The 144,179-nt window shown below is 45.4% G+C and overlaps 2 protein-coding genes, 2 long non-coding RNA genes and 1 pseudogene across 6 annotated transcripts; 3 read left to right on the plus strand and 2 right to left on the minus strand.

The window, feature by feature from the left end:
* The first annotated feature begins 26,828 nt into the window (after positions 1-26,828).
* On the plus strand, positions 26,829-34,628 carry LOC123439385 (annotated as a pseudogene).
* A 6,923-nt stretch (positions 34,629-41,551) lies between these two features.
* Positions 41,552-43,732, minus strand: LOC123439386 (protein DETOXIFICATION 32-like). Of its 2 annotated transcripts, none has more exons than XM_045116105.1 (7): positions 43,483-43,732; positions 42,820-43,364; positions 42,636-42,722; positions 42,246-42,541; positions 42,019-42,137; positions 41,835-41,921; positions 41,552-41,734 (listed from the first exon to the last, which is right to left on the minus strand). In XM_045116105.1, the coding sequence occupies exons 1-7, from the start codon at positions 43,678-43,680 to the stop codon at positions 41,600-41,602; spliced, it is 1,467 nt and encodes a 488-aa protein (XP_044972040.1). In that variant the 5' UTR covers positions 43,681-43,732; the 3' UTR covers positions 41,552-41,599. The 2 variants fall into 2 exon arrangements, with proteins under 2 accessions (XP_044972040.1, XP_044972041.1); XM_045116106.1 differs by having other exon boundaries at positions 43,479-43,571.
* Positions 43,733-66,191: 22,459 nt separating this feature from the next.
* LOC123439388 lies at positions 66,192-66,902 on the plus strand. Its single transcript, XR_006630078.1, has 2 exons — positions 66,192-66,317; positions 66,827-66,902. It is a non-coding gene; the product is annotated as an uncharacterized LOC123439388 (long non-coding RNA).
* A 178-nt stretch (positions 66,903-67,080) lies between these two features.
* LOC123439389 lies at positions 67,081-68,024 on the plus strand. Its single transcript, XR_006630079.1, has 2 exons — positions 67,081-67,174; positions 67,762-68,024. It is a non-coding gene; the product is annotated as an uncharacterized LOC123439389 (long non-coding RNA).
* Positions 68,025-74,001: 5,977 nt separating this feature from the next.
* On the minus strand, positions 74,002-81,862 carry LOC123442725. Of its 2 annotated transcripts, none has more exons than XM_045118851.1 (7): positions 81,812-81,862; positions 78,588-78,933; positions 78,403-78,492; positions 78,144-78,317; positions 77,167-77,283; positions 75,227-77,081; positions 74,002-74,308 (listed from the first exon to the last, which is right to left on the minus strand). In XM_045118851.1, the coding sequence occupies exons 2-6, from the start codon at positions 78,905-78,907 to the stop codon at positions 75,263-75,265; spliced, it is 2,520 nt and encodes an 839-aa protein (XP_044974786.1). In that variant the 5' UTR covers positions 78,908-78,933; positions 81,812-81,862; the 3' UTR covers positions 74,002-74,308; positions 75,227-75,262. The 2 variants fall into 2 exon arrangements, with proteins under 2 accessions (XP_044974786.1, XP_044974787.1); XM_045118852.1 differs by lacking the exon at positions 81,812-81,862 and adding an exon at positions 80,273-81,555.
* Positions 81,863-144,179: the final 62,317 nt, after the last annotated feature.

The following is a 144,179-nucleotide window of genomic DNA, read 5'->3' on the forward strand; positions in this document are numbered from 1 at the left end:
TTTCGTTGCTACCGTCTATGTCTCGTTGCCTACCACCTGTTAAATATCAGCCTCTCAACAATGCCATGATTACCCTCACCCTGTTCGACCTAGCAAACCACTGTTTGGCTATGTTACTTCTTGCTTAACCCTGTTGTTAGCGTTGCTAGTTGCAGGTGCAGATGCTTCCATGTGATAACATGGGTTCCTTGTCATATCACCCTATTAAATGCTATTTAATTTAATGCACCTATATACTTGGTAAAAGGTGGAAGGCTCGGCCTTTCTAGCCTGGTGTTTTGTTCCACCTTTGCCCCCTTTAGTTACCGGCTACCGGTGTTATGTTCCATATCTGAGCGCTCCTAACACGATCGGGGTTGTTATGGGGACCCCCTTGATAATTCGTTTAAGATTAAGGCTGGTCTGGCAAGGCCCAACTTTGGTACTACATTTGCCTAATCCCTAATAAACTGCATAGGGAGTAATTAACCCGAGGAAATTTAATCAACCCCCGGGCCAGTGCTCCTCATGAGTGTTGGTCCAAACTAGAGCCATTTGCGGGGCCAACCCGGGGCAACTCGGGAGATTTCTATCAGGCCACCGTACGCTGTGCTTATCCGTCGTGTCCTGAGAACGAGGTACGCGACTCCTATCGGGTTCGTCGACACGTCGGGCGGCCTTGCTGGATTAGTTTTACCTTTGACGGAATATCTTGTGCATCGGGATTCCGGTGAAGCTTTGGGTAATCTCAGAGTTGAGGTTTTCCACTAGGGAATCCGACAAGATCGCGAGCTTCGTGATTGAGGATTTCTATGCGGCTTGTGGTAATTTGTGATGGACTAGTTGGAGCACCCCTGCAGGGTTAAATCTTTCGGAAAGCTGTGCCCGCGGTTATGTGGCAACGTGGATACTTTGTTTAACACTGGTTATAGATAACTTGAAGTTAACTTAATTAAGATATGCCAACTGTGTGCGTAACCGTGAGTGTCTCTTTCGTGAGTTCCTTCTCCGATCGAGGACACGGTGGGGTTATGTCTGACGTAGGTAGGTGTTCAGGATCATTCTTTTGATCACCAGTAGTTCACGTCCGCTATGCGTTGATCTTCCCCCTCTTATTTCTGGTACTCGTAAGTTAGCCACCAAGTATATGCTTAGCCGCTGCTGCAACCTCACCACTTAACCATGCCTCACCTAACAAGCTTTGCTAGTCTTGATACCTTTGGAAATGAGATTGCTGAGTCCCCTGTGGCTCACAGATTACTACAACACCAGTTGCAGGTACAGGTAAAGGTTACGTGACGCGAGCGCGTTGATTGTTCATTTGGAGTTGCTTCTTCTTCTTCTTCTTCATCGATCTAGGATGGGTTCCAGGCCGGCAGCCTGGGATAGCAAGGATGGACGTCGTTCTTCTTTTGTCGTTTGTTTTCGTCCGTAGACGGACCCTGCTCTTACTCTTGATGATTATGTAATGTACTGATGTGACTCTGATGTAGCTTGTGGCGAGTGTAAGCCAACTCTTTATATAGCTCATCTTTTCAGTACATGTACTTGTAACGATATCCATTCTTGCGACACGACGAGATGCGCTTCTATCCCTGACGAGACCCTCGTGCCAAATTGAGGATAGGGTCGCATCTTGGGCGTGACAGTTTAGCATATAATTTGATTAAGTTGAACTCTAATTATCTTGAACATAGTCTAAGTCCACTTTGAATATATTTGTGTTGTAGATCATGGCTCACGCGACAGTCATCCTGAATTTTAATACGTTCCTAGAGAAAGCTAAGTTGAAAGATGATGGAAGCAACTTTGTAGACTGGGCTCGTAATCTTAAGCTAATCTTACAAGCTGGGAAGAAGGATTATGTCCTTAATGCTGCGCTAGGAGATGAACCACCCGCTATGGCTGATCAGGATGTTAAGAACGCTTGGTTAGCACGTAAGGAGGACTACTCAATAGTTCAATGTGCAGTCTTGTATGGCTTAGAACCGGGACTTCAACGTCGCTTTGAGCGTCATGGAGCATTTGAGATGTTCCAGGAGTTGGAGTTTATCTTTCAGAAGAACGCCCGGATTGAGAGGTATGAGACCTTCGATAAATTCTATGCTTGCAAGATGGAGGAAAACTCGTCTGTCAGTGAACATGTGCTCAAAATGTCTGGGTACTCAAACCGTCTAGCTGAACTCGGGATTGAACTCCCGCAAGAAGCTATCACTGACAGAATCCTTCAATCACTGCCGCCAAGCTACAAAGGCTTTGTGTTGAACTACAACATGCAAGGGATGAACAAGTCTCCCGGCGAGTTGTTTGCGATGTTGAAAGTCGCAGAGTCTGAACTCCGTAAAGAGCATCAAGTGTTGATGGTGAATAAGACCACTAGTTTCAAGAGAAACGGCAAAGGCAAGAAGGGCAATTCGAAGAAGAGCGGCAATCCTGTTGCCAATCCGCCGAAGAAACCCAAAGCTGGACCTAAGCCTGAAACGGAGTGTTTCTATTGCAAGGGTATGGGTCACTGGAAGCGCAATTGCCCCAAGTATCTGGCAGATAAGAAGGCGGGCAAAGAAAAATCAGGTATATTTGATATACATGTTATTGATGTGTACTTAACCGGCTCTCGTAGTAGTGCCTGGGTATTCGATACCGGTTCTGTTGCTCATATTTGCAACTCGAAGCAGGAACTGCGGAATAGACGAAGGCTCGCGAAAGACGAAGTGACGATGCGCGTAGGAAATGGTTCCAAGGTTGATGCAATCGCCGTCGGCACAGTGTCACTTCAGCTACCATCGGTATTAGTGATGAACTTAAATCATTGTTATTTAGTGCCTGCGTTGAGCATGAACATTATATCTGGATCTTGTTTATTGTGAGACGGTTACTCTTTTAAGTCTGAGAATAATGGTTGTTCTATTTCTATGAGTAACATCTTTTATGGTCATGCACCGAATGTGAGAGGATTGTTCATATTGAATCTTGATAGCGATACGCATATACATAACATTGAGACCAAAAGAGTTAGAGTAAACAATGATAGCGCCATATTTTTGTGGCACTGCCGCTTGGGTCATATTGGTGTAAAGCGCATGAAGAAACTCCATGCTGATGGACTTTTGGAGTCACTTGACTTTGATTCACTTGACACGTGCGAACCATGCCTCATGGGCAAGATGACTAAGACTCCGTTCTCCGGAACAATGGAGCGTGCAAGTGACTTATTGGAAATCATACATACCGATGTGTGTGGTCCAATGAGCATGGAGGCATGCGGCGGATATCGTTATTTTCTCACCTTCACTGACGATTTAAGTAGATATGGTTATGTCTACTTGATGAAGCACAAGTCTGAAACATTTGAAAAGTTCAAGCAATTTCAGAGTGAAGTGGAAAATCATCGTAACAAGAAGATCAAGTTCCTACGGTCTGATCGTGGGGGTGAATATCTGAGTTTCAAGTTTGGTGCTCACATAAGACAATGTGGAATTGTTTCACAGTTAACACCGCCTGGAACACCACAGCATAATGGTGTGTCCGAACGTCGTAATCGTACTTTGTTAGAGATGGTGCGATCTATGATGTCTCTTACTGATTTGCCGTTATCATTTTGGGGTTATGCATTAGAAACAGCAACATTCACTTTAAATAGGGCACCATCAAAATCCGTTGAGACGACACCATACGAACTGTGATATGGCAAGAGGCCAAAGTTGTCGTTTCTTAAAGTTTGGGGATGTGATGCTTATGTCAAAAAGCTTCAGCCTGAAAAGCTGGAACCCAAAGCGGAAAAGTGCGTCTTCATAGGTTACCCAAAAGAGACAGTTGGGTACACCTTCTATCTCAAATCCGAGGGCAAAGTGTTTGTTGCTAAGAACGGAGCTTTTCTCGAGAAGGAGTTTCTCTCGAGAGAATTGAGTGGGAGGAAGATAGAACTTGACGAGGATGTCGAACCTCTCATCCCTCTGGATGGTGGCGCAGGGCAAGGGGAAACCTCTGTCGTTGCGACGCCGGTTGAGGAGGAAGTTAATGATGATGATCATGAAACTCGAGTTCAAGTTTCTGTTGAACCACGCAGGTCAACGAGATCACGTGCTGCTCCAGAGTGGTACGGTAATCCCGTCTTATCAATTATGTTGTTAGACAACAATGAACCTGCAAGTTATGAAGAAGCAATGGTGGGCCCAGATTCCAACAAATGGCTAGAAGCCATGAAATCCGAGATAGGATCCATGTATGAGAACAAAGTGTGGACTTTGGAGATACTACCTGAGGGCCGCAAGGCTATTCAGAACAAATGGATCTTTAAGAAAAGACGGACGCTGACGGTAATGTGACCGTTTATAAAGCTCGACTTGTGGTAAAGGGTTTTTCACAAGTTCCAGGAATTGACTACGATGAGACTTTCTCACCTGTGGCGATGCTTAAGTTCGTCAGAATCATGTTAGCAATAGCTGCATTTTTCGATTATGAAATCTGGCAGATGGATGTCAAAACGGCGTTCCTTAACGGTTTCCTTAAGGAAGAGTTGTATATGATGCAACCCGAAGGTTTTGTCGATCCTAAGAATGCTAACAAGGTGTGCAAGCTCCAGCGATCCATTTATGGACTGGTGCAAGCATCTCGGAGTTGGAACAAACGCTTTGATGAGGTGATCAAGGCATTTGGGTTTATACAAGTGGTTGGTGAATCTTGTATTTACAAGAAAGTGAGTGGGAGCTCTGTGGCGTTTCTAATATTATATGTGGATGACATATTACTGATTGGAAACAACGTAGAGTTTTTGGAGAGCATAAAAGGTTACTTAAATAAAAGTTTCTCTATGAAGGACCTAGGAGAAGCTGCTTACATTCTAGGCATTAAGATCTATAGGGATAGATCAAAACGCGTGATAGGACTTTCACAAAGCACATACCTTGATAAAGTTTTGAAGAGGTTCAAAATGGAACAGTCCAAGAAAGGGTTCTTGCCAGTTTTACAAGGTACGAGATTGAGTAAGACTCAGTGCCCAGCAACTGATGAAGATAGAGAGCATATGCGCTCCGTCCCCTATGCTTCAGCCATAGGTTCTATCATGTATGCGATGCTGTGCACTAGACCGGATGTTAGCCTGACCATAAGTATGGTAGGTAGGTTCCAGAGTAATCCAGGAGTGGATCACTGGACAACGGTCAAGAATATCCTGAAGTACCTGAAAAGGACTAAGGAGATGTTTCTCGTATATGGAGGTGACGAAGAGCTCGCCGTAAAAGGTTACGTCGATGCAAGCTTTGACACAGATCCGGACGACTCTAAGTCGCAAACCGGATACGTATTTATTCTTAATGGGGGTGCAGTAAGCTGGTGCAGTTCCAAGCAAAGCGTCGTAGCAGATTCTACATGTGAAGCGGAGTACATGGCTGCCTCGGAGGCGGCTAAAGAGGGTGTCTGTATGAAGCAGTTCATGACGGATCTTGGAGTGGTGCCAAGTGCACTGGATCCAATAACCTTGTTCTGTGACAACACGGGTGCCATTGCCTTAGCAAAGGAACCACGGTTTCACAAGAAGACCAGACACATCAAACGACGCTTCAACCTCATCCGCGACTACGTCGAGGAAGAGGACGTGAATATATGCAAAGTGCATACGGATCTGAATGTAGCAGACCCGCTGACTAAACCTCTTCCACGGCCAAAACATGATCGACACCAGAACTGTATGGGTGTTAGATTTATTACAATGTAATTCACATGGTGATGTGAGGGCTGGATTATTGACTCTAGTGCAAGTGGGAGACTGTTGGAATTATGCCCTAGAGGCAATAATAAATATAGTTATTATTATAATTCCTGTATCAAGATAATAGTTTATTATCCATGCTATAATTGTATTGAATGAAGACTCATTTACATGTCTGGATACATAGACAAAACACCGTCCCTAGCATGCCTCTAGTTGGCTAGCCAGTTGATCGATGATAGTCAGTGTCTTCTGATTATGAACAAGGTGTTGTTGCTTGATAACTGGATCACGTCATTGGGAGAATCACGTGATGGACTAGACCCAAACTAATAGACGTAGCATGTTGATCGTGTCATTTTGTTGCTACTGTTTTCTGCGTGTCAAGTATTTATTCCTATGACCATGAGATCATATAACTCACTGACACCGGAGGAATGCTTTGTGTGTATCAAACGTCGCAACGTAACTGGGTGACTGTAAAGATGCTCTACAGGTATCTCCGAAGGTGTTGGTTGAGTTAGTATGGATCAAGACTGGGATTTGTCACTCCGTGTGACGGAGAGGTATCTCAGGGCCCACTCGGTAATACAACATCACACACAAGACTTGCAAGCAATGTAACTTAGTGTAAGTTGCGGGATCCTGTATTACGGAACGAGTAAAGAGACTTGCCGGTAAACGAGATTGAAATAGGTATGCGGATACTGACGATCGAATCTCGGGCAAGTAACATACCGAAGGAAAAAGGGAATGACATACGGGATTATACGAATCCTTGGCACTGAGGTTCAAACGATAAGATCTTCGTAGAATATGTAGGATCCAATATGGGCATCCAGGTCCCGCTATTGGATATTGACCGAGGAGTCTCTCGGGTCATGTCTACATAGTTCTCGAACCCGCAGGGTCTGCACACTTAAGGTTCGACGTTGTTTTATGCGTATTTGAGTTATATGGTTGGTTACCGAATGTTGTTCGGAGTCCCGGATGAAATCACGGACGTCACGAGGGTTTCCGGAATGGTCCGGAAACGAAGATTGATATATAGGATGACCTCATTTGATTACCGGAAGGTTTTCGGAGTTACCGGGAATGTACCGGGAATGACGAATGGGTTCCGGGAGTTCACCGGGGGGGGGGGGGGCAACCCACCCCGGGGAAGCCCATAGGCCTTAGGGGAGACACACCAGCCCTTAGTGGGCTGGTGGGACAGCCCACAAGTGCCCTATGCGCCAAGGAGAAGAAAATCAAGAGAGAAAGAAAAAAAAAGGTAGGAGGTGGGAAGGGAGGAGGACTCCCTCCCACCAAACCTAGTCCAACTCGGTTTGGGGGGGGGGGGAGAGTCCTCCCCCTTGGCTCGGCCGACCCCCTTGAGGGTCCTTGGACCCCAAGGCAAGGCCCCCTCCCTCCCACCTATATATACGGAGGTTTTAGGGCTGATTTGAGACGACTTTTCCACGGCAGCCCGACCACATACCTCCACGGTTTTTCCTCTAGATCGCGTTTCTGCGGAGCTCGGGCGGAGCCCTGCTGAGACAAGGTCATCACCAACCTCCGGAGCGCCGTCACGCTGCCGGAGAACTCTTCTACCTCTCCGTCTCTCTTGCTGGATCAAGAAGGCTGAGATCATCGTCGAGCTGTACGTGTGCTGAACGCGGAGGTGCCGTCCGTTCGGTACTAGATCGTGGGACTGATCGCGGGATTGTTCGCGGGGCGGATCGAGGGACGTGAGGACGTTCCACTACATCAACCGCGTTCTCTAACGCTTCTGCTGTACGGTCTACAAGGGTACGTAGATCACTCATCCCCTCTCGTAGATGGACATCACCATGATAGGTCTTCGTGCGCGTAGGAAAATTTTTGTTTCCCATGCGACGTTCCCCAACACATAGTTGTCACATTACACATGTACAACTTTCACAAAAAACTATACATAACTGTCGGAGGGGGGATCGATCACGGAGGACCTCCTCATCAACCTTGGTGCCCTCGTGATGATGTGTGAGTAGTTCACCACAGACCTATAAGTTCGTAGTTATATTAGGATGTAGATGGATCTCTCTCTCTCTCTCTCTATATATATATATATATATATATATATATATATATATATATAGTTCTTCAATACAATGATCATCACATCTTCGCTTTTATCTATCCGGTGTAATACTTTCGTATGGTATGGTGTGTTTGTTCGGATCCGATGAATTATGGGTTTATGTTTAGATTACTCATGAAAAGTATCTGAATCTTCTCTGGGTTTTATGATTCTTATTTGCATGATCATCATAGCTTCGTAAATCTATTCGATCTATTAAATTGCTTTAACCAAGTAGTTTGATCTTTCTTCAGTGGTAGATGTGCGTTGTAGTGGGTTTAACCTGGCGAATTTCTATATCCAAGTGACACGAGGGTACAAGAAGCGTCTTTGTGTTGTTGCCATTAAGGATAAAATGATAGGGTTTATTCATATTGGTTGAGTTTACTTTGTCTACATCATGTCATTGTTCTCCAAGCATCATTCTGTTTTACTTAATACTGTATATGCATGTTGGATAACGGTCGATGGATGCAACAATAGTAATAGGTGCAGGTAGGAGTCAACCTATTTGTTTATGGACGTGATGCTTATGTACACCAGACCATTGCTTTGAAAATTGCATAACTATCTTGAAAAGGACCGAGATGGACCTAGAGGGGGGTGAATAGGTACAGTTCCAAATTTTAATAATTACTTAGCAATTTTAGGCAAAAGTGCGGAATATGAGTGTAGGCCTAATAATTGCTATGACAAGGAGTAAACTATTTAGAGTGAAGTAAGGCAAGCGGTAAACAATAATCAAATACAAGTACGTAATAAGGATTAACACAAGTAGAGAGTTAGGGTTAGGAATAACCGAAACTCCAAGAGAGACGAGGATGTATCCCGATGTTCACTTCCTTGGAGGGAAGCTACGTCACCGTTAGAGGGGCGGATGTTACCACGAAGGCACACCAACGCCACGAAGGCTCACCCTATTCTCCCTTTGAGATAACTCCACGAAGGCGTTTCTCAACCACTAGTGGTAAGCCTTGAGGTGGCTTCCAAACCTTCACAAACTTTCCGAGGGAAATCACAATGGTTTGATTCCTCTCCGAAGACTCCTACCGCCTAGGAGTCTCCAACCTCCAAGAGTAACAAGATCACGGGGATTGCTCAAAACTTGCTCAAATCACAAATCACTTTGGTGGGAAGGAGGAGAAGGAGACGATCTATCTTTTGATTGGAACAACACTCAAAGGGACTCACAAATGCTCTTGGAATCTAAGATTTGGTGTAGACAAGAGTGAGTGAGAAGAAAGGTGTTCTTGGATGTGTTCTAGCTGTGTTGGACACCCTCTCACGAAGTGGGAGGGGGTATATATAGTGGGGAGTGTAAAACAGCCGTTGGGACACTTTAAGTCACACAGGGTTCGGACGTCCGGCAGTTTACGAAAGTCCGGACGTCCACAAGGGGTCGGACGTCCGACAGGGGTCGGTCGTCCGAGAGCTGTAGATATGTCTCGAAACACTATGAGTTGAACAGGGACCGGACGTCCGGAGAAGGCCGGAAATCCGAGTTATTCGACTCAACTTCTTCTGGTGCAAGGTTCCGGATTTCCGAAGGGGGACGAACGTCCGGCCCTCGGACGTCCGGAGGGAGCCGGAAGTCCGAGTTATATGGCTCACGTTCTTCTGGTGCAGGGCTCCGGATTTCCGAAGCTGGTCGGTCGACCGGCCCTCGGATGTCCGGACGGAGCCGGAAATCCGAGTTATAGGGCTCAAGTTCTTCTGGTGCAGAGCTCCGGATTTCCGAAGCCTGTCGGTCGTCCGACCCTTGACCGGCCCTCGGACGTCCGGAGGGAGCCGGAAGTCCGAGGCATTAGACCTGTTTTGAGATAGGAGCAGAGTAGAGAATATGTGGTATTGAGCAGAATAGTGAAGATGTGGTATGAGCAAGTTCATCGCAAAACTTGTGATCCCCTCTTAATAGTGCGGGATCCCTATACTCAAGAATAGTAAACTCAAAAGGATAGTCTACATCATCTTTTCTCAATCCCGAGCCTTCTTGACATATAAGTCCCGATCTTCTCAGACCACCTTTGGCACATAATTCTCAATCTACTAAAGTACTTGCCATCCTGAGATACACTCAACAAATAGGATTAGTTTCCTATGTATGTGTTGTCATTAACAGCAAAAGTCGATTAGGGGCATAGCATGCACTTTCATATCTGATGTTCTATCAATTGCCCAATAGTAATTTGTTTACCCATCATATGTTGCTTTCATGAGAGATGCCACTAGAGAACACTATGATCCGTGTGTCTATTCACTTATATATTCAAAAAACTTATAATTTCCTCGTTCTTATTATTTATCTTTTATTTTATTTTGCAAGTCTCAACTATCTGCAATTATATACACACCTCATTCGCTTGCAAATAACGAGATCCAGGGGATTAACAACCCTCTTGCCTGCGTTGGGTGCAAGTTGTTTGCTCTTTTGTGTGCATACGCTGAAGACGGTTGAGGATTGATATTCCTATTGTTTTGATAAACCTTGGTTTCTTAATCGAGGGAAATACTTACCTGCATTGTGCTGCGGTAATCCGTTCCTCTTCACGAAAAACACAACACAGATCACAAGCATCAGGTACCATCACCATGTGTCGAAATACTCATGAGTGAGAGCCCAACATATATACTCCACCACCTAAGAGATGAGAGTTCTTGAAGGATCCCGACTATCATCGTAGGGGGTTATTGTTGTACTTATCCTCCTCTACGACATTCTTTAACATGAAGGTAAGTACAACAACAACCATCACTAGTCAAAATACCCATGAGGGAGATCCCACCATATACACCACCACCAAAGTGATGAGAGTTGTTCAAGGTATCCTGAACACATATTGTGCTTGCTTGTTCGATACATGCCGGTGCTACAATTAATGCCCTTTGATGAATTTCAGGACATTCGACGTCAACTACAAGGCTTCTCATCATCGTCAAGCCTCTCATGCCACACCTTCATCCTCCACTCCTCTGCGTGTGGAGTCACGTGGGCCTCCTCTATGGGTGGTGGAGAGGGAAGGATTCACAACGCGGTGTTCGGCTAGTGGAAGTGCATGGACAAGCTGAAAAAGACGCGCGTTTCTCGCACATGACGACCCATACAGCTAGGGGAGGTCTACCAACTTTCCAAATAATGAGGCCTTTTGGCTCAAAAAGCTCCCATTTCACCATTTAGGACTATAAAAGATGGCGTTTAAGCTCATAATGATGCCATCTCATAAAAATTAGGGCACTAAATCTAGCTATGTTTAGGTACTATGTGGTAGCTATGTGTAGGTACCACCACCACCTCCGGCAGCGCGTCCTTCTCGTCGAACACGATGTCATCTAGATCTCTTTGCGTAATCCAAGTTCCGCCATCATCCGCTCCACATCATTGACCATAGTGGAGCCCGAAGCTCCCTCGGAATCCATCTAGATCACCAACCTGAGTTGAAGGAGATCGGGTTTTTTGGTGGAACTCAAAGCCGCTGCGCCACAAGAACCTCACCAATCCCGTGATCGTTACAAATTAAGCTACGAGGGGATGTCGATGGCAGGGGAGGTAATAGTCTTGACCGCAAGGAATTACTGTGGAAGAAGGAAACACCTAACGAGAGGGGAAAACACAAAACCTGATGGTATAAGGGCCTCAACCATCTCGTGTGCATGCACATACACTTAACTTTTCACGATTTTCTAAAAGAAAACTTAACTTATCACGATCCCCTAAAACGTAATTTGTCTTGAAAACCCGTGGCCCAACCGGCCCAACTCCTAAGTCATTTAGCTTCCTCTTGCCTCGTGCTTGCCTCCTTGCTTGTCACAACCACTGTCATGACACTACCATTCTCCTTTAAAAAAGCCCATTATAAATCTTGAACTTGTAGAGCTTCAGTAAATCGAACTCCCAACCCCGAATCCCTGTCATTGGCAACCCAAACTAATCAATCCTGGTCTAAGTTGAACCGTGGAGCTGTTGTTCATGTAAAAATTAATATATCCCAAAATAGGGTAACTTCTACCTATAATGTCGTGCGGGCCGCCAAGTAACTAAATTATTTTTGTAATCATGCACACTTGCACAGCGAACTTACGCTGGTTTTTGTAATTCTTTTTTTCGTACTCGTGCCTAGTAACTTCTTTTTATTTTTTTTCTGTATTTTCTATTATCATTTTATATCCCTTTTGTTACTTTTTAAATTACAATTTCCTTAGGATTTTTTTGTTTACATATTAATTCTCTTTCCTTTTTTTTTCATTTTCTCTATTTTATTACCAAATTTCTTTTTAAACATTATGTATCTACCTTGATGTATATTTTTAAATGTACATTGAGCATTTTACAATACATCGTCAATTCTATTAAATATATGTGAAATTTTTTCAACTTCACAATGTTTTTAAAATTCGTGAACATCTCTCAAACTTGTGAATGTTTTAATAAAATCATGTAAACTAATTCAAGTTCACAATTATTTTTATAACTTCGAGAATGTTTCACGATTTTCATGAACATTTTTTCTAATTCATGAACAATTTATAAATTTGTGAACACTTTTTGAGTTTGAGGTATTTTTTTGAGTTTGTGATCTTTTTTTAAATTCTTGAACAGTTTTCATATTAAAAATAATTTTGGAATTCACGGAAGTTTTTTCACATTGAAGAAACCTTTTCAAATTTATGAACATATTTTGAGTTCGTGAACATTTTTCCAAACTCCTGAAGATTTTTCAAATTTGAGAATATTTTCATTTCCGATTTTTTTTCAGATTTGCGAACATTTTCTGGGTTCACAAACTTTTTTCAAACTTGTGAAGTTTTTTCGTATTTAAGCTTGGTTTTTAGTTTTCAAACATATTTTTTGATTTGCAAACGTTTTTCAATACCATGCATATATTTTCAAATTCTTAAAAAAGTGACTACTTTGCAGGCTGGCTGGTCCGTTAAAGGAGCAACCTAAGAGATTTATTTCCAGGATCGTCGCTTTTCCGGTGCATCAAAGAGCTTCAGGATTTGATTTAAACCGGGATAGATATGTTTATGCTGCCAATGACTGGGATCCGGAGTTGGGAGTTTGATATATAGCTAAGCTCAGTAAGTTTAAAGTTTTAAATGGACTTTTTCCTTCTCCTTCCCAACCAACCCCTGACACTTGTAATTTGTTCTGTACACTACTCCCTCTATAGTAAGAACAACTTCAACATGCGCGCTAGATTTGTCATGGGCCAACTTGTAACGTATTTTTTGTGTGTGCGCATCCGACACTAGTGGGGACGGGGCCTTTAGCCCCGGCCCGTAAGGGGTTTTAGTCCCGGTTCACCAACCGAGACTAAAAGGGCGGGACTAAAGGTCTAACCTTTAGTCCTGGCCCTGTTCCAAGCCGGGACTAAAGGTGCTCCACGTGGCCGCCTCGTAGCGCCCCAGGGGCAGACCCTTTAGTCCCGGTTCGTTACACGGACCGGGACTAAAGATTTTCAGATTTTGTTTATTTTTGGGTTTTTTTTGAATCAAATTATTTTTGGCTTTTAGGATTTTAGGGTTTAGGTGTTCGGGAGATTAACGTGATGCCTCGTTTGGTGTTCGGGAATTAGTTTTCATATAATTTAAATAGAAATAATTATGCATATATATATATATAAGATTAACTTATCTTACAAGCGAGCATATATATACAATTATATGAAGATCTGAATTATCGAGACTAGAACCCGTCTATTCGATTACATGGACGAACATGAGTAATGGCCCCTAGCTACACTAAATCGTCCTTTGTCATCTAAAGCTTCCGTCCTCAGAAAGGTCGCAAGCTCCTCTGCAACAGCAATCGCGCGTTGCTCTGGTAGGACCTTCGTCCTCATGGCCGTGTACTATATAAGAAGAGGAGATGAATATGAATATCAATCATGATAACAAAGAATGACGGGTAAAAATAGAGGTGTGAATGTTCATTGTTTACGTCGAATCTGTGATCCTTGTGCTCAGAGATAAACGTGCCAATGGTCTCGCAAACATAGTATCCGCATAGATGCGTTCCCCGTGGCTGCTGGTCGCACTTTACGAGAATAGAATATATATAATCAAAATAATAATCTAGCATCATAAATGTATTGAAAATAGAAGTATATCATACTACTACTTACCTGAGCCGCTCTAAAGGTCAGCTTCTCAAGCTCGATACCGGGAGTCACGCACTTGAACCGCTTCCAAACCCTGCCCTACAAGGATAATGATTTGCTAAGTTTTTCATTAATTGATATATCAGAAAATCATCGAAAGAGACCGATAGAGCGCAAGAATGATTGGAATTACCCTTGAAGCATGTCCTGCAGGCTTTGGAACTGTTTCAAAGGTCTCGATAATGGGTCGAAGGCATCAACTCTTCCCTTATCAATTTGAGCATAGTATTCAAAGTAGGAGTACTTTTCCAATTTGAGCATTCAATAAGCAAAACCAAATCGTAAAATAAAGAAGTATTCAAATTAGCATGCATTCAATTATAAGCAAATACATCATCTCTTTTGTCCGTACATCGTCGAATATTATCACTAATACTCCTCGAATACTATCATACATATAGCATCACTGATACATCTAGAACCGTAGCGCCCGACGGGTATCGGCGCGGGCGGTGGACACCCAAAGAGAAGGAACCATCACAGGATCATAGCTCCAGTGAGATCCCCGAAGAACTTGCCACGTATGCTCGAACCTGCCCTCCAACGCAACCATGTAGCAACGGACGTGCTCATCCTCCTCGCTGACACGGTGACGTACCACCTCCGCGGTGTCCGGAAGCCTCGGCACCCTCACTGGCCCACGCGACCGCCACTAAACAGGGATCGGGTCTACGAGGGGTTGGCTCCTCACCAACCTACGCCCCCGGAAGGTAGCACCTCCTAATACCAGCCGGGCGGAGCCCAGTCCCGGACAGGGCCCCTCTGATCAAGCAGGTGTCCTCCGCCGAGTCGACGACGAGGATGCGGGGTAGGCATCGTAAAATGAACTAAAAAAATAAACTAGTTCTATTAATTTTCTTGCTAAAAATAAACTATTAACACTTAACCATGTACCATAGCAAAATTAAACTATTAACACTTAAGCATATACAATAGCAAAATTAAGCAATAATCTAAGAAACACTATTAACACTTAAGCATATACACTATACAATAGCAAAATTAAATGATAAAAAAAAACATTTCTTCTTCTTGTAACCCTAAACTAATTTTTCCTCTTCTTCTATTTCTCCTCTTCTTCTACTTCTTCTTCTACTTCTACTTCTCCTCTTCTTCTACTACTTCTCCTCTTCTCTTCTTCTACTTCTCCTCGCCTCCTCTTCTAATTTTTCTCTTCTTCTACTTCTCCTCTTCTTCTATTTTTCCTCTTCTTCTCCTCTCCTCCTCTTCTTATTCTCCTTTTTCTTCTTTTCTTCTCCTCCTCTTCTTATTTTCCTTTTTCCTAATTCTAAATATTACTAACCCTAATAATCTAGCACAAACCTAATAACAATAGGAATTAAATGACAAAAAAAATCCTTTTCTTCTTTTCTTCCCTTTTTCTTCCTTTCTTCTCCTTTTTCTTCCTTTCTTCTCCTTTTTCTTCCTTTCTTCTCCTTTTTCTTCTTTTCTTCTACTGGCCGGAGTGTTGGGGAGGAGGGGGCGGGGGGCTTACCGGCCGGAGGTGTCGACGGCGCGCGGCGAGGAGGACGGCGGCACGCGGCGAGGAGGGCGGGGGCGGCGAGGAGGACGACGACAACGACGAGGAGGACGGCAGGCGGCGGCGAGCAGGACGGCGGGCAGCCTGACGGCGTGGTCGAGTTCGTCACTGTGCCGCGCCGGGCAGGAGAACGAGGAAGGAGAGAAGGAAATGCGATTTGGGTTGGAAATTTTCTAACTCCCGCTTATATAGGTGGATCTTTAGTTGTGACAGCCCGATGCCGACGTTCCAGAAGATTCCCCTCTCTTTCCGTTTTCGTCGTGTGTCTATTTATATTGGTCGCATCATCATCGCATCATGCGCATCATCAGCATTGCATCGGCATCTCCGTTGCCGCCAGTTTTCAAAACTTGCATCCGTTGTTAGTTGCCGGTTCACGTCGTTGTTCGTTCCGAGCCTGACCGCACTCGCACGCGCCCGCGGCACCGTCGAAACCCTGTTTTTAAAGTGCGTTTAAAACTTTCTCTGATCGAGGTGAAACTTGGCACGCGGTCGCGATTATATATAGCTATGCCGCCTGTCGAATTTTGACGCGATCGGAGACCGTCCGGTACCCGAACGGTCGACCGTGGCAGCATCGTATTCGGGCTACCGTCGGACGTTTGTCGGTGTTTTAAAATTCGTGCCGCGTCACCCGTTCTCCCTCTCGTCTCCGGATATCCCCTCTACAGGGCCACGTACCCGTTCCCGCATCCGGAATCGTCCGAATCCGACCCCGCGGTTGGATCCGGAGCGCGATTCCGGTTAACCGAGCCCCCCCCCCCCGTTTGTCTATATATAGCCCCATGCCATTAATTAGAGAGCCACTCCTCTCTCCTCCTCGAAATCCGCACCACCTAACCCTAATTCCCCACACTCACTCTCTCCCCCACCAGCCCCAGCCGCCGTGGGCCCGCCAGGCCCATCTGGAGCCCGCCTGAGCCCGCATCGCGTCGCCGCGCAAGCCCGAGCCGCCGCCGCCCCCGTTCGAGCTCCCTGCCCGAGCTCTCCTCCCGGTGTCGCCCCTCGCTGGTCGCCGGCCGCCGGGGCTCATCCCGCCGGCAAGCCGGATCTCAACCCCGCCGCCGCCACCGGAGTCCTCTCCGCGCCTCCCCGTCGGAGCCCCTCGGCCGCCGCGGTGCTGCCTCGCCCCGGCCGGAGTTTCCCCGCCGGCCGTCTCCGTGCAGCCGCGCCTTGCTGCCTCGCCCCGCCGGCGAACGGATCCGGCTAGATCCGCCGCTCGCGGCCCTCGTCGCCTCTGCCTCGACTGCCTCCATGCTCGCCGCCGCCCTCGCTGCTTGTGCCGGCGCCTGCTCCCTTAACCGCCCGTCGCCCGCGTGGGCCGCCCCCAGCGCACCTGGGCCGAGCGCCTAGGCCCAGCGCTAGCGCCGCCTCCAGGGTCGCACAGGCCCGAGCTGCCCGGCCTCCCGCTTCGCCCCATGAGCCGCCTCGCCCCGGCCCCGCTCCGCCTTGCGCGGCCTGCCTCTCCACCCGACCGGGCCGGCCCAAGGTGAGCCTCCCTTCCCCCTGTCCTCTAATCTTTCGCCTAGGCGACGCGTTAGCTAAGTTGCGCCCACCTGTTCGGTCCAATAGAATTTTTAGGATTTAATCCGAATTGATTTCTTTTTCAGGAAATAGACGTATTTTAGAACGTCCATAGTTTCTATTTCGTAATTCGGAACGACGCGTATTATATATGGTTTTGTGGTAGTTTCGCGCGTAGAATACGAATTTGAGACTTGCATATTTATTTGACGTCGTTAACGCGTCGTATGCCTAGAATAGTGTGCTGCCTATAATGTTTTTGTCCGTAGTTTATTTTTCGCGCGTGTCCGGTTTCCCCGAATGCCGTTTTAGAAATGTCTATGTTTTAGGGACCATTTTATCATGTATTTTAGACCAGTCATTTGTATTTTTGCGTGTATGGATTGCCGGTAGTTTATTTTCCCGTATATAGGTTATTTTCCCGTAATTATGTGCGGCATAATTTTGTGTTGCAAACCCCACATATTTTATATGTTTCCGGGGTAGAAAAATCCCATGGATTTTTATGTGCAATTAGTTTTAGCTTTTGATGAAGTTAGTTCGCGAGATATTTTGCTATGTTGTCCTTTTGTTTAATTCGTAGGATTTATTCCGTGCGTCGGTTGACGGAGTTGTCAACTGGAGAGTTGATCTTGGATGTTTTGTTTAGCCCCTGGTATTTTTGGTTGCAATAGAAATGCATGCTTAGGTATGTTTTGATTGTCCTCAAGTTGCTAGAAATAGTGCTGATTTGGAGGAGCTGAAATAATTCCAAGTCTGGAATCTGTTATATTTTGTTGTTGTCTTGTCTTGCTTGCATCTTGTGCTCTGTAGCTCTTTTGGGGTTGGTCCAATGGAGTTAGTTGTACCCCTTGTGTTTCTCTAGCATGCTGTGAAGTTTTATGCCATTTGGAGACCTGTAGCTTAGGATTTTGCTGCTGTCAATATGCCTTCAGGCTAAAAACTGCACTTTCATGAGGTGTTATTTTCACTAAGTCTGAAATAGTGCGTGAGATGCCATTTTGTGTCTTCTTTTCCTAGTGCTCCTTGCTGCAATGCTAGATGTTGTTAGTTGTTTGTAGTAGTGCTTCTTGCCCTCTTCCGTGCCATGCCTTGCTTGAGCATATCGGAGTTGGGTAGCCGAAGTTTTGAGGCGTAGAAATTGCTATGTGGCTGATTTTGGCAGATTGTAGTCATTTCTTGTTTTGCTCGTAGATGTTGAACCGTAGCTCCGATTTGATCGTGTCCTACATGAAACTTGCTTAGAATCTCGTGTAGATTCATTTTATCTTGCGTGATGTATGTTTTGAAGTGCTCGTGACCGCCGTTGCACACATATTGCATTCATGCCATCGTATCTTGCAGTGCTTGTATCTTTTGAACCGTAGCTCCGTTGGAGATGTTCTTTATGTGTAGATTGCTTGCCTTGACGCATAGAATCACGTGAACCTATTTGTTTTAATGTTTAACAACTAATTAAATGCATTAGTTCAGATCTGGACAGAATTGGAATTTAACATGTGAGGTCGCTTCGGAGATGCTATATGTCATTTCCGACCTCATTTAAAATGTCTAGATAGGTAGTTTAATTTCCTCTTCACCTCTTACATGTTTAACCACATTTAATATTGCCGTGTATTTAATCGGGATAGAACTAAATAAATGAATGTGGAGTTTAACCCGTTGCATATTGAACTTCACTTAACGTGTAGATTTGATTGTGTGAAATTGTCATGCCGTGACTTGCATGAATTTAGCTGCTCATGCATCATTTGTGTTGTGCATCGTGTGGTGAATTCCATGTGTTGATGCTTGTTTCCGGTTTCTTCGTCTCGATAGAGTTCCGCAAGCGTGTCGGATGTGAGGACCCGTTCGACTACGTCGGTTCGTCTGCTTCACGGAGGCATTCTTCTTCCAAGCGAGATCTCAGGCAAGATGATCATTTCCCCAGATACCATTACTATCATTGCCATGCTAGTTATTTCGATGCTGTCGTTTATGTCTCGTTGCCTACCACATGTTAAATATCAGTCTCTCGACAATGCCATGATAACCTTCAACCTGTTCAACCTAGCAAACCATTGATTGGGTATGTTACCGCTTGCTTAACCCTGTTGATAGCGTTGCTAGTTGCAGGTGCAGATGCTTCCATGTGAAAACATGGGTTCCTTGTTATATCACCATATTAAATGCTATTTAATTTAATGCACCTATATACTTGGTAAAAGGTGGAAGGCTCGGCCTTTCTAGCCTGGTGTTTTGTTCCACCTTTGCCCCCTTAGTTTTCGGCTACCGGTGTTATGTTCCATAAATGAGCGCTCCTAACACGATCGGGGTTGTTATGGGGACCCCCTTGATAATTCGTTTTAGATTAAAGCTGGTCTGGCAAGGCCCAACTTTGGTACTACGTTTGCCTAATCACCTAATAAAAATTGCATAGGGACTTCCCGGGCCCCGGGGATAATTTAATCAACCCCCGGGCCAGTGCTCCTCATGAGTGTTGGTCCAAAACTAGAGCCGTTTGCGGGGCCAACCCGGGGCAACTCGGGAGATTTCTATCAGGCCACCGTACGCTGTGCTTATCCGTCGTGTCCTGAGAACGAGATACGCGGCTCCTATCGGGATCGTCGACACGTCGGGCGGCCTTGCTAGATTAGTTTTACCTTTGATGAGATATCTTGTGCATCGGGATTCCGGTGATGCTTTGGGTAATCTCAGAGTTGAGGTTTTCCACTAGGGGATCCGACGAGATCGCGAGCTTCGTGATTGAGGATTTCTATGCGGCTTGTGGTAATTTGTGATGGACTAGTTGGAGCACCCCTGCATGGTTAAATCTTTCGGAAAGCCGTGCCCGCGGTTATGTGGCAACGTGGAAACTTTGTTTAACACTGGTTCTAGATAACTTGAAGTTAACTTAATTAAAACATGCCAACTGTGCGCGTAACCGTGACTGTCTCTTTCGTGAGTTGCTTCTCCGATCGAGGACACGGTGGGGTTATGTCTGACGTAGGTAGGTGTTCAGGATCATTCATTTGATCATTCGTAGTTCACGTCCGTTATGCGTAGATCTTCCCCCTCTTATTTCTTGTACTCGTAAGTTTATCCACCAAATATGTGCTTAGCCGCTGCTGCAACCTCACCACTTAACCATACCTCACCCATTTAGCTTTGCTAGTCTTGATACCTTTGGAAATGAGATTGCTGAGCCCCCCTGTGGCTCACAGATTACTACAACACCAGTTGCAGGTACATGTAAAGGTTACTTGACGCGAGCACGTTGATTGTTCATTTGGAGTTGCTTCTTCTTCTTCTTCATCGATCTAGGATGGGTTCCAGGCCGGCAGCCTAGGATAGCAAGGATGGACGTCGTTCTTCTTTTGTCGTTTGTTTTCGTCCGTAGTCGGACCCTGCTCTTACTCTTGAGGATTATGTAATGTACTGATGTGACTCTGATGTAGCTTGTGGCGAGTGTAAGCCAACTCTTTATATATCTCTTCTTTTCAGTATATGTACTTGTAACGATATCCATTCTTGCGACACGACGAGATGCGCTTCTATCCCTGACGAGGCCCTCGAGCCAAATCGAGGACAGGGTCGCATCTTGGGCGTGACATTAGTCCCGGTTCGGGGCTCGCTCCGGGACTAAAGACCCCCTTTAGTCCTGGGTGGAGCCACGACCTGAGACTAAAGGTCCTTTTTCGGCAGACCAGAAGGCGGGAAGGAGGGGCCTTTAGTCCCGGGGCGTGGCTCCACCCGGGACTAAAGCCCCTCCTCGGCTGCACGATAAGTTTAGTCCCACCTCGCCCAGCGAGGTGGACTAACACTTGTTTATAAGCCCCGTCGCAGCTTCTCCATCGAGCTCCTCTCTAAAGCAGGCTTACGGGCCTAAACTCACTGAAAATTGAAACTATATTCGAAATTATGGAGAAAATTCAACCTGAATTCAAAGTGAGTTCAATTTCAATTTAGATTGAATTTTCTCTATAAATTCTCATATAGTTTCAATTTTTTTCTATTTTCAGAATTAATAATTTTGACTATCCAAACTATTATCTATTTTGTTATTTTCAATTAAAAACTATGTTTATTAAAAATTCTTTTTGCATATTTGAGAATTTGACAAAACTATGATAATGAAAAGTGTTTGAAATTGAATAAATAATGCAAAACTATTTTCTATTTTCAAAAGTAATTATTTTGACTATCCAAACTATTATCTATTTTGTTATTTTCAATTAAAAACTATGTTTATTAAAAATTCTTTTTGCATATTTGACAATTTGACAAAACTATGATAATGAAAAGTGTTTGAAATTGAATAAATAATGCAAAACTATTTTCTATTTTCAAAAATAATTATTTTGACTATCCAAACTATTAACTATTTTGTTATTTTCAATTAAAAACTATGTTTATTAAAATTCTTTTTGTATATTTGAGAATTTGACAAAACTATGCTAATGAAAAGTGTTTGAAATTGAATAAATAATGCAAAACTATTTTTTATTTTTAAAAGTAATTATTTTGACTATCCAAACTATTAACTATTTTGTTATTTTCAATTAAAAACTATGTTTATTAAAATTCTTTTTGCATATTTGAGAATTTGACAAAACTATGATAATGAAAAGTGTTTGAAACTGAATAAATAATGAAAAACTATTTTCTATTTTCAAAAGTAATTATTTTGACTATCTAAACTATTAACTTATTTTTTTTGAACTAGTTGACCCTGAAATTGAAAAGCACTACAAATGAACTCTAAAAATGTTGAAAGTTGGCATGCTATCATCATTTCACCCACATAGCATGTGTTAAAAAGTTGAGAGGGCAACGACAAAAACTGGATGCACTTCGTGTACAAAAGAGACAATTTCTCTCGAAGTATCACCGTTTCGAACGAGAACTCATCTCTTACAAAGGGATTTCATTTTTTTGAACTTATTTGAACTCCATACTTTTTGTGTGTTCAAAATGCACCATTCAAAGGCACATGACAAAATTTCAACAATTTCTGACTTCATTTGGTATTCTTCGTGCATTTACTTATTTTTTTTGAGCTAGTTGACCCTGAAATTGAAAAGCACTACAAATGAACTCTGAAAATGTTGAAAGTTGGCATGCTATCATAATTTCATCCACATAGCATGTGTTAAAAATTTGAGAGGGCTACGACAAGAACTGGATGCACTTCGTGTACAAAACGGACAATCTCTCTCGAAGTATGAGCGTTTCGAACAAGAACTCATGTCTTACAAAGGGATTTTATTTTTTTGAACTTATTTGAACTCCATACTTTTTGTGTGTTCAAAATGCACCATTCAAAGGCACATCACAAAATTTCAACAATTTCTGACTTCATTTGGTATTCTTCGTGCATTTACTTTTTTTTTGAGCTAGTTGACCCTGAAATTGAAAAGCACTACAAATGAACTGTGAAAATGTTGAAAGTTGGCATGCTATCATCATTTCACCCACATAGCATGTGTTAAAAATTTGAGAGGGCTACGACAAAAACTGGATGCACTTCGTGTACAAAACGGACAATCTCTCTCGAAGTATCAGCGTTTCGAACGAGAACTCATCTCTTACAAAGGGATTTCATTTTTTTGAACTTATTTGAACTCTATACTTGTTGTGTGTTCAAAATGCACCATTCAAAGGCACATCACAAAATTTCAACAATTTCTGACTTCATTTGGTATTCTTCGTGCATTTACTTATTTTTTTTGAGCTAGTTGACCATGAAATTGAAAAGCATTACAAATGAACTTTGAAAATGTTGAAAGTTGGCATGCTATCATAATTTCACCCACATAGAATGTGTTAAAAAGTTGAGAGGGCTACGACAAAAACTGGATGCACTTCGTGTACAAAATGGACAATCTCTCTCGAAGTATCAGCGTTTCGAACGAGAACTCATCTCTTACAAAGGGATTTCATTTTTTTGAACTTATTTGAACTCCATACTTTTTGTGTGTTCAAAATGCACCATTCAAAGGCACATCACAAAATTTCAACAATTTCTGACTTCATTTGGTATTCTTCGTGCATTTACTTATTTTTTTTTGAGCTAGTTGACCCTGAAATTGAAAAGCACTACAAATGAACTCTGAAAATGTTGAAAGTTGGCATGCTATCATCATTTCACCCACATAGCATGTGTTAAATTGTTGAGAGGGATACGACAAAAACTGGATGCACTTCGTGTACAAAATGGACAATCTCTCTCGAAGTAGAAGCGACCCCCACAATAAGAGACGACATTCTTCTTCTCTCATATATGGTGGACACTAGCTCACCTGATTTTTCAACCGTCGATGATGGTCGCTACTCCTACTTCCCCTAGTGCATAACCAATATCTAGCACAAGGAGAAGAAGGAGAAACGACCCCCACAGCAACAGTCGACATTCTTCTTCTCTCATGTGTGGTGGACACTCCCTCACCTGATTTTTCGACCGTCGATGATGGTCGCTACTCCTTCTTCCCCTAGTGCATAACAAATATCTAGCACAAAGAGAAGAAGGAGAAGCTACCCCCACAACAACAGTCGACATTCTTCTTCTCTCATGTATGGTGGACACTCCCTCACCTGATTTTTTGACCGTCGATGATGGTCGCTATTCCTTCTTTCCCTAATGCATAACAAATATCTAGCACAAGGAGAAGAAGGAAAAGCTACCCCCACAACAAAAGTGGTTCCGCGGCACGCCACGTGGGACTAATGGTCTTTCATTTTTAAATGACTGTTTTAATCAAAAAGAGATCTGTTACAAAAGGGATTTCATTTTTTGAACTTATTTGAACTAAAGACTTTTTGTATATATATGTGGTCGAAATGCATGATACCATGAAGTTAGAAAGGGCTAAACCATTCAAAAGTAGCAAATGAAGTTAGAAAGGGCTAAACCATTCAAATTTGGAAACTATAATGGCACAAACAGAAACTAGACATATATAAATTGGTCCAAGCAGCACATGATACTAGTCCAAACAGTACATAATAATAGCTATCATAGATATATATATTCGAGGTGACGCTGGTCATAGTTGACGACTCGAATCAGAATGTCCACCTTATTCGAGGTGACGCTGGCCATAGTTGACGACTCGAATCTTGCGGTACAACTCGTATGAAACGTATGCATCTTTTGCTGCATACTCAATGTTGATACGATCAAGTGGGGCCTTCTCCCAAAGTTTATGCTGAGACTTTGGGAAATTGGTCTTCATATTACCATATTCCTCGTCGATCAAGGCAACTGCCATATGAGCCATCGAAGTCCTGACATGTCGAAGCCTGAATACCGTTTGGAGATCAATGAGGCAACCAGTTGGTATCTCAATACCGAAGTTGTACCTCATCTTCAGCTTGTCGTTCGTTATGTCAACGGTAGCAAAAGTGATGCCGCTGCGAAGGAAGTCCATGAGTTCTGGACAATGCTTGTCACTACTGCAACAGAAACAAATTAAAATAGAACAAATGTTACATACTGCTGCAATAAGGAAACATGTTTCACTACAACTAAAGAGAAAATTATCTTTAGGATTCAAATAGAACATAGTGCTATCCTATGCAATTTTCATATCCTACGAATTGATCAAGAAACCGTAAATTAACTATGACATATATATATATATTCTCCCACGGTTTTGCAAATATTCAATAAGCTAGACATGTTGCATATTGCTATCCAATGGAACCTAGAGAGATCACTATATCTATCCAATGGAACCTAGAGAGATCACTAGCTATATGCAATTTTCATGACTATGACATATCATATTGCTATCCAATGGAACCTAGAGAGATCACTAGCTATATGCAATTTTCATAACCTTGGATCAAAGAACACCGCATAAAATTGTATCACTACAACTATGATTTCAATGGAACATATTGAACCAATCAGATTTTTCAGATTGTGGAACACTATTCCAATGGAACATATTAAACACTAGTCCCTTCAACTATCACTACAACTATTCCCTTCAACTAATCAAAATTGTTTCACTACAACTATTTGAAGCGAACCAACTATGATTTCAATGGAACATATTAAACACTAGTTGATTCTAATACGATTTTTCAGATTATGGAACACTATTCCAATCAGATTGTGTTCCCCTTCAACTAATCAAAATTGTTTCACTACAACTATTTGAAGGGAACCAACTATGATTGAAACAAATAAACTTACAATTTCATTACCTTGGATCAAAGAAAGCCTCAAAACTTACCTCGCCCATTGGAAGATCAAGACATGGTGTGCGAAACATAGTTGGATGACGGCAACACCGCGTTGATCGGCCATGTATTCCAGATCAAGCCCCAAGAACTTCTCATGATCCACTGCGGCGTCAAGTCATCGTTCCTTCAACTGTCTAAGAAAATGCGGCACCTCCCTGCTCTCGTTCGTGTACACGACATCGAGCTTGGTCTTGCCATGTGCGAGCACCTCTCCAAAGCGAGTTGGCATGGTGGAAGAAGAGAAGGGAAGAAGAGAGGGAAAGAATAGAGAAGGGAAGAAGCGAGAGAGGAAGAAGACCAGAGAAAGAAGGGCGACGCGACACCGACTCTGCTTCGGTTGTGGTTTTGTGAAGCGGGATGCAAACCGTTTTGGGCCTTTAGTCCCGGTTTGAGCCACCAACCGGGACTAAAGAGGCATACCAACGGTTGCCACCACTACGGCAGGCCACGTGTTAGGCCTTTAGTCCCGGGTTGAGCCACCAACCGGGACTAAAGGGGGATACGAACGGTTGCCACCACCACTGCCCACCGCGTAGCCCTTTAGTCCTAGTTTGGGACACGAACCGGGACTAAAGGCTCCTTACGGGCCGGGACTAAAGCCTCGAGGGAGGCATTGAGAATTGGGGCGACGTGGTCGGGCCTTTAGTCCCGGCCCAGAGGCAGGCCGGGACCCGAGAAGCGCGTTCCAGCAGGCGTGAGAAAGTTCGACGGGTAAAATAATTTGCATGCATGAGAAAAAGCGGAAGCGCACACGAAAGTTTTGGTACGTGGCATTACGCGCGCTCGATAAAAGCCGCGCGCTGGAGCCCGTCAACCGCTATCTCTTCGCCGCTTTCTCTGCCCCACCGCTCCTTCCTTTGCGCCATCGCCCCCGCTACCTTCTTCCTGGTCTCTGGTGCCTCTCTCTTCGCCCCTGCAGCCTTCTCCCCCGCCACCGCCATGCCGCCGCGCGCCCGGAGCATCTTCGTCCACCGTGGCGTACGCGCCCGCCCCTCCGACGTGTACTACACGGAGATACGCTCCGGTCCTACACGCGTCGGGCTTGGTTCGAGACCTCCCAAGCCGCCGCGGCGGTACGTTCTAGTTTTCAAGTTTTATCTAGTTTTATGTAATATATTTGAATCATACTATCGTTTTCATTTGTATCGTATAGACCATATGTGATGTTGGCTTTCAACTGAAGTGTAAATTTAGCGTGCCTCCTAGAGCTGCAACGGCGCGTCTGCTGGAGCAAGCACCCTACAACGCGTTAAAAAACATTGTTTCGGCGACGCATATTATTTTAAAGGTGGCGGGCCGTTGCGTGTCTGTTGGAGTTGCTCTAACACACGTTCACGTGCACCGTCATCCTCTCCTGGCTCGCGTCAGAAAAAGAAGAAGAAGAAGAAGAAAGGAGAGCCGTTATACACGTGGGAATATGGATGGGAGCACAGCAGTGGCAGGCAAGCCATATTCCCCTTTCAACACGGGGAGGGGAGCGAATCTGAGATAGCAACGGTGCCTTGCTAGTGGAAATGGCTGTCTCCCCCACTCGCACCCTTTAAAATCGCAGCACCTTGCTGCTGGCTGGAGCACCAACTGCATCGGACAGTAGCTAGTAGCTCGCACCATGTGCACCGCGGCGCCTGCTCCTCCTCCTCCTAGCCCAAGCCTCTTGGGGCTTTGCCCAGGACGGGGTGATGGTTCTTGGCCGGAAGGGCAGCATCGCCGACGAGCCGGCGGCGAAGAAGGAGCGGGCCGGGCCGGGTAAGTACGCCGTCATCTTCGACGCCGGCAGCACGGGGACGCGGGTGCACGTCTTCAGATTCGACCGGAGGATGGACCTCGTCGAGATCGGCGGCGACATCGAGGTCTTCGCCAGGGTAGGGTACTGATGCATGCATGCTAGCCATGCATGCCCATCATCCATCAGTGGATTGTGTTATGTTATGACAAGATGATGATGATATTGCTTTCATTCGTTGGTGCAGGTGCAGCCTGGGCTGAGCTCGTACGCTGGGCGACCGCGGGAGGCTGCCAAGTCCATGCTGCCGCTGCTTGACAAGGCCGTAAACTAGGGGTACGTACGTACGTATACAACAGAAATGAAATTCACTTTCAGAATAAGAAAACCACATAACCATCCTATGACATCTGCTAATCAAACACTGATAGGTGTTTAAATCAGGTTTCCTGTTAAACACGTTATGAAATATTACTGAGGCAGAGTCCGGGGTGATATATATCCTCCTTTTTGAAAATGGCAAAAAATGAGATGTTTCTGAGTTCTGATCCTACTACGACTCCCCGCCAAAAAAAGAAAAAAACGCTGACTCGTTAAACTACCCCGCTATCAAAAAAACCAGCGAGGAACTGAGGGTGCATTTGCTAGAGTAAACTTAAAGTATTAATAAAACAATTTGTTCCTCAATTTGCTAGAGTAAACTTTGTATTAAACTTAAAGTATCAAATCTAAATGATGAACTCTAAACTAAAAATCAATTTGTTCCTCAAAATATATATGTTTTGTTGCGGAAATGAAATGTGCAGGCCACAGCTGGACTCAGACTCATCGGAGATGAGCAAGCAGAGGAGATTCTTCAAGCGGTAATTACTTTCATCTTGCACATATATGTATTATGTTACTGTCGATTGTATGTACAGTATCACTGAAAAAAGATGCATCGCCGAACAAGGAGAGGCCTAGAAATGATGGATAAACTTCTTACAGGTCAGGGATGTCGTCCACACTGAGAGCAGGTTTCAGTGCAACCCAAAGTGGATCAACGTTCTCGAGGGATCTCAAGAAGGATCTTACATATGGGGTGATAGATCCCGTGGATCGACAAGGCTAGATGTGTTCGGTGAAAGTAGTGGTATGTTACCTTATGCCGTACTCGATGAGTTCCCTCCAGTGACCGTCGTGAGGTGGTGACGACGGTGGGGAAGGAGAGAGATCCGGTGGTGGCTGTGATGGACTTCCCATCGCTTCAGTGCTGCCCTCTGGATCGGATTAGGGTTAGAGGTGGGGAACCAGTGGTGGCGGCGAACCTCGTAACCCGTGCCATGGTCCCCACCTCCTCTACATATAGCACCGCGCGACAGGGGCCCACCAGCCTTATTTGGGCTGGACGCCCCCGATCAGGGCGTGAGTCAAGGTCCAATGGGCCGTTGGGCCCATTGGGTAAAGAGATCAACCTAACATTCTCCCCCTTGATCTCATAATATACTTTTAACTTTATCCGTTTCATAACAGATCAATACATAGGGCATGTTTCATCGTCACGGCTCAATTGCCGATGGAATCAGACAGCCACAATGTACCTCTCTATTTTGAGACAGATTCTTTAACCTTGGGCCCTTTGTTGTCCGGAAATATTAGACTATACCATAAAACCCATGTCGACTGCGTGTTCTCCGAACACACTGGGCGGTAAGCCTTTGATAAGCAGATCTGCAAAACACTTGTTTGTTGCTTTTATGCTTCAAGCATTTTTCCATAATTCCGGACTTTCTTCTTCACAACACGTAACTCTTTGTCAGTGTGTTTGGCATCAACACTTGACTCGTTGTGACAGGAGCGAAAGAACTTAAAATGGTAATCGTCGTTGTCAACCATTATCCACTCCGGGTACAGGTAGCCTTAACCATGTTGCCCGTCCCTCAGCCTCATATCAAGCTATAACATATCATTGCATCACGTTGATGACAATCGTTTTACTCATTTGGAGATTTTCCACACAAAACTCCGAGTATGAAAGTTAGCGACAATTGTGGATTTTGCTATACATTTCACAAGTCCTGCCTTTGTACTCACAATTTTTTTTTGAGAGCACTTATTTCTTTTAGCATGAGGCCGATATCTTTGGCTCCATTCCATTGATTTATCTATGGACTGGACATTGTCAAAACAACCCGGATATATACGTGAACTGTGTCAGGGTAATATCTTGAGCTTCCAACAATTGAAGCATATGGTACCATATCCGTTTGCAATCTTTTCTTATTAACTTTTGGAACACCATAGTTTCCACTTCCATTACCCTTGACTATAAGAACAGGCATAGGTTTTCTCGTATGCATACTTTAGAGATCTTTCTTAGTATGTCCATGTGACATTCCTAATACCCCTTTTTTATTCTTTTTAACTTTGAGGACAAAAACTTCTTCTCTCCTCCTGCAGTAGACTGACATCACCACTTGCAAGTAGGACGTCATCCACATGCACAGGAATTGGGAAACGAATTTCCCATTCTATAACTTTGCATGATTACAATTGTCCTCTCATTTTCTTTATGCAAAAATCTTTCGATTTAAGTCATGTTTTACACCTTTACATATTTTCTTTGGAGTCACATTTGCCTTGTAGACCCTTCATAAAGTCTATGTTAGTGAAATTCGAATGATGGAATTTCACTAATATAGACTTTATAGTAGTCACAAGTATCTGATTTTCACATTCCTAGAGACCATCAAAATCTAAGGTACTGGCACTTCTTTCATATGGGGTTGTCGTTGCTCTGTCATTGCCAAGAGGCAATTAATTCTATAGTCACCCATTTCCAAAAGGCAATAGGTTTTACAGGGACCTGTATCACAAGATCCCTTGTAGAGCTAACAACAGGTGTTGTATAGGTCATAGAACGTACTCCCCCAGATTACTCCATCTTCACTGAAGAAATGGCGTATCTTTAAACTTTCTTCTTTATGGCACTTTAAGCACCACCGTTGTATTCCTTAGTCTGCTTTCGGAACTATAAAAGATTCGAAAATACAACAGTTTCTTTTCTTTAGGGGTATCATAATGACGGTATTCAGATGACTGTCGTACTCCCCTTGACAATCACATTCTTCATTAATGGATCACTTTAGATGCATAATGTGCATCACATCATCTAAAGTACACAGGAGTCATGAAATACACTACAATGTATTTCATGTCTCTTTCTCCTCCTCGAAATGTGGCAAGAACTTTTCTGCCACAATTTCGAAACCCACTCATAGCTCTTGTGAAATGAGGAAACTTCGATTATCTAGCTCATTCATCTTATCACTTCATGTAAAATGAAGTTATAAGTTAACTAGTATGGGAGTACTTTTTCCTCATTTCATTTCAGAAACTCAACAGAGTTCTTTATCATTGTCTCTTTAGCAAGTCACACTTGCATATCATTCTTGTCTTTAGGTTCGTCTGTTAATTTTATCCTTTCTAGATTTAGTGATTGCATAATGACCGTTACACATAAGGTGTATGGTCGATGATAGGAAAGCTTAATAGCTACTCCATACTTTTCTCCCATAGTGGACACATTAACCGCACATGAGTCATCATAACTTTCTCCTGTCATACAGGATAAGGCTTTTGCCAAAATTTCTCCCGCCATACACGGATTGTTGACATAATACAATGTCAACTTCACCCGGTTACGCAGGCATTCTTCCCAGACTTTTGACTGCATTAAATTCAGAAATAAATCTGAATTATCTTTGACACACATGTTTGATCTGACGTTGGTCAAATTAAACATGCATGTTGCTTGTTTCATTTCAATCATGTTGACTGAAAAAAGGAGACTCCATCATAGAGAGTACATGAAAGACATTCGTCAACCAAGACTCTCAATGATCTATCTCTTTTCTTTTCTTGAATTAATATCCAAGAGTTCTTTTCTTGTGAAGCCATTCTTTAGAGAGAATTTATTCCCTCAAGTTATGGCCTTTCTTTTCTAACTTTCGGGTCACTAATATCCAAACCATTCGCTTTCATGACTGAAAGCTTGAATAACTTTTAGTCTGAGAAAACTTAGCCGATAAACAACGGTAATGAGCATAAAAATAACCCTACGTTGGTCTGATTAAAATCATGCACATTAAACCTTTTAAAACTTTCTGGAATATTCTAAAACACCGTTGTGGCAGAATTAGAATAAAACATCATTCTTCTGCATTAATTCCATATCACCGTTGGGCAGAAATAGAAATAATGCATATAACTCATAAACAATGTGATGATAGTATTTCTATTGAACAACTTTGCTAAGAAATAATCATCATCATCATTAACCATATGCATTTCTATATCTGTGCTCCGAAAAATTGATCACTTTGATACAAAATTTATCAGAGATTTAAGCTTTAAACATAAGATGACTCGCACAATTATAGTATTGTTATCATCAACGTTGGTCAGAAAATAACAATACCATATTTAACTTTAAAACAAACATCATTCTATTGTCATAGCGGAAACTGTTTGAATCCTATCTCACCCACAAGGGAAAAACTTTGCTAATAACAGTTCTTCCAATTAAATTTTCCCGTTGGTTCCAATTTAATTGGAGGACTAAACCTTTTTACTTTGCAGCGGAAAAACGTGAGTATGAAAATTCATACACCCTTATAGAAAAATATTCGGTTAAAATTTAAAATTCATGAACTTTATAATCCCTTTTATAAAATCCATAAAATTTTCTTTTTCTGAAAATCTTCTTTTATTTTCAGAACCTTTTATTTTTCTTTTAAGAAAAATTAACATTACTTTTCTGTCTATTTTTACAGAAACTTTCAACTTTTTCTTTTCTATTTTCTAAACAATATTTTCGTTGGAAAATATGCTAAGAAAAATACTTTGGAATCTGCCCAAAAACTGGACAGAAAACAAAAAACCTTTTAAAGGAAAAACCTATGCGGGCCTTTTTCGCTGAAAAAATAAAAAAGGGACTGGCCGAGTATCTTTCGACCTCTCTCTCTCGGTCTGGGCAGGCCCAGCTCCTGCTGGCCTTTGTCATCCGGCTAGCTCACGGCGGCCTCTGGCCACTTGCCTCTGCGTGGGCCGGCACTCCTCCCGTCGGCCTCTGGCCTGCTCATCTCAGCCCAATTGGACTCCCATTTCTAGGGTTTCAGCGCGGGGCTATCAGGGTCGTCGGATCGGATCCGACGGTACCCCCTCTCTTTCGGCTGTAGCAAAAAGGGTGGTTTCGGCAAGGGGAAACCCTAGCCCCCATTCTTTCCCGCACCGCGCAGCTGTCTCCTCGTCGCTCAGCTGTCTCGCCCCGCGGCGGCGGCCTGCTCTCTCGCGCGCGGTGGCTAGATGCCTCGCCAGAGGGTGTGGGAGGTGGCCGCCGGCCGTGGCGGCCGAGGGCCCCTCGTCGCGCGCGCCCTCCTGCGGGTGTGGCCAAGCCACTGCCTCGCGTGGCGGCCCTCGAGCCCCGCCGAGCGCAGCGCGCCGTGGCCGTTCTCTGCTCATGGTGGCCACCTCTTTTCCTTTCCTCGGAGCCATGGTGTTCCCCTCGCCGGCTGTGCATACTCCTTGCGGTGTGTGCGCCGCCGTCGAGCGGAAGGTCGTGGTTCCCTTTTCCTTCGTGCGAGCAGCACCCGTGGCGGCTCCCTGCCGTGGTTTGTGGTGGCCGCCGGCAGTGGAGACCATGAGTCCCGTGCCACGCCGCGGCGCACCTTCTTTTGCTCTGTTGGCGCCGTGACCACCCCTTTCGCCGGTGGTGCGTTTCCCTTCGTGGAAGCGCACTGCCGTCGAACGGCGTGCTTGCGGTGCCCTTATTTCCTTTTCCCCTTAACACAGAAGAACCTCGGCATCATCCACGTTCTTTTGCCAGCGCGCGTGAGCACCTTCAAGGTGAACGCGCCACCGTCAAGGGAGCGGTGTTGATGCCCTTTGCCCGAAGGGCTGATGCTTTGCTCTGCATTTCCCTTCCTTTTGCATTTGCTTTTCTTTTTCGGATTCAATCCGATTCCTTTGTTTGTTTTCCTTTTGGATCTAATTAGATCCATACTTTGCCTCCAAGGAGGTTGGTTCTTCTTCCCCATACCTCGGCATGCCGATGCGTGTGGGGATCGAGAGGAACAAGCGCGGCCTTGCGGCGGCCTTCTTTGCCGGATGGAAATCCGGTGACTTTCCTTTTGTTTTGCTTTTCATCTTGATCTTTGCCCTCTTCTAGGGTTCATATGGTGGGGGGGGGGCTTTTTCGCTTTCGTTATCTTCTTGCAACCGGAACACATCTAAAGCCTTGTGGCTCTAATACCATTGATAGATCCTGTAGATCGACAAGGCTAGATGTGTTCGGTGAGAGTAGTGGTATGTTACCTTATGCCGTACTCGATGAGTTCCCTCCAGTGACCGTCGTGAGGTGGTGACGACGGTGGGGAAGGAGAGAGATCCGGTGGTGGCTGTGATGGACTTGCCATCGCTTCAGTGCTGCCCTCTCGATCGGATTAGGGTTAGAGGTGGGGAACCAGTGGTGACGGCGAACCTCGTAACCCGTGTCATGGTCCCCACCTCCTCTACATATAGCACCGCGCGACAGGGGCCCACCTGCCTTACTTGGGCTGGACGCCCCCGATCAGGGCGTGAGTCAAGGTCCAATGGGCCGTTGGGCCCATTGGGTAAAGAGATCAACCTAACAATGGATATATATATATATATATATATATATATATATATATATATATATATATATATATATATATATATATATATATATATATATATATATATATATATATATCATAGCAACAGCCAATCCCATCCCATGTATAGATGAACAATGGATTCATGCATGCATACACACCTGCATGCACCTTATGATATTTGTACACGTACATGGCAGGTTGCTCTCAACTATCTGCTGGATAAGTTGGGAGGAGACTACTCCAAGACGGTAGGCGTGATTGATCTTGGAGGTGGTTCCCCACGGCAAGGACCCCTACATCACAAAGGAATACCTCAAGGGAAGAGACTACAACGTTTATGTCCACAGGTCGTCCCTCCTGTTCCACTTCCATTTCCGGTTCGGTTGCATTTCTTGTTAACACTTAACAATGTCGTTAATTAGCTTCTTCCATGAAGGTAAGTACAGCTACAACGGCGAGGACTACGAGGCATCGGCCTCGCCGGAGGGCGCGGCATACGGCAGGTGCAGGGAGGAGGTCGCCAGGGCGCTGAGACTGGACGCGCCATGCGCGGCCAGTAACTGCACCTTCGGCGGCGTGTGGGGCGGCGGCGGCGGGGCCGGCCAGGACACCCTCTACGCCGCGTCCTCCTTGTACGGCAAGGCCACCCAGGTCGGGTGGGTCGACAAGGGCGCCCCCAGCGCGAGGTCCAGCCCGGCGGCGTTCCAGGACGCGGCCGAGAAGGTGTGCCCGCTCGGCGTCCGGGAAGCCGAGGCCGCCTAACCCGACCTCCTCGACGCGCCCTACGCCTGCATGGACCTCGTCTACGACTACACCCTGCTCGTCGACGGTTTTGGGCTGGCGCCGACCAATGAGGTCACGCTGGTGGAGAAGGTGAAGCACGGGGAGTACTTGATCAAGGCGGTGTGGCCGCTGGGTGAGGCCATCCAGGCCGTCGCGCCGAGGAAACGGGTTGCGCGATTCCTACTCTAAGAGCATCTTCAACACGCGCTATACAAGCGCCGCGTCGTAAAAAAAGGCAGTTTTAGCGCGCGCAACGCGGCGGGCAGCTCCAGCGGGCGTGCAAAAACGACGCGCGCGCCATTTCGAGTTCAGCGCGTTGGCCGAAACGTAATCCCGCGCCCCTTATTTGCTGCGCCGGCTCCCCCGCGCGCGACTCTTCCGCGCTCGGTCCTGCTCTCTCCCGCGCTCCCGCGCTCGTTCCCCCCATCCGGCCGGGCCGCCGCCGCCGCTCGCGCCCGCCGACGACCACTCAGGCGCTTCCCCGGCCTGCCTCCGCTGCGGGCGCCACCCGCGCCCCCCGGCGACCGTTCAGGCGCTTCCCCGGCTTCCCCGGCCTCCCCGCGTCGCCGCGCTTCCGCCCCACCCCTCCTAGTCTGGCCGGCCCTCGCGCGCCTCCGACGTCCGAGGAACAGCGCCCGAGAGCTCGCTGCCGCGCCGCGCCCGCAAGGTGTTCGACAAAACGCTTACAAGGTATGTATTGCTCCAAACTTATAAATTTGGTGCATGTTTTGAATGGTAGTTTTTATAGTATGGTATTGAACATTGTAGATGAGTTCGTCGTATGATTCTTCCGAAGAAGAATTTGATATGGAAGAGGAGGAGGATCTTGCAATGACCATAGTTATGCATATCAATAAAAAACCGAAGCACGGTGGTTCGGTTATGGGTCGGGAGAAAATTTGGAGAGATAGGATTGATGCCCATAACAGATTGATGAAGAACTATTTTGTGGAGAATCCCACATACCCGGAGTCGTATTTTCATCGCCGGTTTAGGATGAGCACAGACTTGTTCAAGCGCACTGCAGAGAAACTAGCGAGCCATGACCGGTTTTTTCAGCAAAGGAGGAATGCCGCCGGAGAGCTCGGGCATAGCACCGTTCTGAAGGTGACAGCCGCTTTGCGTATGTTGGCATACGGTATCCTGGCTGATCTAGTTGATGATCACTTGGCTATGGGTGAGAGCCAAGCCATCATGTGTGTCAAGCGCTTTGCAGTGGGAATTGTGCAAAGTGTTTGGCGAGGAGTATTTGAGATCTCCCACTGCTGAAGACGCCGCAAGGCTATTGGCGATGAACAAATCTCGCGGCTTTCTGGTATGCTTGGCTCAATAGATTGCATGCATTGGAGTTGGAAGAATTGTCCAAAGGCATGACATGGGCAATTCCACGGTTAAAAAAAGGGTTCCACTATAATCCTTGAAGCGGTGGCCGATCAGGAGACTTGGATTTGGCATGCATTCTTTGGAATGCCTGGATCTTTGAATGACATCAATGTTGTCAACCGGTCACCACTGATGAATAAGATTGCAAATGGTGAGTTGCCACCGGTGCAGTTTGTAGCAAATGGCCGTACGTACAACTATGGCTATTATCTAGCGGATGACATCTATCCAAAGTGGCAAACCTTCGTGAAGCCGTTGAAAAAGCCAGAAGGTAAGAAAAATCTTGATTTCCACAATGCTCAGGCGGCGGCTAGAAAAGATGTGGAGAGAGCATTTGGGATTTTGCAAGCCCAATTTGCTATTGTCAGAGGACCGGCTATATTTTGGGATCAAAAAATGCTTTGGTACATCATGCACGCTTGTGTGATCATGCACAACATGATCATCGAGAATGAGCGTGGCAAAGATTTAGACTACTCACAGTATGAGCTCTTGGGACATCCCGTGCGAGTGCGACGGAGGGCTGAAAGGGTAGCCCGTTTTGTTGCCTCCTATCATGTCATTCGGCGTCCCGCAACGCACAATGATCTTCAGAAGGATCTGATTGAAGAGTGGTGGGCATAGCATGGACGACAAAGAGCATGATTTGGTTGTGTTTATTGCATTATTTGTATTGTATTGTTTATGAACTATTGGTTATGTTTATTGCATTATTTGTTGTACTGAAGGATAAAATATTTGTTTGAGTTGTAATGACTATTTGTTGTTGATTTATTTTGTTTGTTTGATCGTTTTTGCTCCTATTTTTTGAAATGTATATGTGGTGTATATGTGATTTGTGCGTGTTGCGCGCGCTGCATTTTTGGACACTGCAGGAGCGGCGCGCGCTGTGCATTATAGCGCGGCTGTTGGAGCCAGCGCCTATCCCCGTGCTAAACCAACCGAAGCGCGCGCGTCAAACGCATTTTTTGAACACGGCGCGAAGCGCAGCTGTTGGAGATGAACTTGCGGCCGTCGTGCCAAAGGATCGATTGTCTTGTGTGTGTGTATGTAACACCAGGTGTTCCAAATGTTTGCTAGATTATAAACATCATATTTTTTTAAGAGGGTACAAATTTTTGCTAGATTATAATAAGTGTCCAAGTACGGGCTCTCAAGATTGACTAACCAAAATGAATTCCCTCTCTCTCTTGCTCGGTCGCTTCCACGCCTGCGCCGCCCCCGCTCCATGTTCCTTGCCTCCGGCGACCACACCATGCATGCCAGCCGACACACCTCGTCGACTTCCGACCGTCAAATTCCGATGAAAATCCGATGAACTTTTTTCTTCACGCTATCATCTTTCCCGTCGACTCTTGTCATGGTGGTGCTCCGCCTTGTCAGTCCTAGCCCGAAGGTGGTCTACACTGTCGTCTCCAACCATGAGCAAAGTTGCACCTCCCATGGAGGGGAACTTACAAAAAAAGCGTTGTTGCCTCGCTATCACCGATTCTGATGAATCTTTATCTTTCGTACCATGACACCGCTCCACTAGTAGAAGGATGAAGGGCAGAAACCATTCAGACCAAGAAGCGCCTAAGCCATGGCTGAATTTTGCCGGCTTTCTCGACAACTTCGTCGCATGTTTATATCTCGCGATGATCCTCTATCAAATAGCTTTTGTGAAGCATTTATCATGAGTCCTACCTATCTTATTGTTGAGTAACGTGATTGTTTAGAAAAGCATAGATGGACTAGGATTTGTTCCTGTCTTGACTTGTACTTCAAGATGATCATGTACTCCTATATATATATATATATATATATATATATATATATATATATATATATATATATATATATATATATGTCCACGAAACTCAAGCAATACAACAACTATTTCATCAATCCCTCTCTCCCCTTTAACATGGTATTTGCCGCAAGTTTCTAGACCTAGCTGCCACCCACTGCTTTCGCTCCGCACGCCGCCCCCGGGGCGGTCGGCCTTCATGACCGCCGCCGGGGGCCGCGCCGTCCGTACCTAGGGTTTGTCCGTCTGTCGTGTCGACCGGCTGCCCTAGAGAGTCTTTTCCCGATTTCTAGATCCAGGGTTTTCTATCTTCCGCCGGTCACTTTGATCGGCGTTTTCTTTTTGGTTTTCCGATCTTAGATCGGTTTGCGTCGCCCGCCACCGCCGTCGACCACCACGCCTCTACTCCGACATCGGCGCGACCCGGCTTCTCCTTCGACCCGTCGGCCTCGCGCAAACTCGACGGCCCCTCAATGTCGTCGTTCGTGCGCCGACACGCCCATCGATATCCGCCGGCCGTCATCGCCTTGCTCCGATCGGGGCTCCTGCATCGTCCCGACCCAACGGCCTTGCGCCATGCGGCAGCCCATCACAGCCGCCGTTCGCGCGCCGTCCGCCCGTCGATCTCCACCGTCGCCTCATCCGGTCGCGCACCGGCTGCCTCGGGTCGGCTGCGTCGTGCCGGCTCCGGCTCCGTCCTCGCCGACTGCCTCGCGTCGGCCGCCTCGGGCCACCTGTTGCGCCGCCTACGTCACGACGGCTGCTTCGGGCCGCCTGCGTAGCGCCGGATGCCAGAACTGGCCGTCACCCTGCCTCCACCGAGCGACGTCCACGACCTCGCGTGCGATCGGATTGATCACCCGCCCTCCCGCGATCCGCCTCATATATGTCGTGCGACCAACCTGGCCCCTTGGTTGCGCGCGCCTCCACAGGCCCCGTGAAGTCTGTCTCGAGTAAAGCGCGCCCCTCCATCGATCGAGCTTCAGGGCTGCCGCTGCGTCGCCCCATCGGGCCGCAACACCGCCGCCCAGTGGTTCCCCTGCAGTTGCCCCGACCTGCGAGCCGCTGCTACACCACCCCTTCGGGTTGTAGTGCGGCGACACGTGGTCCCCGCCGCCGCCCGAGGCCGTCCCCGTGGCTGCACCGACCCGCACATCGCTGCTGCGTCGCCCCTTCGGGCCGCCGCATTGCGGCACGCGGTCTACGCCGCCACCCCGAGGTCTTCCGCCGTCGCCCCGACCCGCGCGCTGCCGCTTCGTCGCCCCTTCGGGTCGTAGCGCCGTGACGCGTGGTCCACTCCGCTGTCCCCGTGCGTCGACTTCCTGTGGTATGCGCCGCGCCGTCTCCTTCGGCGCGATAACGCCATCATCCGCGCCGGTCTTCATCATGTTGTCGGGCTCTTCCTCGCGTACTTCGAGCATCGCCGCCGCGCTCCTAACCAGTCGCCGCCGCCGCTCTTCCTTGGCGCTGCTGCAGCTCGCTCACCCGAGTCGCACCGCCCGTCCATCTCCTTCATCTTCAACTACGTCTACTTTCCGGCGCACCACTACTTCGACACCACTGCGCCCATGACTAACTCGGCGCCTCCTTGCGCCCGCGGCTCCACGACGGCTTCCTCGACACCGGCTACCCCGACTCGACATCAACCACTCCGTTCTTCGCACGGCTACCTCGACCACGGCTACACCACCCTACGCTCTCGGCTACCTCGACCAATGCACAAAGGGCTACCGCCTTGCTTGAGCAACCTCGCCGGTTTCAACTCCAGCCACAACTTCCACGATGCATCGACCGTTACGACCGTGGGGGGATGACTGTCGGCTTACCTTTGGATTCTTCTCCAATCTCACCATCTGTGTCGTTACCGTTGTGACCGCGGGGGGATGTTGAGTAACGTGATTGTTTAGGAAAGCATAGATAGACTAGGATTTGTTCCTGCCTTGACTTGTACTCCAAAATGATCATGTACTCCTATATATATGCCCACGGAGCTCAAGCAATACAACAACTATTCCACCTATCCTTCTCTCCCCTTCAACACTTATGGAGTTATCTAGCTGCAAAAATTCATCGTTAGGCGCATGGAAGGGAAAAGGAAGAACAATGTAAGTAAGAACCTTGGCCCGCTGCTCCCCAAGTTCCTTGGTCCTATATGCCACCTTCACCTTCTCAAGCATAAGAGAAACACACACAAAGACTTAGAACAAGCATAATCGATTTGTTTTCATAGGAGGATCACCCCTGGCCTTCGCATCATGATATTAACCATAATAGCCATCATCCAACACCTACAGAGAGAAGAGGCAGCATCACGGGCAGAGCATGTTTTCCATGGCGTCCTCTAGCGGAAGCAGTCTTGTAGGCGTGCTGGAGCTGATGATGGGAAGGAGAGAAGGGGGTGGGGGTGTCAGTACAGTCGTAGGGGAGGTTGCCCGTTGGGCGGCGGCACACGAGGGAGCTTTTGCCAGGGAGTGGGCGCATGGGGAATGGGGGCTAGGCAACCTCTCTTTCTTCCGGACCAAGCGAACAACATGATGGCCCGTTGGGGCAGCGAAGGAAGCAGACAGTTGATCCTTTTTTACTCGTACGGGACATCGATCGTGACACAAAACGCCTTGCTCCTTTCAATTGGCCGGCGCAAACAGTAATACCAGTGCCGACGTGGACACAACGTGAGAGCGTCCTTCACGCGCACGTTAATGTGTTTGATTTCTCTGCCACGTGTAAACCTGAAAATGGTTATTAGAAAACCGGGTGTAACAGTTCGGTTATTACTTTGGGTTTGGTTGATTTAGATTTTATTGGGCTGAGTTTTTTTAGTTTGGTTTTGGTTTGGGTATGTGGAGAAACCGGTTTGGGTATAGTTGGTTATGGGTTTAAACATTTTGGTTATAAACGGTTGTAAACTATGAGTCTAAACCGGTTTCTAGGCATTGGTTATGTGCAATAATCAACGATGACCGAGAACGAATATCTTTGATCCGCATGCATGTTGTAATGCACTGTGTAATTATGTATAATGAAGAATTACCACGTGAAAATCAGAAGTGTTTGCTTGTGCTTTGGTTAAGTAATTTTGTTTTAATACACTTGTTAGTGAGTTATTCAGACGCGGGCATTTTTTTTTGCTTTTGCTGTGTGTTTACTGTATCTCAAGGATAACTTTGTTCTCAAACTGTTGTAGATGCATTTATACCTTTTCTATCTCATTTGTTTCTTAACTTGTCAATTTATGCAATTATATGTACATTAAAGCAAACTCATAGTTATGTATTGGTTTTAAACCATGGTTATGTATTGGATTTTGGTTGGTTTGGGTGGAAAAAATAATGAATTTAGTTTTGGTTGGGCTGAATATGACATCAAATAGGTATGGTTTAAGTATGATTTTGTGAGATAAATGTATAGTTCAAATATGGTTTAAACATGAAACCATTCTCAGGTTTAGACTCACGTGAGAAGGGAACAGACAGGAAGCACGAAGTTTGGCACCATTTTGAGAAATCGTTTGCCTTGTATTTTTATTTTCCTTTTAGCTTTATATAACACTGCTGAGCACTCCCAAATTTTACCAAAGGAAAACCCAGGCTCGATTTGGGGCCGTGGTGCATGCATGTGGAGAAACAGAGTTGTGATGCATGCGGGCCATGAGCGTCGCTGGAGGTTCAGCAACATGTCGAAAACCTAGATCTTGAGCTGGGGCTCGCCCATAAAGGCACGTACAACCCAACAAACTCAATAAATTCAGTGCAGCAGCTCCCACCAAATTTTACCAGCCGATCGAACTCGATGTCTTCCTCCATACGTACATCATTGAAACTGCACCCCCACCTGCCTGCCTTCTTTAAAGAAAAAGGAAATAGTGGTGTGACAATGGGCCACATAATTAAGCTATTTCCTTGCTACCTACAGTACAGTACGTATTACTTTCACAACTTTGCTCAACGATCAATGCAAGCACGGGAGAATTAATAGATGAACATCTTATCATGCATTGCTTCTATACTACTGCTTGTTCTTTACAATCTAACTCTATATTTTTCATATGATCATCTTCTGTACATGCCGTTGTGGTCAATGGCTGGTCCTCATTCTTCCCCCCAACCTCCTTGATCCTCGCCGCTGCCAACTGGGCCTGTGGCAAACAGTACACGGTTCTTGTTGTTTCGGTAAGATTGATAACAAACAACCAAATTCATTCAGGAGATCATGTGGAAATCTAACATGCACTGTACCTGTTTCTCCCACCCTGTCCTCTTGATAATGAGAAGAAGTATGGCCATCTGGAGCAACGTGCCTGTTAGCATGCCCGTCCATACCCCCTGCATCCATGCACGCCAACGACGGATAATCTCTTCTTCAGTTCGTCCATGAACTTGCTGATCATCAACAAGCTAATTAAATTTGAAACAAGCTTACCAATGCACCGAGTCTGTGCTTGAATCCAAGCAGGACACCGACCGGAATGCCCACCAGGTAGTAGCAGCCGATGTTGACGAATGCTACCTGCAGCTGCCACCCTGCTCCCACAGCCACACCTGCAAATTCCCAAAGGACCAACGCCTTACTTTACTTAGTGGTCGGTCAAGTTGATAGCCATGTCAACTAGGGCGATGAACCCTCTGAGTGGTGTGTTAATTGATTACCCGAGAGCACTGGCCCGATGCTGCTGAAGAAGACGGTGACGGCGAGCAGGTACCCCAACCTCGCCGCTCCCTGGACCACGTCCTTGTCGTCGCTGAAGAGCCTCGGCAAGCCCCTCCTCCAGATGAAGAAGACGGCCATGAAGGTGGCCCCGATGAGTGCGGATGTCATCGCCGCCACGGCCACCGCGAACTTGGCATCCTTGGGTCTGCTCCCTCCGAGCTCGTTGGACACCCTCACGCTGACTGCTTCGCTGAAGCCCAGCGCCACCATCATGGTCCAGAACTCGTAGTTGATGCTGTCAGATTAATTCCACATGTTAACATGTATGGTTCTTGTAATCAGAAAATGTATAGGCGTACAGACAGAAGAAAACAAGAGGAAACACTCACCAAACTGACATGATATCAAGCTGGAGCTGGCCATTCTTGAGGAGACCCACCAGAATGAGCAGTGCAGCATAGTACCAAAACTCCAAGCTTTCCCAAATCAATTTACAGAATGTATGAGAACTCGTGTGCAGTAAAGGTATGCATGCATGCATGGATCTGCTCAACCGGACAATTTTGTACCGACCAGATCATGGCGGCAGACACGAGGGACAGCTTGACGAAGGCGGCGAGGTTCCTGAGCGCGCGAACGGAGAACCCCTTCCACGCGTCAGGGAACCGGCCGCTGACAAGGTAGGCGAACTGCGCGGCGTCGATGAGCCAGTAGGAGACGTTCCCGGCGACGGCCGCCCCGCGGAGGCCGTACCCGAGCCGGTTCACGGCGACGTAGGTGAGCGCGACGTGGACGGCGAGCGCGGCACCGGTGATGGCGGCAAGGGCCCAGACCCTGCTCTGCGTCTGGAAGAACTTCTGGAGCGGGAAGTTGGCGGCGTGCGCCAGCAGCCGCGGGATCGCCCACCGCGCGTACGGCCCCGCGGCGGCCGCGACGGCGGCCGGCTGCCGGAGGAGGGACCCCAGGATCGGCGTCGCGAGCGCGTACGCCGGCGTGAGCGCCACTGCGGCCGCCCCGCAGACGATCCACGACTGCTGCACGTACACGCCCAGCAGGCCCAGCTGCCCGGCGCCCACCGCCTGCCCGCACAGCGTGTCCAGCGCGCACCCCATGCCGAACTGTGCTACCGCGCCGCACACACAAGATTGATTGATTGTTAGTGAGATCTCTAGCACGCAGACGCAGCTTGATTGGATCTCTCTCGGCATGCAGTGTCCTGCGATGTACTGTACCTACCAGGACGCCGTAGGCGAAGCCCTCCAGGACGCCCTCCACGATGGTGACCGCGGCGAGCTCAACCACACCGATGTGCCCGACGAAGCTGGCGGTGACGAAGCCAATGGAGAACTGGAACACCTCGGTGAGGACCGCCGGGAAGGCGAGACGCCATAGAAGCTTCGACTCCTCCCAGCTCTTTGTGGCCAGCGCCCTCATAGCTAACGCTGTCTCTTGAAGAGGGGAATACTACATATGCAGAGTGAGCACTTCCTGGTCACGGCGACAAGTTGGTCTTACAACCTCACTATACTCCCTTGGTGTTTATTTTTGGCGGAAACCCTGGTTTTTATTTCCTCCATGTATTAGATTTGTCTGAAGACAAATTTTATAAACTGTTAACAAGTTTGTAGAAAAATATATCAGTATTCACTTACATCACTAAGTTAATGTCATTGCATTCATCACTGAATATGTTTTCACGCCATACTAGAAGGGTTGGCCACACTTTGTTGCATCGTTAGTGTTGTTGGGTTTCTTAAAAGAAATACTCTCTCTCTTTCAAAACATAGGGTGTATATTTTATTTTTTTGAAAAATCAAGCCTTTCAAGTTTGATCAAATTCGTAGAGAAATATATCGAAATCAATAATACCAAATCGGTATTGTTAGATTCATCATGAAATGAATTTCCGTACTTGTTTTGTTTAATATTGTGGATGCCAATATTTTTTGCTCTCAACATGGTCAAAACTAAAGAAAGTTAACTTTCCAAAAACATTTATATTTTGACCTGATGGAGTGTTTTATTTTCATTTATAATGCGGTGGTATGATGGTGTGGTTATGTGTTATCCGCTAATAAAAAAATATTTTTGTGAGGAAATTTCTGCATCACTCGCTGCATGTACTATATTGATGCTACAATATCAGATAGGTAGGTGGGTGCGCGGGATTGATATATTTTTATAGGTCGGTTCCTGCTGATTGATTTGAAAAATCGTTGGCATAGTTAAAATCGCAAACCAAATCCAGAATTGAATACCCCAATTAAATGAAAAAGCTTTAAAATTAGGGAACATAGAGAATTAAAAACTTAAATGGAAAAGCTCTTTCAGAAATTATTGACACGGTCGAAATTGGCTCGCCCGATTCTCAATTGAAGGCCTCAATTAATTGAATACCTCAATTGTATGTAAAAGCTTTAAAATGAAGGAATGTAGAAAAGTAAAAGAATTGAATGGAAGAGGTCCTTGAGAAATTGTTGATCCGATCAAAATTGGCTGACCTAGTTATAAATTTAAGACTTCAAATAATTATGATACTTTCAAAATTAGGAAGCATGGTATAAAATATAAAAGAATTGAATGAGAGAGTTTTAAGAAATTATTGACCTGGTCAAAATGGAGCATTGGTCCGGGAAAAATGTAAACCAAATTCAACATTGGATACCTCAACTGAATGAAAGAGTTTTAAAATTAGAGAACATATGGAAAATAATTGAATGTGAGAGCTCCTTGAAAAATCGCTGACCCGGTTAAAATTGAATGACCTAATTTTAAATTCAAAACCTCAATTAATTGTGAGACTTTAAAATTAGGAAGCATAGTATATAGTAAAATAAATAAATGAGAGAGAGTTGATAGATTGTTGAGCCGGTCAAAATCAGTCACCTAATTTCAATTGGAGATCTCACTTAATTGTAGGCTAGTTTAAATTGTTGAGCCGGTCAAAATCAGTTACCTAATTTCAATTGGAGACATCGGCGGTTGGTGTCTCGCATATGCCCGCTATTTAAGCGTCGGACATGAACCACACCACACCTTCGCTCTTTATCTCCTCCTTGCACCACACTGCCGATGACGTCCAGCTCAAAATCCATGACGGCTGGGTGACCTGGCGAGCCAACCAGATACAAGCTTGCTTGCTGGCAAGCTCTCTGCCATCACCATCGTCAGGCCATCCCCGCCCGTCCAAGCTGGCCAATGCTATCTCCCGTCAAATCCGTTGCGAGCGATGCAAAAATGCATCTGACGGACTGAGAAACAAGCCATGTTTGCCGAGATAAACATGGTGGCGAGGTATTTTCACTCAGGCATGGACGACGACGTCGCCAACTCCGCATTGGCCATGCCCCGCCGCCATGCCGACGAAGTCATCATGCCCTTCGCCGCCTTTGATGGCGAGGAATAGTAGACCATGGAAGGCCATCGTTGCTTGGGTCCCATTAAGGCCATCGTCGCCGTCTTGCCGGCATGCACAGTCGGTGACTTGCCCTCATAGCAGTGGCGTAGGCCACAACAACCGTTCTCCCCTGCGCCAAAAAACAACCTTGATATGTGCTTCGCGGAAGTCGATGCTACTCCTACCCTTCCGGTGGAGCATATACCTTCGGAGCTCAAGGCGGTCCAGTGAGTTTGGACATGAGGAAGATATATCATGGAAATGGGTAGGGATGTAGAGCGGCACCCGAATCCGCCTCGCTTGGTTTACAAATTAGAAAAACTTAGCTTTAGCTAGCTTGTGGTGCCGTTAGGCAAAGTTGCACTAATTTAGCATTTTGGCGGTCTATGCGAGACGCCGCTCTACATCCCTAGAAATGGGGCTCCACTGCCGACGATAGACAAGACTAGGTTAAAATCGCTTAACCTAATCCATTGTCCGAATGGTAAATGTTTTTGTCCGCATTATATGAAAATCATTGCTTTGCATGTTATTCATATGATTTATTGCAATCTGATTTCAAAATATACACGGCTAAGGCTGAACAGTTAGCTCATGCATCAATGTTGGCGGGCTGTGAATTCACGGACAGATGCGGTGTTTAGTTTAGATTTAGATTAGATGCCTTAAGATCATATCTAGCAGACCCCATAAAGGATCGAACCCGCAAAATTTCGACGAGTATACGGGTTCAGCCCGTTTTAGTGGCGAGAACAGACCCGTATCGCGTATCCGGTCCGTAATTTTTTTACCGTCACCCGGAAAAAGAACCCCTCAGCCGGCATATATGCGGTTTCACAGCCCCGATACGGGTCAAACCCTATCCTCCGCTGCCGCAGCTCCGCCGCAATTCATTTCCCGCTTCGCCCTAATTTTTCGCCGCCGACAAGACAAAAAAACTCATAGCGGGCCGTCCCGACCATGGACGGCCACGGAAATGGAGGGGATGACGCCGAGCGGCGTCGCCGTCGCGCCTCCGACGCCGCACACAAGCGGATCGTGGAGTTTGCTGAACTACGGCCGCCGACCGCTGTCGGCTTTCGAACGCCGCGAGCTCGAGGAGTACGAGCGCGAGCTCACGACCCAACACATCGGCTCCTTTGGCGCTGGGAGTTCGTCCGCGGGTGCCTCGTCCTTGCAGACCATCACCCCGGTGAAGAGAAGGCCGGATGAGCTCAGGCCTCTCGCAGTCAAGCTCGAGGACGACGTCGCCCTGCAGTGAGGGGTCATCAGCCCCGAGGACTACCTCATCCTGGGGCAAGAGGATCACCTCATGCGCGCCATCATGGAGCGCTCGGTGAGGGACGCGGAGGACGACGTGGCCGGCAACCGTCGCGAGCTCTAGATCGTGCATATCCTCCTCGAGCAAGGGGTCATAGCGTCGCAGGCGAGCGCGTCCAAGGAGGCGGACCTGCGTGTCATGAAGACCGAGTAGGACAAGATTTGGATCGACCTCGACTCTGACGAGGACTGAGCTCCTCCACCTCCTCCGTCGCGTCGTCGCCGCCGCACATGTCATTTTTGGTAGCCTAGGCTCGGATATGTTGCACGGCCCGCATTGCCCCCTCCCCCTACCTAGCAGTATGAAGAGTGATGTAGTTTGATGAAGAACAATGATGTATTTTGATGAAAAATAATGATGTAGTTTCACCCGTGAACGTCTTTTTTTAAATTTTACAGTTTCGTATACGGTGTCTGATCTTTGTCACACGAAATAGTTCAGCAAAATTGCTTGGTAGCGACCTATAAATGCATTTTACGGATCTTTTTTACGAGATGCTCTAAGAATGTGCCCTCATCTGAAAAAATGGGCGTGAAGTGGCTGCTTTGGTTGCCAAGCAATAAGCAAGATATATTACATAATGCCGCTGCCAGGACGGAATTCTACCAGCCTCTCGTATTCGTATGGCCAAGAAAAAGAAAAGAAAATTCTTTAGAAAAAGAGGCTTAACCACCTGCATCTTCAGAAGAAGAGAGAAGAATTGGTCCGACTTGAATGATGCATAAGAGCATCTATACCCGGACTTCGTAAATATGATCCTCACTATCCTGTATTCATGTTTCGTGAGTGATTGGACGTGTTTATTTTAAGCTTTAACTTTTCGCCTGTGCAGCTGTGTTTTCATATTTTTTCGTGCATTCGGTCAGTGACCTGGCGTGTTTGTTTTAAGCTCCTACTTTTTTCATGCAATCTTATTTTTCATATTTTTTCTCATATGTCCGATCACTTGTACGTGATTGATGGAGGAAAACAGAGAAAAAAAGAGAATAAATAAGAAAAGAAAAAAGGTCTCCAGAATGGGGTCGCGTCCTACATGGCGGGCTGACTGGCTGTGGCCGGGCGCGTCCGTGAACCCTCATACTGTTCTCATATTTGAAATGAATATGAGAGGTATCGGTCAGTCCGGACGTTTGCGACGGATATAAGGGGTTTGATTGATCGCGTTTTAATGACCGGTCACTGACCGCATGGCTTACCCTGACGTTTGAAACAAATACGAGGTATCCAGTTATAGAAGCTCTAGGAAGAAATAAGAATTGGTCTTGCTTGAATGATGATACAGCCGAAGAGTAACTTAGACTACTCACATGTACTTCCTCCTTCTATAATATAAAAGCATTTTTAACATTAATGTAATGTAAAAATGTTTTTATATTATGAGACGGAGGAAATATATCTTACTAGTTTATGTTATTACTATCTGGATAGTGCCATATGGGTGATAAGAGACCCCTCCCTCGCAAAAACGTTGGATTGGTCAACACACATCACATCGCACGGGCTCTCGACGTCCACTTTGATCATCTCTCGCCGTAGCAAGGCAACAACGCGCGTCACCATCAACCAATCGTACCTGCCCCTCCTTTGTCCTTCACAGTCGTCAGTCCATCGCCGACGAGATCTGCATCGCATACTCCGATGATCCGCTGGTTGCAGCATTGCCCGGTTGCACTGAAGCTCCGGAGCCCCGGCGCGACGCCACGCCCATCACAGCTTCCACCGCTGGCGAGTGCTGCATCGCGTACTCCAATGATCGTCTGGTCGCAGCTGCACCTGCACTGCAGCTCCCCGGCCGGCAAGGTCCGAGAGGGCGCAGCACCACGCATGTTGCATGGAAGAAGCCCCCGGCCACCGACGAGATCCACGACCACGAGGCGTCCGCTTGTTGCACTGCAGCTCCGCCGCCATGGCAAGACTCGTGCTGCAGCATCCCTGGTCGACGAGATCCATGGGGTCGCAGTGCTATTGTGCTTGCGTCAGGAAATAATAAGAAGCGAGTGAAGCATTTGCAGCAGCTGCAGCTGGTGGTGGCCCCTATAGCGGTGTCTGCCGCCGGTGATGACGGGCCGGTGGCCGGTGGTGGCTTGCTGCTGCTGCTGCGTAAGTGAATGGGATGGGGGATTCTGGATACAGGATAAAGCGAGCGAGGAAGAAAGAAAGAAAGATAAGGTGGACAGAGAAGGCGGTGCGTGGGTCTAGATGACACGGGCAGCAGAGGGAGGGGGATGATGTTTTATTGTTTTCAGCCGACTTTTACTTTTCTCCCTCTTGCTTTGCTTCCTACCCTCGAATCTGGGCTCCCCACTCGTTAAGACCCTGCCCTCCCGAACCCATTCCATTCCGTTCCATTACAACTCCAAGCTAGGCGGCTAGGTGAGAGGGATCGTGTTTCTCTTCCCTTTTCCCATGATTTGGTTGGATTAAGACCTCCTCCTCCTCCTCCTCCTCCTCCTCCTTCTTCTTCTTCTTCTTCTTCTTCTTCTTTCACAATCTATTATGTTCTTTGTTCCAAATTGATTCACCTTTTTCCTAGTTCGTGCATGATCGCAGATCTCGCCTTGGTTGAGGGTTGTTGTTTCCTTCCTATGAGCCTTGCGGTCGGGTTTCCCTCTGTCTTGATTGCAACCTGTCGTTATCTTCCGTCGTTTGTGCTGCTTACATCTTGCTGCATCTGGTAGGTTTTATTTCTGCAACTTGAGAGTGAATTCTGTTTTCTACCTTGTAGTTGTATATTTACGACACATATTACCCATTTAATGAAACTTTTATCGAAATATCATATTTTGATGACTTTTAACACGGTATTTCTTTAGATTTACACTTTTCTTGTTTATGTTAGATAGGATCGGTATGTTGCGTTAATGATTCGTAGAAAAATATGTAAAGATCAGAGGACATCGTTGACGATCATGTCCAGACTTCTCTTGTCCATCTGTTTCATTCCTCATCGTCGTCTATATAATTTTCGACCCTCGACGTCACCACACACCTTGCCTGATGGGCATGCATCAGAAAACAAGTGTCCAACGCTTCCAAAAAGAGTATTATAGACGAATTTTCACACGATGAGGTAATTAGTGTCACAAATGTATAATTACAGGGTAAAAAGCAGAATTCACTCGCAAATTAACCAATGGATTCCAAATTTGTGGTTAACTTAGCTTGATACCACAGTTTGTGTTGTCATGTGAATGGATAATATCTCTCTCCTCCTCTTCCCTTCTCCTCCCTTCTTCTCCTCGTCACCCTCCTCCTCCGCCCTTCTTCTCCTGCTCATCCTCCTCCTCCTCCTGCTCCTCGTTGTCGTCGTTCATCGTCGTCCTCCTCCTCCTTCTATCTATAAATATAATTAAAATAGGAAAATCCTTCTCTGTCAACCAAACCATTCGTTCTTGACAGTGGAACCTTGGGGCCATTCACTTCTTGAAGGCGCCGTTTTGGGAACCTTGGGACTGGGTGGCGCTTGTGGGTGGTGGGCGACGGCGGTGGTGCGGCTCCATCCTAGCATGGATCTACGTCCGTTGTTTGGAGATGGACTCGCGTAGGTGGAGGTCCTCGTTTGGCGTGATGGTGACGTCGATGGCGGAGGCACCTACCAAGGTTGTACCTCAATCTGATCTGAAGATGGACCAGTGTAAGATGACGGCGACGATACATGTGAGTCCGTCGGACCGGTTTGTGCCCCGGCCCCGGTATGTGACTCGATCAGGGCCTTCGGCTTTAGATGTTAGGCTTAGGTGAGAGGTCTGGGTATTTGATCCAGCTTGCACCCCTTCATCATATGGATAAGAGTAGCGACAGATGTTGCCAAGATAGCGGATTCAGTCATATTATTATACTATTTTGTAAGGTCCTGAAAAATATCAATAAAATGGCCGCATGCATCTCCCAGATGCAGAGGCCGGGGATCATTTTCCTTTTTCTAAAAAAAATAGTCAACCGAACCGGTGCACCAAAACCCGTGTCAGAGGCAACTAATCAAATTAACCCCTGCAGATCAAATTACGTGTGTTTGTGGGATTGTTTATGAAGTTATACTTGAATAATTCTTTAAAAAATGCTTAAAGGATGGTACAATTCTGCTAACTGCAGAGGGGGGGCTAGCTAGGAGGAGTTCACGTGCGGTTCGCAGCCATGGAACTCGAATGCAAAACCCAAGCCTCAAGAGTCGTGCGCGCTGACCAGCTGAACCTCGACGTGGAAGGTGATCACCACGGATATCATGTGGGTGCTTTGCTACTATTTGTTGAAGCTATATTGTACTCACTTGCAGCAGTAATTCACACCTACATGTTGAGTTCTGTCGTTGCTTAATTTGCAGCTACGACCCCAAAGCTGGAAATGGACCAGAAGGACGGAGCAGCGCGCGCCACCGCCGTCGTCCCCGCCAAAGCTGGAGATGGACCAGAAGGACGGAGCAGCGCCACCGCCATCGTCCCCGCCAAAGCTGAAGATGGATCACAAGGCCGGAACAGCGCCACCGCCGTCGTCGCCGATATCTTTTCTGTTCTTTTCAAGCATCCAGTTGCATAGAATGTGCCCTGTCATGGTTGTTGTCTCCTTTCGGTGACTGGTGAAGGAGAAAACATAATTTTGTTCTACTCGACAGTTGATTATATGGACTTGAATTGACAAAGCATACTTATAAGTCCACATGTCAAAGTCAAACAAACAGTCGGTCCATATTTACTCTTTTTTTGCAGGGGATATTTATTACTCCCTCCGTCCCAAAATTCTTGTCTTAGATTTGTCTAAAAATATATGTATCTAAATACTAAAATGTGACTAGATACATTCATCTTTAGACAAATATAAGACAAGAATTATGGGACGGAGGGAGTACTTCTTTATTATGCCCAGATAAAAAGATGAGATTGATAGGGTGGTTGTTATTTTGTTCTTCATTCTTGTCTAGCACGGGCCAGAGAAATTGTATATCTATCCATACTACTCACATCGGTTCAGAATAAGAACGCACTTACATAGATAGTTGTGCCATCAGTTAAGATTCTTCTAAATATAACCATGTTTGTAAAAGAGAATACTAGCATGGCAGCATCTACGACACAAAATTTCTTTAGAACAAGTTTAAACCAGGGACAACCGTAAACTTTAGTGCTCCACGGTTTGGAACATATGTAGCACTTGATATTCACTTTGAACAAAAAATTACACATCATGCCATCTCTTCCCATAAAAAAACATAAGATCCAAATTTCAAATCAAAGTATCTCACCGATGTGTTACTCATGTTGAGATCTTCAGAAATAGATCCCATGTTCATAGGTCTCGTCGATCTTTTTGGGACGTAACTTGTACTTCGAACAATAATAAGCTTGTACTTCCACTATAGCATACATGTACTTCACGTGGTAAAATACTTTTACTATTCACTGCCAGTGTACTCGCAGGTAGTTTAACAACCACCTATAAACATGTCAACACCGCATAGCAACATATACACATACATCCATGTTGTACACGTGACAGCATAAGAAAACTAGACAGAAAGAAGGAAAATGAAAACAATAAGAGAAAAAATCAAGAAAAACCCAAAAGAGAAGAAAACACCAGATAAAAAAAACCGTGGAAAAAATTCCAAGCACTCCACGCGTCGCTTCCTCGAGCCCTTCCACGCGTTGATGCGCCCATCGTGGTAATCGCCGCTCTCAAATTTTGATAAGATTGAGATAGGTTATAAAAAAAAGATAGACAAGGACATATTATTTAAAAAATAAGATGAAATATTGGGACGAATTGTCAAAAAAGAAAAGATAGATTGAGACAGACAGAATGAAAAATCGTATTAATAGAACAGGAACAAAAATAAATAAGCAGCTCGGTGTGGGCCCTCCACCAGAGTTTCCTCTCGCAAAGGGAAAACAAAAATCAGCCGAATTCCTGGACCATCCGATGTCATATGTACCCATGTAATCCGACATCCGTAGACGACGACTGGGCATGAGAGAATGCGCCCACCGGAGCGCCGCCGGGTAGCTTAGTCATGGCCATCACAAAATCTATGGTTCCTTAAATGGCACATTCTTTAGCCTTGTCGTTCGGGTATTTTAGTTATTTCTATTTGGTAGTCCGGTTTGTGGATAATTCAGGTATTTAAAAACGGAAACAAAAAAAATTCTGTCAAAAAAATAACCGAATCCAAATTACCCAAAATTTCTGTTCGGGTAATTCGGGTACCCAAAAAACCCAAAATATTCGAAGCACACATCAACTTTTGGTATGAATAATTCGGATAGTATGGGTATTTTGCATAGTATGGGTATTTTAGTTGGTATGGATAACATGTAAGTGTAATAATTGCATAAATAATTTGGTTAGTATGAATAATTCAGATATATGAGTAACTAGAACCCGAATCCTAACCCAAAAACCGAATAGTCAAAAAATAAGAATCGAACCCTAACCCGATAACCGTATTACCTGACAATTCGGATAATTCGGTTTGGTTTGGGTTCGGGTAGCAGGTTAGGATACACAAACGTCCAGGATGACATGTTCTCCACTGCGTCGCGCATCCTCCTCCGCGAACGGGGCGTCAACCTGAAGAAGAAAGCACTGATGGAGGATTGCTTTGCCGGCCTCAACTGCCTTCAAAGGCTTTTGTTGTCATTAGCGAGAAGCATACATCCGTAGTACACTTCTATATTATCTTGTCCCCTTTTGTGGATCTTAGTTATTTTGTGGATTTTGTATTGACCCAGGATCATGCTGGCAATCTTTCCCTACCGCTCCCACTTTCTTCATTTTTCCTTCTGCTTCTCATGTAATCTCTTGCAATTTTTCTCCTTCTTGCAATCGACATGCTACATATTTTTAGAGCAATCACTTCTCAGCAATTTCTACCGTTTTTCTCTTTTTCTTCTTTCCTTTTTGAACAAGGGAAGGACCCAAAGCTCCATCATTGATCTATCGGAAATTCCTAGGGGCACGCACCTGCCAAGCCATGTCCACCTGCGAGGCAACTATTTGATTGCCTCACGATGCACGAAATAGTTGAATCCCGCACGAGGGTACAATAAATTATGAGTTTCAGCGTTTGGAAATTATAATTTTGCATCTAAAAATTCTGACTTTCTCGCTCGCATGTACCAAGTTTTACATATTTCAAAATCCAAGCATATTTGAAGAGTCAAAGTCCCGTTGAGAATAAAAATATTCATGTGGTTCGTACGCAAAGGAGTTATTCTAACAAAGGACAATTTAGCAAAGCGTAATTGGAAAGGCAACCAAAGATGTAACTTTTGTCAGAACAAAGAATCTATCAAGCACCTCTTTCTCGAATGCCCTTTTGCTTAACTACTATGGCGTTCAATTCATATTGCTTTTAATATCAGCCCCCCTAACAGTATCAACACGTTATTTGGGACGTGGATAAAGGATGTTGATTTACAGTTGGGACAGCTTATTCGTGTGGGGACCTGTGCATTGTTGTGGTCTATTTGGAACTGAATGAATGATTTAGTATTTAACAAATGCAATTCCATCAATTTTTTGCAGGTTATCTTCAGGGCTACTGCCTTGATCCGCACGTGGTCATTACTCACTCCTGCGAAAGTCAGGGAGCCTATGGTTACTGGATGTGTCCGCTGAGAGATGGTAGCTTAGGGTATCTTCAACCGGTTTGAATGACGGCACATTAATAGAATAGGTGGATAGTCATCTAGGTCTATTATCATCGCCAGTTGTGGCGCGGATGGCGTCTTGTATCTTTCATTTTTTTCTCTAAGATTGCTATATTTGTTTTGAACTCTTTCGGTACTTTTAATAAAGGGTTGTATGCATCACTCGATGCAGAGGCCGGGGCGATGTCTTCTTTTCTACAAAATCAAGTTTTATAGATAAAACTGTAACATAATTTTTTGTCAGTCGTAGGCACAAAATACATGATTTTTAACGATCACTTGTACTAAGTTTCAACATTGGAACATAACTTTTTTTCTAAGTCGTCAAACTATATTCGAAATGAATTTTATCTAAAATTGCTACTCACGAGAAACACGAATATGAAAACATAACTTAATTTAAACTTTTCATTTAATAAAGTATATAAAAATTTAAATATCAAAAGCCAAAATAGAAAAAATCAGTGTCATGGGACTTGCGTGCCCTAAATCCTCATCCATTTATCTATCTATACCATTCTTTAGTGTGCGCATAACTTTGAATGTAAGCCCTTGATTTCACTCTATCCAATGGTCGATAATTGGCAAATCCAAACCAAACTAGCCACTAGATCTACTCGTTAGCATTGAAAACCACGGCACTATTTGGTCAACCATCCCGAACATTCATGCGAACCCGTGGAGACCTACGAGGCATGTGCTCACGCAAACATGTGGGTTCACATGCTGTTTTGCTGGTTTCTTTTCTTCTCTTTTCTTTTCCCTTGGAGTAACTCTGTCCTCCACGTGATTAATCTTGCTTGCTGCACTTACGCACATGTCACGACATAGAGTCCAATCTCGATTTAGTTACTCCTTTCGTTCAAAAATTTAATATATTTGGGATATTTTAATAAATATGTATGGATTAAAATGAGTGAATGAACGCACGAAAATACATCCATGTACATCAAATTGAAAGAAAAACTAAAATATCTTATACTAATAGTGAACGGAGGAGTGCTAATTCTGTGTTACCTAAGAAAATGCATGATTCATGTATTTAAATTAAGATATCAAAACCACATGGAGCTAATTAGCTACATTTAACATTCTTTCCTAATATACTCGCATAAAGATATATTCATAATCTCACATGTTATTATGAACTATCCAAATACTACAATTCGTTACTGCTATCACGAATAAAAGATGTTTCCAAATTATAAGTGTCACACGTCAGATGCGTGTCACTCCGGCCCTGACGTTTTTCAATGGCAATTTCAGTCACACAAGGATAACAATTTTCGGTCACGCACGACAAGTTTCTGTTAAAAATAAACCAAAGCACAAAAGGTGTCATCCTCGCGTAACTAAATGTGCCGTCTAAAACGTTCAAAGTTGCCATGTTCTCATACGGGACCTTCGGTAGTTATAAGGGTCCAAGATATTAAATATGAACGACATACATACTGAAATGAGTGAATAAACACACTAGAAGGTGTCTAGATACATTTGATTTAGAAAAAAAAGAAGTTACACTCCCTAACTTCAAATTATTTGTCTTAGATTTGTCTAGATACACGTAATTTGGGACGAAGAGGTTGTATGAATGAAGGGAGTATTTAATAGACACGTAAAACCAGTTGTCATTATTTTCGTATGTTGGCGTAATATTATAGGCAGCTCTATAATAATAAAATGTGTAATAAGGTGTAACATAATCTATATATCTTGAAAAAAACATCTCTGTAGGTTTAGCATGCGTATCCTAAGTAGGCATATGTTTGACAGTGACGTGCTTGCACGTGGAATTTACGAGTTAAAAGAGTTGATCCAAAAGGGTGTGCATTTAGATGTCCTTGAACTTGGCAATAAGGACCTTGGACACAATATTCATCACGTAACCAATCCCATTGTTGTCGGGACAAAACCACTTTGGACAATGAGATCGGCACAACACCATAGCCAGCCCCACGACTTGCTAGATACATGTGGAAGATGTCGAGGATGAAAATCTCCACACGTGAGAACCGAGCATAGCTCAGCTGGGTTCGCGCTGGAGTTTGCAGTCAGCCTGTTCGTGTTCAAGTTTTCTTCTTTAATAATGCCAGCAGGCTAGTTTATTCTGGGTTGGTCTCGTTTTTTTTAATCTCCACACGTCAGAGCTCCGAATGGCGCCCTTCAATTCCACAAGTTCCAGCCGCGGGGCGGAGAGTAAGGAGGCATTGGCCGGCGCTATAGCTCACTCATTATGAGCACAAATAGGAGCAACGTCACTTGCTGTAGATCCATCGCCCAAAAAAAAACAGTTTGACGGGACTCTTCCTCCTACTCAACCTTTCTTCCAACCACCACAATGCATAAAGGGATTGGGAAATCTAGAGGGCCTTAGAGCAACTTAGCAGACTCTGCATCCCATCGACCCGCAAAACGCGTTTGTAATTCGCGCAAAACTATTTTTGCAGACCGGCGCGGGCTGGCATAGATGCAGACCCCCAACCGGATCCGTAAAAAAAAATATTCGTGAAATATGTTTTTTTAGGGCTGGCTTCTGCGGGTTCTGCTCGGGCTCCACCACGACGACCCGCAAACAAAAAAACTGCAAATCTCTCATTTGACATAGGGTTTGGCAAACAAGTTCAAATTCAAACGACATAAACAGTTTGCGCGCAAATAAAAGCGAAATTCATTACGCAAAAGAGGGCATGCAAAGGTTTGCGCCCATGTTCGACATCATCTTGGGGGTCGATCTTCACTCCGCGCCATGGAGTCCATATTGAAGTTCATCGGGGCCACCGAATCCACCTCCGTCGCTTGTTCCAACTTCCGCACCGAAATCATCCACATTGGCACCATATGGAGCAGAGAAAACATCACGGGAATTGGAACACAGACCGGCCGAGGCGACTATTCTCCTCTTCAGGATCTCTCTCCTTGCCATATCATGTCATGTTTTGGTGAGGTCGTCCATGTCATTGCGGTTCATTGACATGATCTTGTTCTCCTCGGCGAGCAACAATGACATCGATTTGGTTTCAGAGGCGCGTGCTTTTCTCTCCTCAATGGGAGCTTTGCGGAGCGCCTCTTCCTTGAGCATTTGCCATTTTTCTTGCTTCTCTTTTGCCTTCTTCTCGGCCAACTCTTTCTTGATCTTCAACGACTTCAACAACATCAACTCACTTGGTTGCACCATGGCATCAATCTTCTCCCTCAAGCTCGTTGCTTCTTGCTCTCTCTTCATCTTCTCTTTAGTCTTCTTGTCGCCATCGGGCTTGTGCAAATTTCTTGGGCCATCATCATCCTCATCTTCATCCATGTTTATAAGTGAGCCTCTCTTTGGTGGGGATTCTTTGTCGATCAACTTCCACTTCTCGCACTTTTGGAGCAACTCCCAACAATGCTCTAATTTGAAGAATTTGCCTTCCGAAGCTTCCATGTCCTTGTATCTATGTTGAGCAATCTTGTCCTACAAAATGTGAACAAAGTGATGCAATTATTTCCCATGATACATTATGATGATGCACAACTTGAACAAAGGAAAAACAAATTTACATAGTCGGACTCCACGGTGCCACTTGGAGGTGCATTGCGTACTTGCTCCAAGCAAGCTGCCCAACGGCTGCACATAGGCTTGATATTCTCCCAACGCCCTTGAAGTGACTGAAATGTGCGTGCAGTCCTATTAGGATACTTTTTCATAATGCGGAAGTATTGATCTTCGATCCTTTGCCAATATCTCCTGGCGGTTCGAGAAACACCCGTGCATGCATCAAGAGACACCGCACTCCATGCTTGGATCAAAGCTTGATCTTCCAAGATCGTGTAGTTCTTCGATCTTTGGCTTTTCCCATCATTTGCTTGCGATTGCTCAAACGCTTCCGCTTCGATCTCCTCCAATTAGTCCGCAGCACCATGATCATCCACGCCGCCATCCGTTTCATTGTAGTTGAATGGTCCGAAAGAGGCTTGATCAATGTCAACCGCATTCGTGTCCAACATGTTCATGAACTCGGTTGTTGCATTGTTCGAACCACCGCTATAGCGAACGATAACAAGTCACGAGCTATCGAGACTAATGGCGAAAAATGAAAAGGAATCGCCAAGACCGAAGAGGCATAGCTTCCGGCCATTTCATCGAACACCTCGGCCACGGGGGGAGGGGCATCGTCCAACGGCATCACCGGAGCACCTCCTTGTGGGGGGGGGGGGTGAAGTCAGAGGTTGAATAAGGTGGCTTCCTTATAGCCGGAACCTTCCTCCGCTTTACGCCCGCGGCCTTGCCGGCCTTCTCCGCCGCCGGCCGGGATCGCACTGCGGCGTTGGCGCCCGAAGCGCGGGCCGTCGCGGCGGGGGTAGCTGGATTCCCGCCCTGCACGACCACGTTGCCCTGCCTCTTTCGGGAAGTCGCGGCGTGTGCTTGGGCGACGGCGGCGGGGACAACATGGCCGACAACGAGATCCGCGCGAGGGGAAGGAGCATGCGCGATCTCGATGGTGACGGGGGACAACATGGGTCCTCCATGGCGGCGAGGAATGGCCGGGGAGGAGGAACCGGAGCTTGCGGGGGACAATGGTGGCGGAGGGTGCGGGGAGCAGGGAATGGGCGCGCGGAAATGTCCCTCCCGCCAAATCTCTGCGCGATCTCGATGGTGACGGGGGACAACATGGGTCCTCCATGGCGGCGAGGAACGGCCGGGGAGGAGGAACCGGAGCTTGCGGGGGACAATGGTGGCGGAGGGTGCGGGGAGCGGGGAATGGGCGCGCGGAAATGTCCCTCCCGCCAAATCTCGCGCTGGATAGGGGTTTAGCTCGGGTCGGCCTCCCAGCCCGTGAAGATAGAGGTTGGGGGAGAAGATTTGCCGCGCCCCGTAAAAGAATTGTGGGTCGGAGCGGAATGTGGGGTCTGATTGTGCGGATTTTTCGGCCCCGACCCACAATTTAACGGTTATTTTACGGATCGGGGCGGAATGCAGGGTCTGTTAGAGTTGTTCTTAGATCCGCTCAGTTGGTCCCCTCCCGCAACCGTCTGTCCAGCCACCATGGCTACAAAAGTGACCGCGATAAGGAGGGGCGGAACAAGCTCTAATTTAATCTATACTACTAATAAACAAGCGAACATTTTCTTCTCTAAAGACACCCCATCTAATGTACACACAACAACTCAAAGCAATTAGAGCCTTATGATCAGATCTATTCATTTAAATCTAACCGTTAACATAGCAACTAAACTCACCGAAAGTATGTTTAGCACTTTTAGAGGCGGAAGAAAACTCTGCCATCCGCCGAATCCTCGCTGAATCCTCACGAAAAAGGAAAGCACACATCTCCCGTTAAAAAAAAGAGCCCACGCTTCGTCCTGCCCTGCCTCCATCGTTCCCCACTCCCATCCCTCCCTCCTCTCTCCTCCTCGCCGCCACCACAAGACGCCGCCTGAGTCCCTCTCCTCCCTCAAGCAGCGGCAGCGGCAGCGCAAGACGCAGCGGGCTCGGCCTTCTTCAGCGGTGTTGTTCTACTCCGGTCGCTCTGTCATCCCTGCCGCCGCGCTCTCGCCCTTGCGCCACAGCGCACGCCGCTCCGTCTCCCGCTCCGACACGGCCGGGCCAGGAGCACCCGCCCCCGCTCGCAGCATGTGGCCTTCCGCCTCCGACGACAAGATCAAGAATCCATCGCCATCGCCGTCGCCCTTGACCCCCGCGCCGTCCTCGGTACCCACCCTCGCCGACCACCTGACCAACGACGCCACGGACAGCGCGGACGCCGTTTCCGTGGCGCCGCCGTCGCTGCAGTCGCTCTCCCGCCAGCGCAGCTGCACCGAGCTCCCGCGCTTCGCCGACGCCGAGGAGAGGAAGATCGGCAGGTCGTCCGGGAAAAGCGCCGGCCAGGCGTTCGGCCGCTCCATGCGCTTCCTGCCGACGTCCAAGCCCGCGGCCGTCACGCTCACCCCGGGCCGCTCGCGCCGTCGGACCTCCACAGGCTCGCGGCCGGCTACTCCCTGGACGCGCCGTCGCCCGCACCTCTCGCGGACACCGCCGCCGCCGCCCTACCCATGCCGTCCCCACTGCCCCGCCGCTCCTCCTACACGACTTCGCCACACACCTCTAGCCGTCGGCCGTGTATCGCGGGACATCGTCTGCCGCTCCTCTACGGTCTCGCCTGATAGCTCTCCCTGTCAGACATGGGGCGGACGGAGGAGAGATCGATACAAGTCGCAAACGATCTCATGGAGTAGCTAGCTGGCTAGGCGGTGTCTACCTAGCCCCAGGAACACGTCGGCCTACAGCAAGGGGCATGGGAGGCTTGACATAATCGTCTTCGTCTGCCATGGAGACAAACAGAGTCGGAGCTTGCTGGGCGGCGGCTACAGCCTACAGGTTGAGAATGAGCACTAAGAGAGAGGGGAAAGGAGGCAGGGATTGTTGGCCCAGAACCGACGCCGAGTACTTTCCGGCGACGGTGACGATCGACGACGAAGACGAACCACTGGCTGAACTCGACGGAGTATTTTACGTCGAGATGTACTGCACCAACATAGTACAGCTAGCAAGCTGCTTGATCGATCCGAAGCATCCCACGCACGTAGCCGGCGTATAGCAACAGGCTCGTATCGAGCCTGGTTCTTTTGTTTATTGATCTCAACTCTTGGTGCTATTACAACGCAGGGGTACATGGATATTTAAAGGAGATAAGCTAGTCCTAAACTAGTCCTAGTCCAATTACAAATCCTATGCTAGGTGACTGTTCCGGTTCAACACGAACTCGGACGCCATGGTTAACTCCAACAATCACCCCCCTAAACACGATGTCCTCATTTTACAGCTTGGACGCCGATCCTTCTCCGCATCTCTGTAAACTTCTGTCGTCCCAAAGACTTGGTCAGGATATCTGCAAGCTGATCGTCGGTGCAAACGTAGTTGACTTCAATCTTGCCTTCTTCCACGCACTGTCGTATGTAGTGATACCTTATATCTATGTGCTTACTCCTGTCATGATGCACTGGATTCTTACACAGGGCAATCGCAGATTTGTTGTCAACATTGAGCACCACTCTTTCAGGTTCTTTATCTGTGAGGTCACCGAGTAGCCTTTCTAGCCACACACCTTGACCCGCTGCGGTTGCAGCTGCTATATACTCTGCTTCGCAGGACGATAATGCGACCACCTTCTGCTTTTGTGATAGCCAAGTTACTATGCTCCTGCCCAAGAAATATGCCAGACCCGAAGTACTTTTATGGTCATCCACATCTCCTGCCAGGTCGCTATCACTGTAGCCAAGTAGCTCCACCATCTCCTTCTTTTTCTCTCTCAAATAGACACAACCGAAGTTTGTTGTCCCTTTGATGTACCTGAGTATATGTTTGACAGCTACGTGCGTGGGATGCTTCGGATCGATCAAGCAGCTTGCTAGCTTGCTAGCTGTACTATGTTGGTGCAGTACATCTCGACGTAAAATACTCCGTCGAGTTCAACCAGTGGTTCGTCTTCGTCGTCGATCGTCACCGTCGCCGGAAAGTACTCGGCGTCGGTTCTGGGCCAACAATTGGTATCTAGAGCTTGGTTTATTGACGTGATCTTCGGAAAGCAATCGAAGGATCATGTCAAACCCGGGCAAGGAGATCGTTGTGGCGGGAGCTAGAGCACCGATGCCGATGGTTGGGGGGTCGCAATTCCCCCGGCTGGATCGAAAGGACTACGCACTATGGGCGATGAACATGGAGGTCGCGATGGAGGGAGCGGAATTCTGGGAAGCTGCCGATCCCGGCGGCGCCGAGTACGCGAAGGGCGCGACAAAGTACCGGACGGATCGTTAGGCGTTAACGGCGATCTACTCCGCCATGCCGAAGGATGTGCTGCAACACCTCGTCGGAAAGAAAACGGCGAAGGAGGCATGGGAGACCATCAAGATCCTGCACCAGGGTCATGACCGTGTCAAGGAAGCACACCTTCAGTCCCTCATGAGAAGCTACGAGTGCCTGAAGATGGAGGAAAGCGAGACGGTTGATCAGTTTGCCTCCCGTCTCAAGACCCTCGTCAACGGCATACGCGGCTATGGTTCAACTCTAGAAGAAGTTGCGATCGTCCGACGATTTTTGCGCGCCGCGCCGGCACGCTACATCCAAATCGTCACATCGATCGAGCAATGTCTTGACCTGAACACTCTCACGGTCGAGGATCTCGTCGGAAGGTTCAAGGCCCACGACGAGAGAATTCGTCTCAACTTTGGCGATTCGAAGGAGAGTGAGCATCTCATGCTTACAATGGCGCAATGGATGGCCCTGTCGAAAGGAAAGCAAGGTGGATCCACAAGCGGTAGTAAAGCAAAGGAGAAGCAAAGCCCGGCGAAAAAGGACCTCGCTGGACAGGAAGAAAAGGCTAGAAAACCAAGGAGAAAATTTGATAAAAAAAAGTAAGGTGTCACAATTGTGGAATCCTCGGTCACTTCAAGTCTGATTGCAAGAGTCCACCGAAGGAAAAAGCTCTCATGGCCAAGGGAGGCGATGATAGCGATATGATGCTCATGGTCGAAGTATGCGAGCTTATGGACGAGGATGGTCCAGCTCCGAAGGCACCGGCTACCGAGGTTGTCATGCTTGACGAAGAGAAGGTTTACCTTCATGACAAGAAGAGGGTGAACACGGCGAGGCACGTGTGGTACCTCGACACGGGAGCAAGCAACCACATGACCTGTGACAAGGACCAGTTTTCTGAGCTAAATCTCTCGGTTGGAGGCACGGTTCGGTTCGGTGACGGGCGGACCGTTGACATCACAGGGCGAGGTACTGTCCTGTTTGAGCTGAAGAATGGCGGTCACAAGGTACTCACAGATGTGTACTATATTCCCAAGCTAAAGAGCAACATCATAAGTCTTGGCCAGCTCGAGGAGCGTGGTTGCAAGATTGTGCTCGAAGATGGCTATCTATGGGGGTATGACCGTCAGAGGATGCTGATCATGAAGGTGCAGAGGTCGCCAAACAGACTCTACGTCCTCAACTTGGATCGTGTGGATCCAGTATGTCTCTTGTCAAGCATGGAGGACTCGGCATGGAAGTGGCACGCACGCTACGGTCATCTAAATTTCCAGGCTCTTCGGCAACTTGGACAAAAGGAGATGGTACGTGGCCTACCGTGCATTGATCATGTTGAGCAAGTGTGCGATGGTTGCCTTGTTGGGAAACAAAGGCGGGCCTCGTTCCCGAGAGAGGGAAACTTTAGAGCAAGTAAAGCTCTTGAGTTGGTCCATGGAGACTTGTGCGGACCCATTACACCGGCTACCCCAGCTGGGAACAAATACTTCTTACTCATCGTCGACGACTTCAGCAGATACATGTGGATTGTGTTGTTGAAGACGAAGGACCAAGCTTTGCAAGCCTTCAGGAAAGTAAAGATGGCGGCCGAGGTAGAATCCGAAGCCAAGCTGAAGGCCCTCCGTACCGATCGGGGGGGGTGAGTTCAAGTCTCGTGAATTCACAGAATTTTGCGAAGCACATGGGATCAAGCGGTATCTTACGGCGCCATATTCACCGCAGCAAAACTGTGTTGTGGAACGGAGGAATCAAACCGTGGTGGCGATGGCACGAAGCATGATGAAGAGCAAAGGGGTCCCGGGCAAGTTTTGGGGTGAGGCGGTCAATACGGCCGTTTATTTGCTGAACCGGGCTCCAACCAAGAGTGTGGTTGGGATGACGTCGTACGAAGCATGGTACGGACATAAGCCCGCGGTTGATCATCTTCGTACTTTCGGGTGTGTGGCGCATGTGAAGACGGTGGCCGGGCATACAAGTAAGTTGGCGGATCGGAGTACTCCAATGATATTGGTTGGCTATGAAGCAGGCTCGAAGGCGTACCGTGCGTGCAACCCCTCTACCAATAAGGTGGTTGTGACTCGTGACGTGGTCTTTGAAGAAGCAAGGTCATGGAATTGGAACTCTACCGAGCCGGTATACCCGATCTCTGATGAAATCTTTCACGTTGTTTACAACGAATACGAGCATGCCGATAATCAACCGGAGACTACAACGACGCCGAGTGATTCTCTGGACAACGGAGCGTAGCCGAACGCGCCAGATAAAGCAGGGATAGAGGCGCGCGAAGGCATGCAACAGGACGCGGTAGACGAGGCATGCGATGGCTCGTGCAACACACCAAGCAATGCTCGAAGCGCTCGACCAAGTGACTGCGTACCACACGGGAGCAGCCTGGGAGCTGCGCCTGGAAGAGAACCTGAATCGCCAGAAAACAGGAGTTTGGCAACTCCACAAGATGAAAATTCCTCGTCTTCGACAGAACAGGAGACAAGGGAACGTCCGCCGACACCAGTTCGTCTTCGACCAGTGATGGATTTATATCCGGAGGAAGCACTTCGTACTATTAATCCTGTCAAAGTTATAAGAAGAGGACGACAATGTTTGCTTAGCGTCGAGGAACCGACGAAATTTGAAGAAGCAAATACTGAGGAGTGTTGGCGTCGTGCTATGGATGAAGAGTTGGGATCAATACGAGACAACAAAGTATGGGAGCTCGCTGATCTTCCCAACGGTCACAAATCCATAGGGCTCAAGTGGGTGTACAAAGTCAAGAAGGATGCTGAAGGAAACTTGGTCAAGCATAAAGCTCGGCTCGTAGCTAAAGGATTCGTGCAAGAGCAAGGTGTGGACTTCGAGGAAGTGTTCGCTCCAGTCACAAGGATGGAATCGGTGAGGCTAGTTATAGCTCTCGCGGCTCAAGAATCTTGGAGGCTACATCACATGGATGTAAAATCCGCATTTTTGAACGGGGAGTTGGAAGAAGAAGTATACGTGAAGCAACCACCAGGGTACATCAAAGAAGGAGAAGAACACAAGGTGTTGAAGCTACACAAGGCATTGTACGGGCTACATCAAGCTCCTCGGGCATGGAACATCAAGCTTGACCGTACATTGGTTTCTCTTGGTTTTGAGAAAAGTCCACTCGAGCATGCTATGTACAAGCGAGGTAAAGGCAAGGATCGTCTCTTAGTGGGCATCCATGTTGATGATCTCTTGATAACTGGAGCAGACGAAGAGGAGATTGCAAGATTCAAGCTACAAATGAAGGAGCTATTCAAGATGAGTGATCTAGGGCTCTTGACATACTACCTCGGGATCGAGGTACAACAAAAGCCGAACGGGATCACAATATGTCAAGAGGCATATGCAAAGAAGATACTTGAAAGTTGTAGCATGGAGGATTGCAAACCAACTTATGCTCCAATGGAGCCTCGGCTTAAACTTAGCAAAAGGAGTGAAGCCCCTGCGGTTGATGCAACGGATTATAGAAGTGTGGTCGGAAGCCTAAGGTATCTTGTGAATACACGATCAGACTTGGCTTATTCCGTTGGCATAGTGAGTCGCTTCATGAAAGCACCCACGACTGAACATTGGGCAGCTGTCAAACATATACTCATGTACATCAAAGGGACAACAGGGATAACCACGAGGAGGTTCATGTTGTCGGCAAGACGGGAGAAGGCAGGAGCACGATGAATCGACGACGACGTCTTACGGATGGTGTTGGAGAAGATGACGTTCGTGTGCTCTATGCACGGCGTCACAACTAGGGTGCTAAACGGCGGGGTCAACCAGGGTGTGCAGGCCGGAGCCAGGCATACTGCGTGCGTGATGATGTCGGCGTGTTGTGCATTAGTGTTGGCCGGCAGAGGCGTGTGCAGCTGGCCAGCATGTATGAGGTGCGTGCGTGCGTCTTGCTTTGTTCAGGTACTGTCAAATTCAAAAGAGGAAGAGAACTTGAGTTGTGCTGTCAATTTCTGCATGCACTGTTGATGACTATTGGTGATTCAGATTCAGCATGGATAGTGTTGTTTAGGACTGAAATTTTATCGTGGTTGAATAAATAGGCATGCATGGTTGATTTTAGTTGCTAAAAGGAAGACCATTGCTACAAATTTTATAAGTAGGATGTCGTTTTGCACAGTTCTATCATGTTATTTGTATTGTACAGTCATAATTCTAAGCTTAATCTTGTTAGCTATGTAGCATTGCAGATCAGGCTCTTTTTTCCTAGCAGATCAATACCTTTGGTCAGATTTACCTTAGTTGATAGTGAATATAGAATACATGGTGTGAATATAATAAATAATTATGTGGTGGTGACCTATCAAAACTATTAATATGAATTTTCCAGTTCCGGCTTTTACAATTTTTATTCTTTCCTTCGGATCCACGGTTTGCTCTTCTAACACATAATACTATATATGCACATGCAGCCCCTTTCAGTTGAGCTAGATCCTGGGTATCCTTGAGAACATTTTTTATGGAATCCAGGTAAGTTCAGCATGATAATCATTTCATTTTGTTGATTTACTCTTTATCTGTGTTACTTGTCATGATTTCGTTCTTGTTAAATTAGCAACGCTCCCTAAAAACCATTGCTATTATATCTGAAGACGATGCACTCTACAAATTTAAGCCAGAAAAGCTGGATAATGCATTCGGCACATTTTAATTGTGAACAAGGGATATCCTATTAATCTTTGGCAGGCCCTCCAAAACATCTCCTTTAATTATTTGCTTCAACTGTTGGAGATGTTCTCACCAGCAGAGACCTATATGTTGTAAGTTCTTATGATGTTGAATTTTCTTTTATGGATATTTCTGTATAAAATGATAGCAGCTTTGGGACTGTTCCCACGTGCTAATGTTCGTTGACTCTATGACATACTGTCTTTGAGAACAATTTGATAAACCACAATGTATATAGTGAATAAGTTTTTTTACAAGATATAGTTAATAAGTTGTGAAGTCAGTTTTTATCTCTCATATCTCTCATACTGTTTGATACAAACAAATGTTCGTTTGGATGCAATATGTTCTGAAAACACCCTTGGCCATTACTCATTAGGTGTTGTCTCCATTGCTATTTTACTGTATGGTGAAATAATTATGGATGTTTCTTGCAAATACTTGGTCATTAGGTGTCGTAGTTGTTATTTAGTGTTTGGAAGTTACCATGGATACTAAAATTATCATTAGGTGTTGTTTCCATTCTTTATTGATCATATGAGGAAATCCACCCGCCTTTTCTTATTACTTAAAGTTTATGATGTTTTGGGCATACCGAGCTTAAAGAAGATATTTCGCAAGTAAGTTTATATACTCTACATACATCTTGATATATATATGATATATTCACTGTTTTTAGGATGGCACTGTGGACTTGGGCTTTTCGGATAGGAAAAAGCCAAACCGACACCATGTATTCTTATGGATGTATGAGTCATCTCACTGTAGGCGGGGTGTGTTTCTCTTACGCAGAACTTACTTTATTTTATGCTTTATCAGTGTAATCTCCAATTTCATTCGCATGTATATTATTACTCTTTTCCTGGTCTTGCAGATGCATCATGTCTAGCTTTTCAGCCTTGCAAATTAGAGGTTTTGATTGATACATGAATATTATTGGAATATTTCGTGCATTGAAAATACTATGGATGGAATTAACAAAGTGAATGAATGTATGAAAGAAATCAAGGATTCTCTGTCAGCTTCTCTTGGAGCTTCTACTAATTTCAACAAGGTAATATTTAAGATTTATTACAATCATGTATTTTTTTTATCCTAATCACTTATCGTCTATACTATTGCACACAAAAAAACTTGCATGATTAAATGGAGGAGGAACTTCAAAAACTGGAGGGAGCAGTGTGTGTCTGTTAGATTGATTTGTAAATCCTAATGTCTACTTGCTCATTTCATAGGACTAATTCACTGATGCACGTTGAATACTCTAACATATACAAGTGGATTTTCACATATGATTGTAATATTAGTCAATACGTGTGTTGCACGTGCACGCTTACTAGTTATTCAAACACCAGGAAAAACTACAATTCACATCACAGGGAGGAGGGCCGGAACCTCTCTCATTTTCCCTTCCTGTTGGAGGGAGAGGGAAAAAGGCAGAGGCAAACGGTGATCATATAGATAAGGTGTGCGTGTATGTGGGGTTTTTTTAAACAAAAGTATGCATGTATGTGTTAATAGGGGTAAGTGTTAATATGAATGTATGTGATGGAAGTCTTTGTGACTTTGTACTGGACTGCTATTTCTACGATGACTAGCCTTTAACACTTCCCTTGAGATGCTTTGCATTGTATCACTGTAACTATTTTCTTACTTAATATAATGGCGACACTGCTGCTCTTCGTCGAGAAAATATGAGTGTGTGTGGTTAAACTGTGTTGCTAAAAAATATTGTACTACCAATTTTTTTCATTTAATTTGATGATCTAGCAATTGACTATATTTTGTATGTGATAGAAATTTATTCACTCCCCTGTTCAATTATATGTTGATGTGATAATGTGATGAATTAATGTTTAGGTGCACCAAAATGTTCTTAGATCCTATATGCTGGTTATTTTTTTAGAACACCATACAATTGTAGGCGCTAACGTATATGCACATATACTCATCCTTATGCACACACACTTTGTCCCTATAAACACCTCCGGAATACTGAGCCGAAAAATCTAAAATAAATTCAGGAAAATGTGAACACCAGTGACAAGTTTAGAACTTGAACCCCAAGTGGACCGATTCCACCACAGGGCCTAAGCATTTCTCCGTCCTAAATTATTTACCTTAGATTTGTTTAGATACGGATGTATCTACCACTAAAAAGTGTTAGATATATCCATATATAAACAAATACTCCATCTGTCCCACATTAGCTTGAGAAACGATCTTCTAATGTGAGACGGAGGGAGTATAAGACAAGTAATTTGGGACAGAAAGTACCAATTATTAATAATGTCTCGCATACCAAGTTCTAAACTAGTAATAATTTAAATAAAAAATAAGAGACGGTGGAGCTTCACCACTTCCTCGACGACCCTTTGCCCTTCCAGACACTCGCACTACTGTAATCGTCTGAGTAGGCATTGGTGGCAGGAGATGAGTCATCGAGGTTGTCGGTGATGTCGGAGAAGGGGATGAATCCCGCCATCGTCCAGACGGCACGGGCCTTGTTGCCTCTTTAGCTTGGCCGCTCTGGCCGGTGCCTCATGCACGGACTGCTCCTACCAAAGGCGAAGGACCTTCACGTTTTTGCGACGGAGCCGACGGGCGTCCGACTCGACCGTAGTAAGCGAGGAGTGGTAGACGCATGAGATCGAGCAGGTGCTCCTTCTCATCGAGCATCGTCGACAGCCCACGATGTCGGCGGGAGGGCTACACGACCGTATCTGAGACAACTTCCCTCTTCCTAGCCCGCTGCCTCTCGTGGCGGATAGCGCGCGCCTCATACTTAGGCGTCCGCGGCACCGGTTGAGTGGGCACTAAAGCCATTGGGGGTCGGAGGGTTAGGAGGGCGGAGTGGAGCGGGTGCATCGCACGGCGCTCTACGGGAGAGGGACGTGTCGGCTTCCGACATCGGCTTTCCGAGGGCACTCGCTGCATCGCGAAGGAATGTGTCCCGGTCATCGTCGGATCTATAGCATCCACTACTGCTGGAGCTGGACATAGTGGACGGAGAGGTGGAGGGGTCGGATGGGGTAAAGGAATAAAAATAGATGAAGAACGGAACAAAGTGGGTGACCTAGGTTTGCTCCATGTGGGGTTTTTAAGGGAACGAAATGGGGTCATGGTGGGCCGGACTGACGTGGTGGACACGTCCGATCCTCGCCATATCTGTCCCAGATTTGGATTGGATATAAGGGGTGTCGGACAATCCGGGCGTTTGGAACCGGTTTGAGACGCCTAGGTTGGTGTTCTTTTTACCTGTCAACATTGTTAAGGAAATCGATAATTGATAGCTGCTCGACCGGTTTGGGAGTAGCGATTAATTGGTGAATTTCCCTATTAACTAGATTATTCAGTCGGTCATTAATTGATAGATTAAATAGAAACCTGCGAACATATTCTAATTTTTTTTATGTATTATACCCTACTCTCATGCTCTCAGCTATGTAATCTACCAAAATATGGTATTTGTTTGATCAAATCCTAACTATTAAGGAGCAAGAAGAGGATGAGAGAGGTTACATGCCAAAGATTTGGACTTTGTTTGCCCATGAGTTAATAGGCGAGCGATGATTAATCAGCCTGACATGCCATTTAGGCCCTGTTTGGAATCATAATAGATTATGATAATCTGGATTATGAAGATAGATATATAATTTGGTTTACAAAAATAATCTAGGTAGGCATGTTTGGATGCCAGATTATATAAACTGCAATCGAGGTTTTACATTGCATAATGACCTCTCTGCCCCCTGCATTTTTTTTAAAAAAAAAGAGGAGGGTGGCGGTGGCAGGAATGTAATTATCTCCAATTTTACAAGGGTAATGGGTCATTATTAATCCATAATCTGATTTAGCTGGGATAGAGTAGATTGTGAGTTTTTAATAATCTATCCATCTAGTTTTTATAATCTACACTATAATCTGTCCTGTTTGGAGAAAGAATAGATTATAAAAACTGGATTGTATAATCTGAGTGGTTTCAAATAGGACCTTAATCGATTTGGCAAGTTAACATGATGAATAGATGCTATTTGAATCATTCATCCAATGAATAGTGATTAAGTCATCCATTAATTGATTAATAGGACGAAATCTCGAACAAATCAATAACCGGTTCATCTGTACAGATGTTTGACACCAATTTAAGGCGCCCGAGGGTAGCTTTTTACCTCAGCTGTCCATTGACCGAGGTCATATTTGACCATACAAATATTACGAATGTATTCATATAGAAGGAAAAGTTTTAAATGGAATATTTGTTTCGGTATGCACATGCAAAGCTCCTCACACTGAAAGTGCTGATTAATCTACACTTTTTTTATTTCTAAGAAGTATTGTGCTTCATATTACTCTGTAATATAATATTGTTTCCCTTTTTATCATTTGTTAGTCAGATATAAATTATTTTCACCTAAACTTTATTTAAGTGTGCAAATTTTAGCAGAGTTATAGCATCCATAATGTATCATTCTGCTGCCTCTATACCTGTCTCTAAGAGCATCTTCAGCTGCACCCCTGGACAGGTAGAGAGGTATACCCCTGCCCTCCCAAGCACCTTTTTTTAGCGCCGGCGACGAAAAATCATTCCAGCGGCAACCCCAGGATGTCGTTTTATGTGGGATTTGGCCAAAACTAGCCTTAGCGACCCCAGGCCAAACCCAGCCCTCCCGGGACGCTTAGGGGCATCCGACGCTATTTTTTGCATGCACAAACCCCATCGATCAGTCTCTCTCCTCTTTCTCTCTTCTCTTTTTCTCCTAGGCCCATCATATGCATGAAAAATAGAATATGTCCTCTCTCTCTCTCTTCTCGTGTGTCCGGTTGGGTGGGGGATGGCTGGAAATTTTTTCGTTCTCACACTGATTTTTTTTGCCAGCACACCCCAGACGACGCTATTACAAGTTCTTTGGGGCCGAATGGATGGAGATGCTCTAACGTAAGAGGCTGCCTCTAACCCATTTCTTTGCGCTCAAATAACCTCTGACCCTACTTACAATCCCTTTAGCCTATATATTTGTTCAGATATGGCCTGACAAGGTTGGAGACATTAAATATTTAAAGTTATATATGGGCTCCATCTTAAAGCTATACACTGCGTTTCTTTTAACTGTACTTAGAGGCAGAGGTGGAGGGCCCACCTTAGAGGCAGTGTGGCCTCTACACACTACTGATGTCCTTATACATCAATTTCTTGTCATCTAAATGTACGTAGAACCCATACTTCTATATAACAGTATTACTAATTAATCTAGCCCGAATTATATGCTATTAACAATATTATATATATAATATTGCTTGTCTTTTTTGGCATCATTATCTTTTTGCTTGCATGGCTATAGTCCAGAGTCACGATATTTTCGTTATAAAATTATTTTTCATAGTACAAAATTATTTATCAAAATAATTAGAAATAAAAATTAGGGTCGTGCGTACCTGTCCCAATGGGTAGGGAATTATTTCACCAGCATAATATGGTGCTAAACTATGCAGGAGCGCAAATCTTCTAATCCTACACTCCAGTCGGAATTGCATGCTCGGCTAGGGCAACATCACTTCAGCGCCGCGACAGCAAGTGATGGCAAAATGAGCAGGAAATATAGTAACAGATTTAATTTCGTTACCACTGCCCCACACGACCCACCTGTGGCATATTTCGTAAGGGGCCTGCTATGCGTTTGCTAGTTGGTCCTTTGGAAAAATCAGTCGGGTCGCGAGCCGTCAGATTTATTACATAGAACGAGCCGAGTACGTCATCACCACTACAGATCTACAACACAGGTTTTGTTGTAAAATTATTTCTAAAACACAGGCCTTGTTACAGAATTATTTCTGCAACATAGGTCTTGTTGTAGAATTTTTTTTCAGCAACTGTTTTGTTACGAAATATTTTTGCACTTGAGGTTTCGTTGTAATTTTTTTTTAAACTAAGGTCTTGTTGCAAAAACAAATTGCAATAGTGGTTTTCCTGCAAAACATAGACCCGTTGTAGACTATTCCACCACTGTATATGTTTCAGAAACACAATCTCTATTGCAGAATCTCTATGTGACACATAACTTGAACACGTGTTATACAGGAAAGGTGACGGAGTCACTGCAATCCGGCGGGTGATGGTTAGCTTTTTCCATTTCCTAATCATAGTAAAACTGCTAGTCTATGTGGTAACGGAATACAATGCATTACCAGAGTCCACGCACCACACTAAACCCCATGGATCCCACCACTAACGATGGTAAAAATGGTAGAATTACATGGTAATGGAGTTAAAAGCATTACTGACTGCTGTGCAACACTGATTCTTCCTCTAACTGTAAGATTATTGAACACGCGGCAACACTAGAATAGAACATGGGTTGGAAAAGAGTTTCTTCTTAATTGGTTTATCATATGTTGGAAATGCAATTAGCTTGCATCCTCTAACTGTAAGATTATTGAACACGCGGCAACAATAAAATAGATGTTGGGTCCTATTGTAATGGAGGTTTTCTAACTTGAGTCTTGTTATAGAAAAATAGAGAAGACGTTTTGCATCAAGGATCTTGTTGCAGAAAAATAAAAATAAAAATTTGCAACACAAACCTTGTTTCGGGAAATTAGAGAAGAGAACATTTTGCAACAGAGGTCTTGTTACAAAAAACTAGGAAAGAAATTTTTTTGTAACATGACTCGTGTTGCAGAAAGTTAGAGAAGAAAAGAGTTTGCAACAAGAGCATTGTTGCAGAAAATTAGAAAAAAAAAAACCGCCTCATACAATCGGATGGCTTGCAAGACGGCGGATCTTTGACCGACGCATAGCACGCCCCTTTAATCAATAAATGTTTTGCTAGGAAATAAATCCTAGCACCCTCCTTGTTGCCCCCACATTGTAGGTGAGGGAACATAGGACCACTCCGACCCCACCATAAAGATGTAGAGCTGACACTGTCCAAAGATGTAGCACATTTATTAACCATCATCTCTAGTCAACCACCACTACTAAAGAAACCTCTCCAAGTTACAGCCTTCGTATCATATAAACAAACAACAACGGTGTCAATTCATGCATGTCTTCTACAGTAATTACCCATCCCCCTTCTTTGGTTCTCTCCATCTACTGTACATACAACAGGCACCACCATGAGCTCTCTCTCTACTTCTTCCTTCTTTTGCCGGGAAGCCTTCTCTTTCTCTCTTCCTATTTTCGCTGGGAAGCTCTCTCTTTCATCAGCCGCCTCTGGGTGAACCTGCGATGGTAAAAAGAAAAACACAACATGTTGGGTTAGCCAAACAGAAACTGTTAGGATTCCTTTCGACGATCGGTATTGCCACCCTCCTCCATGCTACTAGTGGAAGATTACTTCAGACGTAGGATACTATCGCTGACAGTAACAACTCAACCGAGTGCACAAGAGTCACAGAATGAATCAAGTAGTACAAACTCATCAACCTTAGGCCCGTCGAAGTGTCTTAGTTGCCAGTAGCCACCAATCTGGCCAGCAACCACCAATCCACACCCGCTGAAGTAGGTGGCTGGCTTGACAGTGACAATGAGAACTATGGAGTGTAGCAAAGGGGTGATTTGGGGTCGGTATGGGAGGGAACGCAGACAAAGGGAGGGGAGAGGAGAGGGAGCCATCTAGGATCAAATAGTGCTACTTCTGGTTCTAGGAGTTCAGGGTGCAAGTTAAACGGCATTAGAGTTGGGGTGCAAACCAAACCTAGACAACAATTCGGAAACCAAAAGTAGACCTCCTATTAATTTTCTTGTTCATGGAAGGCAATAATACTAGGCATAGATGGAAGGCAACCAAAAGTACACCTCCTATTAATTTTCTTGTTCATGGAAGGCAATAATACTAGGCATAGATGGAAGGCAACCAAAACTACACCTCCTATTAATTTTATTGTTCGTGGAAGGCAATTTTACTAGGCGATGTAAAGTTCGTTTTCTATACAGTAGTCAAAACATTATTCCTAGCTTATCCAGAAATTTTACTAGGCAATTTTCTTGAGAAATTCCGTTCACTAATTAAGATGCCACTTATCCAGCAAGAATGGCGAGTTTGAACATTCACATATTCCTAGCTTGATTGATCAAGGAAAGAGGTTATCGTTATCTTATATTCTTATTGGAGAAAATGTAGGGAAAGACAAAGCTATACCTGCTATACATACTGCAGATAAAGAAATTCCTTTGTCTACAGAAAAGCAGCTTCACAGGTGGCCTTGTTGTGCCCTACTTGCTTGCACCTGCTACAGAGCCGTATAAGAGTGGTTGTCTTGTTGGGGTTAAACCGCTTCCTTCTCGGTTTATCTGATGCCCGTGGCCTGGGAGGCGGGACCATTGCCGCAGCGCTAAAATCAAAGGTGTCCATGTCGGGAATTGGGTAGATTGTTCCTGAGTATGTCTCACGGTAGCTGTCTGTTGTGAAAAACTTTGGGCAGTAGGCGTAGAACGACCGCCCAACCCTGTTACACACAGCAATAACATGCATGCAGGGGAGGCCAGAAAGTTGCCACCTCCGGCAGGTGCACTCCCAAGTCGCGAGATTAACAACAAAAATACCGTTGCCCCGCACTTCAAACACGGTCTCAGAAGAGCATAGCACGGTCAGCTTGCCGGCCTTGGAAATCTCATCCTGCACTTTGTATTCAATGGAAGGTGTTAAAGGCCCTTCCCATGACTTGCAGGCTTCACGCCTCGCTTCTATTGTCTCCATTATTTTTGTCCTCAGAGAGTCTACCATCAGCACCATCGACCCCTCCCTCTTTGTTGGTATCCAGTTATTAAACGCATCAACAATGTTCGACGAGAAATGGTCATACCGACAGCCTCTGAAGATGGCGTCTGACCAATGCTCTGGCTTACTCGCAATGATCCAGTCAGCAGCTTCAGTGGATATATTCCTTATGCTCTCAATTGATGCATTAAAATCATCAATGCTGCATGCTTGGGCTGCACGAGTAAAATCCTCAACCATCACATCTCTTATCTGTTGCGACCATGGTCCCTTCTTCAGTTCTCCTTTGAAATCCTCCATGATATGATGCAAACAGAAGGCATGGTGGCTACCTTCAAATGCATCTGGGACAGCAGCCTCCAGACCCTTTTGTCCATTGGACAAGAATGTCATAGCATTCAATGGGTAGTTATGATACTGGAGAGCAATCCTCAGCTTCATCAAGAACCAAACCCAGTTCTCGTAATTATCATCTTCAACCACATTAAATGCAACTGGAAAGATACCATCATCTGCATCAACTGCAGCGGCAACCAGCAACTTGTACTCATTTGTCGCTTTGAGAGGAACTTTGTCAAGAAAAAGGAGGGGCCTGCACCCCTTTGCAAAGCCTTCCAAAGAAGCATGGAATGCAAAAATAAAGCGTCGGCTTTCAGAGAACTCAGACAAGTCAAGTATACTCCCTGGGTTGGTCTGCATAAGCCTATCCCCATACCAGGGCAAATGGCCTGATGCCTCCCTCTGAACATGAAACATCTCCTTCTGCGCCACTTCTCTACCTCGCCAAACCTGTGAATAGGTCAGCATAACTCCATACTCTTCATGTATTTCCTTGACAAGATCCTTTGGTTTGAGCAATGAGTTCTCACGCAGTTTCTGCTTAATGATGGTAGTCAGCCACTGTCTTGTTGCTCGCCGCTGACCCTCTCCGCCTTCTCCTCCACATGTATGCTCATCAGTCATTTTCTTGATAACAAATTTCTTGTTGCGAGATGACTCGGATGCATGTAATCGCCAGGTGCAGCCATCTGCAACACACTTTACAGTGACACGGGTGGTTTCATTCTTAATAAATCGGTACACAAATCCTTTGCCGATGGAATACTTGCACAACTGAGCTCGGAAATCCTTCACATTATCGAATTCTTGACCAACACCTTTGATAATGTCTTCCCAAAACAAAGTAGGATTATTGGTAAGTTCCTGTGGAGGATCTATTATGATCTCAGAACCATCATATACATTGATTGCATCATCAAAATATCCAATTGGTTCCCTGCAAAAGCCATGCTGGCATCTGTGAAACTTATCCTTTTTACGAACTCTGAGGAGTACAAAAGACATAGTGAGGGGATAATTACCTTTGTGTGGTATCAACGAGAGCAAGCTTCTCATGATTCAGATCGTCTGGAGCAGAGGAAATAGCTCCAGCTGTGGTGGGAAAGGCAACATCATGGCCAAATTCCAGTGGAAAATCCCTAGTTTCATCCAAGGAAAATAGAAATCATAAGTTTTGGACAATATTGTATCACAAAGAAGAATGAATGACCTTTGTAATTTACAGGTCAAGTAATTGTTCATGACAGTGCAACAATGAAAACCATACATGTTATCATGCTGTCAGAGAGAACTAAAGTAGCAGTAATTACAAAATATACAATCAGGACATGAAACCATTCAGATCACAATGTGAACTGCAGAGAGCATCATATGAAAACTATGCAAGAGAAACAGCTTCAACAACGGGTGGTAGTAGGCATACATCAGCTGTTGTCCTAACTAACAAAGTAGTGCAGATGCCTATAATGTAATAAAGGCTATGACAAAGTAAGGAAGGTGCATATAGAGTAACCATAACTAAAAACAAAGGTGCAAGAAGAAAGTAGTGAAGATGCTATAACGTAACCATATTATGCGGACCATGAATCCATGGCTTAACTAATTCTTCGGTGGTATGATCTGTTTCCTGACAGAAATGATGGTATAAACCAAGGTATTGGCAAGATTTAAGTTCTAGACATTTCACCAAACATAAATAAATGAAAATGCATGGCAGTAATGGCAATTAAAAACTCCAGAAAATAAGGTAGGCATACAATTTTATATGCTAACTGCCTAACCACAACATTGAAACAAACTTCTCCTCTTGAAGTTGGCATATATTTAATTTGCAGAGAAGGCTACTTTTGAATAATAAAATAGGGGCTCTAAATTTGGTGTTTTATGTTTTGAGAAAGGGCACAGTAATATGTGACCAAAGTACATCTCACAATAGGAAGTAACTCAGGGCACAGTAGACATGCAAAGATATAACAACAATAGAAGATTGGTTGCGTACTCGTTGTAATCATTCAAGGTAACCAAAGGTCTTGGTTGATTTATATCATTGGTAGGTTGATTGAGATCATTGGTAGGTTGATTGAGATCATTGGTAGGTTGATTGAGATCATTGGTATCAGCTTGAACTACAACACCAGTAGCATTGGCGGTCTTCTTGTTACTTTTGGATGCCCTGGAGAAGACAGAGAGATCATTTGGCTGTAACATGGAAGAGTAGTTAACATTAGAAAAAAACAAACCAGCACAGTACCACCTACTTGTTTTTGGAGACTGGCCTTTTCCTTTTGTCACCATGTGCATTAGATCCAGCTTTAGCAGTGGAAGCTCCAGTGTGGGTTACAATACTCCTGGTTACCCGGTATAAGAAAAATATCCATCACATCAGGAGATGTTTGATATTGGCTCTTCTACATGAAGTACAAAAAGGTAGAACAAGGCATACCTGTTGTCCACTCTACTTATCACAAAAACATCTGCTTGGGCAGCACTAGCAGTAAAATCAACCATCCGTTGCAAATCTCTATCGCAGGAGATTGTGATGAGCGTCCTGTTATTGTTTGGAAGGAAGTACTTGAATGACATGTCGGTGACATCAACATGGAACACTTTGGACACCTCATCCTTGAAGCTGTCAAGGGACATCTCCCGAGAGACGTCAACAGCGTGCGCTTCTCCTCCTTTGTAAATCAAATTCCCATTGGGACCAGAAGTGAACTCCCCACCATGTTGGCAAATGGCTACCACAATACCACCCTCCGCCATGCTTCCTTAGTTGTTCCGCAATGCCACTGCATTTTAGAAAAGAAAGATTACATTATAGTGACGGAAAACATTGAACAAAGTTCCTCAAAATATTTAACTCCATGCAAAAATGTAATTCATTTTCCCTAAATCAAGAATATATACATGAGGATTCAGACAAGAAGTTCACTGAATTCCTGGCTAAAAAGAATATGGACTCTAAAATACAGCTCCGGTTTAACATGAGATTTTGCACAATTGATCATTCGTATGAGTAGTAGACAAAATTATACACAAACAACAGACTGAACCAGTTACTTTTGATATTCCTCCCTATAATTCACGAGGAAAGAAGTCTTTGCTCTGGCTGAGCCACGTCATTCAATCTTTTGATCTTCAAAACGTCAACCCTCCAATCAAGTATACCATCGCTGATTTTATGATGATGTTCTTTTTACCTAGGGTGATTTTATCTTATTTTTGTAACAATTGGGAACAGGCCCCATTTTTTCCTGTGCTCTATGTGGAAACACTCTCGGAGGCAAATTCTGATTTTACTTAGCGCTGTAGGGATTCGATACTTAGCCTCTAGATTGCTCCTGTGAGGCCTTAGCCACCACCAGTAAGGGTGCAACCAGTTTACGTGATGAGTTAGCAATTAAAATCAAGATACTACTTACCCGCAAAAAAAAAAAATCAAGATACTACACATATGCCGACACGACCGATATATCAGCATCAGTGGCTAACCAGTACAGATATAGCATTTCATTTCATAAATATCGTTCTCACACATATCGACCAACATGGCCGGTATTTGACAATATGTCCACCGATATAGACTAATACGTCAATGCCAAATAATTCTTCTTAAAGAAGCATTAGTAAAAAAAAATCAAGAACCAAGCAATGGCCGGTTGGTTAGGGCACATGCCCATGAGCCCACCCACCCGCGTTCGAGGCCCAGACTTTGCAGGGTGCGTCACCTCTACCTAACAAATGTACAGGGGGGGGGGGGGTCCCCCTTTAACGAAGGTTTTTTTAAACAAAAATTAGCATTTACACCTTCATGCAACTATCAAGTTTATGCCTAACTTCTGTAAATAAGCATATGTATGATGTCCTTTCTCATGTTACCATAAAGATTTTGTGAGTCTTTAATAATTTATTTCGCAATCGACCAGTCAGTAAACTTGGAATCATATGTCTGCCATGCTCAAGGACCAGCACCATACATTTTATTTGTACTAAAAATGCATGAAATGAGCAATTGTCGTAACTAAAATAAGGCAGATACTTCTCCCTCCAATGTAATTACATACCGTCCGACATCCGATACGCGGAAGCTAGACGGATATGGACTAGTAGATGTCTGGTATTTCGAACCTTGGTTAAAACTATGTTTGGATACAAATTCAACCTCATCTCTCACTTCTGGACCACCAAACACCAGCAAAGGATGAACTAGTTCATCCAGAACAGAACCAAGATGATCGGATGAACTGCAAACAACAGAAAGAAAGATAGCGCGAGTAACACACATCAGATATTGCTTCGAAACAGACACGGCCTCCATTAAAATCATTCCTTTTTTACAAATTCAACTTCACAGAAGGTCGTGGAACAGAAAACGGCGGAGGGGGGAGGCGCTCATTGCCAACTAGTGCTAAGAACAGACCCTTGGTAGTGCTAGAAGAGAAAAGTGTCACTCTCCACCACCAATTTCCCCTCCGCCACCAAAGGTCCTCAATTCCTAAATCCTAATCGAAGCAGGGCCGCGACCATAATACCACACAACAACAGCGGCAGCAATGCAGGAACTTGGACAAGAAAAAAAAATCATTATTTGCGCAAGAATCCCCTGGACAAATCGCACCGACAGACGGCGGCTGGATCCATCCATGGTAAGAACCCCAGAAAAGCAACTGAGGAAGAGAGATTATGCATAACTTCATCAAATGATCAAAATTATGCATAACTTCTGTAAATAAGCATGTGTGTGTATATAATGCCCTCCGTTATGTTACCGTAAGGATTTTGTGAGTCTGTCTTGAATAGTTTATTTCGCGGTCAACCAGACAGCAAACTTGGAATGATATACCCCGTATTTGCCATGCGCAAGCACCGTTCGTTCAATTTGGTGCCGAAAAGGCATGGTATAAGTAAGGCTAACCAAAACAAGACAGACATTTTTCCATCCCATATAACCACACGCATATCCGACATTGGATGCATCGAAGCGAGACCGATATGGACCCGAATATCCGGTACTCCGAACCTGGGTTAACCCTAGGTGTTGGTGCGGATACATATTCGACCTCAGCTCTCATTTCTGGACCAACAAACACCAGACAGAGGATGAACTATCCATCATGAACAGACACGAGACGAATGGATGAACTGCGAAGAAACAGAAAGATAACGCGAGCAACAGACAAGCCAGTCTGCACACATTAAAACCGTTCCTTTTTTGCAGAATTCAACTCCGCGTGAGGTCGCGGAGCAGGAGAACGGCGGAGGGGGGAGGGGCTCATTCTCAACCGGTGCCAAGAACAACAGAGCCCTAGCCCTAGTTGGGCTAGAGAAAAGAGGAGAGCGCCTCCCTCCACCACCAGTTTCCCCACCTCCGCCGCCGGAGGCCCTCGTTCCTAAATCCTAATCGCAGCAGGGCCGCGAAGATAATACGCAACAGCAGCAACAGCGACAGCGACAGCGAAGGCAGGGCAGGAGCTCGGAAACCGGGGGAAAAAAACCATTTTTGCGCAAGAATCCCCTGGAACTTGCGCAAATCACACCGTCAAACAGCGGCCGGATCCACGGTGGGAGCCAGCCCCGAAAAAAAGAAGAGCAACAGCGGAAGAGTAGAGGCCGCCGGCGCGGCGAGCGAGCAGGCGGGGCGGGCGAGGGGGGGGGGGGAGCTTTGACCTCGGGCCGGGGAGCGGCGGCGCGGGGGCGCGGGTTCGGTGGCCGCCGCCGCCGCCGCGAGGGGGGCAGGGCAGGGACGGACGACCTCGCGGGGGAGGGGATTAGGGCTCGGGGGTAGTTTGGAAATTTCGTGGGGTGGTTTGCGCAAAGGAGGTGGGTTTTGATGCGTGGGTGTGGGGAGGGCGTGGATGGGAAAACGGCGGGCTGGGCTGGGCTTTTCTACAATTAATTCTGTTGCGCGCGGCGCAGCCCAAGGCCTTGGGTTTATGCATGTGAGGTAACGGAGGTTCTCCTTGCCAAAACCGCAGTTATTATTGCTCCACCTTTTTTCCAACGCAAAACCCCAGCCGCTTCTTTGCAACGTTCCCCTTCCCGTTTTGGGAAAACTCATGATAATGTCATGACATGGAAAACAAATCTATATATACCTAATAATAATAATAATAATAATCTATACCTACCTAATAATAAAGAGGCTATCGCTTTCGTCGGAATTTCCACGACGGCATTTTTATAAAGAAGCCCCTGTCTTTTTAGGTAATTAAACCCGCGGTCCTTCCTCAAGTGAGAAAACGTTTTGTTTAGAAATAAACCCCCTTTCTTACCCTCGCCTCCCCATCCCAACCGACAGGAGGCGCCCGACCTGCGCGATGTCGATGGATCTGGAGGCGGGTGCGACGACTTGCTCCGGTGATGGTGTCGTCCTGCTCGTCTAGAGAAAGAGAGAGGCACGACGTGAGGGAGAAAGGATGGAGAGGAAGAAAGGAGAAGGAGAAGTGGTGTAAGGTGAGGGGGCAGTCACTGGCGGCGGCGCCTCCGGTGACCAACGAGCGGGCAAGGCGGCGAGCTCCTGTTGAGGCGGCGGGGCTTAGTGCGTGTTGTTTCCTCAGGATCGAGTCTTGGCTTTCCCGAAGTGGCAGGCGGTTGCGAGCTTCGATCTGGATGATCCCGATGGAGAGCTGGGTGGTGGCTCTAGGTTCCAGCTGCCTCCAGAGTCCTACTTCCCCAAGCTCGATGAGATTGCTAGCCACCTTTTGAGGTCCTCAGCCCTTGGCCGGCTTCTCATCCTGTTCAGGTTTTCTTCCATGTCATGGGGTGTGCTCCGGCGGTGACGTACGACCGAGGAGGACGGGGTATGATGTGACTCCAATCTGTTCCGGAGGACAAGTGATCTGTAGGGCGTGGTGCAAATTTGTCATTCTGGACAGATTCCCGATTTCCAAATTCTGGTACGGGTATGCCTGAATCGCTTCTTGGCCCCTGTTTTTTTGCTTCTTTTTGTTGATTTACCCTAAAGTCTAAAGTTCCAAATGACACGTCTACTGTCTACTTCTCTAGATTCAGGATCTGCATATATAATGTGATTCTCATCTACTGCATTTGCTTGGCTGCTCAGCTAGAGAACCGTAAGTTCATCTATGTCTAGAAAGTACTTAAATTTCAGTCGAGTAATCATCAAATCATTTGTTTATCCTGTTGGTACTACATGTTCTAAGGTAGTAAATTTTTAGCTTCCTACTACCTCTTCCTCTATTACCTCTTCACTTGCTAATACATGTTCTACTTCTGTGCTATTTTTTAGCAAAGACAGAGAGTACATGTCCTTGTAAGTCTCCAATTATGCTATCATGTCTTGGATCGATCTCCCTGTTCTGGTGGATGCCAAGCCTCCAGATGTAGGGTAAACTAGATCATTACATGTAGTGAAGCCCTACCATGTCTCCGGCAATGCGGCGTCTACAATACCAGAGCGCCACCCTACCTAAATGACAAAAGGCGCAAACCAAAGGTCTCTTGGAGGACTCGCTCGAGATTTGTTGGTATGCTAGATACAGGAATGATACTGGATATTTTTGCGTAAAAATAGTTGCAGCCTCTTGGACATATATAATTATACTACCTACTCATGAGGAATATCTTATTTTATTATTAGTACCACGATAACCTTTTAGAAGATCTGATCACTAGAAATATGGAATTTCCTAGAAGATATTTGGAAAGCAGAGTTCATGAAAACAAATGCCAGTCCTTTTATTTTCTGAAAAGCTCTCTTCATTCTTTTTCTCGTCTATTCTTACTGCTTGAGAATTTTTGGAGTCCGTACCATGTATCCACTGTTCACTAATCAGAGTGTTCTTATGCTAAAAGTTATTGTTTTGTCCTTGCAGATTTTTTTCTATGGGATTTATGCGGTCTAAATAGCACAGTATTTTATTACTTTTCTGGAAGGATGCAAAAGCCATACCGGGCTTCCTCTGTATACTGAATGCTAAAGGATGCAATAGTATTTGTGTAATTGGGAAGTGTCATTCTCTATGTTTACCGATTGGACTCACCCTCTTAAGAGATCTAACCCTTGTCACCATAAGGAAAAAAGCAAAGATTATTATGAGGCCATCAAGTTTGAATTCAGAGAAGCAAATTAGTCTTCATGTACCATTATCGCATTGTTGATGATGCTTTTTTTAAACGAGGCAAAAGACTTGCCATTTTCATTGATTAAGAAGATCAGAATTGCCCGGTTAATTGAAGGGAAACCGGCTAAACCGATTGTTGATGATGCTTCACATGTAAGTTTTTTGGTCCATTGAGACTAGGTCTTTTAATTATTCAGAAGCGATGTCAAATGGTGCGTACCACTATTTATTTTAATTTTATTTCATTATTAAGTTGAGAACGATTATTGCATTTCCATTTGGGAAAAGGAGAGGAGAAAATGATGGATTGGGGCTTTGGCGGAACATTATTATTGTCTAGAAAATTCATGGCAACAAGGCCAATAGTTGAACATATAAATCTTTTCGAATAAATTCTTTTGTAGCTCTCAATCAGTACTACCTCGTCGATTTATACTTAGAGGACCAGAGGGCAAAAATCCAATGCATGGCCTTACACATGCGTGCCCATCTGGTGCATGGATGTGATTTGAGCTTAGACCATTAAGCATCATCTTCGTGCAGTCCCTACCCAAAAGGAGCAACTGTATTTTGTGATCTCGAATGTGATATATTGATATGTATTCACATATTTACAGGTGCATTGCTGTATTTTGTATAACTGTAATTCAAAAAACACAAAACTAATCTAGAATAAGTTAATTGTTGTGGTTATAATTGTGCATCCACCTCGAAAAATATTTTTCCATTCATGCCGAATGAGTCTTTCATTGGAAGAGGAGAGTCTCATTCTCACTAGGAGGGTGTAGGCATTTTTTCTCCCGTTGCAACGCACGGGCCTTTTTCCTAGTAATAATAAAGCGGCTATTGCTTCCGTCGAAACCCACCGCAGCATTTTTATAAAAAAAACCATGTAATTTTTGTTATTCAACCCGCGCTCCATCATTTATCTGCAACGCAAAAGGAAAAAACGATTCGCTGCAAAAATTATACCCGTACGCATCGCCTCCTCCCGTCAACCCTGGGCCACCCTGGCCTGTGACCAGGCCGTCGCCACACCACTCGCCGCCGCGGCCGACCTCAACCACCACCGGTGCCGATCTCAACCCACCCGCCTCCATGGTCGTACCTCTCCCCGCTCACTGCCCCCGTTGTGGCGCTCGAGCGCATCGCATCGATCCTGGTCCACCCTGGCATGTGCCCAGGCCGCTGCCACACAACTCGCCGCCGCGGCCGACCTCAACCGCCATTGTTGTCGATCTCAACCCACCCTCCTCCGCGGTCGTACCTCTGTCCGCTTGCTGCCTCCGTTTCGGCGCTCGAGCACAACTTCTGGATCAAATCAACGCGACAGCTACAGTCACTGGGAATGATGCGTCTGCTCGACGCAGAACGGCGGCGGCGCGCGTGTTGGAATTATGCCCTAGAGGCAATAATAAATGTATAGTTATTATTATAATTCCTGTATCAAGATAATAGTTTATTATCCATGCTATAATTGTATTGAATGAAGACTCATTTACATGTGTGGATACATAGACAAAACACCGTCCCTAGCATGCCTCTAGTTGGCTAGCCAGTTGATCGATGATAGTCAGTGTCTTCTGATTATGAACAAGGTGTTGTTGCTTGATAACTGGATCACGTCATTGGGAGAATCACGTGATGGACTAGACCCAAACTAATAGACGTAGCATGTTGATCGTGTCATTTTGTTGCTACTGTTTTCTGCGTGTCAAGTATTTATTCCTATGACCATGAGATCATATAACTCACTGACACCGGAGGAATGCTTTGTGTGTATCAAACGTCGCAACGTAACTGGGTGACTATAAAGATGCTCTACAGGTATCTCCGAAGGTGTTAGTTGAGTTAGTATGGATCAAGACTGGGATTTGTCACTCCGTGTGACGGAGAGGTATCTCAGGGCCCACTCGGTAATACAACATCACACACAAGCCTTGCAAGCAATGTAACTTAGTGTAAGTTGCGGGATCTTGTATTACGGAACGAGTAAAGAGACTTGCCGGTAAACGAGATTGAAATAGGTATGCGGATACTGACAATCGAATCTCGGGCAAGTAACATACCGAAGGACAAAGGGAATGACATACGGGATTATACGAATCCTTGGCACTGAGGTTCAAACGATAAGATCTTCGTAGAATATGCAGGATCCAATATGGGCATCCAGGTCCCGCTATTGGATATTGACCGAGGAGTCTCTCGGGTCATGTCTACATAGTTCTCGAACCCGCAGGGTCTTCACACTTAAGGTTCGACGTTGTTTTATGCGTATTTGAGTTATATGGTTGGTTACCGAATGTTGTTCGGAGTCCCGGATGAGATCACGGACGTCACGAGGTTTTCCGGAATGGTCCGGAAACAAAGATTGATATATAGGATGACCTCATTTGATTACCGGAAAGTTTTCGGAGTTACCGGGAATGTACCGGGAATGACGAATGGGTTCCGGGAGTTCACCGGGGGGGGGGGGCAACCCACCCCGGGGAAGCCCATAGGCTTTGGGGAGACACACCAGCCCTTAGTGGGCTGGTGGGACAGCCCCAAGGGGGCCTATGCGCCAAGAAAAAGAAATCAAAGGAAAAGAAAAAAAAAGGGAGGAAGTGGGAAGGGAGGGGGACTCCTCCCACCAAACCAAGTCCAACTCGGTTTGGGGGGGGGGAGTCCTCCCCCCCTTGGCTCGGCCGACTCCTTGGGGGTCCTTGGACCCCAAGGCAAGGCCACCCTCCCTCCTCCTATATATATGGAGCAATTAGGGCTGATTTGAGACGACTTTCTCACGGCTGCCCGACCACATACCTCCATAGTTTTGTTGGAAATATGCCCTAGAGGCAATAATAAAATGGTTATTATCATATTTCCTTGTTCATGATAATCGTCTATCGTTCATGCTATAATTGTATTAACAGGAAACACTAATACATGTGTGAATGAATAGATCACAATGTGTCCCTAGCAAGCCTCTAGTTAGCTAGCTCGTCAGTCAATAGATGATCATGATTTCCTGATCATGGACATTGGATGTCATTGATAACGGGATCACATCATTGGGAGAATGATGCGGTGGACAAGACCCAATCCTAAGCCTAGCACTAGATCGTATTGTTCGTATGCTAATGCTTTTCTAATGTCAAGTATCTTTTCCTTCGACCGTGAGATTGTGCAACTCCCGGATACCGTAGGAGTGCTTTGGGTGTATCAAACGTCACAACGTAACTGGGTGACTATAAAGGTGCACTGCGGGTACCTCCGAAAGTGTCTGTTGGGTTGGCACGAATCGAGATCGGGATTTGTCACTCCGTGTGACGGAGAGGTATCTCTGGGCCCACTCGGTAGAACATCATCATGAGCTCAATGTGACTAAGGAGTTAGTCACACGATGACGTGCTACGGAACGAGTAAAGAGACTTACCGGTAACGAGATTGAACAAGGTATAGGTATACCGATGATCGAATCTCGGGCAAGTTCTATACTGACAGACAAAGGGAATCGTATACGGGATTGATTGAATCCTTGACATCGTGGTTCATCCGATGAGATCATCGTGGAGCTAGTGGGAGCCACCATGGGTATCTAGACCCCGCTGATGGTTATTGGCCAGAGAGGTGTCACGGTCATGTCTGCCTGTCTCCCGAACCCGTAGGGTCTACACACTTAAGGTTCGATGACGCTAGGGTTATAGGGAATTGTTATACGAGATTACCGAAAGTTGTTCGGAGTCCCGGATGAGATCCAGGACGTCACGAGGAGCTCCGGAATGGTCCGGAGGTAAAGATTGATATATAGGACGGATGGTTTCGGAGACCGGAAGTGTTTCGGGCATCACCGGTAACGTACCGGGACCACCGGGACCACCGGAGGTGGTCCCGGGGGACCACCGAAGGGGGGCTGCGACCCCAAGAGGTAAGATGGGCTAAGTGGGGGTGGGAACCAGCCCCTAGTTGGGATGGTGCGCCTCCCCACTCAGCCCATGGCGCAGGGGAAAGAAAAAGAGGGGGGGAACCCTAACTCAGGTGGGCCTTAGGCCCACCAGAGGGGTGCGCCACCCCTCCTCCCCATCTGGCCGCCACAAACCCCATCTGGGAGGGCTGCCGCACCCCCTAGGGTGGGAACCCTAGGGGTGGCACCCCCTCTCCCCTTCCCCTATATATAGTGGGCACTTTTGGCCTTTGGGGACACAGTTTTCTCTCTCCCTCGGCGCAGCCCTGCACTTCTTCCTCCTCCTCTCTGCCGGCGCTTGGCGAAGCCCTGCCGGGAGACCTCGTCTCTCCACCAACACCACGCCGTCGTGTTGCTGGTCCTCTTCCCCAACCTCTCCCTCCTCCTTGCTGGATCAAGGTGCGGGAGACGTCACCGGGCTGCACGTGTGTTGAACGCGGAGGTGCCGTTGTTCGGACTAGATCGGAATCGCTGCGAGTACGACTCCATCAACCGCGTTCTAGCAACGCTTCCGCTTAGCGATCTTCAAAGGTATGAAGATGCTCTTACCCCTCTCTCGTTGCTGGTCTCTCCATAGGAAGATCTGAACATGCGTAGGAAATTTTTTGAATTTATGCTACGTAACCCAACAGTGGCATCCGAGCCAGGTTTTCTATGCGTAGATTCTATGCACGAGTAGAACACAAAAGTTGTGGGCGATGGTTTGTCAATTTGCTTGCCGTTACTAGTCTTATTCTTTTCCGGCGGTATTGTGGGATGAAGCGGCCCGGACCGACCTTACACGTACGCTTACGTGAGACTGGTTCCACCGACAGACATGCACATCGTGCATAAAGGTGGCTAGCGGGTGTCTGTCTCTCCTACTCTAGTCGGATTGGATTTGATGAAAAGGGTCCTTATGAAGGGTAAATAGCTTTGGCATATCATCGTTGTGGCTGTCACGTAGGTAAGAAGGCGTTCTTGCTAGAAACCCAAATCAGCCACGTAAAACTTGCAACAACAATTAGAGGACGTCTAACTTGTTTTTGCAGGGTTTGACATGTGATGTGATATGGCCAAAGTTGTGATGTTGCATGTATGATGTATGAGATGATCATGTTATTGTAATAGGTTTCACGACTTGCATGTCGATGAGTATGACAACCGGCAGGAGCCATAGGAGTTGTCTTAATTTATTGTATGAGATGCAACGCCATGTGCTTGCTACTTTTACTTCATTGCTAACGGTTAGCCATAGTAGTAGTGATAGTAGTAGTTGGCGTGACGACTTCACGGAGACACGATGATGGAGATCATGATGATGGAGATCATAGTGTCACGCCGGTGACGATGATGATCATGCGATGCCTGAAGATGGAGATCGAATGAGCAAAGATGATAATGGCCATATCATGTCACTATATGATTGCATTGTGATGTTTATCATGTTTTACATCTTATTGCTTAGAATGACGGTAGCATAATAAGATGATCCCTCTTAAAATTTCGAGAACGTATTCCCCTAAGTGTGCACCGTTGCGAAGGTTCGTTGTCTCGAAGCACCACGTGATGATCGGGTGTGATAGATTCTAACGTTCGCATACAACGGGTGTAAGCCAGATTTACACACGCAAAACACTTAGGTTGACTCGACGAGCTTAGCATGTACAGACATGACCTCGAATACAAGAGACCGAAAGGTCGAACATGAGTCGTATGGTTGAATACGATCAGCATGAAGTTGCTCACCATGGTGACTAGTCCGTCTCACGTGATGATCGGACACGGGTTAGTCAACATGGATCATGTATCACTTAGATGACTAGAGGGATGTCGATTTAAGTGGGAGTTCATGCTTAATTTGATTAAATGAACTTAATTGTCATGAACTTAGTCTAAAAGTTGTCTTTATAAATACTGTAGATGTCCAACGTCAACCTCAACTTCAACGCATTCCTAGAGAAAAACAAGCTGAAAGATGATGGTAGCAACTATGCGGACTGGGTTCGCAACCTGAAGCTCATCCTTGAAGCAAGTAAAAAGGCTTATGTCCTTAATGCGCCGCTAGGTGACCCTCCCGCTCCCGCAGCAGCCCAGGACATTCTAAACGTCTGGCAAGCGCGGAGTGATGACTACTCTCTGGTCAGGTGTGGCATGTTATACAGTTTAGAAACGGGGCTCCAAAGACGTTTTGAGAAACACGGGGCATATGAGATGTTCCAAGAGCTGAAGCTAGTTTTTCAAGCTCATGCCCGTGTCGAGAGATATGAAGTCTCCGACAAGTTCTTCAGCTGTAAGATGGAGGAGAACAGTTCTGTCAGTGAGCACATACTCAAAATGTCTGGGTTACACAGTCGTCTGACTTCACTTGGAGTCGAACTTCCGGATGATGCTATCATTGACAGAATCCTCCAGTCTCTCCCACCAAGCTACAAAGGCTTTGTGCTTAACTACAACATGCAAGGGATGGAGAAAACCATTCCCGAGTTGTACTCGATGCTCAAGTCTGCAGAAGTAGAAATCAAGAAGGAGCATCAAGTGTTGATGGTCAACAAGACCACTAGTTTCAAGAAAGGCAAGGGTAAGAAGAACTTCAAGAAAGACGGCAAAGCTGTTGCCGCGCCCGGTAAGCCAGATGCCGGGAAGAAGAAAAAGAACGGACCCAAGCCAGAGACTGAGTGCTTCTACTGCAAGGGAAAAGTTCACTGGAAGCGGAACTGCCCCAAATACTTAGCGGACAAGAAGGCCGGCAACGTTAAAGGTATATGTGATATACATGTTATTGATGTGTACCTTACCAGCGCTCGTAGTAGCTCCTGGGTATTTGATACCGGTGCTGTTGCTCACATTTGCAACTCAAAGCAGGAACTGCGGAATAAGCGGAGACTGGCCAAGGACGAGGTGACGATGCGCGTCGGGAATGGTTCAAAAGTCGATGTGATCGCCGTCGGCACGCTACCTCTACACCTACCGTCGGGATTAGTTTTGAACCTCAATAATTGTTATTTAGTACCAGCTTTAAGCATGAACATTGTATCAGGGTCTTGCTTAATGCGAGACGGCTACTCATTTAAGTCAGAGAATAATGGTTGTTCTATTTATATGAGTGATATGTTTTATGGTCATGCTCCGCTGGTGAATGGTTTATTCTTGATGAATCTCGATCGTGATGTTACACATATTCATAGTGTGAGTACCAAAAGATGCAAAGTTGATGATGATAGTCCCACATACTTGTGGCACTGCCGCCTTGGTCATATCGGCGTTAAGCGCATGAAGAAGCTCCACACTGATGGACTGCTAGAGTCTCTTGACTTTGAATCATTTGACACATGCGAACCGTGCCTCATGGGCAAGATGACTAAGACTCCATTCTCAGGAATAATGGAGAGAGCCATCGACTTATTGGAAATAATACATACTGATGTGTGTGGTCCAATGAACGTTGAAGCTCGCGGTGGTTATCGTTATGTTCTCACTCTCACCGATGATTTGAGTAGGTATGGGTATATCTACTTGATGAAGCACAAATCTGAGACGTTTGAAAAGTTCAAGGAATTTCAGAGTGAGGTTGAGAATCAACGTGACAGAAAAATAAAATGTCTACGATCTGATCGTGGAGGAGAATATTTGAGTCACGAGTTTGGCACACACCTAAGGAAGTGTGGAATCGTTTCACAACTAACGCCGCCTGGCACACCGCAGCGCAACGGAGTGTCTGAACGTCGTAATCGCACTTTATTATATATGGTACGATCTATGATGTCTCTCACCGACTTACCACTATCATTTTGGGGATACGCATTAGAAACTGCAGCATTCACTTTAAATAGGGCACCGTCTAAATCCGTTGAGACGACACCGTATGAACTGTGGTTTGGCAAGAAACCTAAGTTGTCGTTTCTTAAAGTTTGGGGCTGCGATGCTTATGTGAAGAAACTTCAACCAGAAAAGCTCGAACCCAAAGCGGAGAAATGCGTATTCATAGGATACCCTAAGGAAACTATTGGGTATACCTTCTATCTTAGATCCGAAGGTAAAACCTTTGTTGCCAAGAACGGATCCTTTCTAGAGAAAGAGTTTCTCTCGAAAGAAGTAAGTGGGAGGAAGGTAGAACTTGATGAGGTAATTACACCCCCTCTCGAACAGGAAAGTAGCGCAACGCAAGAAGTTGTTCCTGTGATGCCTACACCAACTGAAGAGGAAGTTAATGATGATGATCATGAAGCTTCGGATCAAGTTACTACTGAACCACGAAGGTCCACAAGGGTACGCTCCGCACCAGAGTGGTACGGCAACCCTGTGATGGAAATCATGTTGTTAGACAACGGTGAACCTTCGAACTATGAAGAAGCAATGGCGGGCCCGGATTCCAACAAATGGCTTGAGGCCATGAAATCCGAGATAGGATCCATGTATGAGAACAAAGTATGGACTTTGGTGGACTTGCCCGATGACCGGCGAGCCATAGAAAATAAATGGATCTTCAAGAAGAAGACTGATGCAAATGGTAATGTAACCGTTTACAAAGCTCGACTTGTCGCAAAGGGTTTTCGACAAATTCAAGGAGTTGACTACGAAGAGACTTTCTCTCCCGTAGCAAAGCTGAAATCAGTCCGAATCATGTTAGCAATTGCCGCCTTTTATGATTATGAAATTTGGCAAATGGACGTCAAAACAGCATTCCTTAACGGGAATCTTAAGGAAGAGTTGTATATGATGCAACCAGAAGGTTTTGTCGATCCTAAAGATGCTAACAAAGTATGCAAGCTCCAGCGCTCCATCTATGGGCTGGTGCAAGCATCTCGGAGTTGGAACATTCGCTTTAATGAGGTGATTAAAGCGTTTGGGTTCATACAGGTTTACGGAGAAGCTTGTCTGTACAAGAAAGTGAGTGGGAGCTCTGTAGCTTTCCTCGTACTATATGTGGATGACATATTATTGATGGGGAATGATATAGAGATGTTGGAGAGCATAAAGGCCTATTTGAATAAGAGTTTTTCAATGAAGGACCTTGGAGAAGCTGCATACATATTAGGCATCAAGATCTATAGAGATAGATCGAGACGCCTCATAGGTCTTTCGCAAAGTACATACCTTGACAAGATATTGAAGAAATTCAATATGGAAAACTCAAAGAAAGGGTTCTTGCCAGTTTTGCAAGGTATGAGATTGAGTAAGACTCAGTCGCCGACCACGACAGCAGATAGAGAGAAGATGAGTTCTGTCCCCTACGCTTCAGCCGTGGGCTCTCTAATGTATGCCATGCTGTGTACCAGACCCGATATAAACCTTGCCATAAGCTTGGTAGGGACGTACCAAAGTAATCCCGGTACGGAACACTGGACAACGGTCAAGAATATCCTTAAGTACCTGAAAAGGACTAAGGAAATGTTTCTCGTTTATGGAGGTGACGAAGAGCTCGTCGTAAAGGGTTACGTCGATGCTAGCTTCGACACAGATCCGGATGACTCTAAGTCACAAACCGGATACGTATATGTGTTGAATGGTGGGGCAGTGAGCTGGTGCAGCAGCAAGCAAGAAGTCGTGGCAGCATCTACATGTGAAGCGGAGTACATAGCTGCTTCAGAAGCGGCTCATGAAGGAATTTGGATGAAGGAGCTCATCACCGACCATGGAGTGGTTCCAAGCGCGTCGGGTCCTATGACACTCTTCTGTGATAACACTGGAGCCATTGCCATAGCCAAAGAGCCCAGGTTTCACCGGAAGACGAAGCACATCAAGCGCCGCTACAACTCCATCCAGGACCATGTCCAAACTGGAGTGATAGATATTTGTAAAGTACACACGGATCTGAATATTGTAGACCCGTTGACTAAACCTCTTCCACGAGCAAAACATGATCAACACCATAATGCTATGGGTGTTCGATACATCACAATGTAACTAGATTATTGTCTCTAGTGCAAGTGGGAGACTGTTGGAAATATGCCCTAGAGGCAATAATAAAATGGTTATTATCATATTTCCTTGTTCATGATAATCGTCTATCGTTCATGCTATAATTGTATTAACAGGAAACACTAATACATGTGTGAATGAATAGATCACAATGTGTCCCTAGCAAGCCTCTAGTTAGCTAGCTCGTCAGTCAATAGATGATCATGATTTCCTGATCATGGACATTGGATGTCATTGATAACGGGATCACATCATTGGGAGAATGATGCGGTGGACAAGACCCAATCCTAAGCCTAGCACTAGATCGTATTGTTCGTATGCTAATGCTTTTCTAATGTCAAGTATCTTTTCCTTAGACCGTGAGATTGTGCAACTCCCGGATACCGTAGGAGTGCTTTGGGTGTATCAAACGTCACAACGTAACTGGGTGACTATAAAGGTGCACTGCGGGTACCTCCGAAAGTGTCTGTTGGGTTGGCACGAATCGAGATCGGGATTTGTCACTCCGTGTGACGGAGAGGTATCTCTGGGCCCACTCGGTAGAACATCATCATGAGCTCAATGTGACTAAGGAGTTAGTCACACGATGACGTGCTACGGAACGAGTAAAGAGACTTACCGGTAACGAGATTGAACAAGGTATAGGTATACCGACGATCGAATCTCGGGCAAGTTCTATACTGACAGACAAAGGGAATCGTATACGGGATTGATTGAATCCTTGACATCGTGGTTCATCCGATGAGATCATCGTGGAGCTAGTGGGAGCCACCATGGGTATCTAGACCCCGCTGATGGTTATTGGCCAGAGAGGTGTCTCGGTCATGTCTGCCTGTCTCCCGAACCCGTAGGGTCTACACACTTAAGGTTCGATGACGCTAGGGTTATAGGGAATTGTTATACGAGATTACTGAAAGTTGTTCGGAGTCCCGGATGAGATCCAGGACGTCACGAGGAGCTCCAGAATGGTCCGGAGGTAAATATTGATATATAGGACGGATGGTTTCGGAGACCGGAAGTGTTTCGGGCATCACCGGTAACGTACCGGGACCACCGGGACCACCGGAGGTGGTCCCGGGGGACCACCGAAGGGGGGCTGCGACCCCAAGAGGTAAGATGGGCTAAGTGGGGGTGGGAACCAGCCCCTAGTTGGGCTGGTGCGCCTCCCCACTCAGCCCATGGCGCAGGGGAAAGAAAAAGAGGGGGGGAACCCTAACTCAGGTGGGCCTTAGGCCCACCAGAGGGGTGAGCCACCCCTCCTCCCCATCTGGCCGCCACAAACCCCATCTGGGAGGGCTGCCGCACCCCCTAGGGTGGGAACCCTAGGGGTGGCACCCCCTCTCCCCTTCCCCTATATATAGTGGGCACTTTTGGCCTTTGGGGACACAGTTTTCTCTCTCCCTCGGCGCAGCCCTGCACTTCTTCCTCCTCTCTGCCGGCGCTTGGCGAAGCCCTGCCGGGAGACCTCGTCTCTCCACCAACACCACGCCGTCGTGTTGCTGGTCCTCTTCCCCAACCTCTCCCTCCTCCTTGCTGGATCAAGGTGCGGGAGACGTCACCGGGCTGCACGTGTGTTGAACGCGGAGGTGCCGTTGTTCGGCACTAGATCGGAATCGTTGCGAGTACGACTCCATCAACCGCGTTCTAGCAACGCTTCCGCTTAGCGATCTTCAAAGGTACGAAGATGCTCTTACCCCTCTCTCGTTGCTGGTCTCTCCATAGGAAGATCTGAACATGCGTAGGAATTTTTTTGAATTTATGCTACGTAACCCAACAAGTTTTTCCTCTAGATCGCGTTTCTGCGGAGCTCGGGCGGAGCCCTACTGAGACAAGATCATCACCAACCTCCGGAGCGCCGTCACGCTGCCGGAGAACTCTTCTACCTCTCCGTCTCTCTTGCTGGATCAAGAAGGCCGAGATCATCGTCGAGCTGTACGTGTGCTGAACGCGGAGGTGCCGTCCGTTCGGTACTAGATCGTGGGACTGATCGCGGGATTGTTCGCGGGGCAGATCGAGGGACGTGAGGACGTTCCACTACATCAACCGCGTTCTCTAACACTTCTGCTGTACGATCTACAAGGGTACGTAGATCACTCATCCCCTCTCATAGATGGACATCACCATGATAGGTCTTCGTGCGCGTAGGAAATTTTTTGTTTCCCATGCGACGTTTCCCAACAGTGGCATCATGAGCTAGGTTCATGCGTAGATGTCTTCTCGAGTAGAACACAAAAGTTTTTGTGGGCGGTGATGTGCGTTTTGCTGCCCTCCTTAGTCTTTTCTTGATTCCGCGGTATTGTTGGATTGAAGCGGCTTGGACCGACATTACTCGTACGCTTACGAGAGACTGGTTTCATCGTTACGAGTAACCCCCTTTGCTCAAAGATGACTGGCAAGTGACGGTTTCTCCAACTTTAGTTGAATCGGATTTGACCGAGGAGGTCCTTGGATGAGGTTAAATAGCAACTCATATATCTCCGTTGTGGTGTTTGCGTAAGTAAGATGCGATCCTACTAGATACCCTTGGTCACCACGTAAAACATGCAACAACAAAATTAGAGGACGTCTAACTTGTTTTTGCAGGGTATGATTGTGATGTGATATGGCCAACGATGTGATGTGATATATTGGATGTATGAGATGATCATGTTGTAATAGAAATATCGACTTGCACGTCGATGGTACGGCAACCGGCAGGAGCCATAGGGTTGTCTTTATACTAACATATGTGCTTGCAGATGCGTTTACTATTTTGCTAGGATGTAGCTTTAGTAGTAATAGCATAAGTAGCACGACAACCCCGATGGCAACACGTTGATGGATGATCATGGTGTGGCGCCGGTGACAAGAAGATCGTGCCGGTGCTTTGGTGATGGAGATCAAGAAGCACGAGATGATGGCCATATCATGTCACTTATGAATTGCATGTGATGTTAATCCTTTTATGCACCTTATTTTGCTTAGAACGACGGTAGCATTATGAGGTGATCTCTCACTAAAATTTCAAGACGAAATTGTGTTCTCCCCGACTGTGCACCGTTGCTACAGTTCGTCGTTTCGAGACACCACGTGATGATCGGGTGTGATAGACTCAACGTTCACATACAACGGGTGCAAAACAGTTGCGCACGCGGAACACTCGGGTTAAGCTTGACGAGCCTAGCATGTGCAGACATGGCCTCGGAACACGTGAGACCGAAAGGTCGATCATGAATTATATAGTTGATATGATTAGCATAGGGATGCTTACCACTGAAATTAGACTCAACTCACGTGATGATCGGACTTGGGATAGTGTAAGTGGATCATGAACCACTCAAATGACTAGAGAGATGTACTTTTTGAGTGGGAGTTTAGCATATAATTTGATTAAGTTAAACTCTAATTATCTTGAACATAGTCTAAGTCCACTTTGAATATATTTGTGTTGTAGATCATGGCTCACGCGAGTGTCATCCTGAATTTTAATACGTTCCTAGAGAAAGCTAAGTTGAAAGATGATGGAAGCAACTTTGTAGACTGGGCTCGTAATCTTAAGCTAATCTTACAAGCTGGGAAGAAGGATTATGTCCTTAATGCTGCGCTAGGAGATGAACCACCCGCTACGGCTGATCAGGATGTTAAGAACGCTTGGTTAGCGCGTAAGGAGGACTACTCAATAGTTCAATGTGCAGTCTTGTATGGCTTAGAACCGGGACTTCAACGTTGCTTTGAGCGTCATGGAGCATTTGAGATGTTCCAGGAGTTGAAGTTTATCTTTCAGAAGAACGCCCGAATCAAGAGGTATGAGACCTCCGATAAATTCTATGCTTGCAAGATGGAGGAAAACTCGTCTGTCAGTGAACATGTGCTCAAAATGTCTGGGAACTCAAACCGTCTGGCTGAGCTGGGGATTGAACTCCCTCAAGAGGCTATCACTGACAGAATCCTTCAATCACTGCCGCCAAGCTATAAAGGCTTTGTGTTGAACTACAACATGCAAGGGATGAACAAGTCTCCCGGCGAGTTGTTTGCGATGCTGAAAGTCGCAGAGTCTGAACTCCGTAAAGAGCATCAAGTTATGATGGTGAGCAAGACCACTAGTTTCAAGAGAAACGGCAAAGGCAAGAAGGGCAATTCGAAGAAGAGCGGCAAGCCTGTTGCCAATCCGCCGAAGAAACCCAAGGCTAGACCTAAGCCTGAAACAGAGTGCTTCTATTGCAAGGGTATGGGTCACTGGAAGCGCAATTGCCCCAAGTATCTGGCAGATAAGAAGGCGGGCAAAGAAAAATCAGGTATATTTGATATACATGTTATTGATGTGTACTTAACCGGCTCTCGTAGTAGTGCCTGGGTATTCGATACCGGTTCTGTTGCTTACATTTGCAACTCGAAACAGGAACTGCGGAATAGACGAAGGCTGGCGAAAGACGAAGTGACGATGCGCGTAGGAAATGGTTCCAAGGTTGATGCAATCGCCGTCGGCAGAGTGTCACTTCAGCTACCATCGGGATTAGTGATGAACTTAAATCATTGTTATTTAGTGCCTGCGTTGAGCATGAACATTATATCTGGATCTTGTTTATTGCGAGACGGTTACTCTTTTAAGTCTGAGAATAATGGTTGTTCTATTTCTATGAGTAACATCTTTTATGGTCATGCACCGAATGTGAGAGGATTGTTCATATTGAATCTTGACAGCGATACGCATATACATAACATTGAGACCAAAAGAGTTAGAGTAAACAATGATAGCGCCATATTTTTGTGGCACTGCCGCTTGGGTCAGATTGGTGTAAAGCGCATGAAGAAACTCCATGCTGATGGGCTTTTGGAGTCACTTGACTTTGATTCACTTGACACGTGCGAACCATGCCTCATGGGCAAGATGACTAAGACTCCGTTCTCCGGAACAATGGAGCGTGCAAGTGACTTGGTGGAAATCATACATACCGATGTGTGTGGTCCAATGAGCGTGGAGGCACGCGGCGGATATCGTTATTTCCTCACCTTCACTGACGACTTAAGTAGATATGGTTATGTCTACTTGATGAAGCACAAGTCTGAAACATTTGAAAAGTTCAAGCAATTTCAGAGTAAAGTGGAAAATCATCGTAACAAGAAGATCAAGTTCCTACGGTCTGATCGTGGGGGTGAATATCTGAGTCTCGAGTTTGGTACTCACTTAAGACAATGTGGAATTGTTTCGCAGTTAACACCGCCTGGAACACCACAGCGTAATGGTGTGTCCGAACGTCGTAATCGTACTTTGTTAGAGATGGTGCGATCTATGATGTCTCTTACTGATTTTCCGTTATCATTTTGGGGTTATGCATTAGAAACGGCTGCATTCACTTTAAATAGGGCACCATCAAAATCCGTTGAGACGACACCATACGAACTGTGGTATGGCAAAAGGCCAAAGTTGTCGTTTCTTAAAGTTTGGGGATGTGATGCTTATGTCAAAAAGCTTCAACCTGAAAAGCTGGAACCCAAAGCGGGAAAATGCGTCTTCATAGGTTACCCAAAAGAGACAGTTGGGTACACCTTCTATCTCAAATCCGAGGGCAAAATGTTTGTTGCTAAGAACGGAACTTTTCTCGAGAAGGAGTTTCTCTCGAGAGAATTGAGTGGGAGGAAGATAGAACTTGACGAGGTTGTCGAACCTCTCATCCCTCTAGATGGTGGCGCAGGGCAAGGGGAAACCTCTGTCGTTGCGACGCCGGTTGAGGAGGAAGTTAATGATGATGATCATGAAACTCCAGTTCAAGTTTCTGTTGAACCCCGCAGGTCGACGAGATCACGCGCTGCTCCAGAGTGGTACGGTAATCCCGTCTTATCAATCATGTTGTTAGACAACAATGAACCTGCAAATTATGAAGAAGCAATGGTGGGCCCAGATTCCAACAAATGGCTAGAAGCCATGAAATCCGAGATAGGATCCATGTATGAGAACAAAGTGTGGACTTTGGAGATACTACCTGAGGGCCGCAAGGCTATTCAGAACAAATGGATCTTTAAGAAGAAGACGGACGCTGACGGTAATGTGACCGTTTATAAAGCTCGACTTGTGGCAAAGGGTTTTTCACAAGTTCCAGGAGTTGACTACGATGAGGCCTTCTCACCCGTAGTGATGCTTAAGTCCGTCAGAATCATGTTAGCAATAGCTGCATTTTTTCGATTATGAAATCTGGCACATGGATGTCAAAACGGCGTTCCTTAACGGTTTCCTTGAGGAAGAGTTGTATATGATGCAACCCGAAGGTTTTGTCGATCCTAAAAATGCTGACAAGGTGTGCAAGCTCCAGCGATCCATTTATGGACTGGTGCAAGCATCTCGGAGTTGGAACAAACGCTTTGATGAGGTGATCAAAGCATTTGGGTTTATACAAGTGGTTGGAGAATCTTGTATTTACAAGAAAGTGAGTGGGAGCTCTGTGGCGTTTCTAATATTATATGTGGATGACATATTACTGATTGGAAACAACGTAGAGCTTTTGGAGAGCATAAAAGGTTACTTGAATAAAAGTTTCTCTATGAAGGACCTAGGAGAAGCTGCTTACATTCTAGCCATTAAGATTTATAGGGATAGATCAAAACGCGTGATAGGACTTTCACAAAGCACATACCTTGATAAAGTTTTGAAGAGGTTCAAAATGGAACAGTCCAAGAAAGGGTTCTTGTCAGTTTTACAAGGTACGAGATTGAGTAAGACTCAGTGCCCAGCAACTGATGAAGATAGAGAGCATATGCGCTCCGTCCCCTATGCTTCAGCCATAGGTTCTATCATGTATGCGATGCTGTGCACTAGACCGGATGTTAGCCTGGTCATAAGTATGGCAGGTAGGTTCCAGAGTAATCCAGGAGTGGATCACTGGACAGCGGTCAAGAATATCCTGAAGTACCTGAAAAGGACTAAGGAGATGTTTCTCGTGTATGGAGGTGACGAAGAGCTCGCCGTAAAAGGTTACGTCGATGCAAGCTTTGACACAGATCCGGACGACTCTAAGTCGCAAACCGGATACGTATTTAATCTTAATGGGGGTGCAGTAAGCTGGTGCAGTTCCAAGCAAAGCGTCGTAGCAGATTCTACATGTGAAGCAGAGTACATGGCTGCCTCGGAGGCGGCTAAGGAGGGTGTCTGGATCAAGCAGTTCATGACGGATCTTGGAGTGGTGCCAAGTGCACTGGATCCAATAACCTTGTTCTGTGACAACACTGGTGCCATTGCCCTGGCAAAGGAACCAAGGTTTCACAAGAAGACCAGACACATCAAACGACGCTTCAACCTCATCCGCGACTACGTCGAGGAGGAGGACGTAAATATATGCAAGGTGCACACGGATCTGAATGTAGCAGACCCGCTGACTAAACCTCTTCCACGGCCAAAACATGATCGACACCAGAACTGTATGGGTGTTAGATTTATTACAATGTAAATTCACATGGTGATGTGAAGGCTAGATTATTGACTCTAGTGCAAGTGGGAGACTGTTGGAATTATGCCCTAGAGGCAATAATAAATGTATAGTTATTATTATAATTCCTGTATCAAGATAATAGTTTATTATCCATGCTATAATTGTATTGAATGAAGACTCATTTACGTGTGTGGATACATAGACAAAACACCGTCCCTAGCATGCCTCTAGTTGGCTAGCCAGTTGATCGATGATAGTCAGTGTCTTCTGATTATGAACAAGGTGTTGTTGCTTGATAACTGGATCACGTCATTGGGAGAATCACGTGATGGACTAGACCCAAACTAATAGACGTAGCATGTTGATCGTGTCATTTTGTTGCTACTGTTTTCTGCGTGTCAAGTATTTATTCCTATGACCATGAGATCATATAACTCACTGACACCGGAGGAATGCTTTGTGTGTATCAAACGTCGCAACGTAACTGGGTGACTATAAAGATGCTCTACAGGTATCTCCGAAGGTGTTAGTTGAGTTAGTATGGATCAAGACTGGGATTTGTCACTCCGTGTGACGGAGAGGTATCTCAGGGCCCACTCGGTAATACAACATCACACACAAGCCTTGCAAGCAATGTAACTTAGTGTAAGTTGCGGGATCTTGTATTACGGAACGAGTAAAGAGACTTGCCGGTAAACGAGATTGAAATAGGTATGCGGATACTGACGATCGAATCTCGGGCAAGTAACATACCGAAGGACAAAGGGAATGACATACGGGATTATACGAATCCTTGGCACTGAGGTTCAAACGATAAGATCTTCGTAGAATATGTAGGATCCAATATGGGCATCCAGGTCCCGCTATTGGATATTGACCGAGGAGTCTCTCGGGTCATGTCTACATAGTTCTCGAACCCGCAGGGTCTGCACACTTAAGGTTCGACGTTGTTTTATGCGTATTTGAGTTATATGGTTGGTTACCGAATGTTGTTTGGAGTCCCGGATGAGATCACGGACGTCACGAGGGTTTCCGGAATGGTACGGAAACGAAGATTGATATATAGGATGACCTCATTTGATTACCGGAAGGTTTTCGGAGTTACCGGGAATGACGAATGGGTTCCGGGAGTTCACCGGGGGGGGGGGGGGGGCAACCCACCCCGGGGAAGCCCATAGGCTTTGGGGAGACACACCAGCCCTTAGTGGGCTGGTGGGATAGCCCCAAGGGGGCCTATGTGCCAAGAAAAAGAAATCAAAGGAAAAGAAAAAAAAAGAGGGAGGAAGTGGGAAGGGAGGGGGACTCCTCCCACCAAACCAAGTCCAACTCGGTTTGGGGGGGGGGGGGAGTCCTCCCCCCCTTGGCTCGGCCGACTCCTTGGGGGTCCTTGGACCCCAAGGCAAGGCCCCCCTCCCTCCTCCTATATATATGGAGCAATTAGGGCTGATTTGAGACGACTTTCTCACGGCTGCCCGACCACATACCTTCATAGTTTTTCCTCTAGATCGCGTTTCTGCGGAGCTCGGGCGGAGCCCTGCTGAGACAAGATCATCACCAACCTCCGGAGCGCCGTCACGCTGCCGGAGAACTCTTCTACCTCTCCGTCTCTCTTGCTGGATCAAGAAGGCCGAGATCATCGTCGAGCTGTACGTGTGCTGAACGCGGAGGTGTTGGGGAACGACGCATGGGAAACAAAAATTTTCCTACGCGCACGAAGACCTATCATGGTGATGTCCATCTACGAGAGGGGATGAGGGATCTACGTACCCTTGTAGACCGTACAGCAGAAGCGTTAGAGAACGCGGTTGATGTAGTGGAACGTCCTCACGTCCCTCGATCCGCCCCGCGAACAATCCCGCGATCAGTCCCACGATCTAGTACCGAACGGACGGCACCTCCGCGTTCCGCACACGTACAGCTCGACGATGATCTCGGCCTTCTTGATCCAGCAAGAGAGACGGAGAGGTAGATGAGTTCTCCGGCAGCGTGACGGCGCTCCGGAGGTTGGTGGTGATCTAATCTCAGCACGGCTCCGCCCGAGCTCCGCAGAAACGCGATCTAGAGGTAAAACCGTGGAGGTATGTGGTCGGGCTGCCGTGGCGAAAGTTGTCTCAAATCAGCCCTAAAACCTCCGTATATATAGGTGGGAGGGGGAGGGAAGAGGCAGCCTCAAACCCTCAAGGGTTGGCCGAAATTGGAGGTGGAGGAGTCCTACTCCAATCCTACTTGGAGTAGGATTCCACCTTCCCACTTGGAAACTCTTTCCACCTTGTGTTTTTTCCTTCTCAAACCTTATGGGCCTTAGTGGGAACTTATTCCAGCCCACTAGGGGCTGTATTATCTCTTCCCATAGCCCATGAGACCCCTTGGGGCGTGACACCCCTCCCGATGGTCCCCGGCACCCCTCCCGGCACTCCCGGTACACTACCGATGAGCCCGAAACTTTTCCGGTAATGCACGGAAACCTTCCGGTAACCAAATGAGGTCATCCTATATATCAATCTTCGTTTCCGGACCATTCCGGAAACCCTCGTGACGTCCGTGATCTCATCCGGGACTCCGAACAACATTCGGTAACCAACCATATAACTCAAATACGCATAAAACAACGTCGAACCTTAAGTGTGCAGACCCTGCGGGTTCGAGAACTATGTAGACATGACCCGAGAGACTCCTCGGTCAATATCCAATAGCGGGACCTGGATGCCCATATTGGATCCTACATATTCTACGAAGATCTTATCGTTTGAACCTCAGTGCCAAGGATTCATATAATCCCGTATGTCATTCCCTTTGTCCTTCGGTATGTTAGTTGCCCGAGATTCGATCGTTAGTATCCGCATACCTATTTCAATCTCGTTTACCGGCAAGTCTCTTTACTCGTTCCGTAATACAAGATCCCGCAACTTACATTAAGTTACATTGCTTGCAAGGCTTGTGTGTGATGTTGTATTACCGAGTGGGCCCCGAGATACCTCTCCGTCACACGGAGTGACAAATCCCAGTCTTGATCCATACTAACTCAACTAACACCTTCGGAGATACCTGTAGAGCATCTTTATAGTCACCCAGTTACGTTGCGACGTTTGATACACACAAAGTATTCCTCCGGTGTCAGTGAGTTATATGATCTCATGGTCATAGGAATAAATACTTGACACGCAGAAAACAGTAGCAACAAAATGACACGATCAACATGCTACGTCTATTAGTTTGGGTCTAGTCCATCACATGATTCTCCTAATGATGTGATCCCGTTATCAAGTGACAACACTTGCCTATGGCCAGGAAACCTTGACCATCTTTGATCAACGAGCTAGTCAACTAGAGGCTTACTAGGGACAGTGTTTTGTCTATGTATCCACACAAGTATTGTGTTTCCAATCAATACAATTATAGCATGGATAATAAACGATTATCACGAACTAAGAAATATAATAATAACTAATTTATTATTGCCTCTAGGGCATATTTCCAACAGTCTCCCACTTGCACTAGAGTCAATAATCTAGTTCACATCACCATGTGATTCCAACGAATCCAACACCCATATAGTTATGGGGTCTGATCACGTCTTGCTCGTGAGAGAGGTTTTAGTCAACGGTTCTGAAACTTTCAGATCCGTGTGTTCTTTACGAATCTTTATGTCATCTTATAGATGCTGCTACTACGTGCTATTCGGAAATGCTCCAAATATCTACTCTACTATATGAATCCGTTTCACTACTCATAGTTATTCGGATTAGTGTCAAAGCTTGCATCGACGTAACCCTTTACGACAAACTCTTTAACCACCTCCATGATCGAGAAAAAATTCCTTAGTCCATTAGTTACTAAGGATAAATTTCGACCGCTGCTAGTGATTCAATCATGGATCACTCTCTGTACCTCTCAACATACTTTGAGTCAAGGCACACTTCAGGTGCGGTACACAGCATGGCATACTTTAGATTCTACGGCTAAGGCATAGAAGACGACCTTCGTTTATTCTCTTTTATTCTGCCGTGGTCGGGTTTTGAGTCTTACTCAAATTCACACCTCACAACGCAACCAAGAACTCTTTCTTTGCTGGTCTATTTTGAACTCTTTCAAAAACTTGTCAAGGCATGTATCTTGTTGAAACTTCCATTAAGCGCTTTCGATCTATCTCCATAGATCTTTGATGCTCAACGTTCAAGTAGCTCAATCCAGGTATTCCTTTGAAAAACTCCTTTCAAACAACCTTGTATGCTTTACAGAAATTCTACATTACTTCTGATCCACAATATGTCAACCACATATACTTATCAGAAATTCTATAGTGCTCCCACTCACTTCTTTGGAAATACAAGTTTCTCATAAACTTTGTACAAACCCAAAATCCTTGATCATCTCATCAAAGTGTATATTCCAACTCCGAGATGCTTGCACCAGTCCATTGAAGGATTGCTGGAGTTTGCATACTTGTTAGTATCCTTAGGATCGACAAAACCTCCTGGTTGTATCATATACAATGTTTGCTCAAGGAAACCGTCGAGGAAACAATGTTTTGACATCCTACGTGCAATATTTCATAAATAATGCAGCAACTACTAACATAATTCTAACAGACTTTTAGCATCGCTACGAGTGAGAAAGTCTCATCATAGTCAACTGTTTGATCTTGTCGGAAACATCTTTGCGACAAGTCGAGCTTTTCTTAATAGTGACTAATCACCATCATCGTCTGTCTTCCTTTTAAAGATCCATCTCTACTCAATAGTCTTATGACCGTCAAGTAGTTCTTCCAAAGTCTACACTCTGTTTTCATACATGGATCCTCTCTCGGATTTCATGGCTTCTAGCCATTTGTCGGAATCTGGGCCCACCATCGCTTTCTCCATAACTCGTAGGTTCACTGTTGCTCAACAACATGACCTCCAAGACAGGGTTACCGTACTACTCTGCAGCAGTACGCGACCTTGTCGACCTACGAGGTTTGTAGTAACTTGATTCGAAGCTCAATGATCACCATCATCAGCTTCCACTTCAATTGGTGTAGGCGCTACATGAACAACTTCCTACGCCCTGCTACACACTGGTTGAAGTGATGGTTCAATAACCTCATCAAGTTCTACTACCCTCCCACTCAATTCTTTCGAGAGAAACCTTTCCTCGAGAAAGGATCCGTTTCTAGAAACAAACACTTTGCTTTCGGATCTGAGATAGGAGATGTACCCAACTGTTTTGGATATCCTATGAAGATGCATTTATCCGCTTTGGGTTCGAGCTTATCAGACAGAAACTTTTTCACATAAGTGTCGAAGCCCCAAACTTTCAAGAAACGACAATTTAGATTTCTCTAAACCTCAGTCTATATTGTGTCATCTCAACGGAAATACGCGGTGCCCTATTTAAAGTGAATGCGGTTGTCTCTAATGCATAACCCATAAACGATAGTGGTAATTCGATAAGAGACATCACAGCATGCACCATACTAAATAGTGCGTGGCTATGACGTTCAGACACATCATTACACTATGATGTTCCAGGTGGCATGAACTGTGAAACAATTTCCACATTGTCTTAACTGTGTACCAAAAACTCGTAACTCAGATATTCATTTCTATGATCATATCGTAGACAGTTTATCCTCTTGTTACGACGAACTTCACTCTGAAACAGAATTGAACTTTTCAATATTCCAGACTTGTGATTCATTAAGTAAATACTCTAGTATCTACTCAAATCGTCAGTGAAGTAAGAACATAATGATATCCACTGCGTGCCTCAGCACCCATTGGACTGCATACATCAAAATGTATCACTTCCAATAAGTTACTATCTTATTTCATCTCAATGAAAAACAAGGCCTTGCTCATGTGGTATGATTTGCATGTCACTAGTGATTCGAAATCAGGTGAGCACAAAGATCCATCAGCATGGAGCCTCTTCATGCAATTTATACTAACATGACTCAAGCGGCAGTGCCACAAATAAGTGGTACCATCATTATTAACTTGTATCTTTTGGCACCAATGTGTAACACTAAAATCGAGATTCAATAAACCATTGAAGGTGATTATTCAAACAAAATAGAGTAACCATTATTCTCTTTGAATGAATAATCGTATTGCAATAAACACGATCCAAGCATGTTCACGCTTAACGCAAACACCAAATAACAATTATTTAGGTTCAACACCAATCCCGATGGTAGAGGGAGCGTGCGACGTTTGATTATATCAACCTTGGAAACACTTCCAACACGTATCGTCACCTCGCCTTTAGCTAGTCTCCGTTTATGCTGTAGCTTTCATTTCGCGTTACTAATCACTTAGCAACCGAACCGGTATCCAATACCCTCGTGCTACTAGGAGTACTAGTAAAGTACACATCAACATTATGTATATCACATATATACTTCTCTCGACTTTTGCCAGCCTTCTCATCCACCAAGTGTTTAGAGTTGCTCCGCCTCAGTGACTGTTCCCCTTTGTACAGAAGCACTTAGTTTCGGGTTTGGGTTTAATCTTGGGTCTCTTCATTAGTGCAGCAACTGTTTTGCCGTTTCACGAAGTATCCCTTCTAGCCCTTGCTTTTCTTGAAACTTAGTGGTTTTACTAACCATCAACTATTGATGCTCCTTCTTGATTTCTACTTTCGCAGTGTCAAACATCGCGAATCACTCAAAAGATCATAGTATCTATCCTTGATATGTTATAGTTTATCACGAAGCTCTCATAGCTTGGTGGCAGTGACTTTGGAGAACCATCACTATCTCATCTGGAAGATTAACTCCCACTTGATTCAAGCGATTGTCGTACTCAGACAATCTGAGCACACGCTCAACGATTGAGCTTTTCTCCTTTACTTTGTGGACAAAGAATCTTGTTTGGAGGTCTCGTACCTCTTAACAAGGGCACAAGCATGAAATCACAATTTCATCTCTTCGGGACATCACTTATGTTCCGTGACGTTTTACAACGTTTTCGGCGCCTTGCTTCTAAGCCATCAAGTATCTTGCACTGAACTATCGTGTAGTCATCAGTAACGTGTATGTCGGATGTTCATAGCATCCACAAACGACGCTCGAGGTGCAGCACATCGAGTGGTGCATTAAGGACATAAGCCTTCTGCGTAGCAACGAGGACAATCCTCGGTTTTACAGACTCAGTCTGCAAAGGTTGCTACTATCAATTTTCAACTAAATTTTCTCTAGGAACATGTAAAAACAGTAGAGCTATAGCGCAAGCTACATCGTAATTCGCAAAGACCATTTAGACTATGTTCATGACAATTAGTTCAATTAATTATATTACTTAAGAACTCCCACTCAAAAAGTACATCTCTCTAGTCATTTGAGTGGTACATGATCCAAATCCGCTATCTCAAGTCCGATCATCACGTGAGTCGAGAATAGTTTCAGTGGTATGCATCCCTATGCTAATCATATCAACTATACGATTCATGCTCGACCTTTCGGTCTCATGTGTTCCGAGGCCATGTCTGCACATGCTAGGCTCGTCAAGCTTAACCCGAGTGTTCCGCGTGTGCAACTGTTTTGCACCCGTTGTATGTGAACGTTGAGTCTATCACACCCGATCATCACGTGGTGTCTCGAAACGAAGAACTGTCGCAACGGTGCACAGTCGGGGAGAACACAATTTCGTCTTGAAATTTTAGTGAGAGATCACCTCATAATGCTACCGTCGTTCTAAGCAAAATAAGGTGCATAAAAGGATTAACATCACATGCAATTCACAAGTGACATGATATGGCCATCATCACGTGCTTCTTGATCTCCATCACCAAAGCACCGGCACGACCTTTCTTGTCACCGGCGCCACACCATGATCATCCATCAACGTGTTGCCATCGGGGTTGTCGTGCTACTTATGCTATTACTACTAAAGCTACATCCTAGCAAAATAGTAAACGCATCTGCAAGCACATATGTTAGTATAAAGACAACCCTATGGCTCCTGCCGGTTGCCGTACCATCGACGTGCAAGTCGATATTTCTATTACAACATGATCATCTCATACATCCAATATATCACATCACATCATTGGCCATATCGCATCACAATCATACCCTGCAAAAACAAGTTAGACGTCCTCTAATTTTGTTGTTGCATGTTTTACGTGGTGACCAAGGGTATCTTAGTAGGATCGCATCTTACTTACGCAAACACCACAACGGAGATATATGAATTGCTATTTAACCTCATCCAAGGACCTCCTCGGTCAAATCCGATTCAACTAAAGTTGGAGAAACCGTCACTTGCCAGTCATCTTTGAGCAAAGGGGGTTACTCGTAACGATGAAACCAGTCTCTCGTAAGCGTACGAGTAATGTCGGTCCAAGCCGCTTCAATCCAACAATACCGCGGAATCAAGAAAAGACTAAGGAGGGCAGCAAAACGCACATCACCGTCCACAAAACCTTTTGTGTTCTACTCGAGAAGACATCTACGCATGAACCTAGCTCATGATGCCACTGTTGGGGAACGACGCATGGGAAACAAAAATTTTCCTACGCGCACGAAGACCTATCATGGTGATGTCCATCTACGAGAGGGGATGAGGGATCTACGTACCCTTGTAGACCGTACAGCAGAAGCGTTAGAGAACGCGGTTGATGTAGTGGAACGTCCTCACGTCCCTCGATCCGCCCCGCGAACAATCCCGCGATCAGTCCCACGATCTAGTACCGAACGGACGGCACCTCCGCGTTCCGCACACGTACAGCTCGACGATGATCTCGGCCTTCTTGATCCAGCAAGAGAGACGGAGAGGTAGATGAGTTCTCCGGCAGCATGACGGCGCTCCGGAGGTTGGTGGTGATCTAATCTCAGCAGGGCTTCGCCCGAGCTCCGCAGAAACGCGATCTAGAGGTAAAACCGTGGAGGTATGTGGTCGGGCTGCCGTGGCGAAAGTTGTCTCAAATCAGCCCTAAAACCTCCGTATATATAGGTGGGAGGGGGAGGGAAGAGGCAGCCTCAAACCCTCAAGGGTTGGCCGAAATTGGAGGTGGAGGAGTCCTACTCCAATCCTACTTGGAGTAGGATTCCACCTTCCCACTTGGAAACTCTTTCCACCTTGTGTTTTTTCCTTCTCAAACCTTATGGGCCTTAGTGGGAACTTATTCCAGCCCACTAGGGGCTGTATTATCTCTTCCCATAGCCCATGAGACCCCTTGGGGCGTGACCCCCTCCCGATGGTCCCCGGCACCCCTCCCGGCACTCCCGGTACACTACCGATGAGCCCGAAACTTTTCCGGTAATGCACGGAAACCTTCCGGTAACCAAATGAGGTCATCCTATATATCAATCTTCGTTTCCGGACCATTCCGGAAACCCTCGTGACGTCCGTGATCTCATCCAGGACTCCGAACAACATTCGGTAACCAACCATATAACTCAAATACGCATAAAACAACGTCGAACCTTAAGTGTGCAGACCCTGCGGGTTCGAGAACTATGTAGACATGACCCGAGAGACTCCTCGGTCAATATCCAATAGCGGGACCTAGATGCCCATATTGGATCCTACATATTCTACGAAGATCTTATCGTTTGAACCTCAGTGCCAAGGATTCATATAATCCCGTATGTCATTCCCTTTGTCCTTCGGTATGTTAGTTGCCCGAGATTCGATCGTTAGTATCCGCATACCTATTTCAATCTCGTTTACCGGCAAGTCTCTTTACTCGTTCCGTAATACAAGATCCCGCAACTTACATTAAGTTACATTGCTTGCAAGGCTTGTGTGTGATGTTGTATTACCGAGTGGGCCCCGAGATACCTCTCCGTCACACGGAGTGACAAATCCCAGTCTTGATCCATACTAACTCAACTAACACCTTCGGAGATACCTGTAGAGCATCTTTATAGTCACCCAGTTACGTTGCGACGTTTGATACACACAAAGTATTCCTCCGGTGTCAGTGAGTTATATGATCTCATGGTCATAGGAATAAATACTTGACACGCAGAAAACAGTAGCAACAAAATGACACGATCAACATGCTACGTCTATTAGTTTGGGTCTAGTCCATCACATGATTCTCCTAATGATGTGATCCCGTTATCAAGTGACAACACTTGCCTATGGCCAGGAAACCTTGACCATCTTTGATCAACGAGCTAGTCAACTAGAGGCTTACTAGGGACAGTGTTTTGTCTATGTATCCACACAAGTATTGTGTTTCCAATCAATACAATTATAGCATGGATAATAAACGATTATCACGAACTAAGAAATATAATAATAACTAATTTATTATTGCCTCTAGGGCATATTTCCAACAGGAGGTGCCGTCCGTTCGGTACTAGATCGTGGGACTGATCGCGGGATTGTTCGCGGGGCGGATCGAGGGACGTGAGGACGTTCCACTACATCAACCGCGTTCTCTAACGCTTTTGCTGTACGATCTACAAGGGTACGTAGATCACTCATCCCCTCTCGTAGATGGACATCACCATGATAGGTCTTCGTGCGCGTAGGAAAATTTTTGTTTCCCATGCGACGTTTCCCAACGGCGCGGATAAGGCGCGGCGGAGCGAAGTACTTGCAGGTGGAGGCGGGCCTCCATGGCTCACACGGGGAACTCCGAGGTTATGACGCGGCAATGGCGACTCCTTATGGCCAGATAGAGGCGCCTAACCCTTGCTCCACTCATCGTATCGCCTCCTCCGACAGGAACTCATCATCTGGTGAGATCCCCTCTCCATGCCTCCAACCGTGTGCCAAGCACCGGCAAGAAATTTTGTTTTGTTGGGATTTGTTTGCTCATGAATGAATGTATAGAATGTAAGATTGTATTGTTGTAGAGACAGAGAACGAAACACCATCTTCAGTTTGTCATCTGATCCCACATTCTCTACCGCATGAGTGAAATAAGATAACAGTCCATTGATCGATTCACGTAGCCTCTTTGTTTTGCTTTGCTTGTCCCGCTCAATTTCTCATCATGGTGAAATTAACAATGGACGGGTTGATTTCTCAACAAAATAGGATAGGACTGACTACATTAGTTAGTTAGCTTATTATTTTAATAAATCAAAATGATTATAAAAAGATTAAAAGTGTGTGGTATTTTTTTCTTCCGTTGCAACGCCCTTTTGCTAGTATAAACAACATACAAAACACAAAAACATATACACTCGTAATACGTGGATATGCTGTATGACAAGATTCTTGATTTCATTGGCCTTGCACTCTTGCTTGCTGACGGATGATTTGGATTGCCATCGGAGCCAAATTGGCCGGCGTTGGATATACATATACCCCATGTCCCGCCATCCTCCTCCATGGAGAGTACCTGTTTCCAGCTTGAGTCGAGCTCCTTGGCGTCGTCCAAGGCAACGGAGCGTTGTGACCTTCGTTTAACGTGAATTATAATTAGCTACGTGGAGGAAAGAGTGAAGGTGAAGGTGGGTGGGAGGTGAAGAATTACCACCATGCAGCCATGCAACACAATATCCATCAAAATGTGTGTGTGAGAGACAGGGAAAGAGAGAGAGCGAGATGCGTGAAAGGGGTCGCACTATGGCAGTTTATTCGGTTCACAATGCTAGATTCTGTGTGAATGGTGTATAGGTGACAATGGAACTAGGGATTTTGTTTCCCTAGTGGGGATTTTGAGTTAAATAGATGTATATTGATACTAAATGTGAAGAAGGACCAAATTACAAACATGGAAGTTTTTGGTCAGATAACCCCCTACGAACACCCACAGTGACATGAAGACCACGGCAACATGACATGTCAGCGTCATTTGCTTGCTCCGATTGATTTGCGCCTTTGGACCGATGCAAGTTAATGGATTAAACTTGTCGATTTCTAAGTTGATGTACTATACTCTATCATCGACGGATAATGTAATAATCGTGCATCTTACTCAAATACACTTCTCTGTAACAATGCAATGAGATCATTAAATCTCGCGTTCATAATTCAACTTGATGCGGGTAATCTTAATAAATCCGGGCAATACTGTATTAAAATACATATCATATATAACATATACACGACTCATTGAGATGATAAGTATCCAAGTGAAGTGGCAAGTTTAAATACGATTAATAAGGAACAATATAGTACATAATTGCAAGCCAGCACACGTATAAGAGTCTAGGCCGAATCAAGGAACCCTAGTAGAAAACGGACCTTTTGTCCGCAGCGTTAGTTTTGGTTGGATTTCGGATCGGGACTAATGTGACCAGTAATCCCGGTTCCAACGGCTAGTAACGGACGGAGGCAAGACCAGGATTAGTCCCAGTTCATTTGTGACCTTTAGTCCTGGTTGGTATTACAAACCGGGACTAAGGGGGTGGTGGCAGGCTGGCGTCAGGTTAGGACCTCGGCGAACCCATTTCGTCCCGGTTGATATTACCAAAGGGACTAGAGGTGGACCTTTAGTCTCGGCTTATATCAACAACCGGGATTAAAGATGTCCCTATATAAACCCCTTCGTCCAGCTCGAGCTCATCCTCTCTGTTTTCTCTCATCCTTCATTTTTGCCAACATTTGTTAAGATTTGAGGCAGCCCATCTATCCAAGGGTTGTAAAAGGTCAGCAACTTCATGCTTTCACCTGTCATTGCTAGTTTAGCTTGTTTCATGCCCTATAAGTATAGTGAGTTGTGGTTTTTAGTTTGGGAGTAATTATGTTGGAGTTTATTTGATTAATATGCAACTTGAGCTCAAATTAACTTCTGAGTTTGCATATGTGTAGGTGTGGTTTACTTAGTGACTTCCCGTCCCTGTCCTCACCGTCGTCTATCGCGTGCGTCGGCCCGTCGCCGGCACCACCTTGGTGAGGCTCTTCTTCTTATCCTTTTTGTGAAAAAATCTTATTTGTATAATTTAGATAGTTGCCTGTATAATTTTATTATTTGTATGATTGTTTGTAATAATTATTGCACAGTTTTGATATCCGTCTCCATCGCCCCTTGATGTCTACTACACAACCTTCTTGTAGACTCGTGTTGGGCCTCCAAGCGCACAGTTTTGTAGGACAATAGCAAGTTTTCGTCAAGTGAATGACCTAAGATTTATCAATCTGTGGGAGGCGTAGGATGAATATGGCCTCTCTCAAGCAACCCTGCAATCAAATAACAAAGAGTCTCTTGTGTCCCCAACACACCCAATACAATGGTAAATTGTATAGGTGCACTAGTTCGACGAAGAGATGGTGATACAAGTGTAATATGAATGGTAGATATAGGTTATTGTAATATGAAAATATAAAAACAGCAAGGTAACAAATAGTAAACATCAAGCAAAACGTTTGTATAAATGCTTGAAAACAAGGCCTAGGGTCCATACTTTCACTAGTGCAAGTTCTCCCAACAATACTAAAATAGTTGAATCAGATGTAAATACCTCTTGTGCGACAAAGAGTTCACTCCAAAGTCACAAATAGCAAAGAACTAACGAAGAAATTATTGTAGGGTATGAAACCACCTCAAAGTTATCTTTTCCGATCAATCTTATAAGCTATCCCTATAAGTGTCACGAACAACCCTAGAGTTTTTACTAAAATAACACCTTAAGACACACATCAACCAAAACCCTAATGTCACCTAGATACTCCAATGTCACCACAAGTACCCATGGGCTTGATTAGACGATATGCATCACACAATTTCAGATTCATCACGTTCAATCCAACACAAAGAACTTCAAAGAGTGCCCCAAAGTTTCTACCGGAGGGTCAAGACGAACACGTGTGCTAACCCCTATGCATAGATTCCCAAGGTCACGGAACCCGCAAGTTGATCACCAAAACATACATCAAGTGGATCAATAGAACATCCCATTATCACCACGGATATCCCATCGCAAGACATACATCAAGTGTTCTCAGATCCTTAAAGACTCAATCAGATAAGAAAATTTCAAAGGGAAAACTCAATTCATCACAAGAAGATAGAGAGGGGGAAACTCCATATGATTCATCTATATTAATAAAGCTCGCGGTACATCAAGATCGTGTCATCTCAAGAACACGAGAGAGAGAGAGAGAGATCAAACACATAGCTACTGGTACATACCCTCAGCCCCGAGGGTGAACTACTCCATCCTCGTCATGGAGACCGCCGGGATGATGAAGATGGCCTCTGGTGGTGGTTTCCCCTTCGGCAGGGTGCCGGAACGGGCCCCCGATTGGTTTTTCGTGATTCTAGAGGCTTGCGGCGGCGGAACTCCCGATCTAGGTTTCTTTTCGGATGTTTGGGTATTTATAGGAGTACTTAGCATTGGGATCACGTCAAGAAGGTTCCCGAGGAGGTCAAAAGCCACAAGGCCGGGACCAGGGGTGGTTGCGCCTAGCAGCCTTGTGACCTCCTGGTCCACTTCGTGGCCCTGCTCTTTGCTCCAGTATTTTTTATATTTACCAAAAATATTCTTCGTAAATTTTCAGCTCATGCTGAGAACTTTTATTTCTGCACAAAAATGACACCATGGTAGTTCTGCTGAAAACAACGTCAATCCAGGTTAGTTCTAATAAAATCATACCAAAATCATATAAAATTGTCGTAAACATGGCATGAATACTTCATAAATTATAGATACATTGGAGACGTATGAGAATCCCCAAGCTTAATTCATGCTCGTCCTCGAGTAGGTAAATGATAAAAGAAATAATTTATGAAGTGTGAATGCTAGCAAGTGCACAAGTTTGATCAATGAAAATTTCACTCACTTTTTTTTTCTAGAATCATAATATATCATAAACAGTAGCTCATCTCATAAAACTTCTGATGATGAAGTAACAAGCTATTCACATGTTAAAGTATAGATCATAAAGTTTCTTGAAAACTAACAAACTATGCTTTTAGTCACCAAAAAATTGCAATTCATCTTATTTTCAGGAAGGGTCTATGTAAGAGCTTTTGATTTAGCAAATTCCACATACTCAACTATCATATAGTCTTCCATGATTGCTAACACTCAAAGCATATTTTTAGAGCAAACGACATCCGTCGAACATAGAGAAAGATAGGGGCTTAAAGTTTCGCCTCCCAACTTATTTATTATATAGATAATTGTCAACAATAATAATTCACGATCAAATATATTTGAATGGCCATATATGCTTGGATATTTCCCCACCACATGATGCTTGCTAAGAGAAAAAGGCAAAATATAGGAAGTGGTGAAGATCACCATGACTCTTGTATAAAGGTAAGTACTAGAAAGTAAAAGATAGGCCCTTCGTAGATGGAAGCATTGATTTGCAGATGTGCCAGAGCTCAAGCTTTTAAAACAGAGACGAATAATAATTTTGAGTGGTATGCTTCCATTGTCAACATAACAACCGAGAGGTCTCGGTATCTTCCATGCTAGATACATTATAGGCGGTTCCCAAACAGAATGGTAAATTTTTTACTCCCCCTCCACCAATCAAACACACTCCACGGCGAGCCAAATCCACGGGTACCGCCCATACAAATAACAATCATGGGGGAGTTTTGTTTCATTATATTTTGATTTGATTTTTTTTAGCATGGGACTGGGCATCCCGGATACCAGCCACTTTCTCGTGAATGGTAGTGAATCAACACATATCGTGAGAATAACTCACCTAGAATAGAAGATACTGATAGCCCCTAGTCACTATACTGAGCAACTCGGGCATACAAAACCGAATATTATTTGAAGGTTTAGAGTTTGGCACATGCAAATTTACTTGGAACGACAGGTAAATACCGCATATAGGTAGGCATGGTGGACTCATATGGAACAACTTTGGGTTTAAGGGTGTTTGGATGCATAAATAGTATTTGTACTTGGTGCGGAAGTTTTGGCTAGTATGAGGTGGAAGCAAGCACCACATGTTGGAGGATCCATAACAATATAACTTCTATACAAATATACCCAAGCATAACTCATTACGTTGTCTTCCTTGTCCAACTTCAACTAATTTACTCCAGTTTGAAAATAATTAACGGGTATTCACAATCATAGAAGATTTTCAAGATAGTATATTTATATGTGAAATCTCTCTTCCTTCAATATTCTTTCATGAAATGTTCAAGTGACCAATGTGGTGTTTGCTAACTTTCAATAATTTTACCACCTATACTTATTATGTGTGAAGTCATTACTCTCCATGGGATAAGTATATGGAGCAGATTTAATTTCATATTCATGATATTCAATTTATTCAACCATTTACTCATAGGATATAAGTGAAGGACGAAAGTAAATGACAAAACTACTCCAAAACATATAAGTCAAGATCAATGAGTAGTCAAACAATTAAGGAGGATGCTGACGTGCAACTATTCCTGACTTGATGCCTCCACGGCAACGGAGCCAGAAAAGAGTTGCTTCCAGTTGCTCAACAATTAGAAATTGTTTTGCAATAGCACACCAGCGCGTGGGATCGCGACAGTTTTCGAGGGTAGAGTATTCAACCCAAATTTGTTGGTTCGCGCGACGGGAAGTGAAAGAATATTCTCAAGTATTAGTAGCTGAATGTGTCAGATTCAGCCACACCTGAAAGATTAGTGTCTGCAAGCAAAGTATCAGCAGCAAAGTAGTATGATAGCAACGGTGCCAGAAACGATCTGTTGACAAGGCAGACTATTCCTAACTGTCGTATCAATGGCGCCAGAAGTTGCCCGTGAACGGGAAATATTCTTTCCCGGCAACTGTGCAAGAAAAAGTATTGTAACAGGTAGCAGCAGTGTAACGAGTAACAACAATGGCAAGGAACAACAGTAGTGACAGCAGTAGCAAGTAGCAATAGTAGCGAGTAACTGAAAGGACCACGATGACGCCTAGAGGGGGGGGTGAATAGGCTATTTAAAAACTTCTTCGGATTTGGCTTAAACCTAATGCGGAAATAAACTAAGAGGATACTTTTCAAGCACAAATCCTAAATGCAATAGGCACTGCAACGTGCATCAGCAACACGATCTACCAAGATGGACGCAACACGGTTACTAACAAGCACAAGTAAGTTACACAAACTTACTTGAGCTATATCACACGACGAGTAGGTGAACGACACAAGATACTAGATCACACTATAGCACACGATATATCAAAAGCTGCAAGTGTGAACGTGTGGATATAGAGGGTATGCTTGAACCATTAATCTTGTACAAAGAAATAGCCAACACAATATAATGGGCACAAACAATATGCAATGTATGTATGCTCAAGTAACACAAGTAAACCACAAGTAAGGAGTTAGGGTTAGGGATAACCAAGGTCACTGAGACAAAGATGTATCCCGATGTTCACTTCCTTGGAGGGAAGCTAGTCACCGTTAGAGAGGTGGATGTTACCACGAAGGCACACCAACGCCACAAAGGCTCGCCCTATTCTCCATTTGAGATAACACCACGAAGGCGTTTCTCAACCACTAGTGGTAAGCCTTTGAGGTGGCTTCCAAACCCTCACAAACTTTTCCGGGGGTAATCACACGGATTGATTCCTCTCCGAAGAACTCCTACCGCCTAGGAGACTCCAACCTCCAAGAGTAACAAGATCACAGGGAATGCTCAAAACTTGCTCAAATCTCAAATAGCTTGGGTTGAGAGGAGGAGAGGGAGACGATCTATCTTTTGATTGGAACAACTCTCAAAGGGGCTCACAAATGCTCTTGGGATCTAAGATTTGGTGTGAGCAAATGTGTGTGAGGTAGAAATCTGTTCTTATGAAGATATGGCTGTGTTGGGCCCCCTCTCACGAAGTGGGAGGGGGTATTTATAGTGGAGAGGGGAAAGTGACCGTTGGGGTCACTTAAGTCTGACAGTGGTCGGACGTCCGGCAGTTCTCAGATCTCCGGACGCCCACAAGGGGTCAGACGTCCGACAGGGGTCGGTCGTCCGAGGGATGTATATATATCACGAACCACCGTATAGATATCAGGAATCACTGTATAGACAAACAGGGACCGGACGTCCGAAGAGAAGGTCGGATGTCCGAGAGTTCAGCTCTGTTCAAGGGCACCGGATTTCCGAAAGTGGTCGGACATCCGGCCCTCGGACGACAGGGGGAGGCCGGAAGTCCGAGTTATTTGACTCTGGATTTCTCTGGTGCAAGGTTCCGGTTTTCCGAAGTGGTCGGGCGTCAGGCCCTCAGACGTCCGGAGGGAGCCGGATGTCCGAGACTTTGGCTCTCGTATAAAGTTCCGAATTTCTGAAGTAGTCGGGCGTCCGGCCCTCGGACGTCTGGAGGAAGCCGGATGTCTGAGGCATTGGTTTTGTTTTGAGATCAAAGCAGAGCAGTGGAGATGTGGTATGAGCAGAAAAGTAGAGATGTAGTTTGAGCAAGTTCATCGCAAAACCTGTGATCCCCTCTTAATAGTGCGGGATCCCTAAAGACTCAAGAATCATAAAAAGAAGGGGTACCGATGATCTATACTTGCATGTATACTTTTATTCGCTGATCATCACTCCGCACCCCTAACGTCAAAGGAACTGATACCTTTGAGTTAGCCTTTCACTTGAGCTTGGTGTTGTTGTTCCTTCTTGACTCAAGTTGAAAGCAAGACATGATGAAGTCTTCAAGAAGCTCTCCCATACACAATGTGGAAAGCCTAGCTTGTATATTCATCTTCATCTGTCCACCATGTGAGCATCCACAAGATTCAAGCATGTAGTACTCAGGAATGCTTATCTTGATCTTGTCCTTGTTAGCACATGAGTTTCAATGATATATTCATGCTGATCCACTTGCACACCACAATCTTGATGACGATCACCACTTGACGTCATCCTTCATGGGTTGTATGATATCTTCCTTTTGACGCAAGCCCATGGAAGCACACCTAACCCCCACATAGAACTCTCACGAAGACCATGGGTTAGTACACAAACACGTAATGGGCAATGCTTACCATACCATGGGATCACTTGATCCCTCTCGGTACATCTTATACACTTTGTGTGTTGATCATCTTGATTTACTCTTTGTTTGAGATCTTGATCAACCTTGTGTCTCTATGACCATTCTTTGGATAATACCTTGAATACCATCTTGGTCATCATATAAACTCCTTGAACCCAACAGATGTACTTCAAGAAGTGCCTATGGACAAATCCTATAAATATAACTTAAGGCAACCACTAGTCCATAGGAATTGTCATCAATTACGAAAACCACATATGGAGATATATGCTCTAACAGTAACAGCAGTAGCAAGTAACAGTAGCGGCAACAGTAGTGAGAACAGCACAGCAAAACAAGTAACAACAGCAGTGGGACAAACTCTTAGGCAATGGATCGGTGATTCGTTGGATGACATTCATCATGCAACAGTTATAACACAGAGAGATATGTGGCTAGCTCCCGTTCGTCAATGTGATGTAGGCATGCATTCCGTGTGTAGTGATACATGCTTAGGGAAAAGAACCTGCATGACATCTATTGTCCATCCCTCCCGTGGCAGCCTGGTCCAAATGGATACTACGGGATATTAAGGTTCTCCTTTTAATAAAGAACCGGAACAACACATTAGCACTTGGTGAACACATGAACTCCTCAAACTATGGTCATCACCGGGAGTGGTTCCGGTTATTGTCACTCCAGGGTTGCCGGGTCATAACACATAGTAGGTAACTACAACTTGCAAGATCAGATCTAAAACACACATATATTGGTGACAACATAATAATTTCAGATCTGAAATCATGACACTCGGACCCTAGTGACAAGCATTAAGCATGGCAAAGTAGTAGCAACATCAATCTCAGAACATAGTGGATACTAGGGATCAATCCCCGTCAAAGCTAACTCGATTACATGATAGATCTTATCCTACTCATCACCGCCCAGTGAGCCTACGAATAGATTACTCACGAACGATGAAGAGCTTCATGGAATTGGAGAGGGAAGAAGGTTGATGATGACGATGGCGACGATTTCCCCTCTCTGGAGCCCAAAACGGACTCCAGATCTGCCCTCCAGATGAAGAACATGATGTGGCGGCGCCTCCGTATCGCAAACGCGATGAAATCTTCTATCTTGATTTTTTTCGGGACGAAAGGGAATAAATAGAGCTGAGTTTGGGGGCGGCAGAGCCACGTGGGCCCCACAAGCTTGGTTGTCGCGGCCAGGGGAGCTGCGGCGACAGGGATTGTGGCCCACTGGCCCGTCCCCTCCGATGGATCTTTGCGCAGGTATTTTTCATATTTTCCAGAAATATTCTCCGTAAATTTTTAGGACGTTCCGAGAACTTTCATTTGTGCACAAAAACAACACCATGGCAATTCTGCTGAAAACAGCGTCAGTCCGGGTTAGTTCCATTCAAATCATGCAAATTAGAGTCCAAAACAAGGGCAAAAGAGTTTGGAAAAGTAGATACGATGGAGACGTATCAAACTCCCCCAAGCTTAAAACCTTGCTTGTCCTCAAGCAACTCAGTTGACAAACTGAAAGAGAAAGAAAAACTTTGACAAACTCTGTTTGATCTTGTTGCTGCAACTATGTCTAACTCATAACCAGAATTTCAGCAAGATCACAAGTTAACCACATGAGCAAGTGACACATAGGTGTCACGGTAAACTAATATCAATGGCATAATCAACCAGCGAGCAAATAATAATGAGTTTCAGATACCAACAATTCAATCAAAACAAGCATGAAGCAATATGAATAGGTGGTATCTCGCTAGCTCTTTCTGAGACCGCAAAACATAAATGCAGAGCACTTTCAAAGATCAAGGGCTGACTAAACATTGTAATTCATAGCAATGAAGATCCAGTCATAGTCATACTCAATATCAATCAAAAGCAAAGCATAAAAATGACAGAGGTGCTCTCTAATTGGTGCTTATATAAGAAGAGGATGACTCAACAGGAAAATAAATAGACAAACCCTTCGCAGAGGGAAGCATTGATTTGCAGAGGTGCCAGAGCTCAAGCTTTAAAAACAGAGATAATAATTTTGGGTGGCATGCTTTCATTGTCAACGCAATGACTAAGAGTTCTCAACATCTTCCACGCTACTCATGCTATAGGGCGGTTCCCAAACAGAAAAGTAAAGTTTTGACTCCCCCACCACCAATCAATCACACTCCACGGCTAGCCGAATCCTCAGGTACCGTCCATACCAACATCAATCATGGGGGAGTTTTGTTTGCAATTATCTTTTCGATTTGAGCATGGAACTGGGAATTCCAATTACCGGCCCCTTTCTCGTGAATGATAGTGAATAAACACATATCGAGGATAACACGCCTAGCATGGAAGATACCAATAGCCCCGTGTCACCACATGAGCGATTCGGGCATGCAAAACAGATTATTTCTTGAAGGTTTAGAGAATGACACATGCAAATATACTTGGAACGGTAGGTAGATACCGCAAATAAGTAGGTATGGTGGACTCTCATGGAAAAACTTTTGGGTTTATGGAAGTGGATGCACAAGCATTGTTCCGCTTAGTACAAGTGAAGGCTAGCAAAAGACTGGGAAGCGACCAACTAGAGAGCGACAACAGTCATCAAGATGCAATGAGTTTGACTAACATGGAGTGCAAGCATGAACAGGATATAAATCACCATGAACACGAACATCATAGAGGCTATGTTGATTTTGTTTCAACTACATGCATGAACATGCGCCAAGTCAAGCCACTCGAATCATTCAAAGGAGAATACCGTCCTATCATACTACATCATAGTCATCTCAAAATCTATGTTGACATTCAAGACAAACCATTATAAGCTCCTAGCTAATTAAGCATGGCATCAGAAACTATGATCTCTAAGTTGTCATTGCAAACATGGTTCTCTCACAACAAAGCTGAATCTGGGACGACAAGCTAGTCATTTTTACAAAAACAAAATAGATAGAGTTCATACCAGCTTTTCCAGTCTCAGTCACTTCATCATATATCATCATTATTGCCTTTCACTTGCACGATCGAACGATGTGAACAATAATAAGAGTGCTCGTGCATTGGACTAAGCTGAAATCTGCAGGCAAACACAAAGGAGAAGACAAAGTAATATGGCTCTTTGAAAGCTAAACAGGTATGAATGCGAGAGCCACTAAACATTGTAACCAATATCTTCTACCTTGACCCAAAGAAAAAGAAAACTATTTACACGGGAAAACTCCCAACAAGCAAAAGAAGAATGGAAAATCTTTTTGGGTTTTCTCAAAAGGACACAAAACAAGAAAACAAGAAAACGAAAATAAACTAGCATGGATAATACAGTGGAAAAGTGTAAACACCGGCTAACAAAGTGAAAGCATGAGCATGAATGTAGATTCGGTGAGAACACGTACTCCCCCAAGCTTAGGCTTTTGGCCTAGCTTGGTCTACTCCCAAGGACGGTCCTGGCGAAACCCAAAATCATAATTGAGGTTATACGGGAGCGCCGCAGCCACTGCCTGAATAGCTGCCTCACGGAGACGAGCAACCGTCGCCTCCCTCTCATACTCCGCTGCCTCTCCTATGGTTGTGTAGTATCTCCGTTTTACCTGAAAGTCAAAGAAAGCAGGAGCAGAAAGGGTAATATGGAAAACACGCTGCTGGTTAAATATGAATCGGTATAGGAGGGATTCATCATCCCTCTCAAGGAACTGGTAGCGTGTCATAGCGACGCGGTCAAGGAAAGCTGTATGGAGCGGGGGATCTCCTGCGCGGATGGGTACTCCAAGAAAATTTGCTATGCGAGTGGCATAGATGCCGCCAAAGAAATCCCCATCAATAGCATTCTTATTCAGCCTCCTTGCTATAATAGCTCCCATGTGGAAGATTTTTTCGCCCGTCACTACGGTCTTAAGGATACTAAGGTCGGATGCCCATAGGTGACAATGTTCAACCTTGCCGTTAATGCATCTACCTATGAAGAGGGCAAAGTAGTGCAAGGCAGGGAAATGAATGCTTCCTATGGTAGCTTGCGTGATGTCTCTAGTTTCTCCAACAGTTATACTAGAGACAAAATCTCTAACTGAAGACTTAGCAGGATCTTTAAGATTACCCTCATCGGGTATTTTGCAAATCCTATTGAAATCCTCCAAATCCACGGCGTAGGATTTATCATACAGATCAAACAGTATGGATGAGTCACGGCCAACTAAAAATTTAAATCTACGCACGAAAGAGGCAGTGAGCAAAGCATAATGTTCACATTTATCTGAGAGGAATTCTTCTAACCCGGCATTGCGGACAAGTGTATCAAACTCATCCTTGAAGCCCGCTTCGATCATGAACTCATCGAAAGGCCATTCACATGGTTGTACCGGTGCGTCCCTTAGTTGATAAGGATCGGGCTCTGATGACCCACAAGTATAGGGGATCAATCGTAGTCCTTTCGATAAGTAAGAGTGTCGAACCCAACGAGGAGCAGAAGGCTCTGATAAACGGATTTCAGCAAGGTAATAACTGCAAGCACTGGAAGTAGCGGTAACAAGTGATTGTGTAGCGAGGTGAAACGTAGCAAGCAAAAAGTAACAAGTAGTAGCAACGGTGCAACAAGTGGCCCAATCCCTTTTGTAGCAAGGGACAAGCCTGAACAAAGTCTTATAGGAGGAAAAAACACTCCCGAGGACACACGGGAATATGTGTCATGCTAGTTTCATCATGTTCATATGATCTGCGTTCGTTACTTTGATAGTTTGATATGTGGGTGGACCGGCGCTTGGGTACTGCCCTTACTTGGACAAGCATCCCACTTATGATTAACCTCTCTCGCGAGCATCCACAACTACAAAAGAAGAATTAAGACAAAGTCTAACCATAGCATTAAACTAGTGGGTCCAAATCAGCCCCTCATGAAGCAACACATAGAGTGGGGTTTAAGCTTCTGTCACTCCAACAACCCATCATCTACTTACTACTTCCCAATGCCTTCCTCTAGGCCCAAATATGGTGAAGTGTTATGTAGTCGATGTTCACATAACACCACTAGAGGAAAAGACAACATACAACATATCAAAATACCGAACGAATATCAAATTCACATGACTATTATTAACATGACTTATCCCATGTCCTCAGGAACAAAAGTAACTACTCACAAAACATAATCATAATCATGATCAGAGGTGTAATGAATAGCATCAAGGATCTGAACATAAACTCTTCCACCAAATAATCCAACTAGCATCAACTACAAAGAGTAATCAACACTACTAGCAACCTTACAAGTACCAATCGGAGTCGTGAGACGGAGATTGATTACAAGAGATGAACTAGGGATTGGAGAGGAGGTGGTGCTGATGAAGATGCCTCCCCTCCGACGAGAGGAGTGTTGGTGATGACAATGGCGACGATTTCCCCCTTTGGGAGGGAAGTTTCCTCGGCAGGATCGTCCTGCCGGAGCTCTAGATTGGATCTACTCAAGTTTCGCCTCGGGGCGGCGGCAAAACCACGAAAAAGCTCCCTTCTGATTTTTTTTGGACCATGACGCTTCATATAGCAAAAGAGGGGGGCTAGTGGGCCGTCAGGGAGCCCACAAGCCCCCACTCCGCCACCAGGGGAGGCGGTGTCACGGCTTGTGGCGCCTTGGCAGCCCCCCTCCAGTAGTTCTTTCGCCCAGTATTTTTTATATAATCCCAAAAAAATCCACGTAACTTTTCAGGGCATTTGGAGATGTGCAGAATAGTGAACTAGGATTTGCTCCTTTTCCAGTCCAGAATTCCAGCTGCCTGAATTCTCCCTCTTTAAATAAACCTTGCAAAATAAGAGAGAAAAGGCATAAATATGGTACCACAAATAATATAACAGCCCAAAAAGCAATAAATATCAACATGAAAGCATGATGCAAAATGGACGTATCAGGCTCCCGAATAGAAAGACGGGGACCCTTCTTACTTGAGGAACCACCATGAAACTTCCTCCTGAACATAATTTCTTTTTGCTGAAATTTTTGAAGTTCAAGAGAAAAGAGAATAAAGACCAACCACACCTTGTAGCAACTACTCCTACTAGTGTTTAGAGACCGTATCACGCATTAAAACTACTTGGGACCAGCTAAAATCAACATTTCAAGCTCAAGAACAGGATCACCAAGGTAGCAAGAATACACGAAGGATAAAGCACTAGAGCAAAAATTAATTGGACCAATGGAGGAGTCACTTACCAAGGAGTAATTTCGCCAAAACGGTTCAGAGAATGGTGCTTTGAGCAAGGAGATCAAAAATCACAGTCAAATGAGCAAGAACACGGGTTTGAGCTGCGAAACGTTATTTTTTGGAGGTAGAAGAAGAGGATGGGAGCTTGAATGAGTGGAGGGGATCCCTGTGGGCCCCACAAGCTTGGTCCCCACGGCCAGGGGGGGAGGCCGCGGTGACAGGGCTTGTGGCCCACTGGTGTGGCCCCCAGGCCAGCTCTCAGTCCCAGTATTTTTCAAATATTCTAGAAAAAATCATACTAGATTTTCACAGCATTCGGAGAACTTTTATTTTTGGGGTATTTTTCCACTGGACGCTAAAACAGGAAACAGGGAAAACTAAACTAAATCCATCATTTTTCTTCTAAGCAACAGAAAGTGAAAGCTTAAACAAAGGTATGTGACTCCTTGATTCATCCATTTCATGGTCATCGAAAGAAATCCGTCAATGGGGTTGATCAAATCCTCATGACAAAACTTTTCCGAATCGCAAAAGGAAACGGAGAATTTTCGAATAGTCACTAGGTCACCTCAATGGGGATATGAATCTCCCCAACAAGAAAATCATACTTCATCTTAACACGAGGAATAGGGCATTCAAAGCTTCCAATAAGAATCGATGAAGTTTTTTCGATAGCATTGATGCAATGTACTTGATATCGTTTCTTCGGAAAGTGCACTGTATGCTCATTACCGTTGACATGGAAAGTGACACTGCCTTTGTTGCAATCTATAACAGCCCCTCCAGTGTTTAAAAAGGGTCTTCCGAGGATGACAACCATGGCATCGTCCTCGGGAATATCCAAGATAACAAAGTCTGTTAAGATAGTGGTGTTAGCAACCACAACAGGCACATCCTCGCAAATGCCGACAGGGAAAGCAGTTGATTTGTCGGCCATTTGCAGAGAAATTTCAGTGGGTGTCAACTTATCCAGTTCAAGTCTACGATAAAGAGAGAGAGGCATAACACTAACACCGGCTCCAAGGTCACATAAGGCAGTTCTTATGTAGTTTCCTTTAATGGAGCAAGGTATAGTGGGCACTCCGGGATCACCAAGTTTCTTAGGAGTTCCACCTTTGAAAGTTTAATTGGCGAGCATGGTGGAGATCTCAAGATCTGGTATCTTCCGTTTATTAGTCACGATATCTTTCATGTACTTGGCATATGGAGACATTTTGAGCATATCAGTTAACCGCATCTGTAGAAAGACGGGTCTTATCATCTCAATAAAGTGCTCAAAATCCTCATCATCCTTTTTCTTGGATGGCTTAGGAGGAAAGGGCATAGGTCTCTGAACCCATGGCTCCCTTTCTTTACCATGCTTCCTAGCAGTGAAGTCATTCTTATCGTATCTCTTAGGTTGTGGGTTATCAGGATTAACCGTAGGTTCAATCTCCACATCCTTATCATTGCTAGGTTGAGCATTATTATGAACATCGTTGTCCATATTGTCACCAGGTTCATGTTCATCACCAGATTGTGTTTCTGCATCAGACGCAGAAATATCATTTGGTTCTTCAGGTGTGACAGTATTTGGTGAACTGACATGTAGGTTTCTATCATCGTTCTTCTTAGGATGACTCGGTGTATCAGCATTAATTCCTTGAGAATCTTGATCAATTCTCTTAGGATGGCCTTCAGGATACAAAGGTTCCTGAGTCATTTTGCCTCCTCTAGTGATGACTTTGACAGAGTTGTCATTTAATTCATTGAGAAAGTCATTTTGAGATTTAAGTACTTGTTCTACCTGGGTAGTAATCATGGAGGCATGTTTACTAGGAAGCTTCAGATCATTGACATTTCTGTCTACACAAGCACTTAAATGACTAAGCATACGAGTACTTTGTTCCAAATGTCTGCAAACATAATCATTGAAACTCTGTTGTTTGGCAACAAAGTTGTCAAATTCATCAAAGCATAGGCTAGCAGGTTTGTCAAAAGGAATATCACTCTCATCAAACCTACGCAGAGAATTCACTTCTACTACTTGTATCGGGTTATCGAGACCATGGGTCTCTTCGATAGGCGGTAGATTTTTGACATCTTCAGATCTAATGTCTTCCTCTTGCATAGATTTCTTGGCTTCTTGCATATCTTCGGGACTGAGGAATAGAATACCTATTTTCTTAGGAGTTGGCTTAGGAGGTGGTTCGGGAATAGTCCAAGCGTTATCGTTGATCAAGATGTTATTCAGTAGAGTCTCAGCTTGTTCTATAGTTCGTTCCTTAAAAACACAACCGGCAGAACTATCTAGGTGGTCTCTAGAAGCATCGGTAAGTCCCTTATAGAAGATATCAAGTATCTCGTTCTTCTTAAGAGGGTGATCAGGCAAAGCATTCTGTAGCTGGATGAGCATCCCCCAAGCTTGTGGGAGACTCTTTTCTTTGAGTTGAGCAAAGTTGTATATTTCCTGCAAGGCAGCTTGCTTCTTATGGGCAAGGAAATATTTCTCACAGAAGTAATATACCATATCTTGGGGACTACTCACACATCCAGGAGCAAGAGAAATGAACCAGGCTTTAGCGTCATCCTTTAGAGAGAAAGGAAACAGCTTAAGGATATAGTAGTAGCGGATCTTCTCCTCACTAGTGAAAAGGGTGGCTATATCGTGTAGTTTGGTAAGATGGGCTACGACCGTCTCAGACTCATAACCATGGAAAGGATCAGATTCGACTAGAGAGATTATCTCAGGGTCGACAGAGAACTCATAATCCTCATCGGTGATAAAGATAGGTGAAGTGGCAAACTTCGGGTCGTATTTCATCCTAGCTTTCAGATATTTTTCCTTCCACTTGAGAAGTAATTTATCAGCGTCATAGGCATCCTTACATGCAAGAAAATCCTCAGCTATCTCTCCCTCCATAACATAACCCTCAGGTATATCAGGCAATTCATATCTAGGAGAGCTAGATCTAGCTGGAGCAAAAGCAGGTTCTATCTCAATAGTATCGACAGTTTCAGAAGCATCACGAGCATTGGCAGTAACTCTAGCAATATGAGCATCAAGGAATACCCCTAGTGGCATATCAGGCAAAGTAGTATCTCTAGCAGTATCAAGCATAGCATCATCAGGCAAAATAGCATCTCTAGCATCATCAGGCAAAGCAGTATCAGGCATAGCATCTCTAGCAGTATCACGCATAGCATCTCTAGCAGTATCAGGCATAACATCTCTAGCATTATCAGGCATAGTAGCATCATAAGCATCATCAAGCACAGGCGACATATCAAGATTTCTAGCAGGAGGTGATGTCGCAAACTTACTCATAACTGAAGGTGAATCAAGTGTAGAGCTAGATGGCAGTTCCTTACCTCCCCTCGTAGTTGAGGGCAAGACTTTGGTTCTTGGATCTTTCAGATTCTTCATAGTGATCAGCAGTTAGAAATCCCAAGTAACTCAGAGAATATAGTTATCCTTCCCCGGCAACGGCGCCAGAAAAATGCTGCTCACGTGCAACTATTCCTGACTTGATGCCTCCACGGCAACGGAGCCAGAAAAGAGCTGCTTCCAGTTGCTCAACAATTAGAAATTGTCTTGCAATAGCACACCAGCGCGTGGGATCGCGACAATTTTCGAGGGTAGAGTATTCAACCCAAATTTGTTGGTTCGCGCGACGGGAAGTGAAAGAATGTTCTCAAGTATTAGCAGCTGAATGTGTCAGATTCAACTACACCTGAAAGATTAGTGTATGCAAGCAAAGTATCAGCAGCAAAGTAGTATGATAGCAATGGTGTCAGAAACGATCTGTTGACAAGGTAGACTATTCCTAACTATCGTATCAATGGCGCCAGAAGTTGCCCGTGGACGGGAAATATTCTTTCCCGGCAACGGTGCGAGAAGAAGTATTGTAGCAGGTAGCAGCAGTGTAACGAGTAACAACAATGGCAAGGAACATCAGTAGTGACAGCAGTAGCAAGTAGCAATAGTAGCGAGTAACAGCAGTAGCAAGTAACAGTAGCGGCAACATAGTGACAGCAGCAGAGAAAAACAAGTAACAACAACAGTGGGACAAACTCGTAGGCAATGGATCGGTGATTCGTTGGATGGCATTCATCATGCAACAGTTATTACACGGAGAGATATGTGGCTAGCTCCCGTTCGTCAATGTGATGTAGGCATGCATTCCGTGTGTAGTCATACGTGCTTAGGGAAAAGAACCTGCATGACATATATTGTCCATCCCTCCCGTGGCAGCAGGGTCCAAATGGATACTACGGGATATTAAGGTTCTCCTTTTAATAAAGAACCGGAACAACGCATTAGCACTTGGTGAACACATGAACTCCTCAAACTATGGTCATCATCGGGAGTGGTTCCGGTTATTGTCACTTCGGGGTTGCCGGGTCATAACACATAGTAGGTAACTACAACTTGCAAGATCGGATCTAAAACACACATATATTGGTGACAACATAATAATTTCAGATCTGAAATCATGGCACTCGGGCCCTAGTGACAAGCATTAAGCATGGCAAAGTAGTAGCAACATCAATCTCAGAACATAGTGGATACTAGGGATCAATCCCTGTCAAAACTAACTCGAGTACATGATAGATCTCATCCTACTCATCACCGCCCAGCGAGCCTACGAATAGATTACTCACGAACGATGAAGAGCTTCATGGAATTGGAGAGGGAAGAAGGTTGGTGATGACGATGGCGACGATTTCCCCTCTCTGGAGCCCAAAACGGACTCCAGATCTGCCCTTGAGATGAAGAACAGGATGTGGCGGCGCCTCCGTATCGCAAACGCGATGAAATCTTCTCTCTTGATTTTTTTCGGGACGAAAGGGAATAAATAGAGCTGAGTTTGGAGCGGCAGAGCCACGTGGGCCCCACAAGCTTGGTTGCCGCGGCCAGGGGGGACCGCGGTGACAGGGCTTGTGGCCCACTGGCCCATCCCCTCCGGTGGATCTTTGCGCAGGTATTTTTTATATTTTCCAGAAATATTCTCCGTAAATTTTCAGGACGTTTCGAAAACTTTCATTTCTGCACAAAAACAACACCATGGCAATTATGCTGAAAACAGCGTCAGTCTAGGTTAGTTCCATTCAAATCATGCAAATTAGAGTCCAAAATGAGGGAAAAAGAGTTTGGAAAAGTAGATACGATGGAGACGTATCAGAGGACCTGATAGGCCTAGAGGTGGCGCACCAACCCCTAGTGCACTAGTATAAAAAGGGGCTTTAGTCCCGGTTCCAAATGGGCTTTATCGGGATTAATGCCCATTACTTTTAGTCCCGGTTGGTTTACGAACCGGGACTAAATGAGCTCTGTGTGCCCGTCGTGGGGCACCCAGGCAGGAACACCTTTAGTCCTGGTTTGTAACACCAACCGGGACCAAAAGGCAGCCACACGTGAGCAGCTCGCATGCCCTGGGGTTTTTGTTTTTTGAAGGGGGGGGGGTAGGGGTTTTGGAGGGTTTTATTAGGGGTTTCATATTGTGTTAGCGAGCTACAACATATAGATAGAAGTGACCTCTCTTTCTTCGTGCTTGGTCAACGGTAGCTACTATACATATAGAGAGAACTCGACGGTAGCTAGTAAGAAAATGAAGGAACCATTAATTACACAACATCGTCATGAACATATATAGAGATAAGTGAACTATCTTTCTCCGTGCTTGGTCAAAGAACTCGACGCTACTACATATAGTACACGATCATGCATATATACAATATATAACAACTCTTGCGATCCCTAACTAGCTAATATCTATCCACCAAAATTGGTATGGAAATCCTGATGATATTCCCCGTCTGGTGGTATGACATGCTCAACAAAGAATCCCGCCAACTCCTATTTAATTGCTCGTATGTGATCAGTTTGTAGTAGTGCGTCCCGGTTCCGCGCGATCTAATATAAAGAAGGGGGTCAATAAGTATATATATGAATGAAACTCAACACAGTTGATGGTAATAAAATAAAAATGTGAATATTGTTTACGTACTTCAAGTTCTTTAAAACACCTGCCCTTCTCACATGTGGTCTGGTGAATCCACTCGCAATCGAAGAATCCACATAAATTATTCCCGGATTCCTACCTCAAGCAGTACTTTACGAGAATAGAGTTCAGTCAATATAATAATCGAGCATGATAATGGTATTGAAACTAGAATGAATGACAAATGCGAGGAACTAGCTAGTACTACTTATTTTGAAGAAGGAAAATTGCAGCTCCTTATAGCATTCATCTTTAGCTTTCTTGCTGAACTTTGTCCAAGCCCTGCACGGCAAAGAAAACGATTACTTGATATCAGGAAATGAAAGAAAGTTGTCGATATGGTGCGATAATGATTGAACTTACTTCTGGAGCATTTCAGTAATCGGCACCAAGTGTGCATGGTCTTTATGTAGCGAGTCCAAGACAAGTACTACTCCCTCGTCAACCCTAATGATTAGTAGAACAAAGTGAAACATGCGCACGCAGAACTCATCAGTTACACTTATAACCTCGATTAAGCGAAACAGAATGTGCAGAAGACAACTAGCTAGCAACGACACTCACCGAAGTTGTAAGAAAATAGTATTTCCCTTCTGTCATGTTGTGAAGTAACGCATTTAGAAAGTTGTTCATTGTATCAATGGGATTCGTGCATACGTTATGTGCATTCATGGTATCTGGGTTAATGAATCTAATGTCATATATTTTTCATATTTTGCATTCGAGGATCTTCAATCTGCATAATATAGTAAGGATAATTACACATGCAAGAATGAAGGAGCTGAGCTAGAGACTTAATTATAGAAATAATACGTATACACAATAGAAACTGACGGTCATTCCGTCGAGGGCGACTTGATTGTATAACTAAATTAATTCGTCAAATTCAATGTACAATGACCCGGTTCCACTGTAAAAGTGCTCATCTTTAAATCCCACGTAAATATTGTTGGTCCCATCTTTGTAGGCATTCAAGTACCAATTATGTAGTCTTTGCATCATTGTTGATAGTTCTGTCAACTGCTCAGGTTTGATAAGAGGTTTCCCATGCTCGTATCTAATGGCTACTATTGGGGCAATTTCATACTGTACATCTTCGCTTACGAAATCAGCAGCAGTGAAACCAAGGTAATTAGCAGCCAGTACACCCGGATCAACATTAATAACATCGGTAAATACCTTGAGCGGGGGCCACGATTGCTTCTAATGTTCTCCGAGCTGGGGAATTGTTTTCCTACATCTCGAACCACTGATACTTGAGCTTTTCGACTGCTTCGCTTTCTCATATGTCTTTCAGTAGTTCGCCCATAGTGTGATGGCAGCGGAAGCAGTACCGTTGGTGGTTTCTGAAGGGCATCCACACAACGCTTCACTTTTACCCGATCAAGTTTCTCTTTTGGAGGTGGACATTTCGGTGCAAGTTGTTCCTTATTATAGGCAGCCACAATTTTTGCCTCCTCAATAGTGTTCTCATATGGTAACTTTGGAAGAGCCTTGAGGCTTGGACCATATTTGAATCTTTTCCGGCCTATTGTACTGCTAGCCGCTAGAGCGGCGACGACTCTCTTCCGCAGTTTCTTACGCACCGGAGGAGGCGGCGGAGGAGGAGGCGAAGTGGGCTCACTTGCCGGAGGAGGCGGAGGAGGAGGAGTGGGCTCACTTGCCGGGGGAGGCGGCGGAGGAGGAGTGGGCTCACTTGCCGGAGGAGGCGGAGGAGGCGGAGTGAGCTCACTTGCCGGAGGAGGCAGAGGAGGAGGCGTCCAGTGTGGAAGCTTGATGTACTCCTTTCTTCATAGACATGTAGACCTTAAAGCATCACCGAGATGAATCTGCCCTTCACATGTAGGGTAGTCAAGCTCCAGCTCCTCAAATCCCTTCATTATTTCATTCACCGTCACAATAGCATAGCCATGTGGAATCGGACAGCAATGGAAAGTTCCCTCAGCTCGAGGAGGTAGAATAGAGCCGAGCGCCACCTTCAAGGTCAGGTTCTGGCATTTCGCCATTAGCACACAATGTTCAGCCTGTGTGATACTATCCACGGGGTAGCGAGGACCCAGGGAAATCAGGCTGAACGAGCTCCGTGGAGGCCACACTACTTCTCCACTGAGATGGTGGGGTAGCTTTTGTGGTAGCTGTTGGGGAACGTCGCATGGGAAACAAAATTTTTCCTACGCGCACGAAGACCTATCATGGTGATGTCCATCTACGAGAGGGGATGAGTGATCTACGTACCCTTGTAGATCGTACAACAGAAGCGATTAGAGATCGCGGTTGATGTAGTGGAACGTCCTCACGTCCCTCGATCCGCCCCGCGAACAATCCCGCGATCAGTCCCACGATCTAGTACCAAACGGACGGCACCTCCGCGTTCAGCACACGTACAGCTCGACGATGATCTCGGCCTTCTTGATCCAGCAAGAGAGACGGAGAGGTAGAAGAGTTCTCCGGCAGCGTGACGGAGCTCCGGAGGTTGGTGATGATCTTGTCTCAGTAGGGCTCCGCCCGAGCTCCGCGGAAACACGATCTAGAGGAAAAACTATGGAGGTATGTGGTCGGGCAGCCGTGAGAAAGTCGTCTCAAATCTGCCCTAAAAGCCCCATATATATAGGAGGAGGGAGGGGGACCTTGCCTTGGGGTCCAAGGGAACCCCAAGGGGTCGGCCGAGCCAGGGGGGAGGACTCTCCCCCCCCAAACCGAGTCCTACTTGGTTTGGTGGGAGGGAGTCCTTCCCCCTTCCCACTTCTTCCTTCTTTTTTTTTTCTTTCTTTGATTTTTCTTCCTTGGCGCATAGGATTTGGTGGGCTGTCCCACCAGCCCACTAAGGGCTGGTGTGACCCCCCCAAATACCTATGGGCTTCCCCGGAGTGGGTTGCCCCCCTCCGGTGAACCCCCGGAACCCATTCGTCATTCCCGGTACATTCCCGGTAACTCCGAAAACCTTCCGGTAATCAAATGAGGTCATCCCATATATCAATCTTCGTTTCCGGACCATTCCGGAAACCCTCGTGACGTCCGTGATCTCATCCGGGACTCCGAACAACATTCGGTAACCAACCATATAACTCAAATACGCATAAAACAACGTCGAACCTTAAGTGTGCAGACCCTGCGGGTTCGAGAACTATGTAGACATGACCCGAGAGACTCCTCGGTCAATATCCAATAGCGGGACCTGGATGCCCATATTGGATCCTACACATTCTACGAAGATCTTCTCGTTTGAACCTCAGTGCCAAGGATTCGTATAATCCCGTATGTCATTCCCTTTGTCCTTCGGTATGTTACTTGCCCGAGATTCGATCGTCAGTATCCGCATACCTATTTCAATCTCGTTTACCGGCAAGTCTCTTTACTCGTTCCGTAATACAAGATCCCGCAACTTACACTAAGTTACATTGCTTGCAAGGCTTGTGTGTGATGTTGTATTACCGAGTGGGCCCCGAGATACCTCTCCGTCACACGGAGTGACAAATCCCAGTCTTGATCCATACTAACTCAACTACCACCTTCGGAGATACCTGTAGAGCATCTTTATAGTCACCCAGTTACGTTGCGACGTTTGATACACACAAAGCATTCCTCCGGTGTCAGTGAGTTATATGATCTCATGGTCATAGGAATAAATACTTGACACGCAGAAAACAGTAGCAACAAAATGACACGATCAACATGCTACGTCTATTAGTTTGGGTCTAGTCCATCACGTGATTCTCCCAATGACGTGATCCAGTTATCAAGCAACAACACCTTGTTCATAATCAGAAGACACTGACTATCATCGATCAACTGGCTAGCCAACTAGAGGCATGCTAGGGACGGTGTTTTGTCTATGTATCCACACATGTAAATGAGTCTTCATTCAATACAATTATAGCATGGATAATAAACTATTATCTTGATACAGGAATTATAATAATAACTATACATTTATTATTGCCTCTAGGGCATAATTCCAACAGTCTCCCACTTGCACTAGAGTCAATAATCTAGCCCTCACATCACCATGTGAATTACATTGTAATAAATCTAACACCCATACAGTTCTGGTGTCGATCATGTTTTGGCCGTGGAAGAGGTTTAGTCAGCGGGTCTGCTACATTCAGATCTGTGTGCACTTTGCATATATTTACGTCCTCCTCCTCAACGTAGTCGCGGATGAGGTTTGAAGCGTCGTTTGATGTGTCTGGTCTTCTTGTGAAACCTTGGTTCCTTTGCCAGGGCAATGGCACCAGTGTTGTCACAGAACAAGGTTATTGGATCCAGTGCACTTGGCACCACTCCAAGATCCGTCATGAACTGCTTCATCCAGACACCCTCCTTAGCCGCCTCCGAGGCAGCCATGTATTCCGCTTCACATGTAGAATCTGCTACGACGCTTTGCTTGGAAATGCACCAGCTTACTGCACCCCCATTAAGAATAAATACGTATCCGGTTTGCGACTTAGAGTCGTCCGGATCTGTGTCAAAGCTTGCATCGACGTAACCTTTTACGGCGAGCTCTTCGTCACCTCCATACACGAGAAACATCTCCTTAGTCCTTTTCAGGTACTTTAGGATATTCATGACCACTGTCCAGTGATCCACTCCTGGATTACTCTGGAACCTGCCTGCCATACTTATGGCCAGGCTAACATCCGGTCTAGTGCACAGCATCGCATACATGATAGAGCCTATGGCTGAAGCATAGGGGACGGAGCGCATATGCTCTCTATCTTCATCAGTTGCTGGGCACTGAGTCTTACTCAATCTCGTACCTTGTAACACTGGCAAGAACCCTTTCTTGGACTGTTCCATTTTGAACCTCTTCAAAACTTTATCAAGGTATGTGCTTTGTGAAAGTCCTATCAGGCGTTTTGATCTATCCCTATAGATCTTAATGCCTAGAATGTAAGCAGCTTCTCCTAGGTCCTTCATAGAGAAACTTCTATTCAAGTAACCTTTTATGCTCTCCAAAAGCTCTACGTTGTTTCCAATCAGTAATATGTCATCCACATATAATATTAGAAACGCCACAGAGCTCCCACTCACTTTCTTGTAAATACAAGATTCTCCAACCACTTGTATAAACCCAAATGCTTTGATCACCTCATCAAAACGTTTGTTCCAACTCCGAGATGCTTGCACCAGTCCATAAATGGATCGCTGGAGCTTACACACTTTGTCAGCATTTTTAGGATCGACAAAACCTTCAGGTTGCATCATATACAACTCTTCCTTAAGGAAACCGTTAAGGAACGCCGTTTTGACATCCATCTGCCAGATTTCATAATCAAAAAATGCAGCTATTGCTAACATGATTCTGACGGACTTAAGCATCGCTACGGGAGAGAAAGTCTCATCGTAGTCAATTCCTGGAACTTGTGAAAAACCCTTTGCCACAAGTCGAGCTTTATAAACGGTTACATTACCGTCAGCGTCCGTCTTCTTCTTAAAGATCCATTTGTTCTGAATAGCCTTGCGGCCCTCAGGTAGTATCTCCAAAGTCCACACTTTGTTCTCATACATGGATCCTATCTCGGATTTCATGGCTTCTAGCCATTTGTTGGAATCTGGGCCCACCATTGCTTCTTCATAATTTGCAGGTTCATTGTTGTCTAACAACATGATTGATAAGACGGGATTACCGTACCACTCTAGAGCAGCGCGTGATCTCGTCGACCTGCGTGGTTCAACAGAAACTTGAACTGGAGTTTCATGATCATCATCATTAACTTCCTCCTCAACCGGCGTCGCAATGACAGAGGTTTCCCCTTGCCCTGCGCCACCATCCAGAGGGATGAGAGGTTCGACAACCTCGTCAAGTTCTATCTTCCTCCCACTCAATTCTCTCGAGAGAAACTCCTTCTCGAGAAAAGTTCCGTTCTTAGCAACAAACACTTTGCCCTCGGATTTGGGATAGAAGGTGTACCCAACTGTCTCTTTTGGGTAGCCTATGAAGACGCACTTTTCCGCTTTGGGTTCCAGTTTTTCAGGCTGAAGCTTTTTGACATAAGCATCACATCCCCAAACTTTAAGAAACGACAACTTTGGCCTTTTGCCATACAACAGTTCGTATGGTGTCGTCTCAAAGGATTTCGATGGTGCCCTATTTAAAGTGAATGCAGCTGTTTCTAATGCATAACCCCAAAACGATAACGGCAAATCAGTAAGAGACATCATAGATCGCACCATTTCTAATAAAGTACGATTACGACGTTCGGACACACCATTACGCTGTGGTGTTCCAGGCGGTGTTAACTGCGAAATAATTCCACATTGTCTTAAGTGAGTACCAAACTCGAAACTCAGATATTCACCCCCACGATCAGACCGTAGGAACTTGATCTTCTTGCTACGATGATTTTCTACTTCACTCTGAAATTGCTTGAACTTTTCAAGTGTTTCAGACTTGTGCTTCATTAAGTAGACATAACCATATCTACTCAAATCGTCAGTGAAGGTGAGAAAATAACGATATCCGCCGCGTGCCTCTACGCTCATCGGACCACACACATCGGTATGTATGATTTCCAATAAGTCACTTGCACGCTCCATTGTTCCGGAGAACGGAGTTTTAGTCATCTTGCCCATGAGGCATGGTTCGCACGTGTCAAGTGAATCAAAGTCAAGTGACTCCAAAAGTCCATCAGCATGGAGTTTCTTCATGCGCTTTACACCAATATGACCCAAGCGGCAGTGCCACAAAAATATGGCGCTATCATTGTTTACTCTAACTCTTTTGGTCTCAATGTTATGTATATGCGTATTGCTATCGAGATTCAATATGAACAATCCTCTCACATTCGGTGCATGACCATAAAAGATGTTACTCATAGAAATAGAACAACCATTATTCTCAGACTTAAAAGAGTAACCGTCTGGCAATAAACAAGATCCAGATATAATGTTCATGCTCAACGCAGGCACTAAATAACAATGATTTAAGTTCATCACTAATCCCGATGGCAGTTGAAGTGACACGGTGCCGACGGCGATTGCATCGACCTTGGAACCGTTTCCTACGCGCATCGTCACTTCGTCTTTCGCCAGCCTCTGTCTATTCCGCAGTTCCTGTTTCGAGTTGCAAATGTGAGCAACAGAATCGGTATCGAATACCCAGGCACTACTACGAGAGCTGGTTAAGTACACATCAATAACATGTATATCAAATATACCTGATTTTTCTTTGCCCGCCTTCTTATCTGCCAGATACTTGGGGCAATTGCGCTTCCAGTGACCCATACCCTTGCAATAGAAGCACTCTGTTTCAGGCTTAGGTCCAGCCTTGGGTTTCTTCGGCGGATTGGCAACAGGCTTGCCGCTCTTCTTCGAATTGCCCTTCTTGCCTTTGCCGTTTCTCTTGAAACTAGTAGTCTTGCTCACCATCAACACTTGATGTTCTTTACGGAGTTCAGACTCTGCGACTTTCAGCATCGCAAACAACTCGCCGGGAGACTTGTTCATCCCTTGCATGTTGTAGTTCAACACGAAGCTTTTATAGCTTGGCGGCAGTGATTGGAGGATTCTGTCAGTGATAGCTTCTTGCGGGAGTTCAATCCCTAGTTCAGCTAGACGGTTTGAGTACCCAGACATCTTGAGCACATGTTCACTGACAGACGAGTTTTCCTCCATCTTGCAAGCATAGAATTTATCGGAGGTCTCATACCTCTCGATCCGGGCGTTCTTCTGAAAGATAAACTTCAACTCCTGGAACATCTCAAATGCTCCATGACGCTCAAAGCGACGTTGAAGTCCCGGCTCTAAGCCATACAAGACTGCACATTGAACTATTGAGTAGTCCTCCTTACGTGCTAGCCAAGCGTTCTTAACATCCTGATCAGCCGTAGCGGGTGGTTCATCTCCTAGCGCAGCATTAAGGACATAATCCTTCTTTCCAGCTTGTAAGATTAGCTTAAGATTACGAGCCCAGTCTACAAAGTTGCTTCCATCATCTTTCAACTTAGCTTTCTCTAGGAACGTATTAAAATTGAGGATGACACTTGCGTGAGCCATGATCTACAACACAAATATATTCAAAGTGGACTTAGACTATGTTCAAGATAATTAGAGTTCAACTTAATCAAATTATATGCTAAACTCCCACTCAAAAAGTACATCTCTCTAGTCATTTGAGTGGTTCATGATCCACTTACACTATCCCAAGTCCGATCATCACGTGAGTCGAGAGTAGTTTCAGTGGTAAGCATCCCTATGCTAATCATATCACCTATATGATTCATGATCGACCTTTCGGTCTCATGTGTTCCGAGGCCATGTCTGCACATGCTAGGCTCGTCAAGCTTAACCCGAGTGTTCCGCGTGCGCAACTGTTTTGCACCCGTTGTATGTGAACGTTGAGTCTATCACACCCGATCATCACGTGGTGTCTCGAAACGACGAACTGTAGCAACGGTGCACAGTCGGGGAGAACACAATTTCGTCTTGAAATTTTAGTGAGAGATCACCTCATAATGCTACCCGTCGTTCTAAGCAAAATAAGGTGCATAAAAGGATTAACATCACATGCAATTCATAAGTGACATGATATGGCCATTATCACGTGCTTCTTGATCTCCATCACCAAAGCACCGGCACGATCTTCTTGTCACCGGCGCCACACCATGATCTCCATCATCATGATCTCCATCAATGTGTCGCCATCGGGGTTGTCGTGCTACTTATGCTATCACTACTAAAGCTACATCCTAGCAAAATAGTAAACGCATCTGCAAGCACATATGTTAGTATAAAGACAACCCTATGGCTCCTGCCGGTTGCCGTACCATCGACGTGCAAGTCGATATTTCTATTACAACATGATCATCTCATACATCCAATATATCACATCACATCATTGGCCATATCACATCACAATCATACCCTGCAAAAACAAGTTAGACGTCCTCTAATTTTGTTGTTGCATGTTTTACGTGGTGACCAAGGGTATCTAGTAGGATCGCATCTTACTTACGCAAACACCACAACGAAGATATATGAGTTGCTATTTAACCTCATCCAAGGACCTCCTTGGTCAAATCCGATTCAACTAAAGTTGGAGAAACCGTCACTTGCCAGTCATCTTTGAGCAAAGGGGGTTACTCGTAACGATGAAACCAGCCTCTCGTAAGCGTACGAGTAATGTCGGTCCAAGCCGCTTCAATCCAACAATACCGCGGAATCAAGAAAAGACTAAGGAGGGCAGCAAAACGCACATCACCGCCCACAAAACCTTTTGTGTTCTACTCGAGAAGACATCTACGCATGAACCTAGCTCATGATGCCACTGTTGGGGAACGTCGCATGGGAAACAAAAATTTTCCTACGCGCACGAAGACCTATCATGGTGATGTCCATCTACGAGAGGGGATGAGTGATCTACGTACCCTTGTAGATCGTACAGCAGAAGCGATTAGAGATCGCGGTTGATGTAGTGGAACGTCCTCACGTCCCTCGATCCGCCCCGCGAACAATCCCGCGATCAGTCCCACGATCTAGTACCGAACGGACGGCACCTCCGCGTTCAGCACACGTACAGCTCGACGATGATCTCGGCCTTCTTGATCCAGCAAGAGAGACGGAGAGGTAGAAGAGTTCTCCGGCAGCGTGACGGCGCTCCGGAGGTTGGTGATGATCTTGTCTCAGCAGGGCTCCGCCCGAGCTCCGCGGAAACACGATCTAGAGGAAAAACTATGGAGGTATGTGGTCGGGCAGCCGTGAGAAAGTCGTCTCAAATCTGCCCTAAAAGCCCCATATATATAGGAGGAGGGAGGGGGACCTTGCCTTGGGGTCCAAGGGAACCCCAAGGGGTCGGCCGAGCCAGGGGGGAGGACTCTCCCCCCCAAACCGAGTCCTACTTGGTTTGGTGGGAGGGAGTCCTTCCCCCTTCCCACTTCTTCCTTCTTTTTTTTTCTTTCTTTGATTTTTCTTCCTTGGCGCATAGGATTTGGTGGGCTGTCCCACCAGCCCACTAAGGGCTGGTGTGACCCCCCCAAATACCTATGGGCTTCCCCGGAGTGGGTTGCCCCCCTCCGGTGAACCCCCGGAACCCATTCGTCATTCCCGGTACATTCCCGGTAACTCCGAAAACCTTCCGGTAATCAAATGAGGTCATCCTATATATCAATCTTCGTTTCCGGACCATTCCGGAAACCCTCGTGACGTCCGTGATCTCATCCGGGACTCCGAACAACATTCGGTAACCAACCATATAACTCAAATACGCATAAAACAACGTCGAACCTTAAGTGTGCAGACCCTGCGGGTTCGAGAACTATGTAGACATGACCCGAGAGACTCCTCGGTCAATATCCAATAGCGGGACCTGGATGCCCATATTGGATCCTACACATTCTACGAAGATCTTATCGTTTGAACCTCAGTGCCAAGGATTCGTATAATCCCGTATGTCATTCCCTTTGTCCTTCGGTATGTTACTTGCCCGAGATTCGATCGTCAGTATCCGCATACCTATTTCAATCTCGTTTACCGGCAAGTCTCTTTACTCGTTCCGTAATACAAGATACCGCAACTTACACTAAGTTACATTGCTTGCAAGGCTTGTGTGTGATGTTGTATTACCGAGTGGGCCCCGAGATACCTCTCCGTCACACGGAGTGACAAATCCCAGTCTTGATCCATACTAACTCAACTACCACCTTCGGAGATACCTGTAGAGCATCTTTATAGTCACCCAGTTACGTTGCGACGTTTGATACACACAAAGCATTCCTCCGGTGTCAGTGAGTTATATGATCTCATGGTCATAGGAATAAATACTTGACACGCAGAAAACAGTAGCAACAAAATGACACGATCAACATGCTACGTCTATTAGTTTGGGTCTAGTCCATCACGTGATTCTCCCAATGACGTGATCCAGTTATCAAGCAACAACACCTTGTTCATAATCAGAAGACACTGACTATCATCGATCAACTGGCTAGCCAACTAGAGGCATGCTAGGGACGGTGTTTTGTCTATGTATCCACACATGTAAATGAGTCTTCATTCAATACAATTATAGCATGGATAATAAACTATTATCTTGATACAGGAATTATAATAATAACTATACATTTATTATTGCCTCTAGGGCATAATTCCAACAGTAGCGTCCAAGGAAGGATCTTCGTGCCGCTGAGGTGGTTGGTCGGTAGCTCGCTCGCTCTCAAGTTCCTCTAGTTTCCCTAATCTTGCACTGAGCTTCTGCATTTCGGTTGCTTCCTCTTTTCTCTTTCTCTGTCGGCTTCTATAACCATCGATGTCGGGAAACCCATGCACCCACGGAACGGAGCCTGATGTGCCTCGTGTTCGTCCAGGGTGTTCAGGATTCCCGAGAGCCTCTGTCAGCTCGTCCTTCTCTCTGTCGGGAATGAACGTCCCTTCTTGCGCTGCCTTGATTGCCTCCTGAAGCTTGGTAATGGGTATTGCAAGTTGTTCGTTCGTCCAAACACACTTCCCTGATTCTAGGTCAAAAGTTCCTCCAGCCCCGAAGAACCAAGTCCTTGACTGATCTGTCCAGTGCAATGTCGCAGCTGGTTGGACCCCTTTATCAAGCAGGTCTTGCTCATCTTTGTCCCACAACGGTCGGGCTTTGCTGTAGCCACCTGACTCCGTGGTATTATGATACTTCTTCAATGCAACATTTCCCTTGTTTGTCTCTGACCTTTGCTTACCCTTGTTCGATTTCTTGTAGGCCACAAATGCTAGCCAGTGATCTCTGATCTTC

The sequence above is a fragment of the Hordeum vulgare genome, chromosome 3H (genome assembly GCF_904849725.1).
Source record: "Hordeum vulgare subsp. vulgare chromosome 3H, MorexV3_pseudomolecules_assembly, whole genome shotgun sequence".
Taxonomy (NCBI): Eukaryota; Viridiplantae; Streptophyta; class Magnoliopsida; order Poales; family Poaceae; genus Hordeum; species Hordeum vulgare.

Coding starts and splice junctions, on each gene's coding strand:
- LOC123439386 (XM_045116105.1), bottom strand. CDS start 43,680: ATGAGGGCGCTGGCCACAAAGAGCTGGGAGGAGTCGAAGCTTCTATGG. Junction 43,365..43,482: donor GCTTCGCCTACGGCGTCCTG/GTAGGTACAGTA, acceptor GCGGTAGCACAG/TTCGGCATGGGGTGCGCGCT. Junction 42,138..42,245: donor CATCGGGCCAGTGCTCTCGG/GTAATCAATTAA, acceptor GGGAATTTGCAG/GTGTGGCTGTGGGAGCAGGG.
- LOC123442725 (XM_045118851.1), bottom strand. CDS start 78,907: ATGGCGGAGGGTGGTATTGTGGTAGCCATTTGCCAACATGGTGGGGAG. Junction 77,284..78,143: donor ACCTTGAATGATTACAACGA/GTACGCAACCAA, acceptor GGATGAAACTAG/GGATTTTCCACTGGAATTTG. Junction 77,082..77,166: donor CTCGTTGATACCACACAAAG/GTAATTATCCCC, acceptor TGGCTTTTGCAG/GGAACCAATTGGATATTTTG.